At 37.9% G+C, this 144,179-nt stretch overlaps 1 protein-coding gene across 6 annotated transcripts; it reads left to right on the top strand.

Moving 5' to 3' along the window:
• The first annotated feature begins 58,475 nt into the window (after positions 1-58,475).
• On the top strand, positions 58,476-143,093 carry A1CF (APOBEC1 complementation factor). 6 transcript variants are annotated; one of them, XM_007182837.3, is made up of 13 exons: positions 58,536-58,557; positions 75,782-75,807; positions 84,155-84,298; positions 101,821-101,955; positions 103,754-103,884; positions 108,821-109,059; positions 115,432-115,596; positions 121,792-121,889; positions 126,670-126,943; positions 128,905-129,110; positions 132,141-132,277; positions 132,995-133,146; positions 136,174-143,093. In XM_007182837.3, exons 3-13 carry the CDS (start codon positions 84,200-84,202, stop codon positions 136,323-136,325), a joined length of 1,788 nt encoding a protein of 595 aa, XP_007182899.1. In that variant the 5' UTR covers positions 58,536-58,557; positions 75,782-75,807; positions 84,155-84,199; the 3' UTR covers positions 136,326-143,093. The 6 variants fall into 6 exon arrangements, with proteins under 6 accessions (XP_057387496.1, XP_007182900.1, XP_007182898.1 ...); XM_007182838.2 differs by lacking the exon at positions 75,782-75,807 and having other exon boundaries at positions 58,482-58,557; positions 128,929-129,110; XM_007182836.3 differs by lacking the exon at positions 75,782-75,807 and having other exon boundaries at positions 58,482-58,557.
• The last annotated feature ends 1,086 nt before the right edge of the window (positions 143,094-144,179 follow it).

The raw sequence follows: 144,179 nt of genomic DNA, 5'->3' as shown, positions 1-144,179 counted from the left end.
CTATAATACATACAGAGAAACAGACACATATCACATACAAAATGCAGTTATCACTAAGATATTTAGATATCTTAATTTTATAAGTAATGAAACTAATAGAACATTAAGGCTCCATGATTTTTTCTGTGTGCCTTTCAGACACCCTTTAAATTATCTGTGGTGTCTGATCTACCTATGGTAGGCAGATGCATGTATTTAATATGAATTCTTCAATCTCATAAATGCTGTAATTCAATGTGGGATTTAATCTTAATTCCAATCCTTACTAGTTTCATGACCTTGGATTATATGGTTTGTCCAGCGTCATACATCTAGTTTGTAAGGTAACTTGGGCTTCAGATTCAGATCTGACTCCAAAGCTCACATTCTTCGTCATGGAGACTTCTGGTGAACATACTGACGTGTGAGTCGGCCCCGACTTTTATCAATGCCAGCATGACTTTGGTTTTTTCACATGAAGCTACCTACCCTTCCCTTCCACAGCACACAAAATGAGAGCTATATGTGGAGAGACTGCATAGAGGTCCTTAGGTCAAGAATACGGCCAAGAGGCAGGAGGCCTTAGTCTCCATATTCCTAAGGATGAGGGGTCCATCCCTTCCTCCTCGCTAACCATGCCCTTTCCCGAATTCCCAGCCACCTGTAGCTGAGAAACAGATAACCTGTTATACAGAAAAGTTCTCCAGCAAAAGCCTGTGCGAAAGAAGAGTGTAATTAAGTGGTACCAATTATAGAAATCAATCACATGCAAACTTTACAGGCCACTCTATATTCCTTGTGGAGGCCTTCCAAATAGCATCATCTGTGATAAGAAGAAGTATGTCAATTATGTCATTATCAGAGTGAAAAAATGTGCTGACAAAATAAAGCTCTAAATATTCCTTTGAAGTCAACCACTCGTTTTAAATGGTTTGGACGTATAATGTAGGGAAGTGTTTTTAATTGAAATAGAGTAAATAAGTTATTACAAAGGGTTTCAAAAGAAAAATGATTGTTATGCTAAACTTCAGCTATTTTTTTATGGGTTTTCCATGGCCATAGGCTTGCCTTTTTTGCATTTTCTTTTTTTCTTCTACTAGTGAAGAAACAAAAAAATGACAGCAGCTAATGCCAAGTCCTTTGAGCCATTGCTCTATAACAAAGCAATTTAGGGAGGCAGACAGAGGATGGAGTCAACTTTTATGAGAAAGTTGCTCATGTTTTCCTCTGATACAACTTTTCCATTCAGATGTTTTATGACAACTACAGTCTCTAAGGACTGACTAACTGCAAAGTTAAGACTGATATTTTACAATAAGACTTCCCTTATTACTTAATCACTGCAATCTGACAATAAAACCATCTGCCTATAATGGGCCAACTCTGCAGACTGCTCAAGTCCAGAAAGCTGAACGTCTAAAAGGACTCATTGTTTTAACCTGGATGCAAAATTTTACTTTCAGACAGACTTTGCGTCTGAATTTTATGTCATCAGTGGGATAAGACATTTTGCTATTTTTTCCCACTATAGGCACCTTAAATTTTAAAAATCTGATTGGCTGTACATTAAATGATGAAAGAATCATCATCAGAAGTGCTTGGGATGATACAGATTCTCACATTTGACAATCTGTTCCTGTTCTACAATCACAGGAACAAGAATTCCTGAGATTTATTTAGTTGTTACACAAGGGAGTGTGCTTTACATGCAATTTATTGTTGAATTCACACAAGAATCATACAGGATAAGAACTGCTATTTTCTCCATTTTACAGAAGAAAAAAAACCTAAGGCTTAGAGACATTGATTCCAAAGTCACAGAATTATTAGTGGCAGTGGTGGGACTCAACTCAAGAGGTTTGAGATCAGAGTCTAGTACTCCTAACCTTTATCACAAAGAAAACAGAAGGCATCAATTACTATAAGGAATGGGAATCCACATCTAGAAGACCGTGTCAAATGGTTAATGAGTTAATGCACCTCAGGAAAGGGAGATAAGAATATTTTTTTAAACAATGTACATAGCATTTAAGAGACCTACAAATACGAGCCTTTTTTTCACTTTCACTTTTGAAATAAAAGAATATTTTGAAAAATCCACAAGAAAACTAAATGGATGACTTTAGGTCAGAACTATTTTAAGGAGGCTAAATCTTGGTAAGTAGACCCTGTTATGCTAAGCACTTGAGAAGGTTTCTAATACTTTTTAAAGGAGAAGTATTTATACCCAATTCATTTGGGTTTTTAAAGACTTAAAGGAAAAAAGAAAAAAATGCATTTTGTTACTGGTGACATACTTTCTAATTATGACATCTATTTCTTGAATTGATGCTTCATAACCAGGTTAACAGGCTTGTGTCACAATATTGTTATGAACTGATCAATTGAAAGCCCATTATTGACCCAATTATTCCAGAACAGGACAAATGAATGAGATGAAAGTCATGGTCTCTGAGGCGCCCAAGCTTGATCAGTTTGATTCTGTTTAAATGGAAGTACTTTTGACAGTGGTAAGGGGCACGATTAATGATTATGCGGAGGCAACAGATGCAAAGCTGTGGACATTCACTTACCCTAGCTAAAGCTCACTCTCTGGTTATCTCTTGGTGCTGCTACTGTGGGTTAAGGTAGGAGAGTGAGACCCTCTGTGGAGTGTCGGGGTGTTAGAAAAGGAGCTTTTGATAAGAGTGAGTGTAGACAAATTGCTTGTGCCCCATTAAAGGGACAAGATGAAAATTCCTGTTGAGACCATGTTTCTTTAAATGTCAAACTACTCCAAATCTGGACTAGTGGGTCATGGTTTATGAGTTTTACTGCAGTTTGTACATAAAAGAATACACAGGATACATATGGACATAATCAGAGTGAGGCTGGTAGAGGCTGAAGGGATGAAATTCATGTGAAAACAAGAATGAGATAATAATAAGGTCCTGCAGAAAGGGAGAGCATGGGCAGTTTAAGTTGCAAGGAACAGACTTAAGCTGTAGTACTTTTTTTTTTATATATAAGATACATGTGGAAATAAGGATGATGAGATTGATCACGTGCCGTGAGCTTGCAAAAATTTATAGTCACACAGATTGGCTTCACATAGAAGGAAATATTCAGAAATTGGAAGCTGGTTTAGAATCCAACATAACCCTAGACACGGGGTTGTCTCCTCCCCCCTGGCAACAGGAGCTCCTTGCTTCCTTCTCTGCTGTGATGTGAAACTACCCTCTGCCTCTGCTTCTTTCTAAGTCACTGTCTTCTGCCCTTCCTTCCAAATACTCACTTCTTTATGTGCACCTGGCATCCAGTATCTCCAGTGTAGAGAATCCATTTTGTTCATTAACCCACTATCCAATAGAGAGCTCCTGCAGGGAAGGGTATCTGTGTCAGAAAACGTAATAGGCTTCTGGTTAGTCTGCAGGCCAGCTGTCTTTAGGTCAAAAGCCTATCCCTTGCCCAATAGCCATGACCATGGTACTGGAATCACAGCAAGTAGAATGTGGTTACCCGTGGTGCTGGGACACCACACTCTCCTAGACGTCCCCCCACCTCTCTGGCTGTCCTCAGGTTCTTTTCCAAGATTATGCTCTCTGACTAGGCAATAAATTGTTGGATTTCCTTGAGGCTGAGCCTTAGGCCTTTTTCACTTTTCCCCAATATTTTTCTCCTTATATAATCTCTACCATGCCCATGACTTCAGTTCACACAATATGCCAACAATTTAAAAATGTATCTCTTACCTAGATCTCTCCTTTGAGCTCCAGACCAGATATCTAATTGTTAAGCTGATATTTCCACTTTTATGTCTGAAAGACTTCTCAGTTGCAATTTGTTCTTGACTTATGTTCTTCTGCTTCAAATCCGTATGTCTTCCCGTATACCCTTTCTTCCAGTATCCACCACTATCCATTCTGCTGTTAAAGCCATTAGCTTAAGAGTCATGTTTGACGTATGCTTCTGCCTCAAATCCACTTTCAATCTATCCCTCTGTTCTGTTAATCTCACTTCCTCAACATCTCTTAAAGCCATTCCCTTTCAGGCTCTTCAAAGCTACCACCCTAGTTCACGCTACCATCATCAATCTCCTGAACCGCTGCAGGAATCCGCACATCGGTCCCCTTCATCTACTCTAGCCCCTTTTCGATACACCCCTGACACTGCAGTCACAGTGAACTTTACAAAAAGCAACTCTTATCATGTCATCCTGAAATTGAAAACTCCCAGTGATTTCCTATTGCTCCTGGAATTGAGAACAGTATTTTTAATGTGGTCCTGCGTATCTAGTCTAGGCCCCCTCTACCTCACCACCTTCATTTTACACAGTTACTTTGTTCTAGCCACATTAGCCTCATTTCTGACCCTTGCATATGCAAGGATCCTTCACTGGGACAAGTTCTTTTTCAATGGGCTGATCCTTTACATGGAAAGCTCTATACTGCCTGGTCATCTGTATAACTCCTACCTATTCTTCAGAACTCTACATTTTCTGATCCCCATCTATGTCAGGATCCTCTGCTATACATTCTCATAGGCCCATATTTCTGTCCTTCAAAAGGATACATTAGAGATGTGATTTTTTTTTTATGTTTCCCCTCCAGACTCTAATATTCATATTAGCTAGGAACATTTTTTTAATTAGTAAATGTTTAATATATGGGCTACAAACAACAATATAAATATGCACACAATACTACATCAGAAACCCCTAACACCACCAACAGCACAAATCTTTAATTAGAATATGTAGGTATAAAGCTAGACTACGTTCACTTACTATAGTCCTTCTGCTTAAATGTGTTTTCTCCTATTTCCTGCTGAACCCATAAAGTTAGAAGCAAAATTTTCCATTAGGTACTATTTCTGATCTGTGCTTTGCTTTTCTAATTACCTTTGCTTCCATAATATAATATCCTTAACCTATAGTATCTTTCCAGTGATAACCATCTTAATTTACAACAACTTCCTCCTTGACTAAATTTAAATGTTAGGCCAATTCTGTTCAAGTTTTAAAAACTTCATTTGAGTTGGTTAAGTTGTTCAGTCTAAACAATATTAATTCTTCCAATCCAAGAACATGGGATACCTTTCCATTTCTTTGAATCACCTTAAATTTCCTCATCAATGTTTTATAGTTTTCAGAGTATAGGTCTTTCACCTCCTTGGTTAAGTTTACTCCTAGATTTTTTTGGATTCAATTTTAAACAGGATTTTTCTTTAACTTTATCTTTCTGATATTTCATTGATAGTGTAAAAAATCTGCAACAGATATCTGTTGGTTCATCAGTTGTAACAAACGTACAGCTCTATATGGGTTACTGATAATGGGGGAGAGTACACACGTGGGAGTAGGGAATGGATAGGAAATCTCAATACCTCCCTCTCAGTTTTGCTCTAAAAAAATTGTCTTAACTGGACACCACAAAACCCTTAGAAGAAAACATAAGCAGAACACTCTTTGACATAAATTGCAGCAATATCTTTTTTAATCCATTTCCCATAGTAATGGAAATAAAAACAAAAATAAACAAATGGGACTTAAACTCAAAAGCTTTTGCACAGCAAAGAAAAACTGTAAACAAAATGAAAAGACAACCTATGGAATGGGAGAAAATATTTGCAAATGAAGTGTCCGACAAGGGATTAATCTCCAAAATATATAAACAGCTCATGCAGCTCAATAACAAAAAAACAACCCAACCAAAAGATGGGTGGAAGACCTAAATAGACATTTCTCCAAAGAAGACATACACATGGCCAACAGGCACATGAAAAGATGCTCAACATCACTAATTATTAGAGAAATGCAAATCAAAACTACAATGAGGTATCACCTTACACCAGTCAGAATGGCCATCATCAAAAAGTCTACAAACAAATTCTGGAGAGGGTGTGGAGAAAAGGGAACCCTCGTACACTGTTGGTGGGAATGTAAATTGGTACAGCCACTATCGAGAACAGTATGGAGGTTCCTTAAGAATCTAAAAATAGAGCTACCATATGATCCAGCAATCCCATTCCTGGGCATATATCCAGAGAAAAACATGGTTTGAAAGGATACACGCACCCCGGTGTTCTTTACAGTGCTGTTTACAATAGCCAAGGCATGGAAGCAACCTAAATGTCCATCGACAGATGAATAAAGAAGATGTGGTACATAAGTACATTGGAATATTACTCAGCCATTAAAAAGAATGAAATAATGCCATTTGCAGCAACATGGATGGACCTGGAGATTATCATACTAAGTGAAGTAAGCCAGACAGAGAAAGACAAATATCATATGATATTGCTTATATGTGGAATTTAAAAAATGATATAAATGTACTTATTTACAAAACATAAACAGAATCAATGACTTGGAGAATGAACTTATGGTTACCGAGGGGAAGGGTGGGGAGAAGGGATAGATTGGGAGTTTGGAATTGACATGTACACACTGCTATATTTAAAATAGATAACTGACAAGGACCTACTGTATAACACAGGAAACTCTGCTCAATTCTCTGTGATGACCAAAATGGGAAAAGAATTTGAAAAAGAATAGATACATGAATATGTATAACTGAATCGCTTTGATGTAACCTTGAAACTAACACAACATTGTTAATCAATTATACTCTGATACTAAATAAAAACTTTAAAATAATTGTCTTAAAGAAAAAAAAAAACTATTCAAAAAGACAAGTTCCCAAAGGAGTAGTCAGCTGATCATAGAAGTATGTGATTCAAAAAGGAAGAAAGATAAATGTCAAAAAAATGAAAAAAAAAATGTATACTCTCACTAGTAATTTTTTTCAGTCTTCAAAGTAAAACAATGGGGTATAATTTTGCACCTCTTATGCTGAAAAACACTTAAAAGAATAAGAAAACCCACTGTTGGCATAAATGTTGGGAAAATGAGCCTCAAGCACTCTTGGTAGTAATGGAAATGGATTGGTTCAATAATATGTATGTCAAAATTTTAAATATGTATGTCAAAATTTTAAAGACATATATCATTTGACCTAGACATTAAATCTGAGAAAATAATTGGAAAAATGTAAAAAAAAAAATTTTTTTTTGAGACTAAAGATCCTAATTTCAGCATTGCTTATACCAGTAAAAATTCTAAAAACAACCTAAAGTTACAATAGATTGGTTAAATAAATAAATATGGTAAATCTACTCTGTGGAAAACTCTGTAACCATATCTTTTCTTTATGTTGATGTATATTTAGTGACACAAAAGATACCTGTGGTTTATTCTGTAAAATGCATATTATAAAATAGCGTTTTTCATATATCATATCTATCCTCTAGAAATGCTTACGTTTGCATTTAAAGATCTCAAGATTTACCAAAAAGTTAACAGTGGATATATCTGAGTAATGAGATTGAGTGATTTCCACTTTTAATCCTTTCTATATTACTTATATTTTAAAATAAGCATTATTACTTTTATAATAAAGTTGAAAAAGAGGCATAATACACAGTCAGTTAAAAGCATTTAAGAGCCTAGAGATAATTCACACTTGTTCCTGTATCCAAGCTATAGCCTGCCACCTCAGGTTTCTCAAACCTGAAAATTTCTGATTTGGATAGGACTTCACTTTCCAAGAATGGTATAATAACTCTACCATGCCATCTAGTGTTAAGAACTGTGATGTCTTAAGAAAAGCTGGCAACTCAAAAAGATTTTAAGTATTCCAACTCACAATTCTATAGGCAATTTGAGGAAAACAAGTACATCTTTTAAAAAGGACACTGAGATTTGCTGTGAGTGTAGAGTTAGGTCAAAGTTTAAATTTCAAACTTGCAACTATGTCATTTTAATTAGGTTGTAATTGAAGAAATCACAAAACAATACCCAAGAGCCAAGGTAGTTAAATATTTAAACTGGTGAAGGGGGAGAGTGAATCTCTGCCCTTATCCTCATCTCACCCACACCACTACACACACCTACCTTTACTACCATCACCACCATCACCTACAGAAGTTCAGAATCAACCAGTTTCTTTAAAAAGTTCCAAAACCAAAGATTCTATTTGAAGATATATCCAGAGTCTACTTACTTTTGCTCTAAGTATAGAAGACAAACAAAAAATGTGAATAGCAGATTTATTTTCTTCTGTGTTATTGATAACAAGTTAGTACTCAAAGAAGTTGATTTTCTGTTGGTAGCTTGGCTCCAGGGTCATTTGGGAATACCTTAATACAACTCTAAGTAGAGCCATACACCAGTCAGACAAAAATATTTACTGAGTACCTATATGCAAGGCTGTTTTAAGTGTTAAGAAACTATAATAGGTGTTATGAAACAATCATCTGAAAAGATAAAGTCTCTGCTAACAGGGAACTTATTGACTAGTGTGACTATCTTAACTAAGCAAGATTTTTCCAGTTTGAGATCATGTACCAAGTACTTTAAATTTTTCCTGCTGTTAAAAAACAAAATTCAACTGAATAAATTTGAAGATCTAGTTGGTTCTATTGTATGATTCATGAATTGGGCAGCATCTCATCTAATAAAAAGAGAGGTGCGCCAAGGAACACCTGTTCGTATTTTTCTTTTGCTACTAACTTTCTTATCCCATCCATACAGAAGCTGGATGGGATAAGAAAGTTAGCAAAAGAAGATTGTTTCAGTCAAGGTCGCCTTTATTTGGGGGAGGGGCAGCAGGGGTCTCATCAAGCAGATTACTTCACTATTGTTGATCAGGACATTCCAGACTGATTGGCTTAAAATGCCACTCCTGAGAGGGGTTGAAACTACAGTTCAGTCTTAAGTTTGTTGTCCTGGGAGCAAGTGACTCCACCTTCATACCTGTTCTTTCTTTTCTTTCTTTTTTTTTTAAACATTACCCCATGACTGATAATTTGATTTCTGGGCATTTATCTTAAAGAAAAAATACAAGAAACTCATCTCGCAATATATAATAGTGATAAATTGAAAACAACCTAAATGACCAAAAATAGATGATTGGTTAAGAACCATTTTTGCAATAGAATAGTATGCAGACATTTAAAATGCTATATCAAAGCTTCTAAAAATAAAATTTGCAAATATCCACAATGTGCAATGAAAGAAGGAAGAAACAATAATATATGAAATATCAGAAGCTCTTCAGCAAGTGGAGTAATCATGGGTGATTCAATCTGTCAGAGTTTCAGCAACTGTCATGAGCAAAGGGCGTGGCAAAGTCCCAGGACAAGATGAGATGGTGGAGCTATCCAAGTCTCACAGGATTCCCTAAAGAAAGCCCCTAACACTGTGTCAGGTACATAGACAACCAGGTTCCCTCACAATCCTTGGAATGGAAGATGCTAAAAACTGGGTAAATAGCTGTACTTTATCAAACCTATATCCCTCAGACTGAGGCAGGACAAGATGAGTCCAAAGAATATGGGAATGCCCTCATGTTTATAGCTTTCTGAGAACCAAATATTGGAATAACAGTAGACCTCCCTTCCCACTCCAGTTTTCTGAATATCTTAATGCATTGAGTTGAAGGGGAACAGAATATACCACCCCAAAATATGTCTCTTTGGCATAAGGATCATTTTGAGCTGGTTATTTTTAAGAAATGGCAGACATAGGAAAAGCTCTGAAAACCAAATAAAGTAAGAGACATTTATATTTATAAGGGAAATCTCCATTTGTAGTGTGTCTCCCTCTCTGTACCAGGAAGAAGAAGATGACAAAATCTCTAGTAAATCTTATCAGTGGAGAAGACAGAGACTTAGATCTGCATAACAATGTACGCTTGTATACTGTGCCTTTCCTGGTAACCTCCCCATAACCGGCCATTCCTCTTCCCATCAACATCTTCTATCTTTAGCTGAAGATGGTATTTAAGGTGGTGGCTTGGGTCATTTCAGGAAGTTACTCAGTTTTCCTGGGTATCTTCCATGTATATAGGACGTACACATGTTATTTAACTTCTGTTTTTCTCCTCTTAATCTGTCTTTTATTACAGGGAGGTCTCAGCCAAGAGCCTAAAAGGGTAAAGGGAAAATTATTTTTCATGCCCCTCCCCATCCCCCAACCCCGCCAGAGTGACCAAGCAAGGCTTACTTCCTCTTCTGTAAAATAGACTGTTTGCCTAGGAGTGTTGACATGCCTTTTCCAGCTTCCTAGTCTATTGTATTGGCCCTTCTGTGCCTACATTGCTTAGAGTTATTTGCGTCCTTGCCCAAACACCAGAGGAAGATCCAATTTGTGATGAAACCAGATGTCACAGGGTCCAAAGTGGCAGTCAGCAGGGACTTTGGGTTGAACCAAGAAATAGACAAAGTTTGTTTTCTAAGCAAAACTCAGTAAAGAGTTCTTTCTGCATCCTCTTAGTAACTACAGCTTAATCTATAAACCCCAACCTCACCAAACCTGACCCAGTGAAAATAATATACCCATCCACAGTAGTCATTCATTCAACAATACAAGTTGAGTATGTTCTGTGTACCAGGCACTATGCCACGGGTAGAATGGAGATGAGAAATATTCCCAGGCCACGCCCTTACAGTCCTCAGGGTGGAGAGGAAGGTGGGGAGAATGATGGATATTGATTGAATAAACATAAAATAGTAGGAGAGCCAGAGTGAAGCGAGGGGAGCCTTTGATGAGAGGCAGTGAGGGCTAAGCTCGTGAGGCCAGGTTAAAGATCCTAGCCTTTCTTCTGGGAGTCAGAGGCCCCGGGGTCCACATACGGCCCGGCCTCTGCCTTCTCCCTGGCTTCGGGACAACCACATCTCGTTAACAGTCACAGTTCCAGTTTATCTTTTTCTCCTTTGTAAAATGCAAGGTTGAATTAAATGATTTCTATGGTTTCTTCCAGCCATGAACTTGTTCCTTTTACAAGATCTGCAGTTTACTTAGGCTTAAATCACTAGAATGTTACAAAGATTTCAAGGATGTGTTGCGATTGTGAAGCCATGAGCCCTTACAGATCCTTGCTTTTAAAGAGTTTGAAATAGTCTTCATACCAGGAGAACTGCAAAGTGACTACTGTTGACCTGAAATAGACTGCCAGGAAACAAAAACCAAAACAAAACAAAACAGACTGCCAGATATTTCTCCAGCAAAGATGGGTTTACTTGGGATCAGCAGATAATTGCAACTTGGGGGCCTGCAACCATGGCGAGCCACATGCAAGTCCCTGCACAGCAAGGGAAGGAGAGCACTTTTATAGAGGGAGAAAAAAGTTGGGGGGCTGGGGGGGCTATAGTAAACAAAGAGTCCATGGTTTTTCATTGACTGAGTCCTGGCCAGGAAACAAGGGGAGTCTTTTTTTCTTCCTGTTAGGCTCTGCAATCATCTCAGGGAGTAGGACCCTCACCCCCCTCAACCTTCTGGTCTCCCACCTCCATGTAATTGACATTTCTATGCATTTTATAGTATTCATGAACATTGTGCAAAGAAAATGGATCAAGAATAGTGTGACTCGGGCTTCCCTGGTGGCGCAGTGGTTGAGAGTCTGCCTGCCAATGCAGGGGACATGGGTTCGGGCCCTGGTCTGGGGGGATCCCACGTGCCGCGGAGTGACTGGGCCCGTGAGCCACAATTACTGAGCCTGCGCGTCTGGAGCCTGTGCTCTGCAGCAAGAGAGGCCGCGGTAATGAGAGGCCCACGCACCGCGATGAAGAGTGGCCCCCGCTTGCCGCAACTGGAGAAGGCCCTCGCACAGAAACGAGGACCCAACACAGCCATAAATAAATAAATAAACCCAAAGTTTAAAAAAAAAAAAAAAGAATAGTGTGACTCAATCATTTTAGCTGTTATTTCTTGTTTCCTTAGTGTGGAACACAATGTCATCAATTGCAAGAAAAGTTTCAGCTGCACAATCAATAAACTCTAATGCTTCATACACTAAAGCTGACTTGGAATGATGCTAATGTTATTCAAGTGTTTTCAGTTCCTTTTTTTTCTAGCCAGAGCCTTCTACCTTAGCAAAATGGGTTCTGATGAACAAAGAACATTCTTTATAATTCTATGCCACTTAGTGTTATGTTTTCTGCAACTTAGGTGTTGAATCTTGTCCTTCTTCTAACTCCAGTCTAATACAGTCTTTTTGTAGAGTTTTGAAGAGGGCTTAGTTATGTTTCCCTCTCATGGTACATTTCTAAATTCACTTTCTCATGTTTTATTATGGTCATGAATGTCAAGATTGGGACAGCCTGAGTATTAAATGACAGCTCAGAAAAAATAAACACCTTTACAAAAGCCAATTGAGCATAAATAACAGTAATTATTACCTGCTTAGTTTTAAGACATTCTTGCCATCAAATTCAACTGAATCCTTTCAGGATGTTGTGAGTAATGGAAACGTATTATATTTGTACAATGGATTGAGTTCAGTAGAAATACTAAATTTCTTTCTTCCTACACAGTGAGCTTATTATATCTCAAACAAGAAGTTATGATTTGGGACTTGAAAGTGAAGCAAAACAATTTTCTTAGATTTTTCAACTCTGTCTAAGTGGTTGATACAACTCTTATTGCTTTTGTTTGATGGCAGGGAAGGGCTGTTTGCCTTTGTGTAAGGAATCTGGAATTTAAAGTTGAGAAAGCCGTGGCTTTCCTAGATATCATGATAAGTAGATACATATTGAATCGGATGAAAATGTCATGAAAAGGAGCCTAAATGATGTTACAAATATGAGAGATAGGCTTTAAACATGAAGAGACAACAAGAGCACTTTGGCTACTCAGCTCTAAACTTTTACAGTTTTTTCCCGCTGATGAGTTGGAGTTTGTTTTGTTTTTAGATTTTTAGCTTTAAAAAGTAGACATTTGTGGCTTTTCAGGGAAAGGTAGGGGAAAGGCAGCGGTTGGTATGGTGACAGACCGATGGATAGTGAAAACCCGCAGGCTGCCTGGGGATTGCCTTGCCTATAGGAAGGAACCATGGTGGGGTAATTAAAGGTGTGGATTCCCAAGTTAGCCAGCCAGCTCCATCACCCCCTCCTCTGAGTTATTTAGGCTGTGATAGTTTTAGATAAATCTCTCTGTGCATCAGATTCTTCACCGATGACACAGGTCTAACAGTACCTACTTCCTAGGATTTTGTGAGGACTGAAATGAGATTCCACATACACAGTGTTCAGAAGAGTATCTGCACATTATCTAATTAACTTTACGGCAATGCCACATATGACTTAAGCCGTTGCCAGTAATAGGCGATACATTTTAATGGTGATCACCACCACACCTGAGAGATTAAATGAGGCCATTTATCTCAAAGTTTATCAAAAATAAGTAAAATCAGTGGTGTCAAACAGAACGCACAAATCAATGGGAAACTCTTTGGACAATTCTAATGCTTTCAGAAAGATCAGGTGTTACATTTTAATGTAGAATCTTGACTGTGCAGTCAAAAATTCATTTTTTCATGTGGGAAGTTTCTAAAAACCAAAAGATATTTTGCTCCTCAATATAATAGCTTGTAATGTACTGGGAAATTGGCTTTATAAACACTTTTGTTTTTCTTTCATGCATTAAATGTATAGTGAGTTTGATCCATCCCATAAAGTTGGCCTCCTTTCTGTGAAACCTATTTCAAATCATTCCACCTCAAGGGTAAACTGCCACCATGTTAAGAAACTATTTTTTAAAACTGGCGTTTCAACAATGTGGGCACTCCTTTAGGAGAAGTCAGATATTCATTATTCCTTTAAATGATCTCTTAAATATGTAAGAAAAATTAAGTTATTATTGGGTGACAAGGGTGAACATTAATTAACTGTTAACTGAACATTAATTAAACTGTTAACAGTTTAACACATCCTGGTTCAACCTGTAGAGTCTATAATATATAATTTATCATTTACAGACAGTGAAAACAACCCAAATCAAGAACTGTCCACATCACGTTTGGCATTGTGGCATGTCAGGAATTGATTGGCTGTTTAAAACCTAGGGATCTCCTTGGGTATTTAATGTCAGCATGAAAAAAGAACCTAAACTGAAATGTTAGGAGGAAAGTACAGAGATATTACTGTTACTTAAAAGGAATCCAATAACCTAAAAATAGGTTATAGACTGTAAGTGAATTTAAACGGTTTTGAAAAATTTGTGACAAAAATTGTTTCAATACTTTAAAACATTAATTTTATACTCTCCATGACACTGGATTAAGAAGTATTAAACATATACATATTATATATTATATATTAAGTATATATGATGGAATATTATTCAGCCTTAAGAAAGAAGGAAATCCTGCCATTTGTAAGAATGTGGATGAACCTCTAGAGCATTATGTTAGGTATAATGTAACAGACAGAGAGACAAATATTGCATGGCTGCATGGTATCATTTATGTGTGGAATCTAAAAAAAAAAAGTCAAAATCATAGAAACAGAGTAGAATGGTGGTTGGCAGGGGCTGGGGGAAGTAAGGAGAGGTTAATAAAAACGTACAAACTTTCAGCTATAAGATGAATAAGGTCTGAGGATCTAATAAAACATGGTAACTATAGTTGATAATACTGTATTATACAATTGAAACTTCCTAAGAGAGTAGAATTTAAGTATTCTCATACACACACACACACACACACACACACAAAGGTAAATATGTAAGATGTTGGAGGTGTTCATTAATTCAATGGTGGGAGTCTTTTCACAAAGTATATGTATATCAAATTATCACGTTGTGCCCTTTAAATATACTACAAATTTTATTTGTCAATTATATCTCAATAATGCTGAAAAAAGGATTAAATATTGCCAAATATTAAATACTGATTAAATATTCAACTTCTTTGTGGAGAGCCATTTTAAATCTCAGTTTTAAAACCATATTTAATCTTAAAATATATATTGCTGCTGGAGCTGTGCATTTAGAGCGACAGTGTAGAGGAAGACCTGAAAGAAAGGTATGATTAATAGAAGGTTTTGCTTTCAGAGCATTTCCTGATATTGTACAAGTGAATGCAGGAAACAAGTGAGAGAGCTAATACCTCCACAGTCCTTATAATTGTGGGTCACATAAAATTAAATGATTTCTGGATCTACAGGCTGCGAAAGCTCACAGAATTTTAACTTATAATGCAAAGAATAAAAAGATGGGGAGCCTTAAGACAGTAAGCATGGGAAGATTTCCTGTGGCTTTAGGAAATCATAGAGGGATTTCTATATAATTATTTTCTATAATCATACAGAGAATCAGAGATCAAGAGCCATATGGCCTCATCTTCCATCTCGAGAGAAAGTAGCAATCACCTTACCCATTTGACAATAAGGTAACTGAAGCTGCTAGCAGCAGGTTAATTGGCCTAAGGTCACGAAGGTAGTAAAAGAATGAGGAGTCTCTAATCCCAGTTCAGGGTTTAATCTTTCTGTTACATCTGAATAGAAAGAAACTAAGGCAAAATCAACTAGTACTTGGGGTAGATGTGCCATTGCTAAAACTAGAAAACAAATCCAAAAACCCAACCAAACTAAAACAAAAAAACCCAGCCATAACTGTTTAATTGCCTTGGTCTAAAATGAACTCTCTCTATCTTATACCAGTCAGAATGGCCATCATGAAAAAGTCTACAAGTAATAAATGCTGGAGAGGGTGTGGAGAAAAGGGAACGCTCCTACACTGTTGGTGGGAATGTAAATTGATACAGCCACTATGGAGAACAGTATGGAGGTTCCTTAAAAAACTAAATATAGAGCTACTATATGATCCAGCAATCCCAATCTTGGGCATATATCTGGAGAAAACTCTAATTTGAAAAGATACAAGAGGCTGGAGAGAAGATGGCGGAAGAGTAAGATGCGGAGATCACCTTCCTCCCCACAAATACATGAGAAATACATCTACACGTGGAACTGCTCCTATAGAACACCTACTGAACGCTGGCAGAAGACCTCAGACCTCCCAAAAGGCAAGAAACTCCCCACTTACCTGGGTAGGGCAAAAGAAAAAAGAAAAAACAGAGACAAAAGAATAGGGACGGGACCTGCGCCAGTGGGAGGGAGCCATGAAGGAGGAAAGGTTTCCACACACTAGGAAGGCCCTTCACAGGCAGAGACTGCGGGTGGCGAAGGGGGGAGCTTCAGAGCCACGGAGGAGAGCGCAGACACAGGGGTGCGGAGGGCAAAGCGGAGAGATTCCCGCACGGAGGCTCGGCGCTGAGCAGCACTCACCAGCCCGAGAGGCTTGTCTGCTCACCCGCCGGGGCAGGCGGGGCTGGGAGCTGAGGCTCGGGCTTCGGAGGTCGGATACCAGGCAGAGGACTGGGGTTGGAGGTGTGAACACAGTCTGAAGGGGTTAGTGCGCCACAGCTAGCCGGGAGGGAGACCGGGAAAAGGTCTGGAGCTGCCGAACAGGCAAGAGACTTTTTTTTGCCTCTTTGTTTCCTGCTGCGTGAGGAGAGGGGATTAAGAGCGCTGCTTAAAGGAGTTCCAGAGACAGGCGCGAGCCGCGGCTATGAGCGCGGACCCCAGAGACGGGCATGAGACGCTAGGGCTGCTGCTGGAGCCACCAAGAAGCCTGTGTGCGAGCACAGGTCACTCTCCACACCGCCCCTCCCGGGAGCCGGTGCAGCCCGCCACTGCCAGGGTCCCGTGATCCAGGGACAACTTACCCGGGAGAACGCACGGCGTGCCTCGGGCTGCTGCAACGTCACGCCGGCCTCTGCCGCCGCAGGCTCGCCCCACCTCCTCCGTACCCCTCCCTCCCCCCGGCCTGAGTGAGCCAGAGCCCCCGAAGCAGCTGCTCCTTTAACCCCGTCCTGTCTGGGCGAAGAAAAGACGCCCTCAGGTGACCTACATGCAGAGGCGAGGCCAAGTCCAAAGCTGAACCCCGGGAGCTGTACGAACAAAGAAGAGAAAGGGAAATCTCTCCCAGCAGCCTCAGGAGCAGTGGATTAAATCTCCACAATCAACTTGATGTACCTGCATCTGTGGAATACCTGAATAGACAACAAATCATCCCAAATTGAGGAGGTGGACTTTGGGAGCAAGATATATTATTTTTTCCCCTTTTCCTCTTTTTCTGAGTGTGTATGTGTATGCTTCTGTGTGAGATTTTGTCTGTATAGCTTTGCTTTACCATTTGTCCTAGAGTTCTGACCGTCCATTTTTTTTGTTTGTTTGTTTGTTTTTACTTAAAAATTTTTTTTCTTAATAATTATTTTTTATTTTAATAACTTTATTTTATTTTATCTTTATTTTTTTTTATCCTCTTTCTTTCTTTCTTTCTATTTTTTTCTCCCTTTTAATCTGAGCCGTGTGGATGAAAGACTCTTGGTGCTCCAGCCAGGCATCAGGGCTGTGCCTCTGAGGTGGGAGAGCCAACTTCAGGACACTGGTCCACAAGAGACCTCCCAGCTCCACGTAATACCAAACGGCAAAAATCTCCCAGAGATCTCCATCTCAACACCAAGACCCAGATTCACTCAACGACCAGCAAACTACAGTGCTAGACACCCTATGCCAAACAACTAGCAAGACAGGAACACAGCCCCATCCATTAGCAGAGAGGCTGCCTAAAATCATAATAAGGCCACAGACACCCCAAAACACACCACCAGATGTGGACTTGCCCACCAGAAAGACAAGATCCAGCCTCATCCACCAGAACACAGGCACTAGTCCCCTCCACCAGGAAGCCTACACAACCCACTGAACCAACATTAGCCACTGGGGACAGATACCAAAAACAACGGGAACTACGAACCTGCAGGCTGCAAAAAGGAGACCCCAAACACAGTAAGATAAGCAAAATGAGAAGAGAGAAAAACACACAGCAGATGAAGGAGAAAGGTAAAAACACACCAGACCTAACAAATGAAGAGGAAATAGGCAGTCTACCTGAAAAAGAATTCAGAATAATGATAATAAAGATGATCCAAAATCTTGGAAATAGAATAAACAAAATGCAAGAAACATTTAACAAGGACCTAGAAGAACTAAAGAGTAAACAAACAACGATGAACAACACAATAAATGAAATTAAAAATACTCTAGAAGGGATCAATAGCAGAATAACTGAGGCAGAAGAACGGATAAGTGACTTGGAAGATAAAATAGTGGAAATAACTACTGCAGAGCAGAATAAAGAAGAAAGAATGAAAAGAACTGAGGACAGTCTCAGAGATCTCTGGGACAACATTAAACGCACCAACATTTGAATTATAGGGGTCCCAGAAGAAGAAGAGAAAAAGAAAGGGACTGAGAAACTATTTGAAGAGAATATAGTTGAAAACTTCCCTAATATGGGAAAGGAAATAGTTAATCAAGTCCTGGAAGCACAGAGAGTCCCATACAGGATAAATCCAAGGAGAAAGACGCCAAGACACATACTAATCAAACTGTCAAAAATTAAATATAAAGAAAACATATTAAAAGCAGCAAGGGAAAAACAACAAATAACACACAAGGTAATCCCCATAAGGTTAACAGCTGATCTGTCGGCAGAAACTCTGCAAGCCAGAAGGGAGTGGCAGGACATATTTAAAGGGATGAAGGAGAAAAACTTACAACCAAGATTACTCTACCCAGCAAGGATCTCATTCAGATGTGATGGAGAAATTTAAACCTTTACAGACAAGCAAAAGCTGAGAGAGTTCAGCACCACCAAACCAGCTTTACAACAAATGCTAAAGGAACTTCTCTAGGCAAGAAACACAAGAGAAAGAAAACACCTACAATAACAAACTTAAAACATTTAAGAAAATGGGAATAGGAACATACATATCGATAATTACCTTAAATGTAAATGGATTAATTGCTCCCACCAAAAGACACAGACTGGCTGAATGGATACAAAAATAAGACCCGTATATATGCTGTCTACAAGAGACCCACCTCAGACCTAGGGACACATTCAGACTGAAAGTGAGGAGATGGAAAAAGATATTCCATGCAAATGGAAATCAAAAGAAAGCTAGAGTAGCAATTCTCATATCACACAAAATAGACTTTAAAATAAAGACTATTACAAGAGACAAGGACACTACATAATGATCAAGGGGTCGATCCAAGAAAAAGATATAACAATTGTATATATTTAGGCACCCAACATAGTAGCACCTAAACACATAAGGCAAATACTAACAGCCATAAAAGGGGAAATCGATAGTAACACAATCATAGTAGGGGGCTTTAACACCCCACTTTCACCAATGGACAGATCATCCAAAATGAAAATAAATAAGGAAACACAAGCTTTAAATGATACATTAAACAAGATGGACTTAATTGATATTTATAGGACATTCCACCCAAAAACAACAGAATACACATTTTTCTCAAGTGCTCATGGAACATTCTCCAGGGCAGATCATATCTTGGGTCACAAATCAAGCCTTGGTAAATTTAAGAAAATTGAAATTGTATCAAGTATCTTTTCTGACCACAACGCTATGAGACTAGATATCAATTACAGGAAAAGATCTGTAAAAAATACAAACACATGGAGGCTAAACAATACACTACTTAATAAAGAAGTGATCACTGAAGAAATCAAAGGGGAAATCAAAAAATACCTAGAAACAAATGACAATGGAGACACGACAACCCAAAACCTATGGGACGCAGCAAAAGCAGTTCTAAGAGGGAATTTTATAGCAATACAATCCTACCTTAAGAAACAGGAAACATCTCAAATAAACAACCTAACCTTGCAACTAAAGCAATTAGAGAAAGAAGAACAAAAAAACCCCAAAGTTAGCAGAAGGAAAGAAATCATAAAGATCAGATCAGAAATAAATGGAAAAGAAATGAAGGAAACGATAGCAAAAATCAATAAAACTAAAAGCTGGTTCTTTGAGAAGATAAACAAAATTGATAAACCATTAGACAGACTCATCAAGAGAAAAAGGGAGAAGACTCAAATCAACAGAATTAGAAATGAAAAAGGGGAAGTAACAACTGACACTGCAGAAATACAAACGATCATGAGAGATTACTACAAGCAACTCCATGCCAATAAAATGGACAACCTGGAAGAAATGGACAAATTCTTAGAAATGCACAACCTGCCCAGACTGAACCAGGAAGAAATAGAAAATATGAACAGACCAATCACAAGCACTGAAATTGAAACTGTGATTAAAAATCTTCCAACAAACAAAAGCCCAGGACCAGATGGCTTCACAGGTGAATTCTATCAAACATTTACAGAAGAGCTAACACCTACCCTTCTCAAACTCTTCCAAAATATTGCAGAGGGAAGAACACTCCCAAAGTCATTCTACGAGGCCACCATCACCCTGATACCAAAACCAGACAAAGATGTCACAAAGAAAGAAAACTACAGGCTAATATCACTGATGAACATAGATGCAAAAATCCTCAACAAAATACTAGCAAACAGAATCCAACAGCACATTAAAAGGATCATACACCATGATCAATTGGGGTTTATTCCAGGAATGCAAGGATTCTTCAATGTACGCAAATCAATCAATGTGATACACCATATTAACAAATGAAGGAGAAAAACCATATGACCATCTCAATAGATGCAGAGAAAGCTTTCGACAAAATTCAACACCCATTTATGATAAAAGCCCTGCAGAAAGTAGGCATAGAAGGAACTTTCCTCAACATAATAAAGGCCATATATGACAAACCCACAGCCAACATCGTCCTCAATGGTGAAAAACTGAAACCATTTCCACTAAGATCAGGAACAAGACAAGGTTGCCCACTCTCACCACTATTATTCAACATAGTTTTGGAAGTTTTACCCACAGCAATCAGAGAAGAAAAAGAAATAAAAGGAATCCAAATCGGAAAAGAAGAAGTAAAGCTGTCACTGTTTGCAAATGACATGATACTATACATAGAGAATCCTAAAGATGCTACCCCAGAAAACTATTAGAGCTAATCAATGAATTTGGTAAAGTATCAGGGTACAAAATTAATGCACAGAAATCTCTTGCATTCCTATACAGTAATGATGAAAAATCTGAAAGTGAAATTAAGAACACACTCCCATTTACCATTGCAACAAAAAGAATATCTAGGAATAAACCTACCTAAGGAGGCAAAAGACCTGTATGCAGAAAATTATAAGAAACTGATGAAAGAAATTAAAGATGATACAAATAGATGGAGAGATATACCATGTTCTTGGATTGGAAGAATCAACATTGTGAAAATGACTCTACTACCCAAAGCAATCTACAGATTCAATGCAATCCCTATCAAACTACCACTGGCATTCTTCACAGAACTAGAACAAAAAATTTCACAATTTGTATGGAAATGCAAAAGACCCCGAATGGCCAAAGCTATCTTGTGAACGAAAAATGGAGCTGGAGGAATCAGGCTCCCTGACTTCAGACTATACTACAAAGCTGCAGTAATCAAGACAGTCTGGTACTGGCACAAAAACAGAAATATAGATCAATGGAACAGGATAGAAAGCCCACAGATAAACCCACGCACATATGGTCACCTTATCTTTGATAAAGGAGGCAAGCATATACAGTGGAGAAAAGACAGCCTCTTCAATAAGTGGTGCTGGGAAAACTGGACAGGTACATGTAAAAGTATGAAATTAGAACACTCCCTGACACCATACACAAAAATAAACTCAAAATGGATTAAAGACCTAAGTGTAAAGCCAGACACTATCAAACTCTTAGAGGAAAACATAGGCAGAACACTCTATGACATAAATCACAGCAAGATCCTTTTTGACCCAGCTCCTAGAGAAATGGAAATAAAAACAAAAATAAACAAATGGGACCTAATGAAACTTAAAAGCTTTTGCACAGCAAAGGAAACCATAAACAAGACAAAAAGACAACCCTCAGAATGGGAGAAAATATTTGCAAATGAAGCAACTGACAAAGGATTAATCTCCAAGATTTACAAGCAGCTCATGCAGCTCAATAACAAAAAAACAAACAACCCAATCCAAAAATGGGCAGAAGACCTAAATAGACATTTCTCCAAAGAAGATATACAGATTGCCAACAAACACATGAAAGAATGCTCAACATCATTAATCATTAGAGAAATGCAAATCAAAACTACAATGACATATCATCTCACACTGGTCAGAATGGCTATCATCAAAAAATCTAGAAACAATAAATGCTGGAGAGGGTGTGGAGAAAAGGGAACACTCTTGCACTGTTCGTGGGAATGTAAATTGATACAGCCACTATGGAGAACAGTATGGAGGTTCCTTAAAAAACTAAAAATAGAACTACCATACGACCCAGCAATCCCACTACTGTGCATATACCCTGAGAAAACCAGAATTCAAAAAGAGTCATGTACCACAATGTTCACTGCAGCTCTATTTACAATAGCCAGGACATGGAAGCAACCTAAGTGTCCATCATCAGATGAATGGATAAAGAAGATGTGGCACATATATATATAATGGAATATTACTCAGCTATAAAAAGAAATGAAATTGAGTTATTTGTAGTGAGGTGGATGGAGTTAGAGACTGTCATACAGAGTGAAGTAAGTCAGAAAGAGAAAAACAAATACAGTATGCTAACACATATATATGGAATCTAAGGGGGAAAAAAAAAGTAATGAAGAACCTAGTGATAAGACGGGAATAAATACACAGACCTACTAGAGAATGGACTTGAGGATATGGGGAGGGGGAAGGGTAAGCTGTGACAAAGTGAGAGTGTGGCATGGACATATATACACTACCAAACATAAAATAGATAGCTAGTGGGAAGCAGCCGCATAGCTCAGGGAGATCAGCTCGGTGCTTTGTGATCACCTAGAGGGGTGGGATAGGGAGGGTGAGAGGGAGGAAGATGCAAGAGGGAAGAGATATGGGAACATATGTATATGTATAGCTGATTCACTTTGTTATAAAGCAGAAACTAACACACCATTGTAAAGCAATTATACTCCAATAAAAATGTTAAAAAAAAAAAAAGATACATGCACCCCAATGTTCATTGCAGCACTATTTATAATAGCCAAGACATGGAAGCAACCTAAATGTCCATAGACAGATTACTGGATAAAGAAGATGTGATACACACACACACACACACACACACACACACACTGGAATATTACTCAGCCATGAAATAGAATGAAATAATGCTATTTGCAGAAACATGGATGGACCTAGAGAATATCATATTAAGTGAAGTAAGCCAGACAAAGACAAATATCATATGAGATCACTTATGTGTGGAGTCTTAAAAAAAAAAAAAAAGAAATGATACAAGTGAACTTGTTTACAAAACAGAAATAGACCCACAGACATAGAAAACAAACTTACAGTTACCAAAGGGGAAAGGGTTGGGAGAGGGATAAATTAGGAGTTTGGGATTAACATATATACACTAGTATAAATAAAATAGATAACCAATAAGAACCTACTGTATAGCACAGGGAACTATAATCAGTATCTTGAAATAACAAAAAGGGAAAAGAATCTGAAAAAGTTTTATGTGTGTGTGTGTGTGTGTGTGCACTTTGCTGTACACCTGAAACTAACACAACATTGTAAATCAGCCATACTTCAATTAAAAAAAAAGAAAAAAAATGAACTCTCTCTCGTTTGGTGGGTCACTACATTTGTTGCAGTGGAGGTGACAGTAATGGTGAAAATAAATCCCCAGTAGGTGCTTCCTGGAAGATGTAGTTTGTGTCTACATGTTTCTAACATAAGTGGCTAAATTATCTTTGAAAATCTAAGAGCTGGTTGGATTCAAACTAGGCAAGCCTAAGAGACCAACTGTGAAGTTCTTATTTAGACCCAATTTGGGTCTTTCCCAGTTCCAATTCCTTTGAACTAGAACCTGTATACCCAATATCCACATCCATCCTCTTTCCACATGCGATACTGCCGCATGTAGGGTGACCAGCTTCCCCAGTTATCCAGGACACAGGGCTTTCAGTATTAAAACCAGGATAATTCCTGCAAACCAGGACAGTTGGTCATACTAACTGCTGATTGCTCATTGAGGAAAAGGCTGACAGTCATGTGGTCACAGACAAAGGTCTGCTTCCCAAGAAGCCTGATCCACTTAGCTTGGTTCTGTTGCTGAGAAGTGGGCAGATGTGCAGGGAAAAGCTGGGATGAGAAAAGGAAAAGAAAATGGCCTGCGCTCCCAATGGTTTCCAGATTTCTGATTTCAGTGGTCCACGAGGACCAGCTGCAACTCTATCATTTTAATAACCCAAAATAAACTTGTATAATAAATTGCCTGGGTTTTATTTATTGTTTTGGTTTAAATTAGTGGAGGTCAGTTTCTGTTATTCAGAACTAAAATAACTTTGATTAGTATAATATCCATCACCAGCACTGTCCAAACAATTTAAAAAGTTTTTAACTCTCACACCCTACTGAGGGGTGGGTCAGTAGTATCATATTTGTGCACCATAGGGAGAATTATTAATAGTTTCTGGAGCAGTAGCAAGATCTATCCATTAATGCTTCAGAAAGCAAAGCACTAATGGAAAAGTGGTGCCTAGTTTCCAATTTTCTTTGTTAATGAGCACATTTCACTCTCAGGTCAGCAATGACTAGCTCAGATTCCCTGGTGGTGGGAAAGTTCTAATCTAAGTGCTATCCTGGTCTGTTTTGAAATCAGTGCAGACAAAAGCTTAGATGTCCCAGGTTGAAAACAGATTTGGAAACTAAAACTGTACAAAAACTAAAATGTTTTAAAAAGTGTTATCCCTGAACATCTGGAGTCAAGGGTGCAGTGATGCCTGATGTGGGATAAAAGGCAACAATTTATGAGAATATCAGGGTTTTCCTGAGCCCTGAGTTGCCTCACACTCACAAAGGATAAGGAGATTCTCATCCCAATCCTTACCTGCTTTGGTCTCTCCCATGAGGTCTGAGGATAGAGGAACATGAGTCTCAGAAAGACAAAAAGAAAAGGCCCAGAGTGGCTGAGAGAGCTCTCTCCTTCCTGGAATAATAATCTATCATGAATCTCACCACTTCCCCAGTACCAACCTAATTCCATCACTATCATCTCTAAATTTTACAGCAGTTACCTCCTACCTCGTCCCCCTGCTTCCTCTCGTCTTCCTAAAGTCAACTCCTCACAGAATAGCCAGCGTATGACCTTTTGAAACCAGAAATCAGACTGTGTCACCCTCTGCTTCAAACATTCTTGATTCCCCATCATACTCAGAATAAAATTCAAACTCCTTATGGTAGTTTAGAAAGCCCTGTGTACTCTGGCCCCTGCCTCTCTTTCCCCGACTTCAACTCCAACCACTTTTCTCCCTCGATCACTCTGCTTTAGCACTTTGTACTTGAACACACTAAGCACATGACTCTTTATGGGCCTTTGCACAAGCTGTTCCTTCTGCCTGGAATGCTCTAACCTCAAATCTTTGCATAGATCTTCAGTGAGGTCTCAACTCAATTGCTACTTCCTCAGAGAAAAACTTTCCTCCCATCCTATCTAAAACAGTACCTCTGCCCCAACCCAGTCACTCTCTTTCCTTTTATTCTGCTTATATTTTATATATAGCATGTATTTCTTGACTACTTACACATATATGTGTGTGTATATCATCTATGAAACATACATACAAATATTCTCTGGGTCTAACAAAATAAGCCACTATTCTGGGTAGCGTGGAAAAAGCAGAGTGTCAGAAAGATTTCGGTTTGAATTTAAGTTGTTGCTGATATTGTCTGCCCCCCTCACTAGAACATAAAGTCCATGAGAGCAAAGCCTTGTCTTCTCAAATACTGCTCTATCCTTGGTTCCTGGCACACAATAAGTCAGTGAGTGAGTGAGTGAGTGAATGAATAGATGAATGAAGAAACAAAACAGTCCTCAGTTCAATTCCCAGCTCTTCCACTTCCAGGCTATGTTACCTTTAGCAAGTTGCTTAACTTCCCTGGACCCTAATTTTCTTCATCTCTAAAGTGAGCATAATTATCACCTCCTCTAAGAGTTGTCATAAGGAAAAATTGAGATAAATTGTATAAATCCTCTGAATAGTGGGATAGAACTTAGTATGTATTCAACAAATTTTCTTTCCCCCTCAAGGTATCACTTTTCTAGGGATACCAAAAGCACTGTAAAGTGAGGCTTCACAAGTTATCAGACTAACTACTAGGTTACGTGTCATGAATTCATCAACATACCCAAACATTGAAATCCTATCATTTATTCAACTAGACTTCTCTGTCCCTGTACATTCCTTAAAAATGCAAATATTTCTCAATAAAATATCCATAAGGTCATCTTTATCTTAATAAAAATGCGTTTCAATTTTTTTTCTATGACTTAAAGTCCTGTAGAAGAAATAGAAAGCATAAACAAAGGATGCCAAAGAGCAGCTTCATAGATGTGTAGAGAGTTCGTTTAATATAAAATCACAGCCTGAAATCAGAGTCACAGCCAAATCATCAGAGGTGAGACAATTGGTTCTTGAAGAGGAATGGCTAAAGAGATTTTTTTCTTAAGCATGGACATCACTCAAGTTTGGCAGGTTTGTTGCTACCTGACCAATGGGTACTCATGGTGGGAAATTCCCAAGTGGCTGAGCCAGAAACAAACTGAATCGCTTTATTGATTAGAGGACTGATCATATTAAATTAAGCTAGTGATATGATCATTCCAAAAGACCTTACGATTTCTTTATAGTTTAGCTAAGATAGCCCCAGTCCTAATATGATTCAGCCTAATACCTATGCCTTCCATCCTTCTTCTATTCCTAAAGGTAGAAGGGAAAGGAACTGGCCACAGTCAACTACTCTGTTTTTCCACCATCCTTTCCACGAAGGATGCACTTAAACAAGCTCATCTAGGTTGCTCACATCACCACTCTAGGCTTTGAAGTAGTCCGTGCCTCTGATGTTGGTACCCTCTCATCTCACGTCTCTTTATTGGCCTTGAAATACCTCACCAACTCTTGTCTCTTCTGGGACCATAGAGTCTGTAGCCTAAAAATGCCTGGGTTCCCTGGATCACCAAGAATTTAGAATCAGGGAAAAGTCATTGGAAGCCCATTAGCTTGTGGGTCTATAACATTGAGGGATTTCAAGACTTTCCTTTTATTCATTCAATCTTATCCAGTGACATGCTTCCCTTGCCTACGTCCATCTGCCACCCCCAACCCAGAAAAGCTTTTCAAGTTGAAAGCCCTTTTGAAAATAAAATTCTATCATTTAGTAAAATATTTTTTCTTTTGATTGCCAAGATATATTTTTAATAGTCTATCACACCCAAGTGTGTGCAATTACGGGTAGATTGTTGCTAATCAACTTGGTTTGGCTGAAATATAGCTTTCTTTTATTTCCTTATTTCCTTGTGTAGTTTTGAGCCAACATTCCTAAAATGGATGGCTCTTGATTGAATAAACAGACGTAAATGAGACTGATCTTTGGATAAACATAAACCTTATTTTTATAGAAAGTTGTGCTCATGTTTGTTGTTTTTTAAACATACTCATACCTGAAGTCCAGCCAAAACTGTCTTATCTCTTACAGAAATCTGTGCTGCTAATATTTCTTAGAGAAAGAATTCTAAATCAGGGAGGGAGAGATGACCTAAAATCTCATCAGTGTCTTAAATTCTATACTAGTAATTTTAGAATCGTAACTTTAGAACATGAGATTGCACTGAGGAGCTAATAATACTACTAAAACTTGTTGCTGTCTTTTCTAAGCCTAGATCAAAGGTTTTTAAAAGCAAAGAACACCAAAGCTCTAAAAAAATTTTAATAATTACTATGCCATTTGCAGGACGATCCAGATTAATCTTTTATTTCGAAGGGCCACCTTATCCTCTTTATAAACTAAAGGTAGAAAAAGTGGGAATGAACAGCAAAATCTTGTTTAATATCAGCCTACTTCAATGGGTAAAGGAAAGTTTTTCAAGTAGAAAGTCCCTGACCTATGGCTTAAAATTTTATAAAGATTTCCTTTGCTATTTAAACTTTGCTGATTATGAAGAGGAGGAGAAAACATGAGACAGTTTCTGGGGTCATCGTTCATTTACAAGTCTTCCGTGGAACTCTTGCGATGCATCAGTGATAACTATGTCCATTCCATTATTTTCTCTGCCATCAACTAGTATTTTGAACTTTTGAATGTTTGCTAGAGGCCACACACTTTGCTGGGATCTAAGAGTAAAATGTTGACCCCACCCCTATTTTCAAGACAAGAGCTCAGTCTTAAAGCTCACTTGTCCTGATCAGTGCCCCTCCTTAGAATGACAAATTCATCATTATTTGTTTCTGGAATCCCTCAACCCTCCTTTCAGGGCTTTGCCCTCTTCAAAGGCTCTGCTCTACAGTGTCGCTTGAAAAATAATTCACATTCATGTGAGTAAATCTATGACTAAGTTCTCCTTTCCCTCTCTTTACCTTTGCCTACAATTCACCTTCCCCAATAGACAGAATCTACTATAATAGAATATATGCAATGATATATGAGTATTGCCTTTCAAGGAATAACACTTCTTAAAGAGAACACTTGGAAAGGATAAAGTTTAGCTCAAGATATGAAGCCTTCAACAATGAAGGCTTCAGGCTATGGGGCGACCTACTGTCTTCCATTTACTTTGCCTGCAAGAAGCAGAAATACACTAGCATAGATACAAAGTAGGATTGATGATAAGAAAGAATACAGGCATTTCATGGGCCAAGAACAGAGGGTAAAAAAAAGATGGGCATTTGGTAGAATTTTAACTAGAAACTAGGAACTACATGATTTCTAACTTCTGTTCCTCTGAGTTTGGTCCATTTCCTTTCTCAGTCAGCTTCTTCTACTTCACCTCGCACATGGCTCAATGTGACCAGCAGTTCCAACTGTATGTTATAAAGTTTCAGCCCTTCTGCGCATCACCAACTAGTACCAGTCTTAGTTCCTTGGTTCAAATATGAAGGAGGGAAACAAGGAGAGGATATGAGTCAGAGTTTGAGTGATCCAGCTCATCTCTTCAAGCCAAGCTATAAAAATTTGCTGGCTAACCCGTGCATAGGCAGATATTGGATAAGGTGCTTACTCTTGGCCCAATTATCTGGGCAGAGGATCTATCAAGGTACCAAAGTATGTAGGGCTGTCTAAGTGGCATCTGGATAGGGAAGAATGTTTTAAAATCTCTGGATGGTGCAAGAAATGAAACATCTTTAGTGGACTCAACCTCTGTATTCCTACCTTGAAATACCTGTAGGTTGTTTTAGAGTATGTGCAGCTCTTCCTCTCTTCTTGCTTTCTGATTATTATAGATTTTCTTGATTCAAATCCATTTCACATTTGTTTGCTAGCCTCCCACATCTCTTTCATTATCCTTCACTTTAAGCCCTCAACCTTCAGAACCTACTTAGTATTGAAACAAGGCAAAATCCACATGGATCATCTATCTAGTGACCATGATTGCCCACTTCTACAGCAATCATGATAAGAGGGTGTTCAAATTTTCTCCATCTGCCACAGCACACTCTGACCGTAATATTGAGTACCATAGAGACAAGTGGGCAAGAAGAATGGGATGTTCATAAATGCCCTTTACAATAGATCCAGAGAGGAATGAAGGGGGCTCTACATTGCCCTCTTTTCAACTCACAAGAATGGACTGGCTCTGAAACAATAGAATCTAGTTTCTCTTTTATACCTACCTGGTCTCTTTAAATCTCTACCTCCCTTTGCCTTTCTTTCTCCATTCTCCCAGTATGTTAACCCTAATCTCAACTGCTGAGGGAAAACAAACTTTACTACAGATGGCAAATTGTCCATTTGCACAAAGTACACAGGGGTCTAAGAAATTATGGTAAGGAAGATAGAAAATAAAATCGTCTGCCCTGATATAAAACTCCCTTATGAAATGCCCCATCATTCCAGAAATGCAACCATCCTATGGTTACCTTGCAAACCTCATTTAATAATGATGTATTTGATGACGTGGAAAATTTGCAAAGTAAATATTATTTTTTGTCCTTCAGATACAACTATCTGATGAATAGTATTTGAATAGCAGAGGAATAGTAAACAGATTAAAAGGAGTACTCAATTTATTTCCCTGGGTCTATTATTGATCTGTCTTGACTAATCTTGTGACTTTGGACAAATTGTTTAACTCCCGCTGGGGCTCAGTTTCCTCCAAAGTCAAGTGCTGAGTTAGATGCTAAAGCAAACAGTGTTGGTTTCCAGGAATCATTCTCTCCCCTCCTTCCTTGCTAGTGGAACTTATCTCCCACTATAAAGCTAAAAAGATCATCTCACTTCTCCATTTTCCTATGCATCTAGGACGCAGGCACCTAATCAGTTTCAGCCAGTAGAAAGTGATTATTCTGCCTGGGGTATTCTGGGAAAGGTTTTCCTTACTACTGAAAATAAATTTCCCTCCTATATGCCTTTGGAAGCTTTTGTGCTTGGAGTGGTGGTAGCTATCATGCAACCATGACATGGAAGATAAGAGGATTATATAGAATCTGAGGGGCCCCATGTCACTTTTGAGCTGCTGAATTACCAACATTAGAATTCATTAAACAATTTCTCATTCTATAAGCCATTTGGGGGGATATTCCATTACTTTTAGCCAGAATCATCCTTATTGAACAGATGTCATTCTAAGGGGTCCTAAGACTGCTTCCAGCTTTAAAAATATATGAGTCAATAAGAAAAAAGAGAGACAGAGAGAAAGAAGGAAAGTTGTCCCCTTGATAAAAAGAATAACTGCAAATCTTTAAGGACCAATAGTAAAGAGACTTCAAAAAGAGATACTCCAATAAGACAGACTTACAATGAGAGTAAAGAACTGCTGATATGATGTGGCTTGAAGAGAACAAGACATGAACTTACCCCAAATATCTCCCACTGCGTCTGTGTGTGCCTCTGTAGTGTCATGTGTAATATTTTGACTGCCCATCATTTGAACACCCTTCCTATAAATTTTAGCAATCTGTCTCCCACTATGAAAGTCAAAGGGAGATTTGCTCTCTTCCTATCCCTGGCAGCCAGAATAAGAGAAGATGTCTAAGGCTTGGCCAATGGAGGGCTTCTACACAGGATTTGGAATTTTGGGGAATGGAGATGAGGGATGCCAAGGCAGTTCTAAAGTTACTGACGAGTCCTTGGCAGAGACAGGGCAGGGAAGGGATCACCAAGGGTGACTCCTCAACCAGACTGTTTCTATGCTGTGTCTTGGATGAAAATTCCTGATGCCCTGATCTCACTTGGTCCTGCCTGTGTTTTGACACTGGTTCTGCAAAAGCTACCGGGAGCTATCCCCAATATATTTGAAATAGTTTTCTGGTTTTGGTTAACCAAAAAGCTTGTTTTTGTTTACTACAACCAAAAAATCTGACTGATACAGTCAACATCTTGAATGTGAAAAATGTGTCTTCAAGAGTCTAGATTTCATACAAACTTGTGAAAATAAAATTTGGAAGAACAGCTGGAGCATTTGAAGAACAGCTGGAACTTTACAGTACCTTCTGGCCTTACCCAAGAGAGGGATATCAGTCTTGGAAGGCACCAAGGGAAGTGAGACAGACTTCCCTGAGCAGCCCTGAGCATCTCTGCTGCTCCCCTTCCTGCGAACAGGAAGTTCCCTTCCCCAAAGACTTTAGAACAAGTGGTCACAGATGATATCAGCAAACAGTCTCATTTCTTACTGTCATCTTTCAGGGACATCTGTGATTTTCCTTCAAAAGTGTTTCTGAATATTCTTAGTGAGGTATGTGTGTTTGAGAACCAATATTGAGTAGAATATGACTTTTATTAAGTGTGACCCCTGCAGAACTGGCTAGAGAGAAAGAGGCCTACAAATTTTCCATTTATGGTGGAATTATTCCCCTATCCCCCAAAGACCAAACTTCCTGCTACAATGAAAAAAACAAGTTAAAAATTAAAATAAATAAACTTGAAGGAAAACATAAATGAGAGCTGTATCAAAACAAAGATAAGAAGTTAATTGGAGGTTAATGTTGTTGGTAAAAAAAATACAATGAGCAAAAATATTATCATTAAAAAGAAAACAGGTGATTTTTATCCTGTTATCAGTTAATGGCAGAATCAAGCTTTGACACCAAACCTGAAATCACTGGGCTATCCCATCTCTTTTGCACTGTGCTGTTGAGGCCCAGTTTAATGTCTGGGACAGAGCAGATGCTCAGTAAGTAAGCTGACTAAAAGAAATGACCTCTACAGTCTCCCAAGGCAGTAGAAATAGAAGCAAAAATAAACAAAAGTGACCTAATGAAACTTACAAGCTTTTGCACAGCAAAGGAAACCATGAACAAAACAAAAAGAAAACCTACAGAATGGGAGAAAATATTTGCAAATGAATCAACAGACAAAGGATTAATCTCCAAAATATATAAACAGCTCATGCAGCTCAATATTAAAAAAACAAACAACTCAATCAAAAAATGGGCAGAAGACCTAAATAGACATTTCTCCAAAGAAGATATACAGATTGCCAACAAACACATGAAAGGATGCTCAACATCACTAATCATTAGAGAAATGCAAATCAAAACCACAATGAGGTATCACCTCACACTGGTCAGAATGGCCATCATCAAAAAATCTACAAACAATAAATGCTGGAGAGGGTGTGGAGAAAAAGGAACCCTCCTAGACTGCTGGTGGGAATGTAAATTGGTGCAGCCACGATGGAAAACAGTATGGAGGTTCCTCAAAAAACTAAAAATAGAACTACCATATGATCCAGCAATCCCACTCCTGGGCATATATTCAGACAAAACTGTAATTCAAAAAGATATATGCACCCTTATGTTCATAGCAGTGCTATTCACAATAGCCAAGACATGAAAAAAACCTAAATGTCCATCAACGGATGAATGGATAAAGAAGATGTGGTATATATATACAATGGAATACTATTCACCCATAAAAAAGAATGAAATAATGCCATTTGCAGCAACATGTTTGGACCTAAAGATTATCATACTAAGTGAAGTAAGTAAGAAAGAGGAAGACAAATGCCATATGATATCACTTATATGTAGAATCTAAAATATGATGCAAATGAACTTATCTACAAAACAGAAACAGACTCACAGACATAGAGAAGAGACTTGTGGTTGCCAAGGGGGAGGGGAAGTGGAGGACGGATGGAGTGGGAGTTTGGGGTTAGCAGATGCAAACTATTATATATATAGGATGGATAAACAACAAGGTCCTACTGCATAGCACAGGGAATTACATTCACTAACCTGTGATAAATCATAATGGAAAAGAATATAATAAACAGTATATATATATATATATATATGTATAACTGAATCACTTTGCTGTACAGCAGAAATTAACACAACATTGTAAATCAACTATTACTTCAATTAAAAAAAAAGAAATGACCTCTACTCAGCCAAGAGACATATTTGAAAAGTTGCCATCTGAGGGAGTTTGACAAGGAGTTCCTTGTTAATTTTTGCATACTCATCCCACAGACATAGACAGGGCATCTATAACATGCAACAGATTGTGCCTTGCAGGTATGGAAACGGACTAAAAGTTGTTCTTGCCAGAAGCACCTGGAGGACACAGAACCCCCCCCCCCCCCACCATCTCATCTTGTACTCCTTGCTCTCTACTAGACACACACATACAAAAAAAAAGAAAACAGGAATCAGGATGGTTAAATTATAATATAGTAAAATACAAGATTCAAATAGATAAGAGTTAAAGAGAAATCAAAAGATCAGATGAAAATAAAGAATGAAAAGGAAAAAAAATTAGAGATCCAAAAGATAATATGAATCCAAAAGGAAAACTGTGTTTTGAAAAACCCTAACTCAAAATAAGAAAGTGTACCAAACCAACGCAGTACAAACTTAGTGGCTTAAAACAATACAAATTTATTCTAACAATTCTGGAGGCCAGAAATCCAAAATGAGCCTTACAGGGCTAACATCAAGGTACTGGGGCAAGCTGGATTATTCTGGAATCTCTAAGGGAGAATCCATTTCCTAGCCTTTCCTGGTTTCCAGAGGCTGTCTTTGTTCCTTGGCTTATGGCATGCATCAGAAGACCATTTCTCCCTGTTTCCATCAGCACATTGCCTTTTTTTCTAGTTCTGATTTTTTGCCTGTGTCCCTTATGATAATAAGAACCCTTGTGATTACATCAGATCCATCCAAATAATCAAGGACAATCTCCCCACCTCATAGTTCCTAACTTAGTCACATCTACAAAGTCCATTTTGCCATATAAGGTAACATTCCGAGGTTCTCAGGATTAGCATGCAAACATCTTCAGTGGCCATTATTCAGCTTGCTACAGACTGGTTGTGTCAGAATTTCCTGAATGGTGGGTAGTTAATAGTATTGAACCCATGTTCATTTCCTAGTTTTGGTAATTATATTAAAATTATGTAAACTGTTAACAGGAGAAGCCAAATAAGTGGTATATGTGAACTCTCCGTACAATTTTGGTAACATTTCTATAAGTCTAAAATTAGTGAAAAACAAAACAATGTTATTTAGGTTATAAACAAGAACAAAGAATTTCCTGGGGGTTTTATTAAAAACAAAGATTCCCAGGTCCCTCCCAGGATTATAGAATCACATTCTCCAAAGACAGAGTATAAGAATCCATAATTTAGACAAGTACACGTTCCCTGTTCCACAGGCAGGTTTGATAGTTGCTAACTTGAGATTATGCCATTGCTATTCAAAATGTGGTGCACTTTCAGCAACATCACCCGAGGTCTTTCCAAAATGTAAATTCTCAAGCCTACCCCAGACCTACCAATTAGAACCTCTCCTGGATGTGGGGACCAGGAACCTTGTGTCTTAACAAATTCTTCAGGTGATTCTTTTGCATAACATATTTTGATAAGTACTAGATTGCACACATTTAAAGCATGGGGCCTGACTATTATTATCTCCAGTTACTTCAAGCCCAAGAGAACTGAGGATCAGTTAAATGAGGTTTTCAAAGTAAGATAGCTGATAAGAGCCAAAACTAAGATAAAATTCCAGGTTCTACTGAAATCTTCAACAATTTGTCATTTAATTCTGATATTTCCCCTTTAAGTTAAAGTCTTTCCCAAAATGAAAATATATTACTCTGCATGGATAAATCATTAAGATGAGCAAATTATGTTCATTCGTTGAACATGAATGAGGTAACCTGTTACTATCAGGGACTTGAATGCAGAATGAGATTCTGAATAGTCCGTTTGATGGTCAAAGGAAAATCTGATACCATAGCCCTTGAATATACTGACTCAACAACATATTTCAAAACTTTCAATCCAATAGTCCTTTCTTCAACTATCTTATTCTATAGTCCCTATAAAAATACTCACACTTGGGGCTTCCCTGGTGGCGCAGTGGTTGAGAATCTGCCTGCCAATGCAGGGGACACGGGTTCGAGCCCTGGTCTGGGAGGATCCCACATGCCGCGGAGCAGCTGGGCCCGTGAGCCACAACTGCTGAGCCTGCGCGTCTGGAGCCTGTGCCCCGCGACGGGAGAGGCCGTGACAGTGAGAGGCCCGCGCACCGCGATGAAGAGTGGGCCCCGCTCACCGCAACTAGAGAAAGCCCTGGCACAGAAACTAAGACCCAACACATCCACAAATAAATAAATAAATAAATTTATAAAAAAAAAAAATACTCACACTTCTCAGATATAACTTCCCAATAATGAGACCCAGAGAATATGATTATCTTACTTATGAAGGGATAGCCAAGAAGGCAGATTCATATGTTTCGTAAAAAGGACGTTTGGTAATGCAACTCAAAGGAAAGAAAGAATATGCCCCAAAAAAGCACTCTAAGAGGTTGAGCATCACAGCAGAGTGCAAGTCTGACCATAATGGCAGTGTTACAACTGCATGTTCTGCGTATCTTCCCCAGTACTGCTCTCCACCGTGGTCCACCCTGATGGAACTGCATGATTGATAGCCAACAACAGAAAAGAAGCCCCAAGAGGAAGGCCCCAAGAGAGGGAGCTGAGAGGCCGAAATTTAAAAGCATGTGAAGGAAGGAAGAACCTTCCCCCAGGACCTTGAGAAGAGTAATTAACTGTGGAGTGGGAGTCATAAGTGGCCCACAATCGCCAAGGTTGGAGGACAAGTGGATGAGAGTAACAGAGTTACTCACGCACTCCCCTCCACCAGTGGATTCCACGTGAGATAAAAGACACAAATCGAACCTGAGTTATGGTTTCATGGACTTGGGTGTGCTCGTCCAGCAGATTGAATGATGTTTACTAATAAGTTGGACTCCCGTCCTAACCACAGGCGAAGACAGAACTCTGAGTGAGCAATAGAGCAGGATGGGAGTGGGCTTGAAGCCCTGAGGGAGGTTTGGGGGAAGAAGAAAATCAGCTTCACCTAAACCTAGGGGGCCCTCAGAGGGAGAGCCTAAACCCACCATGTGGGCCTCAGTGCCAGGCCATCCTCTTTTTCCAGGCTCCAGAGATGTGTATTGTGTGGGAAGCTGGCCTTTCATGGGTTCTGAGCACTTCCAAATGCTAGGGACACTTCAAAGGCTTGCTTATTTCAGATCCTTGTTTTTCCATCCCATAAAATCTCTGGCTATGAAGAAAACCAATTGATTTTTTTTTAACATCTTTATTGGAGTATAATTTCTTTACACGTGAGGGAAATGAATCCTAGAAATGATGCCAGGGCACTGTTTGACACTGGTTCAACAACTTGCATCATAACCACCTACAGCCTGATTTGAATTAATTTTAAAGTGCTTTGTAAACTACTCAAGAACTTAGCAGCTCTTGCTGAGGCATGGAGGTTAACAGCCGACAAGCAGAATGTTAGGAAGGGAGAAGGTTGCTGCCTGCTATCTGAGCTGTCCTGACTTGCTGGCTGCCTTCCAGACTACTTGATTAGATCAGGACCTAAATTTGTCACTGACCTGTTTCCACATCTCTGGTATAGGCAGGTAATGTAAGCCCAGCGCTCTGGTGTTATTTATGTATGAAACTTGGGTTTAGCCAGTTCTGTGTTTCATATCTGAATTCTGCAAATAGTAGCCTGTGTCCGTAGTTATTGTTAGAGGTGTGTAAGAGCCTAATAGTGTGGGAGTAAAGGAACCTGGGGAGAGATCCAAGCAAAGAAGACAAAATGCATCTCCATGAACGAGCTCATACACATGCGACTACCAGATTCCTGCTGAGGACACAAAAGGCTACGGGGAAATCAGAAAATCATTGAACTGACCTGACTCCATTCAACACTTTTGAAAGCCATAGCTCCGCACTGATATTGAGAACAAATCTCACCATCCCCACCCCCCGTGATTGAGAAGCTCTTTGGTGAGGTGTTCCTAGCCTAGAATTCTAGAACAGGATATGTAAAAATAAAATACACAGCTCCTGGACCCTAAGAATGCACATTCTAATGCAAGTAAACTTATTTACGAGAGTGTGATAAGTGTTATGATGGAGGTAAACCCTCGTGTTGTAGGAGCAGAGAAGATGGGCAGCCAACCCAGAATGACATGGTTTAAGAGCAGAAAGAAAGGTTAGGGATGGAAAGATACTTGGAGGTAGAGAAGAGGAGAGAAATCCTAAACTACTAGGGCAATGATCCCCAAACTTTTGTGGGCAAAAGAATCACCAGGGAGCTCTCAAAATGCAGATTCCCAAGCCACTCCTCCTTAACCCCCTCCTGAGTTTATTATTAACTGGGACTTGGGTGGATCCCAGGAATCTGATTTTTCACAAGCATTCCGAGGTGATTCTATTTCAAGTGGTCCTATACCCCATTGTGGGAAACGCTTTACCCAAAGCTAAGCCAAGATCACCCCACTCTCGTGTGTGCTATTCCTGACCTGAGGTAGGCAGCATTGCAAAGTCAAAAGAGTCATCATTAATGACTTTGTCTATATTTTCTGCACTCTTTCAGCTGCAATCCACTCAAATTACACCCCTCTTCACCCAGTCACTCATGGTCTCCTCTATGGAAACATGTTCTCTGGAAAGTGCACCCTTCACATCCCAGTGTGAAGTGAGGGTCTTGAGTTACCATGACCAGGATGAATCTGCTTTTTATCCTGATCTCTGAAGAACAAAAATCTTTGTCTTCAATTAAAGGAATGTGAACATCCTCAGGCAGGCAGGATTACCTGCAGATTACCAGGGAACCTTTCCTATTGACCAGAAAAATCAGACCTTGAAGGTGACCATTTATTTAGTTTGTGAGAAAAGGTACCCCAGAGCTCTGGGACACACCTGCTCTGTGGACCGCTCACTCTATCCACACTTGCTATCTCTTACACAAGATGCACAATGAACGAGTCTTCATTTCTTCGTGGTCCAATGAGTTTTATGCTTCTCTCCATATTTTCAGAAGATAAGGACTGAAAATAACCTCTGAATAACCACCAAAGCCAGGGTCCTTGGGAAGGCCTGTCCGCCCCCAAGGCACCGAGGAGAAGAGGAAGGAAAGCTGATGGCAACAGGAACCTTCCCAAACAAATAGTTTTCTAAGACAGTTTACATAGATCACCAAACACCAAAGGAAAAACAACTTAGAACACACTACTGGGCACTACTTTTCCTAATCAGATGAAGCCTATTTCTTCAGGGTCTCCTGCGGCCCTTTTCTATATCACTTCCTTCCATACCTAAAGCATTCCCTGACTCTGTGTCCGTCTTCCAATCTCTCTCCCACTCCCATCTTTTTGCCTCTGCTCTTGCTTGCAAAACACCACCCAGATCCTTGTTGTATCTTTCCTGGAGGTCCACCGTTAACAGGCTCAGAACCAGCCTACTGACTTCAATGCATCACACTGACTCATCAGGCCAGTGTGGCCAGATGAGTATTTGCAAACCGCAGCTGCTGTCAGGTAAGTCCTCTGCTCAGTGCCTCCCCAACGCCTCCATGGAAGAGCTTCTTCAACACTGGGAGCCAACTTCACCCTGTGCAACAGCCAAACATATCTTCATGCTGTTTTCTTCCAAGGTCTGTCTCAAATTCTTTTCTTTGCTTTGGTTGTTGCGGCTGCTTTTTAACATTATTTTTGTAATGTTGTAAATGCACATAGTAAATATTCAGACAGTGCAAAAGGGTATGAGGAAATAAATTACATTTCCTTTCACCATTGACTCCCACCCAGTATCCTTTCCCAGAGGCAACAGCGCTGCCAGTGGCAGAGCTATTCAATGCATCTATAAGCATATCCCTATGTATACATGCCCCCGCCTTTTAAAATAAATAGTAGCACACTATACACACTGTTCTGCACTTGGCTTTTGTCATCTAATAATGTCTTAGAGATTGTTCTATATCGGTACATACGGATAGACCTCCCATATGCTTTTTAGCAGCTGTATAATATTTCATTAAAAATATATCATAATTTATTTAACCAGTACTCTGCTAATGAACAATTTGATTAGCCCAGGCTTTTGCTACTAAAAATGATGCTAAATTACACAGAGACAGATTCATAGTGAAGCTACTGAAGCTCAAGCTTCAGAGTCCCTCACTTTCATGGGTCATTTGGTGTATTTTTCCTCTTAACAAGAGAACCACAAAATTATAATATATATGCTTCAAGATCCACAAAACCTGGATCAGCACCTGGATGTAGTATAAATTTTCTATGACAGCAGAGTCAAAGTGCATGTGTATTTTATGTTTTGAATAATGTTGTGAATTCTAAAATCAAGTCTATAATCCATGTTGATAGACACTCTCACTACCTCCTTCAATTCCCAGGGGGATTCTACTGACACCTCTGGTAAGATGCATCCTTTGGTATCTTGCTTTAGTTATTCAGGTATTTGTCTTATCTTCTTCTTCGGGCTGTAAGTACCTTGAAGTCGGCACTCAAGTCCTCTATCTCTATTCTGCTCAGAGCCTGGCATAGCTGCTCCACACAGCAGGCATTCAAACATTTGTTGACTCTGCTGGAAGTCCTTTTCAGACATGAGGGGCATATAATCAGACAATAAAATACTTATTGAGTGAATAATAAACCACTTCTGCATCACCTTCAATACAATTTGATTTTAGATTCTATCCATGAGATACCAGCTCTGCCAACTTTGCAGATTTAAGGACTATGCTTTCCTTTCCATCATTAAAGTCATGTAAAATAGTACATAGCAGTGGCCTAAGGCCAAAGGCCTATAAAATATTACCTAGTAAGTTCTCTTCCTTTTTTTAATACTGCTGTTAAGCCACTGATATTGCAGTCTAAATATAGCCTTGCAAACAAATTTAATTTGTAAATATGAAAAAGAATCAAAAGCTTATTGAAGCTGAAACACAAGCTGGCTACTTCTTTCTCATTATTTTCAGTAAGGGGTCCATTGCTTTGCCTAAGAGGCAAATTTCATTTGTTAGACATATTTGGTTCTTTACAAAACAGCACGAGGTATTAGAAAACTCTTCAATTTGTCTGAAGTGTTTGCCAATAAGTTCAGAGGCATTCAAGTTAAGGTAACCAGAATACGTAGGCATTAAATTGGATGGGATATGTAATTTCTCATTTTAAGCAATATGAAGTTTAGCAATGTTGAAATCAGTGCTGAAGGCACCATTTTTTAATATAATAAAAACTTATATTAGAGGATCCCAGAAGTCCACTTAAGCATTATCATACATTAATCCTCTCCTCTGACTGTCATTAGATAGTCACTTGATTCCAACTCAGCTGTCCCTCCATGCTTTCTAAAATCTCTTTTCCTCTTTCATTAAGCCCAGTAGTTTATCAACTTTGATATGCACCATAATCACCTGGAGAGTTATTAAAAACACAGTTCTCTATTCCCATTTGTACAGCGTCTGACTCAATAATCTCTCTAGACCTTGCTACTTAAAGTATGGTCCCAGCAACAACACCTTGACATCACCTGGGAGCCTGTTGTATATTCAGAATCTCAGGTCTCACCCTAGCCCTACTGAATTAGAATCTGCACTTTTACCAAGATCCCTAAGAGATTTGTATGCACTTCAAAGTTGGAGAAGCACTGAGCTATCCTCCTCTTCCTTCCAGCCTTTTCAGTTTGTCTCCTTGATTCTATCCCCTCTTGTCTATTCAAAGACATTATTGCTTAAATCACCTCCTTATTTTCTTATATTGTTACTGTGCAAGGTAATTGAAATTCAGCAGTGAATGAGTCAAACAAAGTTCCTACAACCACGGAGTTTATCTTCGGAAAGAAAGATAATAAATACAATCAACAAATGAAATGAAACAGGTAACGACCAGGATAGGTTAAGAAAGAAATAAACACAGTATAATGAGAATGAGGTAGGTACTATTATTATTCTTATTTTACAGACAAGGAAATTGATTTTGACAGTTACACAATTAGCTGAGAGTCACGTAGCTAGTAAATGGCAGAGCTGAATTTAACCTAAACCAGAGTCTACTGTCTTAACTACTCCACTAACATAGATTCATTGAAAGCCCAGGTGGGATTCATTCATACTCCATTTTTGGTCACCTATGAGAACTTTGCATTTATTTTTCCAGGATTTCTGACTGTTCTGTTCCCAGTTGCATGTTTTCTTGCCCTGATAAGTTTGGATGCATTTCTCAAGCTCTGATCCTGGCTCCACCGCCAATGTATTTACCCACCCTCTGCTTCTCATACCACAGTGGGGAGAAAAACAATCTAATCTTTTTACCTCAAACCCAGAAGGTCCAACTGCCTCTCCACTGGATAAAGAAATTGACCATCTTATCCATCATCTTATCTAAAGAAAGAAAAAGGAAAAGAAGGAAAGAAACCTGCTTCTCTGTAACTACAAATCACCAGTAGTGTGCCCTTAAATCCTTTCCTAGAGGTAGAGCAGCTAGTAAATTAAAACACAAACCTCGGGAATATAGAAGAGATCCCATCTCTTCTCTCAGATCCAGAAAATGACAACAGTTCTCTTGCCCAGGTTATAAAGACACTTGGGTGATTCTAGTCAACTTTAGGCAAATAACCTCCCAAAGAGCAGCGTTCAGTTTGCATAGTACTATGCTAAAATACCCTCATCCAACTTTGATTCTCTGAAATGTTGATAACATTTGTGATATAATAGAAATATTCAAGTACTAGAATATTCTAACAGATAACTCTGAAATATTGTACACGTTTGTTCCAAGAAAGTATTTTACAACTTTGCCCATATTTAAATATGAAAACTGCAAATAGATTTTATTTTGTACAAGCACTTACAAAAATTTGATGCTTATTGAATCAGGTAATGCGAAAAGATTTTGGTTTCAACAATAGCATTAAACTTTAAAAGTACGCCTTGAAAAAAAAAAACTGCCTTGACGCAGCGTAAAACAAAGAGAAAGAAAAGCGCTGTAGTGGACCCTGAAGGGCCGCCTCTCAACATTCTCTTCACCTTTCCCCTTAGTGTACCAGCCCATGTGGTTTTCAAATTTAACCCTGGTTAAGCTTAATCATGAGAATGAAATTCCCCTTTGCCAATAATTGGCTTAGAAAACAAGACTTAAGCCATGAAATGGATAGCTTTTCCCTACAGAGGTTAACTGAAGAAGGAACTCATGAAGATCTTTCTCTTCCTCTAGATTTTGCTATGTGAGCATGTAAGGCCTGAACCGAATTAACCATGAGGGGCTGACACATTAAACCAAGAGTGTTGGCTGAAATATGGAGCCAGAAGCTCTAGAACAAACCTAAAGCCTGTGCTACCTGAGGGCATCTAGCTGCCATATTTCATCAAATTTAATATGCCATCCATTGTAAGACATGCCATTATTATATGCACCACTAAGAAAAAGCTCTGTCCCTGAGACATATGCTTTCTTACACTTAAGGTTATTTATTTATTTTTACTTTGTTACTGAAATAGCTCTTTTAGACTTATTCAGGCATAGACTGGAATTATACCTCCTTTTCATACATAATAATAAGGGATGCATACAAAACAAATTTAAGGTCATCTCAAAACTTCTTCACACTCAATCTGGCTCTCCTTGGATCCCATATACTAACCTTTTCTATGCCATTAAGGATACCGACAATGCTTTTTTTTCCCCCCCACAAGAATGGTCCACTACTATCTTCAGGACCGCCTTTCAACCCAGTAACACCTATTCTTCTAATATTGATACGCACATGGAGGCGATGACAACATTATATCCACTGTCTGGCCAACAGTGACTGTAAGACACATTGAGATTTAAGATATGGAAAATGTGCGTCTTAGAATCACTAAATACCAGTATACATGCCAGTAAATGTCCTTATTGCTGCAGTATCCTCTAACCATTGACATGAGACCATGCCCGCTGAGGCCACCAGACCTCCCACTATCACTGACTGTGAGCTGCTCCTTTAGAATCGGGCCAAACAACTGGAGAGATGGGGCCAACAACAGGGTCTGTGCTGAAGGATTCTGTAAGGCAACAGTGATTTATGGGTTGACTGGTGAGTCACTGGTGAAACTTTACACAGTATTAGAAAGCAATTCTTAAAGGGCATGGAAACTGGAGGGCAATAGGTATTAATATCTACATTATAATTCATTGTCCAGCACACCCAATATGACCAAATGGAATTAAACATTATTTGTCATAATACAGAGGGGGATTTGCTACCATTGGTTTAGAGGATGACAATACTCCTAAATAAGTGGAGTAAGTGATAGTCTGTGGGTCATTAAAAAAAAAGTGTGGAGCATGTTTATCAAAGAGTATGAGGCAGTTGAACAGAGCCAGAGAGCTATCTTTTTTTTTTTTTTTTTTAATTTATTTATGGCTGTGTTGTGTCTTCGTTTCTGTGCGAGGGCTTTCTCTAGTTGTGGCAAGCGGGGGCCACTCTTCATCGCGGTGCGCGGGCCTCTCATTATTGCGGCCTCTCTTGTTGCGGAGCACAGGCTCCAGATGCGCAGGCTCAGTAATTGTGGCTCACGGGCCTAGCTGCTCTGCGGCATGTGGGATCTTCCCAGACCGGGGCTCGAACCCACGTCCCCTGCACTGGCAGGCGGATTCTTAACCACTGCGCCACCAGAGAAGCCCCAGGAAGCTATCTTTATAAACTAGATTATAATTTAAGAGTAAATGTATTCAAGTTAATATTTTTACCAGAAAAATAGAGTCTCATCTTGAAACTAAGCATTTTCCAAAATCGGTTACGTGTAGTTTATGGGTTCTCAGCTTGAGTCTCCCTATATTCCGTATCAGTCCTCCATTAAAACAAAACACTTAAAAAAAACCTCCTATATGTTTTAAACTCCAGAGAAGGGAATAACAATGATAACAAAAATAAAAAACAACAGCTACCATGTATTGAGTTCTTTGTTTGTTACAGGCACTGTGTTATGCACTTAATACGCAATGCCCCATTTCATCTTCACTTATGAAGTGGGCACTTTGAATACCACCATTTTATAGAGAAGAAAACTTAGGCTTGAAAGTTTTAGGGAACTTGCCTGAGGTCCCCCGCTGGGAAATGGCAGAGCCATGAGTCAAACCTGGTCTTTCCATCTCCTAAGACTATTTGCTTTCCACTGACTGCCCATTGTCACTAATTTATAAGGTGGTAAAATAAAACCAGGGGTCCCTTCTGAGCCTTTCCATGAAGAGCAGAAAGATGCTTTATTTAATTCTCACCAGTATATTGGAGTAACCTACGTTGATTTAAATATACAGCTTACTCAAATTTTGGAACTCCTCCTACAAACCAGGATATGTGAGAAAAGGTTGGAAGATGCATAATTTACGCACTGAGTAAAGGACTAGTAAAATTTAAAATTTTTTGAAACTTATACTCACTTTTTTTGGTTCCATTTACAACAATAGATGATACCTGGTTGTATGTAAGTACGGATAAAGAGAGAAAAGGAGAGAAATAGTGAGATTATATACACATATAACCTTATAATTAGACTTTTGAAGATCTTTAACATATGTCTCAATTGCAATATTCAGGGCTGCCCATGTGCATCAAGTCAGGCAATCTTGGGTTCAAGTTCTTGCCTACCGCTGTGTGACTTTGGTCAAGTTACTTCTCTGAGTTTAGTTCCTCCATCCATAAAATAGGGAATAGTAATGCCTCCTTTTCAGAATTATTTTGAAGTTTACAAATGGTGTATGTAATGTGCCTCAGACACAGTGTCTGACACATTCATTTAGTCATTCATTCCTGTATTTAGCCATTCAATATTCATTGAGCACTTAACTACATTCCAGTCAACTTCTAAATATCAAGGACACAGTGGCAAACAAACTCAATAAGACATATACCTTGCCCTCATAAAGTTTATAATTTTGTGAGGAAACTGCATTAAATCAACGAATCATAAAAGTATGTGTAAAGTTACAACTGTGAAAAGTGTACCTGGACACAGCAGCTAACTGAAAGATATCCCAATGGCCAAAGTTGGAACAGTTTGAGCAAGAGAAGAAAGTACTATTAGATTACAACCCAAAGGGTAAAATAAATAGCCATGGTTCCACACTGATAAGTAAGCAAGCAAACACGCAAGCAATAAAGCAAGCAAGTAGGGGAGAAGAGCCAAATCTCCCATGCAGAAGAATTCCAAAGAGATTATGTAGGTCCTATACTCTAAAGGAGGGGGAATGTAGCTCCCTACTCCTTCAGTGTGGCCTGTGCATAGTGTCTCTCTGCCAAAGAGTACAGTACAGAAAGGGGAAAATAAAGAGTAACTTTGCAGCAGAGAAAGCTGACAAACACTGCTTCAGCCAGGGGTTCAAGGTCAACATCAACAGTCATAAGTCATGTTGATAGTATGTACCCTTGATATGATATGATTAAAATAGCACTTTACCTCTGTGCTCTTCCCCCAAATCTATAACTCCAGCCTCATCATGACAAAAACACAGATAAAACCCAATTAAGGGACGTCCTACAACTCACTTGATCAGTATGCCTCAAGACTGTCAAGGTCACCAAAAACAAGGAAAGTCTGTGACACTGTCACTGCCAAGAAGAACTTAAGGAGGCATGATTGCTCAATGCAATATATCTTGGATGAGAACCTGTGACAGGGAGAGGATATTAGGTAAAATTTAAGGAAATCTGAATAAAGCATGTATTTTAGTTAGAAATACTGGGTCAATATTGGTTTAATAGTTGTAACACATGTACTATACTATTATATGATGTTAATAATACGGAAAACTGGGTGCTGGGTATATGGGAAGTAAGCACTGTCTTCACTATTTTTCTGTAAATTTAAAACTGTTCTAAATGTAAAGCAATTATACTCCAACAAAGATGTTTAAAAAAACTGTTCTAAAAATAAAGTTTATTTAAAAAATAGTTAAACGTAAAGCAATTATATGTAAATGTAAAGCAATGTAAAGCAATTATACAAATGTATAAATGTAAAGCAATTATAAATGTAAAACAATGTTCTAAATGTAAAGCAATTATACTCCAATAAAGATGTTTAAAAAAAACTGTTCTAAAAATAAAGTTTATTTTAAAATAGTTATTTAAAAAATCTAGAATGTACGGTTCTAAACTTTAATAAACAGGTTTTCAAAAACTTTAAAAAGTGCCCCTAAATAGAAGCATATGCAACTAATAGAGCAGGCAATTGCTAGATTTGATTTCCAACTTCTGGATTTATACGTGTGTATATAACAGTTTCCTTGAGGCAGTATTGGAAGAGCTGGGTTTGGACTCATTAAACAGTAGATTTTTTTTATTCTGATAAACTTTTCTGGTTTAATTAAAGAAAAAAAATAGATTTCTGCCTCCTATGAGAAATCTACTCTATTGGAGTCACTGATTTGAGTTAGGCTACCCAACGGCCTTTGCCTGGGAGAGGGGTTAAGATCCCTAAGTGTGATTGTTTCACCCGAGAAGCCAAGATGCTGCCATTATTCCATCAGTCTAAGAAGGAAACTAACATGTATCAGATGCTTGTGTGCTCAGCACGTAACAAGCTTTTTAAACAGAACCAATCTCACTTTTCACAGCACTTCTGAAGTGTGACAACTCCCATTTTACACATGAGGAAACTAAGGCTCAGAAAGTATACGGCCAGATCTGCCAGAGCTCATACTCATTAAACTGAAATCTTTCTGGCTTCCTGCTTTTTCTGTACAACCCAAAATAACTACCCTAATGAGATGAAACATTTTTAAAGGCCTGTCCTAGTCACAGTTATATGGGAATGTACAAATTTCACAGAATGGTGAAAATGTCAATCTACTTCCATACTAAAAATTTTAAAAAAAACAAAAAACAAAACTCCTTGGCATTAAGTCAGCAGTCAGATGTTTGAACTCAAAGGACCTCAGCAAAGTAGGTCTTGCTGAATTAAATGTGCCTTTAATTGGTGTTTTGGTTGAATGTCCCTTTTGCAGAAAAGGGATCACAATAAATGCCATTAACATGGAACTTGTTTTCCAACTGAGTGAACAGAACTAGCTGAGGTTGTAAAGTTTGGTTGTTCTCTTTTCAGTGGTTCTCCGCTGTGTGAAGTTAATGGGGTAGAAGTAATTTGTGTGGCCCGGTCAAAATATTGCCAGCAACAAAATCCAGAAATATTTGAGTTGGCCAAAGCAAACACAACCTGGGATGCGTTTTATACCTTCCTCTCCAATTCTCTCACCCCAGGATTCAGGCATAAATAGTGTTACCCTCAACACCAAGCATGCATTTTAATTTATGCTTTGACACAAACTGAATATACTCTGGGCCCTTCTACTGTCTCTCATATTTCTGTCAAATAACTATATAAAGGAACTCTTACCTTTCTCCTTTATTAGGAAATCTTTCTGGAGGGTGAACTCATGATATCATTCGAACTCATGTTTTACTTCAATAACCTATAGCTAACATCCACTGAATCCTTAAGAGTTTGCCTGACAATGGGTTAAGCACTTTACATAATTATAGTGATTAATCCCCCAAATACCTCATTTTAAATGGAAGGAAACTAAGCACCAAGAATTTAAATAATTTTACCAAGATTTCACAGGTAGTGAGTGGGGGAGCTACAATGTAAATAAGCAGGACATCAAGCTTGAGAGCCTGAATGCTTCATCACCGCACCATCTCACCGGGCATTACTACTCGGCCATGCCAGCCACTGAATTCCAGTACTGACCTCCTAACTCTAACTTAGAACCAAGTTTTAAAGTTGGATTTCAAGTTTGGGAGTTGCTTATCCTAGGTCTTGATGTTCTTCACTAAACTAAACCTTCTGCCAGCCTTGCAGAGGTCACTTCTTTCTGGGTCTCAATTTCCTCAATGACAGAAAAAGAAGGGAAGTCAGTGCTTAAAGGGTGTGGATGATAAACCAGCTGGTGAAGGCAACACCTCTCTTCAAAGCCTTCTTTACAGAGTAACTGCCATTCCTAAGATGGGAACAAAATTTAAAGTGAACCCTCTCAGCCTTCTCTTTTCTTGACCCAACTACATTCCAACACGTCAAATTCAGTTTTACTAAGCACCTCCTTACGAACCAATTTAGCATACTCTTTACAACAGTAGTATACAGATTTCACTTTTAAAATAATTAGTATTAAAAATAATACCTAAATATACTCTTATTGCTGAAATTCCAATAATACTGAAGTGAGCATTCTTAGTTGCCCAAGATTTCTTTTTTATAGTAGCCTATTCTTTTTTTTTTAATAAATGCTAATTCCTATCAAATATCTGAAGATAATAATTCTTGGACATACTATGTTCTGAATTTGTTGCTTATGTATCACAGATCTGCCTTTCCACAAATGCTTATTGACCTTGATTGTTCATTTCTAATTTTATCATCCCTTTTTGATAATTATCAAACTTCTAACGTAGGTTTTATAGTAGCCTGCCTCTGGCAAGTGGCTGTGTCTCTGTGTGTGTCTGTGTGTGTGTGTGTGTGTGTATCCACAGAGAGACAGAGAGACAGATACACAGAATTTAAGGTATTGGCTTATGTAATTCAGTCCTGGAAGTTTGGCAAGTCCAAAATCTGCAGGGTAGGCTAGCAGGCTGGAGACCCAGGGAACAGTTGCATTTCAAGCCCAAAGGCAGTCTGCTGACAGAATTCCATCTACCTTGGGGAAGGTCTTTTCTCTTAAAGCTCCAACTGACTGAATTAGGCTTACCCACATTATGGAGGGTAAACTGCTTTATTAAAAGTCTACTGATTTGAATGTTAATCTCATCTAAAAAATACCTCCACAGAAACATCTAAAATAATGTTTCACCAAATATCTGGGTACTATACCCTAGCCACGTTGACACATAAAATTAATCACCACAAAAGCTCCTAATTGGATGTAAATTTTCAAGTGAGGAAACAGATTCAGAGACATGAAATTGTCTCCATAGTTATTAAGTTATGTATATGACAATATATCCCTCTAGACAAAAGCTCCATGAGAACAGATACCATGCCTGCTGGCTCCAATAACCCCCATACCAAGCATGATTCAAAAGTTCAATGAACATTGTTCCTTTAGGTGCAATCCTGTAGACTAGACTTCTTGAAAAACTTCTTGTGACAGAAAAGACTAGTTGCTCACCTCAATTCTGTTCTTATTTGGGATGGCCTTGAAAGAATGATTCCTCCAACTAGGATCTAGATGAGGCCATTTGACCAAATTTTGGCCAGTAAGATGTAAGCGGAAGTGTTGAGCGGGATTTTGGGGAGAATTTACCTAAAGAGAGGAGGTACGACTTCTAAACCCCTTTCTGTACCCTGCAGTCTGGATTTTAGAAGTGATGACCAGCTTGGGACTTCCCTGGTAGCGCAGTGGTTAATAATCTGCCTGCCAATGCAGGGGACACGGGTTTGAGCCCTGGTCCGGGAAGATCCCACATGCCGTGGAGCAACTAAGCCCATGCGCCACAACTACTGAGCCTGCGTGCCACAACTACTGAAGCCCGTGTGCCTAGAGCCTGTGCTCCGCAACAAGAGAAGCCAGCGCAATGAGAAGCCCATGCACCGCAACGAAGAGTAGCCCTCGCTCGCTGCAACTAGAGAAAGCCTGCACGCAGCAACGAAGACCCAACGCAGCCAATAAATAAATAAATAATGTTCCTTTGAAAAAAAAAAAGTGATGACCAGCTTCATCAGGATCCAGGTGTGTGAAGATGAGGGTCACGACATAGCTGAGGGCAGGAAGGAGCCCAGGTCCCTGAGAAAATCTTATAGCTACCCTGCCAGCTTTCACTGCCTCCTTTGGACTTATTTTACATAAGATATAAACTTCTATCTTCTTTAAATCACTGCTATTTTGGGTTTCCTATTATATGAATCCAAACTTAATTCAAATATATGTAATTTCCACTAAAAGAGCTAGAAATGTGGATAGAATATAACACACTCATATAAATGCATAAAAACAATAAGAAAACCAAAAATTGGCAGAACCTGATTATTAGTAACCAAGTGGAATGGATCCTTGTAACCAGGTGAGGACCTTGGACCTGAAAGAAGCGTAGTATCAGCATTGGTATTGAGCCCCTTCATAAAGCCAGGACTCTTGAATGTCACCACGCCATCCAAAATGAAATGTAAACGGGAAGATATTTGCCCACTGGCAAAGGAAAATTAAAATGGAATTTGTCTGTCTCAATTTAGATCTAAATGAGATAAAATTTCTCTAATGTTTATAACCTAATATATCCTTACGCAGGTTTTAAGGTACACACACAGACACACACAGATGACTTGTGTCTGTATATGCATGTGTATATATGTATTGCATAGTATCATAAATACCAAGCTAAAAAATTAATTTAGAAAAGTGTCCCCCAGAGGAAGCAAATCCAAAACCTCTCTGGAGGGATACAACCCCGTTGGCAAACTCAGGCGGTCCAGAATTCCTACATATAAAAGCACATATGAAATATAACCTCTCTATTAAATAACTTATATATTAAATACAACAATCTAAAAATGACAAAACTACAAGGACATAAGACATCTTAAAAGAGAGTTAACAAAAACAATAAAAAGAACTGGACATGAATTGCTTCATAGATAGAACTGTAATCATATACAGACTATAAATGAATATGTTTATCATGATTCACAAAAGATGGAACTGAAAACAAAGAAAAATAATAATTCACAGCTCTGTTAAAAAAAACAAATAGAACTTCTAAGATATATATATGTGCACATATACATATGTATATCTGCACATATATATATACATACACACACGTACAAATGTATATATGTGTTTGGCGAAGTTTAAAAACTCAGTGGATACATTAAGATGAATTAAACATAAGATTACACAGTGTTGAGAAGGAAATTAATGAACTGAAAGGTGTATTTGAAGAAATTTCCAAAATATATCTAATCATAGTTACAAAGAGAAAGATTAGAGAGAATGGGTTCAGGGGCAACATTTGAAGAAACGATGATCAAGAATTTTATAGAAGTGATGAAAGACTTAGATCTTTAGATTCAGGAAGCAGAAGGCTTCTCAAGCAGTCTAAATAAAAATACCGATTTGTTAGTGGGAGAACCAGGATAAGAACCCTAATCTGGATGGATTACGGTGTGGTAGAGCGAGACCCGGAGCCGAGACAGGAACTTACCATGTGCCAGCCGTGGTACAAGCACAAAGCTCATTTAATTCTAACAAAATATTATAAATTAGAGATTACCAAGCCTATTTTACAGATGAGAAAAAATTAATGTTCAAAGACATTAGGAAACTTTCTAAGGCCACTCAGTGAGTAAACGGCAAAAGCCTGTATGCTTTGCTTCACCCCTGCACTGTTTCCTGGTATAACACCACTTTGCACAAAACATTTAACCTCTTATTATCTCATCTTTTCTTCTTCAAAACAGAGGAAATTGCCCTCCTGCCTTAATCGTTCCCCAGAGTTGCTATGAAGATAAAACACACATACATATAATATCTTTTTTTTTAATTAATTAATTAATTAATTTATTTATTTTTGGCTGTGTTGGGTCTTCGTTTCTGTGCCAGGGCTTTCTCTAGTTGCGGAGAGCGGGGGCCACTCTTCATCGCGGTGCGGGGGCCTCTCACTATCGCGGCCTCTCTTGTTGCGGAGCACAGGCTCCAGACGCGCAGGCTCAGTAGTTGTGGCTCACGGGCCCAGTTGCTCTGCGGCATGTGGGATCTTCCCAGACCAGGGCTCGAACCCGTGTCCCCTGTATTGGCAGGCGGATTCTCAACCACTGCACCACCAGGGAAGCCCACATATAATATCTTAATTCCTACAGTGATCTATGATTCTCAAAGCACACATACACTGTTTACTCCATATTGTAAATGCATGGTGTTCACCAGACCATGCGGATGACCCCGGACCATCTGACAGGAAACACCAGCTTTCACAGCAGTACTTTTGAGATCACACGGAATCACAGCTGTCTGTTCACTGGTATAATGGAAGGAGGACGGTTAACCCTTAAGCCTCCTTTTAAAACTAATATAAAATTAATAGGTAAACATATGCTATGAATTTGGCTTTGGACTAAGCTCTTTCCATGCCTTCTCTCCTTTGAGTCTCATAGGAACACCGAGGTAGGTTTTACCATGATCCCTATTACCAGATGTGAAAATAGAGGCTCTGAGAGGTTAGAACACTTGCCTGAGGGTAGGTAGCTACTGTGGTTAATTGAGATAACAACTCAAGCAACTGGAATGCAAAACCCATGCTATTAAACATTTTACTCTACTGCCTCCTAATCTGATATGGTTCTTGAGAAGACACATTAGAAGTGTTTTCGAAACTACAAAGTGCATTTGAAATGTAAGTTTCCATTCTGTATAAACCACAATGAACACAAATTAGGAATTAGGCCCCTTGAGCAGCAGCTTCAGTTATGTTTGAAAAGTTAATGTTCTCTTCCTAACCAGCTCGCCATTAATTTCAGCTTTCTTTTACCATTTGAAAATGTATTAATGCAAATAATTAGCATTTTATTATTCCATTTCTGTTATTCTTAAACCCAATGTTATTCTAGTATTTAAGAAAATCAGAAAAAAATCTCCTTTTTGGTTCATTGATAAATGTTTTTCTACTTGGATGTGGAAAACCTAGATTTGCTAAATTAGCCAGATCTAGTTTTACTGGAAAAAAATTCAAGATGCTGGGCTTCCCTGGTGGCGCAGTGGTTGAGAGTCCGCCTGCCAATGCAGGGGACACGGGTTCGAGCCCTGGTCTGGGAGGATCCCACATGCCGCGGAGCAACTAGGCCCGTGAGCCACAATTGCTGAGCCTGCGCGTCTGGAGCCTGTGCTCCGCAACAAGAGAGGCCGCGATAGTGAGAGGCCCGCGTACCGCGATGAAGAGTGGCCCCCACTCGCCATGACTAGAGAAAGCCCTCGCACAGAAACGAAGACCCAACACAGCCATAAATAAATAAATAAATAAATAAAATTAAAAAAAAAAAAAAAAAAAATTCAAGATGCTGCCCAAGTTGCCATATATTACTTCTCAGATGCTTTGTGAACCTGAAGAATTTAGTGTATCAGTTGGTCATAAGGAGTGGTACATTTGATGAAAGAAGGAAAAAATATTATGATTATGCCATAATTGTCTTGTCTGGGACGTGTGTGTGTTTGTGTGTATGTGTTATGTGCACATACACACGTGTACATGCGTTTTAACTTTGCATCCCCCAGGATGTCTCTTACCTTTTGAAAAGAAGATCTTTTTTGTCAAAACTTAGTAAAATTAACTCAAGGAAATAGGTAATGTCATGATCATTAGGAGAGAGATTATATAATAAATTCCTCTCAAGAAGTTATCTAAGAGCTTAGAAGCAATTTTTCTGTGGGAATTATTTTCTTTATATTAAAGAAAATAGAGCACAGCACATCAGGCAGATTAAAAACCCAATGATCAGTATTTTCTAATATCAATAAAGGAAAACACCAGATTACCAACTGGATTTCTTGTTCTAAAACTGTTCTTTTACCAAAAAATCCATATTTGCTTTTGCTTCGGGGTTGAACTAAATAATATTGCTTTAAAAAAGCAATATGATCTTTGTAAACTATAATTTCAAGAACATTCATTTCAACACAGGAATGACTATGGAAAGGAGCAAGGATTAAAAAGTGGGAGATACTCAATTCACGTTTAAAGGACAGGGCCAGGGTAGCCTCCCACTTGCTGCTATGATTTTTAGATTTAGCCTACACTTTAGATAAATTCTCAAGTACTCATTTAATCCTACAATTATATGATATGGAAAATACTGTTCAAGTATGTCAGGAGAACCAAATGCAATTTCCTAAAGCACAAAGCAAAGAGAGGGGTGGGTAGGTGTGTGTGTGGGGTTGTGTGTATGTGTGTGTGTGTTTTAATCAGTTCAACACTAGATGGCTCTAGTTACAAAACCAATAACTTGTCAAAAGTCTAAAATCCTGGGATGTGGCATTAAAGCACAGATGGATTCTAAACCACTGAATCAAACTCTGCTTTCTTCCGAAGTCTAGCAGGCATTAAGAATAGCATCAGGCTTTAAGGTTGAAATGTTATGAATCTCTAAAAGAGCAGGCTTAAAATCCTAGAAGACCTTATTTCACAGTTAAATTAAAACAAGAAGTTGCACTGACATAGCCTTGAGGATGTAGATTTCATTTGCTCTGCAATCATTCTACTCTGTACTCTATGGTACTCTACTATTTTCAAATCATTTTCGCATATACTTTGACCGTCTCAATAATCAGTGAAGTAGATAAGGCAGGTAGAGATCTGTCTCATTAAAGGCAGGGACACAGACTCAGACAAGGGGCAGAAATTTGCTCAGGGTCAAGCAGCTCTTGAGTGATAGCATTAGCCCTGGATTCCTCAGGTACCAGCTCCAGGCTCAAAGCTCTTTCTACATAATAGAGAAGGAAAGAGAATTAGGCTTGTGCCCTAGGTAACGTGTCCAACACGGCCCTTTCATTATCTAGAATGCTCCCTTCTAGGGAAGTAAGTAACACCCACCCACCCATCAAACATCCAAAATGAATTTTGAATTCCTAAGAAACTGAAAACACTGAAGAAATCTTTTATTGAGATAGGAGAGGGAGGATCATGGCTGGGAAGGAAGCTTCTTACACTTGGTAACCTTTGGCTTTGAATTATAGTTTAAGTTTTTTAAAGCTTTCATTTTACCTAAGCCAGCAACTATCAATGAATTTTGCCTAAGTATGCCAGCTCTGCTAGGTGGCAAAGTCAGCCCAATATTAAAAGCAAGATTAGTTAAAATCCACAAGCCAAAGAGAACATGACTGATGAGAGCTACCATTTAATGAGCAGTTACTATGATCCACTTTGCAAACCTCTTCCTCCATTCCATTCTTTCTCGCTCCAATGCCACCACCCTAATCTTCACCACCATCTAGTCTGTTAGATGCTTTGCCTCCCTCAAATCCAAACCACTAACTCTTATTTGAACATATACGTGAATAAAATAATTCTAAAACAAGCATATTTTGATCTTAAAAAAGATAAACTAATATATCATATATCAATTATACCTCAATTTTTAAAATAAGGAGAGGGGCAGACAATGTCATCTCATGACAATTTATTCTCAACTCTACACCCAAAATATACACAAATAGATCATGTGACTCACCTTCTTAGAACCCTTCAGTGACTACCCATGGTGCCCCAGGATAATGTTGGAAATCTACAGATCTAGGGGCCACTTTCCGCCACTTTCTCCCTCTTGCCGCTCACAACTGGCTTTCTACCAGTTCAAACTCATTCAAACTCAGGGCGTCCACATGTGCTATTTCCACCTACTCGAATGCCCATCCTCCCACTCACACATCCCTCGGGTCTCAGTTTAAATATCTGGTGTTCTGGAAGCCTTGCCTTACTCCCACCCAGTTCCACACTAGGTTAGGTTCCTGTGGTGCTGTTGTTTCTGTTTGTTTCTTTTTTAAAAATGATTATCACAATAAGTGATATCAGTGAATATTCATCATCTCATATAGATACAAAATTAAATAGAAAATTTTCTTGCGATGACAACTCAGGGTTCACTCGCTTAACGACTTTCATATATAACATACAGCGGTGTTAATTATATTTATCATGCTGTACATTCCATCCCTAGTACTTATATGTAACTGGAAGTCTGTACCTTTTGATTGCCTTCCTCCAATTTACCCACCCCTACCACTAATAACACAAATCTGTTCTCTCTTTCTATGAGTTTGTTTTTGAAGTGTAATTGTAGGTCCCTGTGTTTTATGCTCTGCTTAGCAACCTGTACTTCTCCCTCATAATACTTATAACTAAGTTAGTCACTGGGGGGAGAACTTGCTTAACGCATATACCCTGTATCTGGTTGGTTAATCATGGAATAACTAAAGACTGACAATATTTTGTGAGCATTTAAAATCGTGCTCCACAATGAAATAAAATTTACATCATAACCAGTACACACATACACATACATGTAACTGAAACAAAAGTTTCAGGAACACTATATACCCTTTCTAGAAGCAATTCGCTTGATATTTTCTATTCTATTCTGGTTTTAGTATGTTGGATACGACCCAGCATATTGATTTTACACCCTACTAATAAATTCAACTCTCATTTTAAATAATTACCCATCTACGCTTAGCAGATAGTAAGTCCTCAGGTAACTGAAGAATAAACAAATGAAAAAATATTTACCAACCACTATTTAAACCAAATTTGTTTCCTTGTTTACACTGTATAACAGTTTATTTGATTATTGCTTTGTCTCTCCTAGGATAATGAGGCCCCAGGAGGACTAACCTAGGTCTATTTTTATGAAGTAAAAGCAAGCCTTGCCATTCTAGGTACAATTATTTCCCTTGATTAGACTGATGAGATCAAGGTCATGAACTTGATCTCATTCTGATCATTTGGTTTCTCTTTGTCCCAAGGCCACAGATTGCCTCCCTAAGTAAGTAACCTTAGGAAAGAGAGAGGCTGATCCACTATTTTTCTTTTTATTGCTGATCAGCACATCCCTGTTACTGCAACAATTATGGCTTAGAAAATAAAAAGGAAAAAACTTTCCAGCAATATCTTAAAAATACCACCAAATTCATTACTGCCTTTGGCTCTTATGAGTAATATATGAATTGTCTTACCTGAATTGTCAGATCTAAGGGCTATTTAAACTTGTTTCCAAACATTGTGGTTTAACCTGATTATAATCCTGCCCTGTTAAATGCCAGGACCGCTCAAATAGGAAACCGATATATTTTTAAATAACCAGTTAACATAATGCCTTCTTTTACCATCGTATTTTGCTGTTCCACTAGATACCCTCAAAACCCTGGCTTTTTTTTGCTTCATCTCTACTTCTCGCCATCCAGGCATCTACCATACCAAACAACGAACAAAATCCTCCCAAGACTGACAATCTTACAATATCAACAGTTCTCTGCAGGACCAGGTGAACTCAAGGAAAGAATTCCCCACACATTGGGGAACCATATGAGCCCAGACTGAGCTTTCACTAGGAAAACCAATAAAACTGCTTGGTGAGGGGGGTCCACTCCCAAGGAGGTTGTAGAGGGATGCGTCCCTCAGAGAGCTGTCTAGCTGGGAGGGGCATGATGCTTCGCTCAGGTCTCACTCCAGGGGCAAAATTCCAGGGCAAAACAATTGTTCCGGGAGTGTTTTTGTTAAACCTTGTCAGTCATTGCTTTGGAAAAAGCTTAGGTAAATCAAGGCTTCCTTGTGCTTGAGAACTGAAAACTGTGGGCAGAACTAGCATTCTGACAGTATGCTTTATTTTCCCAGATGTGCACAGTCGACTTATCTTCCTCTAGGTCCATATTATGGAACGATTGTTTATAAAAAAAAAAACAAACAAAAAAAAGCACAGAATGAACCAGTACTTCTGTTAATAGTTGGTTCCTAGAAAATCAGACTCCTCTTATTAGAACTGAAGCCAAGTGTGCCCTCTAATTTTAGCGCGGGGGCCTGTAGTTTATAAACCCTTACAATTTGCTCAAAATTAGGAGAGTTTTAGTTCTTTTTTTTTTTTTTTAAAGTGGGCTTTACGACCCTTAGAAATTTCCTCTATAGACTGGAGCTCTTCTCAGAGAACTGAGAATGTAGAGTTTATATCTTTGGAAATAACATTTTCCTATTCTTCAAGAAATGAAGAAGTAACGAACAATAGCTTTGGCTCTCATATAACCTCAGTACATGGCTGATTATTATAGCTCCCTCTTAAAATCTGAATGAGCAGCTTGTATAAAAAGAAGCGTGTTTTCCCCAACCTGATCTGACCCTATTTATTTGGTTATATAAATGCTTTTTGTGTTTTATTTTGGTAAGCCTGCATTTATCTACATACTTGACCTAAAACTCCACACTTTATTCCGTGTAATACAGTGACATAGGAAGTGTGGAGGGAAAAAAAAGGAAACATTCTCCTAAATTACCATAGGGTTAATATCATTTTGGCATAGCAGAAAACAAGGGAGCTAATATAAAGAAAAGCTTAGTTACCCAAATTGCAGTGAGTTCTTTTTAAAATATATATCACTTAAAACAGCATCAAAATAATATTCACATTAATGATTCTTAATGCAAAATTCATTTTAATATGGTAAACAAATGACAACAGTAATTTTGTAGATTCTGCTTGGGTTGTAGTGACCCAGTTATCTGGTCAAAGGGCTGCATGGATGCAAGAGACAGGGTGAGTTAAAGTTTAACTCCCAGGAATTGTAAACCAAACCTAAAGCCACTGAACCTTTGGAGTTTGATATGATGATTAGAGCATACCCAGAGTGACACGTTGAATTCGCCATAATCAAGGAAACCTTTTCCGGGTGGGGATCTCTGAAATCACTCAGGTATTGTCCATGTGTTTTGCTTTTTCTATTTCAACTCTGTGAAACTGTGCGGTGTGGATCAGTGGGAATGCAGTGAAAACAGTTTTTACCCTCTTCCACTATAGAGCTGAATTCAGAGATGTTTCTAGTTTGTTTTTATACTAATGAAGCCACCTGAAAACAAAAGAAAATTAGAACGATCATATAATCTCAAAATGAGATGGCAGCTGTTTTTGCTCCTTGATTTAATCAATTTCTGAGGGTAAAAAAAAATGTAGATTTATCACTTTGGGTATAAGTGTAAGGCTAATGTTTCTGAGAAATGTATTTAGCAATAGCCAGACAGCTGGGAGAGTTGTGATTGACTGCCTGTCCTGGTCCTCAGATCCCAGGAAACGTAAAAGTATAATTAACAAGAGAAATAGTATTAACATCACTGACAGAGTCTGAGTTCTCTGTATAGGTCATAATTTCTACCATACTTTAGACTTCATATATTCAATTATCTTCTTTCCTCTCCTCCTTTATCCTGCACCACCACCAAAAGCACACATAAACGCACACACACACACACACACACACACACACGGAAAATGATTGGTTTGAGTATATTAAATCTCAACCTTGAGATGGCTAATTATTAGATCTTTTCCTTTCAGGATGGTTTGGGCAACTGTGCCGCAGTGGATATATTTCACATGATCATTTTGTTCACTCCAACAAGATGATTCACAATCAGACTATGATGGTATTTTACCTAAAAAAAGAAATCAATCAAGGCACTTACCAGGAATATCCCATTCCTCCCAGAAATCTCTTAAATACTCTGACTGAAATAGTTTTGTTCTATGATTACCAAAGTAAGTTCCAAGGAGAATGGGTTCCCAAACAAGTTTCTTTACCATGGGACTTCTTAGATGTGTACTGTGTATCTCCAAGAAGATGACTAACACACCATCATTTGTGCATTGTGCAGGATTAGTGTTCTGCAAAACGTGCATTGGCAAATTTAACTCTAGTTGTATACAATTTAAGATCATCAAAGATGTGGTGGTCTGGTCTGAAACATTCTTTTTTATTAATATGTGCTGAGATGCATACAGTAGGAGCATAGGTCTGGAAATAAAAGTGAAACCACTAACTTGTCAAAGCACTGAGGGCTTCCCCTGTTAAATACAGGTAATAGACAAATGACTTACAGGTTCATTTTTAAGGGCAATATTTTCTGGAATAGTATTGATACTGCCCATTTGAGACAGTTCTCATATTTTACTGTTTCAATTTATTATTTACCAAGTGTAAGGGAAGGAGAAAGATAGTTGTCAAGAAAAAAGAAATTAGTTGTTATGGGCAAACGTAAAATGACATAGTAGATATGAAAACACTGAATATTTGGTTATTATTTCCAATTGGGCTAATACCAAGTTGCTTTTGTGTCTTTTCAAATATAGCATTTCCTACACTGTATTCAGTGGACGTTAATATATGTGGCTCAAAAAGAGGGATTCTATTGTCAAGTAAGTTGAGGAAATGGTGGTTGGACAAGTTAAAGCAGGTCTTGTTACTACATGAGTATTTTGAATAATAATAATAACAGACATTTATTAAGCATATTGCCAAGTGCACTTCTAAGCGCTTTCCATGCATTTATCTCAAGTTATTCTTAGAAGAGTCATATAAGGTAGATACTATTATAACACTTTTCAAAACGAGAAAACTGAGGCACAAGTAAGTTACCTAATGGGCTGAACATCACCCAGTTAGGAGGTGGCAGAGCCAAGTTCCCCAGCCAAGTGGTCTGACTCCAGAGCCCAAACATAGAACCGTGAGACCGTCCTCACAGTGACTGGAGATTTACTCTGTGTGTAAATGCATTCATTCATCTTGAATATCTAGGAGAGTAGGCAATGTTCTGTTTCCTAAGCTTAATTTACAACAGAACGTCTTCTTTCAGTAACATTTATTAACATCTCTCAGAAATGGTACCCCTCAGACTACAGATTAAGACAGAACAAATCATTTTTATAGCCCGTGTCCAGCATTCATAACAACTAGAATTGACTGAAACCATCACTATTGAAATCATTACAATTGCAAACCTCTTAGGTACCTTAGAGTCTAAACATCTTTCGTCAAACAGGACCATGCCTATCTTAGAGACTTTCCAAATTAATTATAGACAGAACACTGGACTTTTCTCCTGACAGAGCTGGGTTGGACTGCTTGTTCACAAACTCCCTAGGTTTGTGACCCTGGGCATGATATTCAGCTTCTCTAAATCTCAGATTCCTCAAAGGTTAAATGGGGGCAAAATCTGTCCTGCAGAATTTAGTAAAGATTAAATGAGATGATAAAGCAAAATAGTTAAGCACAGTCCCTGGTACACAGGAGGAATTCAGCAAAACTCTCTTCCCTTTCTGTTTCCCTGTTGGTAAAAACCTCCAGAAAAGTTTCCTAAAACTTTCTAAACTTACCTATTAGCTCCTCTTTGTCAAAACAATGCTACTATCATTTAAATGAAAAACTGTATGTAAACAATGAAGTTTTCTGATTAGTCACAAAGTGAAACCCCATTCCATTTATTCAGAAAATAAGAGATCATTCTCTTTTATTCTAAAAAAAGAATTTTTTCACTGAAACCCACAGGACACCCTGTCACAGTGTGTGTTCATTTCATCACACAGCCAGTTGATATTAAAAAATCTGTTTCAATAACTATCTTTTAAAATACTGTCATCCTACAGAAACCTGGGCAGCATGGGTAGTACGCTGGGTACCATTGCACAATGGTTTTCATTACCTTATGTGTCTCTAAATGACTCAATAAGTTCAAACAAGATGGTATTGATCCACGGAGGATAAACACCATTTTATCTTATTCATGGAAACAGTAACCAGGCTCTTCTAAAGTGCAGTCGTAACAGTCCAAACTCCCCCAGGGAAAGCATCTGGAAAAAAGCAGCACGGCTACAGTGACATTCTGTATTAGAAATCTAAATCCCATCTGCTCCTTGGCCTGATCAAGTAAAATCCAGGCAGTAATTAACAAATATTGACTGCTGATTCGATCAGAAAAGCTGGTTTATCACTTTATTCCATCAAACCTAACCCAACTAGGTTATCAGCATTAAAAACTATTTCAAATTTTTATTTTAATAAATCAGAATTTTGTGATGAATATTTTTGATGGATCCAAATGAAACATTAAAATATTTCTCTTTATAAAAATAGTTGTCTTGACTAAAATATACTGGCATCTTAAGCTCTCAGATTTGATTTTCTTTTAAGGATATACACTAAGCTTGTTTTTTCCTTATTCGGATATATATGTGGAATTTTATATATGTAGGTATTACTGATCATACAGAAAGCATTTTCCAGATGTGTTTATTCCCATAGGACTCAGTTCCTGCTAATATTAAGAGGAAAGTAATAATAAGGATTAGGATAACTCTCTCTAGTTTGCAAGGTTATGTACAGGGTTCTGCCCCAGTCAGTAATATGGCTAAAGAGAATTAGCATATGACAATTTGGCCAGACAGAATGACTAAGCGAGCAAACCGGTTTGCAATTCTATCAAAATCCCTCCTTCAAGGACATAGCCATGTCTCCTCTTCCTCTAGCAGTTAAAAAATGACCATTGTTTTGGGATGCCCAGTGGACTTAACACTAGATTTACATAACAAAATTAACTACCATGATACCTTATTTCTATAAAATATTCCAGTTTACATAGCAAAATTAACTACCATGATACCTCATTTCTATAGAATATTCTAGTCTACAAAGCATTTTATACAGAAGAATTTAGATTTTTTTTAATGCCAAATTTCTTCATAGTCGACTTAGTAATCCTAGTTTCTTCAAGGTAATTGTCATTATTCATCACTGAACGATGCTCTCACCTAGAGTTTATAAGCTTAGCTCCATTTATGTAGCAATAATGCAGACTACGTAGGGAGCCTTCAACTACTGTCCTGGGCATTAATTGATTTGTTGATGAATTAAGAGGTTTGATGAAACTGTGAAGAAAGGACATAAGGATCCAGATGGAAGGTGAGAGGAGAACAAGTCCCATGCAGGTCCCAGAAGAAAACAACCCTAAAAAGATTTAAACCAGTGCAGATGTTGTAACTAAGATAGTGAAGGAAGCAAAGAAGGGAAGATTCTATAACATCTCCTAAAAAACTGACAGAGCACTGACAGGGTATTAGGTATAAACGTAATTGACTTTCACTTCTATTAACCCATCTGTAGTATCCTTCTATCCAGCTTGTCTATTAGGTTTATATTTCGTGCTCAGCCGGGGCTCAGCTGGGGCCTTCTGCATGAATTGGCTTAGCCTAAAACCTGTGCTTACTTGCAGTGGAAGTCAAAAATCAGAATCTGATACCATGGAGGAGAAAACTCTGTTGGCACATACAAATGCCCACCTCAGGAAACCTCTTTCCAATCCTCTTTCCTGAAGAGCCCTAACACTGCCTCACAATTCAGGCATTTACTACCAGCCAATTGACACTCTATGATGATGATAACAATGATATTAATAATAGCCCTTATATCCTTATATAGCTCCTGCCATATGCCAGACACATAGATTAACTCATTTAATCCTCTGGAATCTCCTGGAATCAGTACTGGTGCAATTCCATTTTTCCAGTAAAGAGGTGACGTCTCAGAGACATGAAAAATATTGCCCAAGATCACACAGTTAATCAGTGGTTAGAAACAAGAGTGAACTCCAGGAGTCTGGCACATAGACCCTGCAAACAGAGTAAAAATGGAACACTGAGAAGCACTGAGTCTTGGAGTTAAAAGGAAACGTTGAGGTCCTTTGACAGAGAAAAAGCTATATGAGTGTCCCAAGGATAAAAGACACTTTTTATTAGGGTAAGAACCCATGTGCAGTACTCCACCCCTCAGGCAGGCCCTTTCCATTATACCACCTCCCACAGGACAGCATTTCTAATTCATCCTGATTTTCTATGCAAACTCTGAGAGAGAGATTAATAGGACCTCCACGATTATGAGGAAATAGCCCCTTCACTCTGAGTGCCACTCTCCCTGTTATGTTCAGATTCAGGGACTGACACAGCTGGAGACGCAGTTAAAGGAGACCTCTCTTGTGAACAAAGAGACTGCCAGGCGCAGGTCACAGAGGAAATATGCACAGACACAGGCCAGGAAACACAGTGGAGTCACCTCTGAAAATACAAAGTAATTGTCCTGAATGACTCGGCTACCTTACACTGGAATTCTGTTAGTGTCTGAAAAGGACATAGCACCTCCCACCTGGAGGACACACCCTTCTCCCCAGGGAAAGGATAATTGGGTTGCTAGGTCTCTGAATGCTAAGGGAATCCCATATTTAAACTGACCTAATTTGGAGCTTTAAATTGAAACCGAGATGCACCCAAATAGCGGCTCCACCAGCCTCAATAGAGTTCTTCATTTAGGATAAAAAGAGTATGTTTCCAGAAGTTCCTCTTTAAAATACAAACTAGTTGGAATACAGAGTGGGAGTGATCAGGGCACTTTGAGGTGTTGACATTCAGGAACACTGTAGCCTAAAATCACCTAGCATATTCACTAGTCTCATAAAGCCTTATGGAAATGGTACTTAGGACAAATAAGTTTTGATGGTGGGGAAGAGAAGACGTAGAGGAGAGATGGCCCAGGGTGAAAGTGTCATGGGTAACCAGAGGATAACAGAAGGTATTTGAATGGCAGGTGTTTGTCTGATTTTTGAGAAAGAATTTACTTATTAAATAATTTTGATTTATTATTAAAGTCATTTGAGCACCACTCTTACCAGGTACTAATTCCTCCATGTGTCTCTCTCATTTCATAACAGTTACTTAATACAACTGCATTACTTAAATTGGAATCAATCAGGGAATGCCATTATGTGGTCCCAGAGGGTAATAAAGATAAGAGAAAAAATTACAATGTCTAGAAACTCTTATTCTTATTTGCCTTTCAAAATAAGCCATAAGATCAAATATTCACTATAATAATAATAATTCAGCTTACTACTTCCAATAATAATAATTCAATATTTCAAAGTATTCCCCAAATTCCAATGAAACAAAGCTGATTCATGGTGCTGGAATGGCCAAGAGGGAGATGATTACAATGTTAAAGCAGAAGGCTCCGGACCCAGAATGCCTGGGCTCAAATCCTAGTTTCACCACTTACTAGCCATGTGACCTTCAGTAAGGTAACTTCTCTGTGCCTGTTTCCTCTGTTGTAAAATCAAGGTTGCTTTGAGATTAGATCAGAAATTACACATGAAGATCTTAGAACAATACCAAGTAAGTGTGCATAAACCTCAGCTATTGCAGCTATAATTCTCATCTCATTTCTGTGTTGATTACGCAATGCTTTACTAGAGGAAAATGGTTAGAAGAGAGAGAGGCTATGAGGTCAACATGCAGAAAGTGTATTTTAGCCTGGAAGTCAGTGGCTTAGAAATTAACTATCCCCACGACTGGCTTGCTGTGCAAATTGGGAACAATTTCTCCCTGACTCTGTTGCAGTTTTCCCAAGGCAGAGATGTCCTCTATCATAGGCAGGGCCTCCTAATTAAGTCAGTATAGAGTGATTTAAAGGAACCTGTGTAATTAGCAAGAGAAGCAGACTAGAAATCTGGTCTGAAATCACCCCAGAGTACAAACCTCTCAGGCTCTGTTATTTTCACTGTTATGACAAAAGAAAAAAAAAAAAAAAAAAACAACCATCAAAGTATTCAAAGGCACAATACTCTCTATTGAATAAAATAGCCACCTAACTGGGGACAGAAGGCAAAGAGGTAGAAGAAGAGATAAAGAAAAACATTAGTGAGTGTCATGTACCAAGCTCTGTGCTGTGCACTTATCGAATCACTTTGAATCACTATAACAACCCTATAAGGCAGGCATCATTATCTCCAATTTTGAAATGAAGAAACTGGGACCCAGTTATAAATAACTTAACCCAAGTTTGCAAAGTTCTTAAGGGATGGAACTCAACATTTGAACCTAAGTCAGTATGACTTCGTGATCCCACGGTTTTTTGTTCATTATTGACTATGACACCCTTAGACTTGTGAACCAATAATGAACAACACAGTGCAAAATATTGTGTATTCTAATATCCTGTGGTGAAACTAGAAAATTAGGAAAAAGAGGACAAAGCCTGGAGTAGTCAGAGGGGCTATATAAAATGTCCATTCTGTTTAGCAAATATGTATGAAATGCCAGCTAACACGAGGCTAAGTGCTAAGGGCTAAGAAGATGAGTGTATATCCTTGGTGAGTCTATGGCCCTCCCTCTCTTTATCCTACCTTCATTCCTCAATGAATGAATGAGGAATGAATGTAGGATGTTTTGTCCTTCTTTTTCTTTTCCATCTGTCTCTAAACTAGTCTTTCTGCCTTTAAGCTGTTCTCAACAAAACTCACGAGTTATCTTTCTAAAGTACATAGGGTCCTAGAATTCCTCCATGTTGTTCCCAGTGACTTCATAATACAATGCGAACACTCTATCATGCCAATATTGATTTAATTCTTGCCTACCTTACCAGCTTTATCTTCTGTCACTCTCGCTCCCCCCCTCGAGCAACCCCCTCCCAACTTGAATTCAACATTCTAATCATACTCAGCTTCTCAACCATCCATATTATTTTCACTTACACCTCTGTCCCCTAGAGTCCCTTTCTTCTCCCTTCTCCTAACTCCTAGCCATCCTTCAAACTGGCCTGAGTAGAGGGAAGGTATACACTGGAAATTAATATGAAGTACAACATTGGAGAAGTTTGGTAATAAGATAGAAAAATTGACATTAGTTCATAGAGTTATATGAGGCCATTGGAATTATTTCAGTTGAAGAGTAATATAAAATGGATATTTAAGAAAATCAACCAGTGTTGTACCAATGACATTAGAGTTAGAAAAGACTAGAGGCTGAATTACAGCGATGATCTAGGTATTAAATGATGGCTGCAGAGATAATAATTAATGGCAGTGGGAATTCAAAAGAAAGCAAAGTATCAGAACTCAGTGGCTGACTAGAAATAAGGAGGCAAGAATTTAATAAGGGCAGTTTATACCAACATATGTAAGTTAGCATAAAATCAGAATTTATATAATCTTTTTTTTCACTGCGATTGAAATGTATTATTTTGTTTATATATACATTTGAGCTGATTTTATTTTTGCAACCGAAAAATACTGCATTGACACAATTTAATAATTGACATACACTAGGATCTTTTCTTTCATCTTCAAATGTTCTGTCTAGCTGACTTTTGTCCTTGAAGCAAATTGTCCAATTTTGAGAGGTAGAACTATAAATCTAAGTAGTTGTATGTGTGGTCAGACTACCAGGAATTTGTATGAGTAAATTTCTTAGATGTTTCAGGAGGTACAGACTGTTTTTTCTTGCCCCCTCCCTTTATTTTCTGACACTGAGTCTTGGAAGTTTCTGGCTTTTCAGTGGGAAAAAAAAACTGAATCGTGGAAACAAACACTTCAAATTATTCATTCATCAAGCTTCGCACAATCTGGTCTTTAATCTTTCACTTTTTCTAAGCACATCAGGTTGGGAGCAGCCATATGGTTGTAATGCTGGGAGGGCTGGGGAAGACTAGATGTGAGACCAGAGCAGAATTTGGGGTTGTTGACAAAGAGCAGGGAGAAGAGGATCTGGATTTCTTTCAGAAGCCTGAATCTTTGGAGGGTAGTCTACAATCGGGGATGAGAGATGGATGCTGTAATTGGTCAGCTTGGGTTTGACTAGCTAAGTAGAGGACATGAAGAACACATGGCCAGAGCCCTGTGCTACTCATCCCGGTGAGATACAACTGTGGGCAAGTCAGCGCCCTGAAATTCTTACTGCAGGAAACTGTCACCTACCTCTCTGTGAGAATTACAATTGCAGGCAATTCATAAAACACCGAGGGACTTCCCTGGTGATGCAGTGGTCAAGAAGCCGCCTGCCAGTGCAGGGGACACGGGTTTGTACCTGGTCCGGGAAGATCCCACATGCCACGGAGCAACGAAGCCCGTGCACCACAATTACTGAGCCTGCGCTCCAGAGCCCGCGAGCACCAACTACTGAGCTCCCGTGCCACAGCCACTGAAGCCTGCTCGCCTAGAGCCCGTGCTGCGCAACAAGAGAAGCCACCGCAATGAGAAGCACGTGCACCGCAACGAAGAGTAGTCCCTGCTCGTCGCATCTAGAGAAAGCCTGTGTGTAGCAACAAAGACCCAACACAGCCAAAAAAAAAAAAAAAAAAAAAAAAAGTACATTTAAAAAAAAAAGAAAACACCGAGCAGAGCCATTTGCTACATCTCTTATCAAGGTATATCAGATGGCAAGTCACCCTTACTCAGTGACCTAGTTATAGAATATCCATATAATCTTTTTTTTAAGGGAAACATAAGGCTGTCCTTTATTGAAAGAGTCAGATTGCCTCAGGGCCATTGTACTACAGAGCTTTAGATCGTTGGAATTTGTAAGCTTCACTCCAGGATTGAATGTATTCCATTAGTCAGTGATTGGCAGCCTTGGTGAACATTGAGTTTTCAACTGAAATTTTCCAAATTGGTCTGAGGAAACCAGATGCAGGAACTAAGTTCAAAAGGACAATCTCAACGAGAATAAAAAGAGACATGATAACACCAGACCTCACCAGCTCATCAGGTCTCTGTAATCAGCCACACAAATAATTGGTCCCAGGACTATTGGATAAACATCTGCCTTAAAGCTGAAGGATATCTACATTGTATGCTGTGATTACCACCATACCAATTTGTAAGTCAACTTAGAAATGAAACATACATGCAAAGAAATTCTACTCTTCTTGTTAGGTTATGTGATTCCAGAACTTCTAAACTCTGCCAGTTCTCTTTCCCAGGGATCTTTAAGAAAGTCAGGCATGGGGTCAGAGTTGGACATTATTATTGAGTGAAGATAACACCATAGCCATCTGTACCCTGATCTTACATGTACTAGAACAATGCCAACACCAAAACCATGTAGGTATATGTATTAGCCAGGATTCTCCAGAGAAACAGAACCAATATTCCAGTTGGAATCCTAACTGGCTAATACATATACCTACATGGTTTTAGTGTTGTCATTGTCCTAGTATCTGTAAGATACATATAAATCTATTTATCTATCAATAGATAAAGAGGTTTATTATAAGGAATTGGCTCACCTGATTATGGAGGCTGAGAAGTCTCAAGATCTGCAGTTGGCAATCTGGAGACCCGGGAGAGCCAACATGTAGTTCCTGTCTGAAAGCCAGAAGGCTTCCCAAGAAAAGCCAATGTTTCAGTTCAACTCTGAATGCAGGAAGAGACTGATGTCCCAGCTCAAGCACTCAGGCAGGGCAGAGTTCTCCCTCTCTCTTTTTTTTTTTTTTTTTTTTTGTAATAAACTGGGCGTTCTCTCTTATTTAGCCTTTTTATTCTATTCAGACCTTCAGTTGTTTAGGTGAGGCCCACCCACATTAGGAAGAGCAATCTGCTTTACTCAGTCTATCAATTCAAGCATTCATCTCATCCAGAAACACCCTCAAAGACACACCCAGAATAATGCTTGGCCAAATGTCTGGGTACTCTGTGACCCAGTCAAGTTGATACATAAAATTAACCATCACAATATAACCTTAAGGGAATAGAAAGCACCTCAGGTTGTCTGGTCTTAAGGATCTCCATTCCCTCTCCATTACCCACTCCTTCATCCAACACATGCACAGTTTCCATCTGCTGTTAAAATTTTCCAAAATCTTTTTTGGATTAAAAAAACTGCTATTTATCTCTCAACATTCAATGTTGTCAAGTACAAGTCACTTATGAGGATCTCTGGTTCAGAGTTTCTGATATTCTTATCCAAGTTGAGCCGAAGCTGGAGGATTTGTAAGGGAGTGGTGGTATCAGAACCAGCTACACAAGGAAACTTCTTGTGTGATGTTGTGCTGTCAGCACTGGCCACCAGGAGTTTATTCACCTTTATGTATATATACACATTCATAGCCACACATGTGTGCTTGTGCATGCCTACATATGTACAACCACACACAACCTGATGGTGCAGACATAAATTCATCTCAGCCAGGGAGAGTGTGAAAATAAGGATGGGGACTCTAGACACACGGCAAATGGGAAACAAGAACAAAGGAACCTAAGAAATAAGAAGTAACTGGTGTATCTGGGAGACCTGATGGGCTTGAGCGCAGAATAGCTCTAGACTTGGATTGAGAGATAGTCAGAAAAGTAGAGTTAGGACCAGATCATGGTGGATACTGGATGTCAGGCTAAGGGGTTGGACTGTTTCTTTATAGTTAATTGTGAGACCAATGAAGAATATTAGAAGGGACATTTTAGGGAGATTGATCTAGCAGAGGTAGGCAGTAACTAGGGGTAGTAAGCAGTGAAGTTTCATTCTACTTGGGCTGAGTTAAGTCTAGTAATGGAAGAGAGGGTGGAGGAGGAGGGTAGGAGTAAGAAGATCAACAAGTAAGGATACATATGTACAGGAGCAGGAAAAAGTCAAGACCCAGACTTCATGCGGAGCCTACGCTGGAGGTTGTTCTGGATAAAGAGGCTGTAAGGACCTCAGCTGTAGGGATTCATGGACCTGCTAAGGTGCTTCACTGTTAACTTGACTCAACTACTTCTTACATCTGCTCCTCTCTCTTCTAAAAGCCATCCTTACTTTCTACTCTCTATCCTTTCTCTACCTCACAGCTTTTGCTTCCTCTCCACATATAGAGCCACGACATAGAATTTTACGCATACAGTGGTAATATGAATACCTTATTGGTTGGTCCTCATGGAAATGGAGTTGAATATGAATCACTTATGCCAGAATCTAGGAAGAATGTGATTTTTTTGGTATTTCAAGGGCATTATTTGTAAATACTGGTAATTATGAAAACATGTATTCATTAAAAGTGATGAAAAGTAGACAGGACAATTATTAGAGACAATTTTGAATTATTCTTTCTCCTGTAATCTAGTCTCTGTCTTTCTTGTATAGACTTTTTCTTCTTTTTAGTAATTTTTTAAGATGTGTCTGTCCCAACTATTTGGCAGGTGGAATAAATTACTCTCCATATTTCATTTTGTTTGACATTTAACATGTATAGACTAGATCTTATTTCAGAAGTTCTAACCTCAGCTGCGTATTATCACCTGAGGAGGTTTTAAACCATCCAATTTCCTGGGCTCTACTCCAGACCAGTTGAATGCGAATCCCTCTAGGGGTGGTAAGGGTGATGCCCAAGTACAGTTGATTATAACATGAGGCCAGGTAGGGAGTCTGTTCTTTCTCCATAGTTTCTGCTAAAATTTAGAAACACTTGCAGTTAAATCTTGAAGTCCTATTTTGACAAGACATGCATAGGTTAACACTTTCTCTCCTGTCTTTCCTTGTGTAATTTATAGTTTCAAGCTAAATTCCAGGGATTTAAAGGCTCTTTGTTGATATTTAAAGGGCATTTGAAGCAAATAAATGGTGAAATGTCTTTTGAAGCCAATAAAATATACCTCTGTAATATCTACTTAGTGAGAATATGCTAAAGAGCAGGAGGTGCTTCCACTGGACCATAAATTATGCAATTTTAAACAGATTTTTTAAATGAAAATAAAAACTTCTGACCATTTGAAATCACTTTTTTTTCTCAAACAAAACAAGAAGGATTCCAGATGTCAGGATTGTTTTGCAGTAATGATGATCTGTGGGCCAGATGAATGTGCTTAACTGTCCCAAGAGTTTGGGTAACTTTTTCTTTTCAAAAGAGATTGTGTGTGACTCCTGATTTTTAATTATTTAAAAAAAAATGTTAGGAAGACATGCCTTCTTCTCATCCCCTGCATGTTCATAATGCCCTGATTTAGTCCAGGTGTAAGTATATACACATGTATATACACAAAGAAATGTATAAAAATTGCAATCCAATTATTTGTCTATTATACCTCTGCTTGTTCTTTTTCTCTGATAAATTCTAAGTTGGTAGCCCCAATAGTATTTTTTTCTCTGGTATAGTTTTATTTTTGTCTATAGATATTTTTACTGTGGTGCAATTTCCCCAGTATCTTAGGATGTGCTATTTTAAGTTACTCTATTTAGGACTTGGAATGACAACAAGTAAGATTGTATATGGATTTAAACATCAACAAACAGTAATCAAAATATCAGCTTTTTACATCTTTGAAAAAATAGCCATTTATTTAGCAAGTTTGTCTGTCAGCATTGCTCCTCTACAACTGTTAATAATTTGTCTTAAAAATATGGTGTACCTTCCAGATAGAATCAGCAACTTCTTTAGCCAGGGGTGTCACCAAAGGAGCAGGAGAGAGAACAAAGTACAGGATTAAAAATGGAAGGGAGTAAGAGACAGGAGAAGAAGAAAAGTAATTAAATGGACATTTGAAGAAGGAGGGAGGAAGAGAGAGAGAGAGAGAGAGAGAGAGAGAGAGAGAGAAGACCCTGCTACCAAAATAGTTGTGTTTGGTGTTTGGTGCCCATGAGAACTGCTTGCGGCTTTGGTTACCCACCACTGCACTACTCCATCAGATATTTGGTCCACAGCTAACTGTCTCCTCTCCGGCTATCTACAATCCAGAAGAGCTAAAGATCAATGGGAAGAAGGAACTAGCACTTTAATTTAAATATAGGAATAGAAATTAACATGAAACTCCAGTCAGATCCTGTCAAATGATATATCACTTGGTCACCTGTGACGACTCTACACTCTGCCAAGGAGTGATGTCTTAGTGAGGTATGACCAAGCATGTAACAGAGGGCTGGCAATGTCCATTTTGGACTATGTCCAAAGGGGGTCAGATCCTGGATGTGTCCAACTGAACCATCAGATTGCCCACCCACAGCACTATTTAAAAGAGTTATAACAATAGCTCATTTTCATTCAAGCAAAGAGGCTAAATTACCACAGCGCTTTAAATGACCAAGAACATCTGTCCTTATGGAAGAGAACATAGACTCACAGTATCACCTTCATCAGTTTCGTCATGGTACCATGTGCTCCTCACACTTTAAGGGAAGCTGTGTAGATGTAATCTCCCAACTCTCCCCGTCACCATTTGCCTATTATTTTTAAGAGGAGGAGAAGTCAAATTTAGTAATTAAGAGCACAAACTCTGGCCCCAGGCTACTTAGATTCAAATCACAGTTGTGCCACTTATTACCTAAGTAACCTTGGGCTCATTAACTTCTCTAACTTGGTTTATTACCTATATCAGAAGAATGATAATACCTACCCCATTAAGTTTTTATAAGGATTAAATGAATTACATTTTAAGTTTTTAGAACATAGCCAATAGTAATCCTTCAGTTAATGTCAGCTACGTTTATTGTTTGTATTATTTGAAATCTGTTCTAATATTGCCCCGTAATAGGCAAAACCAAGTATCTTGGTTTTATTTTGTCTTTTCTGACCACTAAATGGCCATATTTAAATAAGTTTATAAACTCTTTTTTTCTGTGAATTTACTGCTCATGTCCTTTGCTCTTTGTCCACTGACCTCTGAGCCCCTTTACTATTGATTTTAAAGTACTCTTTGTATATTGCAGATATTAATTCTCTGTATATTATGTAAGTAGCAATCATTTTCTTCTAGTCTGTGGCTTCCTTTTAACTTTATGTTGTCATTACAGATGTTTGTAATTTTTATGTAGTCACATCTGTTAGTCTTTTCAATTCTGGCTTTTGGTATGCTTGGTTAGGAAGACTTTCTGCATTACAAGATTATAAAAATGTCCTCCTATATTTTCTTCTAGCAGTTATACAATGTTTTTGAAAGGTTATTTCTTTAATTCACTTAGAATTTTGGTATGTGTTGTGAGATGGTATGCCAACTTTATCTTTCTTCTCAAATTGTCTATGATCTCCCTATCATTGCACCTATTGGCAGTTCCAATATAAACACAACTATGGGTCTAGACTTTTTTCCATTCCATTAATCTATTTGTCTATTCCTGTGCCTATTTTATTTAATTTTATTGAAGCATAATTCATCTACAACGCTATGTTAATTCCATGTACACAACATAGTAATTCAATATTTCTATATATTACCAAATGATCACCATTGCCTGTTTTAATTTTAACGTTTCACTAGGCTAGTTCCAAATAACTCTATACTTTCAATGCATGTTGTGATATGTATTGCCATTTTTTTCCTGCCAGATGAACTTTAGAATCAGTTTGTCAAATTTCAAAATAATTTAATTGGAAGTTAAATTGGTATTGCACTAGATTATTAATTTTGGAAGAATTGATCTTTATAATAATAAGACCTCTATTTACCCAGGCTTTTAGATCCTCCAGTAGAATTTTATCATTTTCTTCATATAGATTTTGGATATTTCACATTGTTTATTGTTATTTTATATATTTTGTTTATATTGTTCAGATTCTCATTTCATTTTTTTTCTGCTTAAATACGGAACATTTTTATAACTGTCCTCATAGTATTCTTTTATTAGTTCTAATAGTTTTATATAGTTGATTTACTTCTTTTGACTGAGAATGAATGATTGCAGTGTTTCACTATTTAGTGTGATGTTTGCTACATGTCTCTGATAGATCAATTTAAGAATTACTATTCTATTACTAACTTACTAAGAGTTTCTTTTTTTAAACCACTAGTGCGTGTTGAATTTACATTTACTGGGATGATCATGTTTTTTTCTTCTTCATCAATGAAGTGAATTAAACTAATAGAATCCCTGATGTTGAATAATCTTTGTAGTCTTGTAGTAAACCCATCGTGTTTATTGTATATTCGTCTTTTGATATTTTGCTGTATGCAGTTCATATCTATATTTGTGATACTGATCTATAGTCTTCTGTTTTGTGATATATTTGTCTGGCTTTGTATCAGAGATCTGCTTTATCAATAATTTCATAAGTTTTCTGTTATTATTCTAGGCTTCAAAAGCTTTCTATAATAAAAAATATATTTCTTAAATGAGTCTGTAAAACTCATTTAAGAAAACTTAAAGTTTATAAAACTTGCCTAATAAAGCCATTTGGACCATGTGTTATTTGGGAGGAATACAATGAATTTTTTCAATACAGTTTACAGTTATTGGTATATGCAAATTTTTGACTTACCCTTGAAGCAATTTTGAAAATTCACAGTTTTCTAGGTAATTGGTTACTGCATCTAATTTTTCAATTTATTGATAAAAACATATTCTTTAAAAGTCTCTTGATCTGTGGTTATACTCATTTTTCCTTTGTTTTTAAAATACATTTTCTTCTTTTTACCTTGTCAAGATTGCCAGAGGTGTGCTAATTTACCCATCTCTTCAATCAGGTCTTATATGTATTTATCAAGTCTACAGATTTTGTGTTTTATTAATTTACTTTTATCTTTAATTCCTTCTGATTTCTTTTAGTCTCTTTTGCTTTTTCCTAGCCTTCTTAGTCAAATGATTATCGCTTATTAGAAAAATGCTGAAGAGAAACAGTTTCCTCAGGACGTAATCTTGACCACATCTCACAGTTTTTGATGACTTGCTTACACTGACATTCATTTGTTAATATAATTTAACTTTTTAAAATTAGAGTAAGAGCTGCATATTATAGACAGCTAAAAAATAGCAAGAATGATAAAAATTTTTTAATGCACCAAGAAGATAGAACCAGTTATAATCAGTCTGATGAATATAAAAATTAACACAAATGAAATCAGACTATATATTGTTTTGTAACCTGCCTTTTTTTACTTGATTATATTTTACAAATATCTGCTTAAATAACATGTTCTACTAGAACATCAGTTTTATTAGCTGTACAGTACCACTGCTTATTAATATATTTATCATTGGATATTTAGATTATGTCTAATTTTTATTACAAAATTAACATGCTCTATGAGACAACACACACACACACACACACACACACACACACACATACACATACACACTGAGGACCTTAAAGATTTTTCCTACTGAGAAATGAAAACAAATGAAATAACTGGATTATTAAAACAATATGAAAGAAATCAAGATAATACATTCAAAACTGCACTTTTCTTCACCTTGGACAGTTTCTAGAAAGGAGAATAACCATTCAGAGAGCCATAGATGGTGGTTAAAAAGTCAACCAAAGCAGCAGATAAGGAACAAAGAAAGAATGTTTACTGAGTATCTTCTGTATGTCAAGCACTTTGTTAGATGCTCTCATATCCATTATCTGATTTATTTAATCCTTTGTTTAGGAAAAAAAAAAGGGAAAGAAAAACATGTAAGTATCTGTGTTCCTATTCTTTTCTTAAAATAGGAAACAGTGTCTCAGAATAGTGAAAATCATGGTGGCAGAACTGATTCATTACTAATGCCTGAATAACATAGAAGGGATTCTGGTTAACTTGATTTTTTTGCTGATATATATTGCTTTTTAAAAAATAAGGTGCCACATATTAAGACTGTGAGAGATGTTTTTATGGTTACGCTTTGGAATTTTATGTATGCGTATTCTCTATTAATTTTGCTGTGGTTCACGATGCACGGCCAAATAAAGGGCTATAACTTTAATTCACTTCCAAAATGAGCTTAAGACTGATTGTAAACATTTTTTCCAAAGAGAATATTAGAGCTAATTTATATTTTTTATCAAGTAACACAAAGTAATTTTTACTTAGCCTCATTAGGCAAATGTGTAAACTTTGGTCATAAATCCTTCACAAACCATTTCAATACAATTTGGAACTCCTTCTGTGTAAAATTCCCAGGAGATACTAGAAGGCTGAAATTCATGATAAAATCACTTGTACAACTTGCATGTTTCATTAAGAGTTATGTCCAGCCTACATCAGGCAACATCAGTATACAATAAGACATTGGGGAAAGACTGGATTGGGTTTGGAGAGGTCTGAAGGCAAGTGAACCTACCATCAATTTGAAATGCACACGGCACATTGCTAGTACAGGTCCCTGGCAATCACAAAGAACACCTCTCCTCTGTTTACCAAGTCAGAAATAGGCTTATTTCCCATTCAGTTTCCTTATCTGTCCTCTTTGGAAAAAAACCAAATAAGATAGAAATGATAATATTAACAAAACTACCCCATTTCCTAACTCTAAATTGTTAGTACAATGGCTGGCATTGTATGCCTGTAACAGATATTAAACATTTATTGACCTTTTTGTTAAAGTTGAGGATAATTATTTCATTTAGTTTTTTACCAAGAAATCTTCTAACTTTAGTTCTCTGCCTTTATCCTTCATCTCCTTTTTGTTCTTCTCTGCCTGTCATTCACAGCTACCATTTCAGCTTTTGCTTTTCTAAGTCATCCTTTCTTCACTCTTTAAGTGTGCTTTTCCATCGTGTACTTCTCTTACCTTTGTCTCATGTCTTGCCCAATTTACTATTTTGAGAGACTTTAAAAGCAAACAAACAAAAAACTTGTTTTCCCACTTTCTCTGTTTCCCTAGCTGCCAACTTATGTTCCACCAGGGCATTAAGATCTTCCCACTTTGCCATAACTTCAGGCAAACCTAGATAACAAATATCACCCAAAATTCTCTCATATTCTCATATTTTTCCTTCCACAACTTGCTTCTCTATGTGAGCCCAATTTTTATGTATGCTTTTCTTCTCTATAGATTAGGGTTATAATTTAAGAACAGCATACAGTGTCTTCCTGACAGCTCTAGATTTGGAAAAGTCATAATCTACCACCCTACCTGCTTCTCTCCCTCCACCTTCCTTCTTATTTTGTTCCCTGCCACCTTCCCTGAGCCAGGACACACTGGCACTGGAGGACATCAGGGCCAAGGGTCAGGAACAGCAGCTCTGATCTTGCCCAACAGGGAACTCTGGAAATTGCTACTGGTCAGTATCAGCCAAGTGATGAGGCGAGCTGTTCACTCCAATCCACCTGTGACTTTAAGGAAAGCAGAAACCTTGAACCCCCAATAATGTCTAGGTTCTTTTTATCTTCATCAAATAGGCACTAACATTGCAAATATAAAACCAGAAAGGCATTGAGAAGAAAAGTGAATCCAAACATCAACTCTATTTTTGAATCACTTTGCACTCAAAATTTTACTCTTACAAAATTTTACCCTCCCAAATACAATGACACATTCAAAAATGCAGAGAAACCATGCAAATCAATTTCTCACATAAAGCAAATTCATTCTAGGATAGAACTTTCAGGAAGCGACTGGAACAAGCATAATAATAAGTGTTAGGAAACTAGCTGCAGACTCATTTTACTTCTGATCCAGTGCAAGTCACTATCATTTATAAAATGCTGATCCAAAATCTTTAGTTTGCTCCACAAGTATTTACTGAGCACTTAGTATAATGTCAGGCTAAAACTCTTGGGTAAAGATGAATACAACACAGTGCACACATTCAGGACATTCACGGTTTAGTTAGGTAATAACTAAACTATAGTTATTATAATTATAGTACCATCTGCAACAACCGAGGGATGTACAAGCTTTCTTGAGAGCATTAAGGAAGTGGCACCTAACATTACCCATAGACAGGATCAAATGAAGCATCACAGAGTAGACAATATTTCAATCAAGTCTGGAAGGATCAACAGGGCCAATGCAGTGAGACCAAGGTGAGAAGAGAATGGTAGATAAGAGAAGGGAAGACAAGAGAAGGAAAGGGCATTTGAAGCAGAGAGCCCAGAAGTATAAGACAACACGGGACTTCCAGTGGCAGGGTATGTGAATGACACTGGAAGGGGAGTCTGGGAGCTAGTCCTGAAGACATGAGGTATCATGCTAAGGACTTGGGACTTTATCTTCCCAGCAAGTGGTTTTGCAATTCTACCCCTTGGAATTAGAGATTAATTATAATAATAATAATTAAATAATAAAATAGCTAACACTTCCTGGGCAGTTAGTAATTGTCAGGATCCACTTTAAATAAGAATACATTTTAAATACTTAATCCTTAAAAACAACCCTATGAAATAGGAACTAATATTATCCTAAATTTTAAATGTTAGGAAACTGAGACTCAGTTTCCACTGAATGGAAGCAGAGGAACAAAAGAGGGGAACATTCTTATACAGCAGGTTTGGTGGCAAGTACACATTTGAACAAAGTATTACTTTGCTAAGAAAAAAGAGGATGGGAGACACTGAGGGCAGATTAGCGAAAGTTGGCAGAGCTGGAAGAGACCTCTCGTTTTTTGTATTATTAGCTCCTCCCTCACCTCATTTTCAGAATGAATAAGGAAGGAGGAGAAGGGAAGGAAATTATACAAGGAAGTGCTGTCATGTCCAGCAGGCCCTTTCTGCAATCTCTTTGCTATTCCTCCCCTCCAACATGAGTGATTCGCAGTAAGTCAGGTGGGAGTACTTGCTGTATGCTGGACCTAACTAAATACTTGACAGGTATTTTCTCATTTCATCTTCACAACAGCAATGTCACAGCCTGCCTGTTACCCCAGTTGACAAATGAGCAAACTGATGCTGGGGGGAGAGGAGTCCATGATTCTTTCCTATAATATTGCCTGTACTCTTTCTCCATCCAACTTCCATTTCTTTGCCCCTTTCTTCCCTCATCCATTCTCATCTAGATAACCATGCTGTTTCATGAACCTCTGGAATTTCTTACTGCACAATCTCTGAGAAGTTGGAGTGATTGCCTCTCCCTTTCTGCTTTTATATTTTACTTATCTATGCCTAACAATAGTCTAGCACTTACTACATTCCAGGACTTCTTCCAAAGCCCTTCCAACACATTTACTCATGTAATACAAGACCCCCAGAGAAATGCTATTGCTTCCTCAGTTAAAGATATTGAGTTACCAAGAGGTTAAGGAACTTTTCCAGGGCACAGAGTAAGAGGTAGAATGAGAATTTGAACTCAGGAGGTCTAGCTTCAGGGTCTGCATCCCTATTCAGGCTTTAGCAGGACTTTGCACACCTGACCACGCACTTGATCTCAAAATCCTTTTTTTTTTTTTCTTGGCTTCCAATCCACCTCTCTCATTTGGTTTACCTCCTACCTACCTGGCTGCTTCATCTCATTCCCCTTTGCTGATTCCTCCTTGTCTCTCTGACTTCCAAAAGTTAGAGTACCCCAAAGTAGGACCTATTTTCTATACTCCATCCCTACTAATTTCATCCAATTTCACAGCTTAATCATCATCTCTACACAGATAGCTACCAAATCGTTATCTCCTGTAAATCTCTCTGTAAATCTCCCACAACATTCTGACTCAGATATCTAACTGTGCACTGAACCTCTTCACATGGCTACCTAATGGGCATCTCGAAATCAATGTGCCTCCAACTGAGCTCCTGCTCTTCTTCCACAAACTCGTTATTCCTCATCTCAGTAAACTGGCAACTCCTTTCCTCTAGTTGCCCAGACCAAAAAACAATGTCATCCTCAACTCCTCGTGTTTCTCTCTCACGATGCATCCAACACATCTGTAAAATATATTCCAAGATTTGATCACTTTTCAGCACCCTATCACCACTCTAATCCAAGCCACTATTCTCTCATACCCGGATGTCGCAGCGTTTCTAACTGGTCTCCCTGCTTCTCCCCTCGGCCCCTCTAACCAGAGCAAGGCAAGTGAGGCACTGCCTCAAATGCAAAATGTAAGAGCCATCAAAAAAACTCAGTAATTAAGACAAATGATATTTTATTGCAATTTTTTTAAAAAAATCAAAATCAATGAAAAAATATCCAGGATGAACAAAATGGCACAATTTAAATAAAAACAGGATCAGAGTGATTGCCTTACCTCCCTGGCCTCACCTTAGCCCCAGCCCTGCCTGACTCCCTCAATGTTTTCTCGATGGTTAGAGTGAGTCTGTTAAACATAAGTAAAATCTTCACATCTCAGGGCAAAAGCCAAGGTCCTTACCGTGACCTACAAGATCCTTCATGACCTGGTCCGCCATTATCTCCCTGACCCCAGCTCCCACTTCTCTCCTCATTCACTCAGCTCCATCCTCTCCACATAGGCCACTGTTTCATTGACAAGCTCCCACCTCAGGGCCTTCCAACTTCTTGGAATGCTCTCCCCCAAATACATCCCTCATTTCACCCAGGTCCCTTTCCAAATTCACTGTATCAGGACCACACTATCTAAAATTCCATCCTCCTCCCAACACATATACTTCATATTGCTCTTCCATTCTTTAATTTTTTCTCCTCAGAAATTAAAATAAGCACAATGTATATTTTGCTTATTTATCTTGTTTACTGTCTCTCACAACCACTATAAAACTCCATGAGATTTTGGGGGGAGAGGGCTTTGTTTTGCTCTCTGCTTTATTCCCAGTGTCTCAAAAATTCTTGGATGATGGTAGGTACCCAGTAAACAACTTTTGAATGAATAAGTAATACATGTTTATGAGTGCTTTCCTTTAGCTCCAGTGGTCTTAATGCCTGCTATATATAGGTTTTGAATTCTATTGCCTCAATAAATTACACTGAGAACTACTCTTCAAAATGCAGTAGCTCAGATCTGAAGAATCTGCAAGGTGTTAAATTAGAAAACGTATTGCAAAACCTTTCTTTCAAATTTGACCAAATTTTTAAACAGAAGTTTGACTTGCTTAAGAAAATATTTATCTTGGATTCGAGTTCACTCCTTAGATTAAGTCAATGTTGAAAGAGGGGGTTGTTTTTGAGAAATAAACATGAAGATCAAGTGTCTCTTAAGGCAAATTCCGAATTTTGTTTCTATGTCCTGATTTCCAATGACTTGATTCTTTGTTGAGATATTATACAGATTTTCTCAATAATGTCAGAGTGAACCTATGTGTGATCAAAAGACCATTCTGATGTCAAAGTATTTTTAATCACCTTTATTAATAATTAACCAAAACTAAAGGCAGGTTTTACAAATAAAACTTGGCTCACCATGAATTGCTCTCTCTTGATGGAGAAGATGAAGTTCAGCAAAGAGCAAACCTACAACTTGGCTAGAAGACAACAGACTTTGCCTTCCAACATCTGTTAAGACATGCAAGACTAACCTCATCAGACCCCAGTCCATCCATGGCCTCACTGCTCTTACAGGTCAAATCCAGCATTGTGGGAGCATTTGAGAGTATCCTGATGAAAAGGCAATTTTAGTAACATTTGGGAAAAGTGCACGAGTTAGAATTAGTCTTAAAGGCTAGTTTTTCTTTGTAAATCTTCAAAATGCCTTTTTTTAATTTATATTTTTTATTGACGTATAGTTGATTTACAACTTAGTGTTAGTTTCAGGTGTACATCACAGTGAAGTGATTCAGATATATATATATATATATATATATATATATATATATATATATATATATATATATATATATATATATATTCTTTGGCAGATTCTTTTCCTTTATAGGTTATTACAAAATAGTATAGTTCCCTGTGCTATACAGTAGGTCCTTGTTGGTTACCTATTTCACATGTAATAATGTGTATATGTTAATCCCAAACTCCTAATTTATCCCTCCCTCTTCTTTACCCTTTGGTAACCATAAGTTTGTTTCCTATGTCTGTGGGTCTATTGCTGCTTTGTATATAAGTTCATTTGCATCTTTTTTTTTTTTTAGATTCTACATATAAGCAATATCATATTCGTCTTTCTCTGTCTGGCTTACTTCACTTAGTATGATAATCTCTAAGTCCATCCATGTTGCCGCAAGTGGCACAAAATGCCTTTTGTAGTTTTATCTTTTAAGAGGATTGTATTGTTTCATAGAGATTTCTATGACTGTACTCACCAGCAATTTAGGATTAAAAACTGAATATAGGTCTCATTTTATGCCTACCTTGTAGTATCCATAGAAAGAGTATTTACACTATAAATGTGTCACTAAAGCTACACGTCCAATCTGCATTGCTACATATATATATCAAACGACCACTCTCAGAAAATACTTTCCAATTCGTCTTAGCCAAGATAAAAAGTTAAGCTGAAAACAAACAAACAAACAAAACACTGCCTTTTGCAAAGTAACAGACACAGAAACTGGTGTAGTAACTGAGTTAGCCAACTGTCCATAAAACACAATGCCCTAAACCTGGGCAGGGAGTGAAGCTGCCATATAGACAGCACTAACTAAATACTTCTTGAGAGAATGAATGATTGAAAACGGAATTGATCTGAGTCAGAAGCAAGCAAGAATTATGCAAAAAGTCTAGGGCAAGAATGGCCATGCTTATATACAGAACATGAAATTGTTTTATCCCTGTAACAGCTAATGAATATTCTCGCTGGAATCTAGTTGTTTTTTTTTTCTTTGGTTTTCTAAATTATATTGAAAATATTACTTTCTAGATGATGCTTGTCTATTGTTTGGGAACTTTATTTTTAATTGAGTATAATTGCTTTACAATGTTGTGTTAGTTTCTGCTATATTATTCTATTACTTTCATAATAGAATACTTTGAAGCTGCATTTTACTCAAATTATTATCTTGGCTTCACTTTTGTCACCCAATTTTTTACCCATTCCCTGTATTATTAATGGTACCTTTACTCTGAATCTTTAAATGAAAACTAAAGCAGTATAGGAAATCCCAGTGCATAGAACGGAAAAGTTCTTAAAGGGCCTATAGTGAAATACATTATATTTGCATGTGATTCAAATCAGTGTAAAAAAAAGCTTCCTTTGTCTTGGTTGGCAGAGTACATCAAGCAGAGTGAAATCCCAGCACAGAACCCTCACTGAGTCACTCCCACCCTAATCCAGCAGGTCAATGCACTCCCCTCTGTACATGGGAGCCTCCAGGGGCTCGCACCATCATAGCCTGGGACCTTCACCATGGACAAGTCCTTGTGCTGGGAACCTGTGAATTTGAACAACCATCATATTTGGAATGGGGTTCAAATCACGTTCCCTGATAGAAAGTATAGATAATGAAATGCTGAAGTTTCATATTCACATCTACATAGATCAACATGGGCATATGTAAATTTTCCTAATTTCTTAGATTTTACAAAGGGCTTCACGTCCTTTTCTGAGTGGTCTATGTGGTATACGATCCAGGTGTCAGTAGGCCCTTCCAACACCATTCAAAAGGATCCATTGTTCTTGTTTTGTTAAAACCCATGTGACATTTTTATTACAGAGTAGTTTGCATGATGACTTCTGTATATCTGATACCAGCACACTCTGATCTAGAAATTTATCTTTGAAGAATAAGTAGATAAATGTCTCAGGTAACAGACAGAATAGATAAATGAAGCTAAAGCTTTCAGGATCTTCATACAATATCCTCGTCAATTTGATTTCGTAACAGTGCTTTCTTCCCTCATCTGCAAGGACCATTCCTCATATTCTTTTAATCGGCAAGCATGAATTTGTTTTTGAGCATTTGGTGACATCCTGAGATAATTGGACTGAGAACTACTGGTCTGCATTCTAAGTGGAAAAAGGATATTACTCAGTGTTGACGTCTAAATTTCAACTAAAATTGAACATTTTTCTAAAACTCTTTTTTTAATGAGGATATTTAACTGGCCTGGTTTGTGCGTGTCTGTTAGTTGCTCTAACCTTAATGAGTAATTTATAGAGAATGTTTCCTAAAGATGTCCTTCATGAAAAGGACAAGTTTGGACTTGGTAATAGTAATTTACTTAATTTATCTTAAATTTGGTTTCAGTGAGCAACCCTAATTAACCTGATTTTTTGCTGATAATCACTCTCAATGGAATCAAATCACAAATCCGGGGATGGATTGAGCGGCACCCAGAAGGAAGCAGCCCTCCGCGCACTGGTCCAGCGCACAGGATATAGCTTGGTCCAGGTAGGAACTTCTTGTGCCATCTGCTGAAACCCACCACTGAATTCAGAGTGGTGGGAATATTAGCGATCCTAACATGCAAAATGTGATCGGTCAGTTGTATAACTCTTTAGTTGGACATTCCTTTCTAGGGGGGAAGGAAGTTGGATCATTTCAGTTTTGTAGGTGATCTTCCAGGTGATGTTCTTTCTACTCTGGGTTATCAACTCAATTTTGCCTTGTCATCTGGAAGCAGAACTAGTGTTCACAGTCATAAAGACTATCACAGTTTTGAAAGGCCAGTTCAGTATAAGAAAAGGCAGCTGGAATTCACCACCCAGAGCTTGTCAGTGAAGGAGAACCCAGCTGGTGCTTCAAGAACCAGAAGAAAACAAACTATCCAGGAACTTGCCTTAGTTTCTAGAGAGATTTTTGACTGCAGATGTTAAACAACTTCTAGAGGAAGGATCCAAGAGCTGACCACCTGGTCAGCCTAGCTATTCCGGGATGTTTTCTCATAATACCTATCCGATCTGTTTAGGATATATAATAATTTCTCTCCATGTTCAGCATTTTTGAAAAAGAAAGAAGAAAAACTATCCTAAAACTATCTATTCATTGTCACTGGTTGTTATGAATTGTCTGTACATTATTATTGTCTTTATGATAACCTCTGTTAGAGAGCTTATGATATATTGAAAAACAAACTAGTATTAGACATATAAGTTAATTATCTTACTTGAAGAAATAATGTTGCTTTTTTTTTAATGTTGTTCTTTTTACAGTAAGACAAAGTATTTTACTTCTCAGCTATTATATTTTATCCACATACTTTCCCAACTTAAACCGAATCTTTGTGCTATTATGAATACGAAAGTCATAAGTGGATAATAATAAAATATACAATAGTGTCCTTTATTACATGTTCCTTTGTCAGATCAGTTGAAAACTAAATGTAGTACATTTTGCAATAATCTTATAAGTCACGGCACACTTTGTTAGAGATAATATAATGCTGAAAGTTATTTCTAATTTTTCATCCTAATGAAGAGTATTTATTTAGACTTTTTTAAGATTTCAGAGAGTATTATTTCACAGAAGGCTTCTAAAAGTTTAAGTCAAGGGAGATACTAATGTATTATTAGTTTTTAATACTTAATAAGAGTCTATTTTAGGATCATTACTAAACTTTTAAATGTCTTCATCTCCAAATTTAATGTGCTTCAAAATTAATGCCTGATTGAAAATTTTTATGCAGTCTTTTCCCACATAAAGGGGTATTTCATAATCCATAGAGAAAATTCTATAGAGTTTACAGTCTGTAAAACAGATACACTTAGAATAATAATTTTTTACATTTGCTCAGGTACAGTTAGTTGAAAAAATGTTTTTTTCTTTTGTAATCAGCAGTTTCATAAATGTTATAAAATCAAAAATGTTTTATATTAGTTTATCTTTTTAACTGCTTTGTATCTGAAACACTCATGCAAAGACAGTGGTAGTGGAAAGCACTTAAACCCTTTTGAAAACCGATTAGTCAATATTCATACATAAGTGTATTCCCCTTCTGGAAACAAACCTCTAATGATCTGAAATATAATGATGAAAACATATATAAACCTTTCTAGTGTGACGCTATTTCTAATATCTCAATATCATAAACCTAATGTATAAAAGGAAATTATTAACTATGAATATATAAGTATACTCAACAAGCAGAACTTTATGAGAAATAATCCTAAAACAATATAAACTGTCCATTTAATTTTATTCTGGGCACTGGTTCTTTCACTCCCCCCAGATGAAATTCAGGGAAATTCTCATGACTTTTCTGGTAACTTTCAGCTAATAAAAGATCCTCCACTAAATAATGAATATGTCTAGTCCAGTAGAGTAAAAACTTAACTTCATTCAAAGTGAAAGCCATTTCCCTTTCCCAAGCATGTCAGGGTGGAGGGCAATTTCTATTTTTTCTCCTTTATGCTTTCAGAAGCATAGTTTCCGACACCGGTTTCCTAACTAGAATTCCTGACTCAGCTGAAGCAGAAGAAAGGGGTGAAAGCAAAGGAGAGGGGACAGGAAAGTTTTTACTTGACTGATTTTGGCATTGGGCTCTGGGCCCAGCAGGTGTGTAAACCTCCTGGGATACTTGTAAGGTCATCAAAGACCTCCTTAATTCCATTGCCAGGGGTCTCTAACCTGGCTACACTCTGTTCTAGCTAGAGGCTCCTTCCCTGGGCCTCAGTCTCCTTTGGCAGAGCTCTTTTCGACACCCCAAGCATACCTATTGGAGAAGATGGAAAATAACCCCTGATTCCTACATGTGGCCAAACTCTAGTCCCCTGGAAACACACATTCTGACCCAGTAAAACCTGCAAGTGCACGTGACACAAAGCAACCAGCTCTCCTCCTCACCACCATCAAAGCAGGAGGCCAGCCCATTGTTCACCATTAGATACTTTAGGACTGAGTTAGACCCACCAGCCTCGTGTGTTCCCAACAGCAGGGAATACATAGCAAGCTCTGAGTGGTTTCCTACTCCTCTCCCCTGCTTTAGGTTAGCTGAGAAGCACCTCAAAATTCCTCCCACTTAGGGGGAACTAGGATTCACAACACACCAGCAGTGGGCTCCAACTATCTTTGAATCAACTCCAAAAATTCCTTTCAAACTCTTCAATATTTTTTTCTAAATTCAGGGATGAGGAGGGGTAGGGGATGTTCAGTTAAGAATGTCAAACAGTTAAACACTTTCTCCCTACCTCCTGTCCTGCTTGTGCTCCAGTGACAGTTTCGTATCCAAACCAGAGGCCAAAATAATCCCATTCCATCTTAAAATCCTGTTACAAATGGAACGTAAACAGTCATTAAGTGATCATTCAGGAAATTCTGCAGAACAGTAAACTTTAACATATTAGAACAATGTAAAAGGCTTGCAAATAACAATATATTTTTAAAAGAGACTCAAACAGCAATGGAGATCTTTTCATAAACCTAATAATTTAAGAACATTTGCATTAAAAAGGAAAAAAATAATAGGGCTATTTTACTTTTATCATTTAAAATGTTTTCAAATATAATGCCCCTAAAAATATACGGCCAAACTGCCTATTACTTTGATCTTATATATTCAATGACATTCAGAAAATATTAATAGAGGTTTTAGATCACAAGTTAATAACAATTACAAAATAGTAAACATTTACTGGACATTTATATTCTAACTGCTTTGTGTCTATTAATTCATTTAATACTAACAACAACACTATGAGGTAGTTACTATGATCATCTCCAATTTCCAGATAAGGAAAACAAGGCTCCAGGAGTTAGGTAGCTTGTCCAAGATTTATAGGCCATCTTAATTCCACTGCAATTGGCCAAAATTTCTGGCAAGATTTACAGAGCTAAGAGCTGTTATAATGTTATCTTTAAGACTGCAGTTTGAGAGATTAGCATGGCAGAGCATGCTAAAAATATTTTGTTGAGCTTAAACTTCATAACATGATTCACTTTAAGTAATTATTTGTTAGCAGAATGACTACTGGAACAGAAATTTTCTAGTAATGTAGAAACCTAAAATTCTGAAACCTAGCTATCTAGGTCTAAAGCCTCTAATCAAGATGTAAATATATACATGACTTGGGTCAATCACTTTGAATGATTTGGAAAATACCTTCTGATTTTGGCTTCAAAGTGTAGAAAATCACCCAAGACTTCAAATCAGAGACCTGCTATTCAACCCAGTATCTACCACACACAAGTATGATCTATATTTTAATTCTTTTTAAAAAATTGATGTATAGTTGATTTACAATGTTGTGTTAGTTTCAGATGTACAGCAAAGTGATTCAGTGATATATATATATTATTTTTCATATTCTTTTCCATTGTAGGTTATTACAATATATTAAGTATAGTTCCCTGTGTTATATAGTAGGTCCTTGTTTACTTATTTTATATATAGTAGTGTGTATATGTTAATCCCAAACTCAAGTCCCTTAACTGCTCTCAGCCTTAATTTCCCAGAAGGTTGGCTAGGACCTACCCCACTCTTAGTCAAGATTTTGTGATTCTAGCATCTGCTCAATCTAGTTACTGGTCAGCAAACTTGTCTAATTGGAAGAGGAAACCAGCATGTATTGAGACATAGCTTCAAACTCTACAATTTAGGGAAAATCCTTTAGCCTTCTCAATACTTCATTCTTCCTACTCTGGATTACAGAAAACATTAGTATCATCATCAAAAAAAAAAAAAAGAACATCAGGTTTACTTTTTTAAAAATCTCTGTACACAAATGAAGGTAAATATGTTAATACAATTCAGGGAGCCTACCCATAAAATGATATTTTTAAATGTTATGGTATTTGCTAAGTTAGGGTTTGAAGGATTTGCTTCTGCTCTTCTTTGCAGTCTCTGATACTGAATGCTGAATACTTGCAAAACAAGAAGTCGAAAAAGAGAGGGTGACAATTTGTGCTCTCTTATCACTAGCAGGACAAATACAGCGGTCAAAAATAGAATCTTGCAGGTTACTTAATAACGTGAGCCAGTCCTTTATATACAAACTGATGCAATAAAACGTGCTTGTGAGGGCTTGAAAATATGCTTTGTGATATCCCTTTTTTAATAATAATTGGATATCTTTAGAATTGATAGCTAAATTTTTTATCAAAGTTCTTTAAAGAATAAAAGAACCTTAATGCAATACTCTGCATATATAGGTTCAATAAATATTATTGATAAAAATTGTGTAATATTGACAAGTTAAACTTTCAACTTAGTTGCATTATGCCACACAGAAAGATTTTGGAAGTGTGCCACAATGTTAGCTTGTAAACAGACATTGTCTCCAGGCAATGAAATTATGTGTGGGGCTTTTTTTTCTCACTTTTTCACTCTTAACTGTACTTCCCAGATTTTCTAAAACTACTATATATTTCTTTGAGAGTCAAAGGAAAAAATAAAAATACATTATGATGAACCTTTCCTCCAGAATGCATTACTAGCGTGGGTCATCAACTCTGTGACATGCGATGCTTCTTTCAGCTGGAATTTTCTCCTAAAATCTAGAAAAACACATTTTCATAGATGAACATTTTCAGAAAACTTTCCACCCAATGTGGAGTCAGTTTACATCAGTTTTAATTCTACTACAAGGAAAGCTAAATATATAGCTAATAAAGATCACCCTCAATTAGTCTGAATATTTTTTTAAAGAAGACTCAGGATACTTATATACTATTTTTAAGTGATTTAAAATATGGTGTGTATTAACACTTTGTCCAATTACCCTATTGATAATCTATTTTCTAAAAATTATTACAACAAATATTTATGTGGTATGTCAGTCCCATTTCTCGTTTAATGCAGTGGTTGTCCTTAAACAGTTTTTTTGTTCTTGTTTTTCTGTTTTGTTTCCTTAGTCCCTATTATTGAACACAATGTATTAGTGTTGGTCCTTGGCATTATAGAAGTATAAGGTGTAGCAGCCGACCTAAAATGCATAGCAAGTAGTTGCAATAAAAATGAATTTATCCAGAATTTAAAAGGACACCATAAGACTGCATTAAGTGAACAATACAGCTGTGGGTGTTACCTTTCTGTTTAGAGCCTTAAAACTGACTGTAGTCTTTGACCTAAGGAATGAGGACAAGTATTTAGATATAAGGATGCTCATCATAGTGGAATTTATGTTTTAAAATATTGGACATATCCTAAGTGTCCAATAAAATATTACTGGTCATATAAAATATGTTACCGTTATATTTCCAAATTATAGTCATGTAAACCTGTGATTTCAAAGACATGGAGAAATGTCCAAATTTTAATGTTTAGTTAAAAATCAGAATGCAAAACTGTATATATCAGTTTACAGATATTTTAAGAAATTATTCACACACACAAATATTGGAAGACAATGAAGTGTAATCTCTGATGAGAGTAGTTTTTTCTTCCTTGTGCTCTTTATTTTCCAAACTTTCTATAATGAATATGGATTATTTTTATGTCAAGGAAAATAATCTCATGAAGTAGAAAAAATTTATAAGAAGCATTCGGTTAGGAATAGAAAAGTTGGGAAAATTTCATGAAGAAAACATTACTGAAGCTGGATGATAGGTGCTTGTGTTCATTAGGCTATTATTTCTAATTCTTTATATGCTTACTACATGAATATTTAATACTGATATAATCTAACCCTTCCATTTTACAGTTGGAAAACAAGCCCCAGAGTTATACAATTCAGTAGAGACATAAGTCAGAGGTCAGCAAACTGACCCATGACTCAAACGTGACCACAGCCTGTTTTTGTAGTGATTGAAGGCTATGAGTGATTTTCACAATTTCAAAAGGTCGGGGTTTTTTTAATCCTAAAATATCAACTATCTGGCATTTTATACAGAAAGTTTGCTGACTCCCAACTCCTATTCTTAATCTAGTACTCTATGCTATAAGTTAATTCACAGGTTTTGTAAAAAATTGAAGTACAGTTGATTTACCATGTTGTGCTAATTTCTGGTGTACAGCAGTGATTCAGTTATACATATATATACACACACATATATTCTTTTTTATATTCTTTTCCATTATGGTTATGGTTTATCACTGGATATTGAATATAGTTCCCTGTGCTATACAGTAGGACCTTGTTGTTTATCCATTCTGTATATAATAGTTTGCATCTGCTAATCCCAAACTCCCAATCCACCCCCCACCCGCTCCCTCTCCCCCTTGGAAACCACAAGTCTCTTCTCTATGCCTAATTCACAGTCTTTAAAGAAAACTTCCTATAACATAGATGAGCATTTAAGATTCCTTAAAGGAAGTAGGAGCCCCTCCTTGTCCTACCCACCAAATGAAGTCTAAATCCTCATTCATTCACTTATTGATTCATTTATTGATTCCACAAAGAGAGACACGGTGCCTGCCTTCATGAAAATTACTTATGGGAAGACAGAAAATAAACAAGAAATAAAATAATGACATATCATGTTGAGTGCTATGAATGTCATAAATCAGGTTAAATGACAATGGCAGGAGGCCTTCTTCAGACAAGATGACATTGAAGCTGAGACTTAGAGGATGAGAGCAAACATTGCAAGGAGCCAAGGACAAAACAGCATCCCTGGCAGAGGGGACCACTTGGGTGATACTGATTAACCAAAATATTTGTAAAATCCACAACACTTTTCAGCGGTGAAGACATTAGTGTGTCTTAATTTCAAAGATCCAGTAAGATTACAGCAGATAAATGAGAAATCAGTGGGCTTCATTCTTCTCTTCCTTTTTTCATCAGTCATCAGTCTGTTCCTGGGAACAATTTCCTCAAACTAGAATAAAATACAGACTTTAATTCCCATTTCTCAAACTTTGCTTTCTAGGTGTGTTCTCTTATTTGGAGTTTCACTGCAACTGCATATTTTAATTCTAATTTATTCAGTTCCTCAATAAATATGTACCAGCCATAAGGTGCAAAGGATGGCACTAGATCTGATTAGGAGACCATCCCTCTGCTAAGTGTGCCTCAAACTAAGTTATCTCCCCTATCTCTCTGGTTTGGTATAATGTACTTTAGTAAATTTCCTTGGGTATTTTTCAAATTACATTTTTTCCTACAAATAATGCAATAAAAAATAAGTAACTTAGGATCCCAGAGTTTACAAATGGCTTCGACTAGACTAGCTCAGTGAGAAACAGACAGAGGAACACTGTGGCATGGACATTCTTTTCCAACCACCACACAGAAATCCTAGGGACAGAAAAAGGAATCTGACTTCATGGTAAAATATAGTTCCTGGGTCCTACTTTTTCTTCTATTGCCTGTTCTCACCAATTGCTCCTGTCCCCACTATCCAAGGACTTATCGTTCATGCACTTGGTGAATGACCTAACTCCTTAAATAGGCGGCACTAAGCATGAGAACAGGGTGGGACCAGTAGATCATCACAGGCATGTGTTTCCCTAAGCTTATCATTCCAGCCACCCACAGGCTAACTTCATTATCAAGCTCCTTAGAAGCCTTGCTTCTACTAGCCAGCGATGCCATAGGCTGGTGTGGAAGACTCCAAATGAAGGAGCAGCTCTGTGAGTCCTTTTGTGGAGAGTGTGTACCTGACATGGGATGGGAACTTCAGCATCCCACGAAATAGAAAGGCATTCCAGGAGCTATTTTCAAACAGCAATGAATTTCTCCTCCAATAGCCTAATAGAGAGTTGGTTATATATGAGGTCTTCAATATAAGGTTCAAAATCTTTGCAAAATATGGATTATAGTGTTTTCCCTTAAACTAGAAGCACATAAGGGTTTCCATTTTATCAGCTTAAAAATTGGTGTAAATTTCATGAGTCAAATACACAGAAGCATCGATGGCTGTTTTGAACTTTAGACTTTGTTTGTAGACAACTTCAGGATTTTTTAAATTGTTACCTGTTAATACCAATCAGCAACCCAAAATAAGTGGCTCTTCATCTTCAGAAACTAAAATCTTATTATGACGTGCAAAGAGAGCTCTCTAACATAGGCTAAGGAGAAAAAAATGAGCTCACAGAACCATACAATCATGAATTTGGGTAGGACTTCAGTAGCTGTGATCCTTTTTTTAACATTGTTTCAGAGATGCAGGGTAGAGAGCCGAACTGATGTTAAACGGTACCTTGACAGGGGATTCAATAACCTTGAATTTCATCATGAGAGAATTATTCCACTTTCAATTCTATTTTAAGCTTTCTGATGAGGGAAGTCATTGAAGGTACGTCTTAAACACCTCTCCAGCCCCTGATAATCTTTTCTGTTATTTTTTAACATCTTTATTGGAGTATAATTGCTTTACAATGTTGTGTTAGTTTCTGCTGTATAACAAAGTGAATCAATTATATGTATACATATATCCCCATATCCCCTCTCCCTGCTAATCTTTTTAAACAGCAGAACTAGGGCTCAGAACTTTTACTAGACAACGATGTCCAGCTAGAAATTGATCATGGTTTCCTTCTTTTGCAGTTTCTTTTATAATGACCTTCCATCTGTGGGAAATGATACTCTACTTATGAGAATGATATTTTCTTTTTTGTGTAAGTTTAAGAAAGTGAATCAATGCAAAGAAAGTCATTAAGTAATTAATGGACCAGGTGTCAAGGGGATATGCAATGGAGACACATTGGTTTTAAAAATCCCTACATTTCCTTTAAGGGTCCTATTGACTAACTCAGAAAACATCCTATGAACATTTTTCCACATTTTAATATGGTGAAAGTCAGCCTCCCTTTCACAACCATCTTAATACCCTCCCAAGACCTCTGCAATTACCTAGTTAACCCTATTCCCTTTTAAATGAAGAATTTCAAGTCAGGAGAAATGTAGTGTCTTGCCGAGACCCTCAGCTTGTAAAAATTCATGGGGGTGTGATAAGGAGAATAATTACTGTATAAAATATCTCGCATGCTAAAAGACAAGTGCATTTGATGGAATTCTCCTTGGCATATGTTGAACTAGGAAAGGATAGAAGAGCAATTAACCTAAACCAAATGTTCATTATGTGCATATGGCCAAATGTCCTTATTTGCATGTGGATATCTTTATGGCATTCAATCAGATCTCCGACTACTATTAGTCAATTCAGAAAGGCAAATTATATCTATAATAAAAAGTTGGATGGGCCTATTGAATAAATTACACATTGCAAAAAGATAAAAGCCCAAAATGGATAAAGGAATCACCAAAGATTTCACCTAGTTATTTTATAGATGGAATTTATAGGTTCCTGGAGATTGCAGCAGTAAGACAAGGCAACTGCCCAGAGCCAGAAGTGAGCATAAACACAGCAAATCCTGGTCTCAAGATAATATAGGCTGTGCAGTCCATCATTAGTGAAACTCATGGCAAATGTGAACAGAGGGTCTTAGAAGTTAATTTGCATTTTACTTGTTCTCTTATGTAGAAACACACATACACATTCCAAAAAAATATATTTTCTGATTTCTAATTTTGTGTAAGGATATTCTTGAATTTAAAATACCCATGAATTGGCCAAAAACATATAATAAGCTTTACAAAATGCAAGTTATTTTTAGAAGCCTGTGTGCTCTTAAATACTTCAACAACTGAGATACTGAATTCCTCAAGGGTGGTTGTCACACATAATCCATAAAGGGAAAATATTAGAAGATGATATTATTAAAGGCATCATCTGATAACAAGTTAGTTCTGCCTCCATAAGACAACTAATAACTTGAAATGAAATTAGGACTATTTTCCTAGGCAATAGGCTTTCAACAGTCAGTCTTCCAAAGCGATACAGGAACATGATTCATAATTTGCTGATAGTTGTTTTTATGAACAAACCATACCATATATTTTTTAAAAATCAAATGTGAGAGCTTTTTGAAGACTGAAACAAAGATAAATTTTCAAAAGCCAAAATCTATTTGCATCTTTGTGATTTTTGCCATAAACACATACCACCAAAAATAATATTTATTTAGAATTCATTAAATAACTTGAATAGAAATATTGAGTTTAGTGTTAAAAGTAGACTTTTTCTCTTATGTAAGTGGAAAAGGTTTTATGTGATAAATATATTTTCCTGATGTACAATAAAATAAATGCATAACTATTAAAGTAAAACATTGGTCTATAAACCACCTAATATTACCTTACATAAAATATTTTGAGAAACTCTGGGCTGTATGATGATAAAGTTAAATTTATATTCATGTATTATGTTCCTGCCCTAACTTTGCCTCTTTGTTACTAACTATAGTACCACATTTCTACAAATTCCAACATCCCATTTATTCAGTCTTTATACCACAATTGTTATTGCTCTTTCTATTTTAAAGAAAATATCTGGCATTCATATTGTGTATGAATGCAAAGATTGTAAAAAAAAATAGCTAATAATGGTAATGCCAACTTCCACAGTATATAAGTTAAATAAATTCTGCCTTCGAAAAATTCTTAGCCTAAAATAGATTTTACCAATATGAAGTCACTGGTCTTAAGATGCACAGGTAAACAAACAATACACAAAACAGGTCATTATCTTTCATACAGAATTAACAAAATAAACATTCCCTATAGCACCGTCTGTTGTCCTCAACAACAATAACAGCATTAGCAGACCAAAGTTAAAATCACATCTAAGAGGATTCTTTTGATACATCTTATATAAGGCCCCTTAGATTTGCCTTAAACCCTATCACATATTGAGATATATAGTTCGTACACAGGTGAAAGGTAATAGAAATAATGCCTTGTAAAGACCTTTATTCAATCTTTCAAATCAACAAGCAGGAAAATATGGTATTAATTTATGAACTGCAATAGACACAGTCCAGAGAGCTGTTCTCAATGCACTGGCATCAGCTGTGAGAAGAGACCACAGGAGTTTAGCCATGGAACCATTGTTCTTGGTATGGTGGTGGTGACTGGCATGCTTGTGAAGGTTAGAAATGTCACCAAGCATGGGGAGATTGTCCAGCACCTGAGCGATCAGGGGGAGAAATAGATACAAACATAGTCAATTGGAAAATGGGTAGGAGAACATCTGAAAGCAGTTTATAAGGAAACATACACCATTTCTTCCCTCTTGGCAAGAAAAAACAAAGGACCAAAGGGAACCACAAAGATGAGCACAGATTTGCAATATAAAATTTCCAAAGAACCGTTAAAGGAATTGAAATTACTACTCAGAAAAATAGACTGAATGAGGGTTCATTAATTAATATTCTTCTAGTTTATGAATCGGTTCATTTATGTGAGACAACCAACCATCTGGTGTCCATGTTTGATGAAGTTGAACAAGAAAGTAGGTGTGACACAAAACATACAAAATTGTGAGGCTGGTAAGCCTGAGAAGAAAAGTCATCACGACTTTTGAACAGTATATTTGCCAAGTTCACCAGATTGAGAATCAGAGGACATTTAGTCTCATGTTTTCTGCAATAAATTAAACCAGTGTAACTTTAAGGAAGTCACATAATATCTCTGGATTCAGTTTCCTCATCTGTAAAATGAGCATATTGGGTTAATATAAAAAAACAGAGAAAAATGTTATAACTACAAGCATGGACTCAGGATTCAGATTTTGTCTTTGCCACTTACTGCTTGTATGTCTTTGGATTTCTCACCTACGAAATGAAAGTAACAGTAGTATCATCCTCATAGGTTTGTTGAGAAGATTAAATGAATTAATACCTGGGAAGCACTTGGCACATTGCTTGACTCAGAGTTAGCCGCTGTTTTAGCCGTTGTTTTTTGCTGCTGTTACTATTATGTGCAAGTATTAGAGGTAAATTCTGGCTGGTTAAGCAGAAAAGGAGTTTATTAAAAGGATGCTGGTTTACAGAAATTTTGAATTTAGAGAACTAGATTCAAGAGTAAGCTTTTAGGAAAAAAAATAGATATGTATATGTATAACTGAATCACTTTGCTGTAAGCCTGAAACTAACGCAACATTGTAAATCAACTATACTTTAATAAATAATAATAAATTAAATTAAAATTTAAAAATTTTTTAAAGAGTAAGCTTTTAGGAATGAAATGCAAAACCACACCACAAACCTGGACTGATAAGAAAATGTATCCAAGGAGGATTCAACACTAATGTTAGCACGTTGAAAATTTCTGCACCAGAACTCAATTTAACTTTATTATAACCATTACTGTCCTAGTTGCAAGGGACACTAGAAAAGCAAGTATCTGCTATTTTTAACTCCTATAGGAAAAGGGCAGTTTTGCCCAGATTTCCCAGATGTATTAGAAGATCAGATGCCAGGTGGCCCAAATTAACTCAGTCCACTTGTCCTTCATGCTAAGATTTATTGCTTAGAATCATTTACTAAAGGTTGGGTGGTTTTATCCAAGGTCAAGAAGATGGTATATAAAATTTCTTAAAGACTCTATGATTCCTTCATGAAAGGCTTAAAATATCTGCGACAGAAGGGACTTCCAAATACTTACTGGGTAGGCTCAGTATCCAGTATTTAAATTAAAGCCACTGGATTTATAGTTAGAATGAGGTCTTTAATTTTTTTTTTAAATTAATTAATTTATTTATTTTTGGCTGTGTTGGGTCTTCGTTTCTGTGGGAGGGCTTTCTCTAGCTGCGGCGAGCGGGGGCCACTCTTCATCGCGGTGCGCGGGCCTCTCACTATCGCGGCCTCTCCCGTTGCGGAGCACAGGCTCCAGACACGCAGGCTCAGTAGCTGTGGCTCACGGGCCCAGTTGCTCCGCGGCATGTGGGATCTTCCCAGACCAGGGCTCGAACCAGCATCCCCTGCATTGGCAGGCAGATTCTCAAGCACTGCGCCACCAGGGAAGCCCAGGTCTTTAATTTTTAAATTTACACAGTTGAAGGTCTTCACCTATTTATGTGTGACTTGAGAGAATAAATGGTTTCCAAGTCTTTGATTGGAAAAATAAAAGATCCCAGAGTTCAATGAACAAACATTCATGGCAAACAAAAACCTATATTTTCTCTCTCTGAATGACTAATACATTTGTGCTGCTGGAGGAATTCATCTCACAAGAAGGACATCAGCCGGGAGAGGAAAGAGCAGCTATAACTTGGCTTTATCTATTTTAAACTCCTCAACTATAAAAATACTGCCTAAAATACCAGCAATCCAGCTCCCAACTGTCCTTTCCGAGTAACGGACAGCTATTTCAACCCCATGACTAATGCCCAGCGCCTGTCTTAAAGTGGCCTGGACCTCCACCACTGGTGCATTCCCAGCCCAGTGGGTGGCTCACAGGGCAAATCTCCCCCAGTGCTTGAACTTCACCAGTCAGACTCTTGGTGATCCCCCAAAATACTCTTGGTGAATTTATTTCAATTGTTTACAGAAACAACAGAATTAATCATCTCTCCTACCCAATCATTTTGGCTTATAAGCAGATGAATTCTCCTATATACGTGACATGCACAAAATAGTTTGGTGACATTTTTTAACAATTATAGCAAGAAAGTTGAGGGGGAAATTCTAAAGGTCAATCTGCTGGTTGCCTATTTATTTTCAAGCTATCACACAAAGCTTGTCAAATGAGAAATTCTGGAATAACCATTTCACTATGATGCGATGAAAGTTTGGTTTCCTCAGCATGAATAGGAAAAATACTGCCAAGTTTATACTAAATTTATTCCAATAATCCATTGAATAGTATATCTCCAGACATTTAAGAAATACAGAAATGGCGGGCTTCCCTGGTGGCGCAATGGTTGAGAATCTGCCTGCCAATGCAGGGGACACGGGTTCGAGCCCTGGTCTGGGAAGATCCCGCGTGCCGCGGAGCAGCTGGGCCCGTGAGCCACAACTACTGAGCCTGCGCGTCTGGAGCCTGTGCTCCGCAACAAGAGAGGCCGCGATAGTGAGAGGCCCGTGCACCGCGATGAAGAGTGGCCCCTGCTTGCCGCAACTGGAGAAAGCCCTCGCACAGAAACGAAGACCCAACACAGCCAAAAATAAATAAATAAATTAATTTTAAAAAAAAAAAACAGAAATGGCCTCAGAGGGAACAGCATCAACCAAATGGTGACAGTCGACCCAAAGAAGTGGATTGTAGCATGGCAATAGAAATACACCTCTCTGTAAGCAATAGGTATGAGATATGTTCTTCCTCAAAATTTGTGTAGTAAAACGATTGGAAATTGGAAAGGATTTTAAATGCAGCAGAGAGTTTTCAATTCAGTGGCATGATAATATTTTCATAAATAAGTACTTAAATGTGTGAATCTGTTATAAGTGATTAGGCTACCACATAACAAAGCAAAATGTAGTAGGAATTAAGCTGATGGCCTTTGAAACCAGACTGCCTGGCTTCAAATCCTGACTTTTCCACTCCACAACCACATGATCTTGGCAAATTTCTTAATCTCTGTGGGCTTAACTGTCTTCTGTAAGGTCCGGATAGTAATAGCCCTTAACCCATGATACTGAGAATTAGAACAGTGCTGTCATATACTAAGTGTTATATAGGTATTTGTTAAGTAAGAAAACTTTAAATATGTCTCTGAAAATATCAAATTCATTTTTTTAGGAAATTCTTGGTTGAGATATGCTCATTGAATTCTTACGTTTTTGTTTGTTTTTTTTTTCCTGTAAGTATAAAACATTTTATTTCTCATATTTTTCAGTGACAGTTTTTCTACTGGATAATCCTGCAAGAATATAGGGGAAGAAAAAAATACAAGAACTCTTGAGGCAAATATTTCAATGTTTAGTAAAATGAAAAGCACCTACTTGCTTGAAGCAAAAAGTAATCAAGGCAAGGTAGAACACCCATATGACATCTTTTTAATTTAAGGCAACATGATTAAATTAGTAGGAATTTTTTAAATGACTGCAATCACAGACATCATTTAAATACTTAAATACTGTGATCCAAAAAGCCTTTGTACTACCACTTATAAAATAATTGAGGGGCTTCCCTGGTGGCGCAGTGGTTGAGAATCTGCCTGCCAATTCAGGGGACACGGGTTCGAGCCCTGGTCTGGGAAGATCCCACATGCCGCGGAGCAACTAGGCCCGTGAGCCACAACTACTGAGCCTGCGCGTCTGGAGTCTGTGCTCCCCAACAAGAGAGGCCGCGATAGTGAGAGGCCTGCGCACCGCTATGAAGAGTGGCCCCCACTTGCCGCAACTAGAGAAAGCCCTAGCACAGAAACGAAGACCCAACACAGCCATAAATACATAAATAAATAAATAAATAAATTTTAAAAAATAATAATAATTGAGAAAGTCTCAAGTTAGTATATGTAGAGATTTAACAATGAAACTAGAAGCTGCTTTACTTTGATTTTTTTGACAAAGAACTATCGCGAAAAACAATGTCTTTAAATAACTAACATGTCTTTTGAAAATATACATAGAAAAGTATTTGGAAAGGCAGACAAACTTAACAGTAACTATTTCTACAGATGGGTAGGGTGATGCATTGGGGAATTTTTCTTTTTACTTTATACATGACTAGGTTTTATCCAACATCATGTATCATTTTATGGTATAAAAGTTTTTTAAAGTAGAAATTGTAGAAGTTAGCAATGAATACTGATATTTGGTCTTTTATGTTTTCCTTTCTCCAAAAATCACTTAAAGTACGACAAAGAGCTTTGGCTATGCCTAAGTGGAAAGTAAATTTATTCTTCTCCAGCAAATGAATTATTTCAGCTCAATAGTGGTGGATTAGGCCTATCTTTTTTTTTTTTTTTTAAATATTTATTTACTTATTTATTTATTTTTGGCTGTGTTGGGTCTTCGTTTCTGTGCGAGGGCTTTCTCTTGTTGCAGCAAGAGGGGGCCACTCTTCATCGCCGTGCGCGGGCCTCTCACTGTCGCGGCCTCTCTTGTTGCGGAGCACAGGCTCCAGACGCGCAGGCTCAGTAATTGTGTAGGCCTATCTTTCACTTTGGGGCCCCTGAAGTTATTTTTAGGTCATTAACCTTCAGAAAAATAAAGACAGCAGGGCAGACAAGCATCGGTGCTGCTCCTCCCCCAAAAGGACATTGAATTTACCATGGATTTTTTTAGAACAAAGGAAAAAAATATATATAAGCTAATGCTACGGTATTTGGACTGAGAACAGCATTGCTCTCCGCAAAGAGATGCAACATTAGTAAACACCTTTCACCATCTTGTCAGCTTTGAAGACAGATTTAAGTCCCTCACTGGTTACCCCCAAAATTAGCCAGTCCACTGTTTCAAATGTTAACCTTCATGATGTTTCTATTTAGGGGCCTGCATTGCCTTGCTCAGTGCATGAAACAGCCTCAATCCAGGGAGGCAAGAAGAGAATTAATAACTATTGAATATATATCACATGCCAAGACCTGTGCCATGCAAATTTGATACATTATCTCCTTTAATCAAAAGCTGATAGTATCTCCACTTAATATATGAAAAACACTGAGGTTTGGGGAAGTCAAGCAATTTGCCCAGCGCCCCACAGCTAGTGGGTCATGGAGCCAAGTAGTTCAGGTCCAGAACCTCATAGACTTCAATATTAAACCAGAACCCCAGATTCAAATTATAATCAGATCCGTTGATGATCAGGCATTGGTGAGTTTGAATGGCAAAACAATAACAAACCAAAAAAATAGCAACCCTTTATATTTGTCCAGCACTTTCTAAGTTTTCACAGTGCTTATCTGGAGCAAGTCGCTGAAACGAGAGCATGGTGTTGAAATTCACACAAAAGAGGGACTTCCCTGGTGGTCCAGGGGATAAGACTCCGCGATCCCAATGCAGGGGGCCTAGGTTCAATCCCTGGTCAAGGAACTAGACCTCACATGCATGCCACAACTAAGAGTTCTCATACTGCAACTAAAGATCCCACATGCCACAACTAAGCCCCGACGCAGCCAAATAAATAAATATTTTTTAAAAAATTCATACAAAAGAGACGTCCATTTTTATCCTCTGACCAGTCCACTACTATTACTTGTCAATAAGTATCTTCCTTATTGAGAAATGATTTTGAAAATAGTTGAGGAACTCAAACTAAAGATTCTATTGTTTTCTTCTCCCCCTCCTACAATCCACATGCGATTTGAAGGAAAATGGACAAAGAAAATATGGTGGTCCCCCGCCTGGTTGGGATGCTGCACCCCCAGAAAGGGGCTGTGAAATTTTTATTGGAAAACTTCCCCGAGACCTTTTTGAAGATGAACTTATACCATTATGCGAAAAAGTGAGTCTAAAGATGTATTTTTTTAATCTTTCAAGGAAAAAATACTACTCTCTTCACCTTGCTTTCACTCTCATTCTTCTTGGTCAGTGATGGTTTCTCTTCTAATTACCATTCCTCAATCATGAACAAAGTTAAAACCTTCCCAGTTGTTAGTGATTGGCCTCTAATTTTTACTGCCTTGACTCAGCTCTGTCCTGTTACTGACAGCTGAAACTACCACTGCTGATGACTGTTTAATCTATATTTCAATCCCCCATCTCCACTAGCATAACCATCTTACTGCAAACTCAACAGGTCTATCAATCTAGAATAACACTACAACAACCTGTCTAAAATAAGATATTGCTTCAAGTTTGAAATCTTAATATGGTTTTATAAAGTGTAAGATTTTCACATTAAAAAATGTGTATGTCATGGCTCAACTGTGTCCCCATACATATTGATCCAGAATGAAATTTCCTTCTACAAATTTGAATGCAATCAACAAGATTAATAACATGGTTTTTCAAAGTCACTATATAATTAAGGAATAAATTTCCTGTTTTAATTCCAAATGATATTTTGCTACTAAACCCAAAGTTAAAGCAAAAATACAAAACTAACATTTTCAATAATTTACCAAGTGGTGTTTAAAATTCCTAGAAAATTTAATGAAAGTTTAGCTATTTCTTTTCCTAAATGCCAAAATCAGGCTGTGTGTGTGTGTGTGTGTGTGTGTGTGTGTAATTCAGCTCAGTTTCAGAACTACTCTTAATTTTATACAAACAACGTCACTTGGCATGTGCATAAGTTACAAGGACTTAATCCTGTAAGAATCTTATATACTGAACATGAAAATGAGCACCAAGAAACACTCGAAATGCAGAGATGAAACATGCTTGAACTCTTTCCTAATGAGCCCAGAAAAAAATAGGTGTCCATCACTGAGTACTGTGGGGTGGTGTGGGGCTGACCTGTGGGTCAGACACCACTGACATAATAGAAGTAGCTTAATGATGCCTCTTCTCCCCACGCGTGTCCCTCACATCTGTGTGGGCCACCCGTCTTATAGCAGCCAGCAATAATGAATTACTGTGTCTGGATTATAGAGAAGAGTTGGGGTAGCAGGAGGGAATAGTATATAAGCAAAGCAGCGGAGTTACAGTGAGAGGGATAGAGTGAGTTCACTGCTACCATGGAGGTGCTGGCCCTAGATCAGTTGTGTTAAGACTAGCATTTACCTTCAGCCTACAGATGGAGAAAACAGGGCTCCCAGGACCATCCTCTGAAACACACCTTCTGTGTTCACCTTTATATCATGGTAGGTGGAAAAGATAGCTAAGAAGTCAGTTTCACAAGGCTCCAAATGAGTGTTCTTGGTTTTGGTTTTAAACATCACTGGTAGATTATGACCAAGTAAAGATAAAAACTATGGAGGCCTCAGAGGCCAATGTAAAGGGCAAGAACAAATCTATCAAGAAATTGTACTTCTGATGACAAGTGTGTTTTCTGGTCCCTAAGATGTTGTATAAATCCCCAGATAATTGTGTGATGAAAGGTCATTTGCTCTGCCAAAAATATACATTCTGGCAACTCCGGCTGAAATGCCACTTGTACATGTTTTCTTTATTTATCCTGACTTTGCCCATGAGTCAGATAACAGATCTGAACCCAGCATGAAAACATGCAAACTATTACACATGGGATGCAAATGCCAAACACGGCAGAGACTTCAGAAAACGTTGTGTATGCGTGTGTGTGTGTGTTTTCATTAGGAAGTACAAATGTATAAATATGAATTCTCTCTTATTACTTGTAGATTGGTAAAATTTATGAAATGAGAATGATGATGGATTTTAATGGCAACAATAGAGGATATGCATTTGTAACATTCTCAAATAAACAAGAAGCCAAGAATGCAATCAAGCAACTTAATAATTATGAAATTAGGTAAGATCCATCTCTTCTAGATTAAAAGTGAATCAGACAATGTACCTTTATCTGTTCTTCCATCAAGTTTATCTAATATAGTATATGCAAAATATAGCCAAAATCAGAAATAAAAGGTTAGTTCTTTTTCTTGGAAATCAATTTAATGAAATGTTTATTTAACCTACACTATATAAGGTGCCAGACTAAGTTCTGTGAAATGTTCAAAGAAGCAAAATTCATTCATTTATCCATTTCATAAATATGTGCTGGACACTGTTGAAAACATTAGAAGTATCAAGGTATACTTTCGTACACTCATAGTGAGCAATTGGATGTGTAAGATTATGTAAAAGAGTTTGAAAAAATAAAAACCAGGAAATGAGGTAAAGTTGTGTGAGGAGCTTGCTACTTTAACTTGATGTATTTAAGAAAATACGCTTCCGGAAAGTAAAATTTGATCTGAGACTTGAATGAAAAGAATCCGCCGTGACAGTCATACCTGGAGGAAAATCATTTCAGAGAAATAAAGAACAGCAAGTGAAAAGGTCTCAAAATGAGAATAAGCATGATGTGTTAAAGGAACAGAAAGAAAGCCAACATTCGGAACAGAGTAAAGAGAGGAGGGTTGAAGGCAATACAGTTGGAGAGTCTTATATTTCATCATTAAGAATTTGGATTTTATTCTAATAAAAAGGGGAAATCACAGGAGGTTTTAATTAGATTCATGCATTCATGCATTCAATATTCCTCTGACTACTAAGTGAAGAATGGACTGTAGCAGGGTAAGGACTGAAAGAGGGAAGGCAGTTCAAAGGCTGCTGCTGTGTCTAGAACTAGACAGGAGATGGTGGTGCTTGCATAAGGGGTTAGTGGTAAAGGTGGTAAAAAGTCAGATGTGTGAAATATTTTGGAGGTTGAATAGACAAGACTGGCTAAATATTGGATTTAGAGTGTGAGTGGATTTATAATTCAGGGAAGAAAATTAGGATTTTGGTCCAAGTATGTGTGGATGTGACAGTGTCATAGAGATGGAAAAGGCTGGGAGAATAACAGGAAAACATGAAGAGCTCTGTTTGGGACAATTTACATTTGAGATGCACATTAGACGTCCCAGGGGAGTTGCTGATTGTTTGATATTGGAGTCAGGAGAATGGTCATGATTGGAACGTAAATTTGGGGGTCAGCCAAATATAGGCAATATTTGAAACCATGGGATTAGCAGAGGGTTCCAGGACATAACCCTATACAATCAATAACTGGTTTTTATAAATTGACAATACATGAAATTATCTACGATCTAAAATCTAAACCAGAGAGAACTGCCATAAATCCTTTCTTAAGGAAGCCCAGGGCCACGTGGAAGAAAGATTAGTGTGTTAGATGAAAAAGCAATAGCTTGGGGTCAGATGGGCCTCAGCTGAGTGCCAGAAAGTGACTTGACCTCTCTGAGCCTCAATTTCCTCATCTATAAAGTGGGAATAATAATACTTATTTCATAGGTTTATTATGGGGTTGTTATCAAGATTTCAATATGTTTAGCTTAGTGTTTGGAACATAGTAATAGGTCAATAAGTGATAGAACCCTTACATATTAGCACATTCATTAATTCTGAGATGCAGTCTTTCACCTATATTTTCTTCCTGTAACAGAGATGCACTTTAAAACTGAGGGAATCTTAAATTTAATGAATACAGAGAGAGTAGATTTCCTGTCATTAGTTTTCTCTCACTTCCTATAGGCTCAAAATAAGTCCTGCATTATCCTTGTAATTCTGTAGTCAGCCAACTACTGGGTCATTTTTCTTAAACCCCTTAGCCATGAAAAGATTGATTGGACTTGGCAACTGCTAGTAGCCTAGTCATTCAGTACCAGGATTGGATTCTGGAACAGATTCTTGGAAAAAACATAAAGGAGACTCCCCTTCCACACATTCCACCATGGATTCAAAAGAGCTCTGATATATGGAAAATTTTTTGGTATGAGAATCAGGAGATCAGAGGTCTAGCCCAGGTTCCTTTGGACAAATCCTTTGACCTCTTTCAGCATCCGTTTTATATTATCACCTGATCACGCAGAGTTATTCCAAGCATCCATCATATGAAATAATATATACTAAATTATTTTAGAAAGGGCTATAAAAAGCTATATTAAAATATATTAGTGATGTTTTCAGGAATTAGAAGATTCTCCATTCCTTGGTCTTTCATAGAAACTAAACATCTTAATAGCAAAGGTTATTCTCAAAATAGCTTTTAAGTTGAGATGGATGTAGAATTGGCTCTGGTAGGGAATCAACAAAGTTTGCTGTATCTACTTAATATATTGTTACACACTGGAGCCTGTCAATACTTTTTGAACAATGAACACAATCCATTAAAAAATAACAGTATCTTCTGTGAATTTCAATGTCTTCATCTATAAAATAGAGACAAAAATATACCTACCTCATGGGGGGGATTATGAAAAATAAAGGAGATAATGCATGTAAAGCTCAGTGCCTGACACATATCAGATGCTCTATAAATGTTTGCGGATGGTTACGATGATGGCAGGAAGGTGCAGAAAAGGAAGAGGAAAAAAATGACAAAGCATTTGGAAAGAGAAAGTTGGTGGCCAAACTTCCAGTTAAAGTTCAGGTTGGATGCCAGAAGCAAGGTGATGGCGCAGAGTGACTTTGAATTTTCATGAGTAGGATAAATGGAATGTGAAATAGCAGAATAGACACCCCAGGGCCAACCTCACCTACTTCCACTCTGCCTTGGATGTTGTCAGAGAGAGAACCTTTCTTGTAGAGAAGAGGTTGGTTTGTTACCTCTCCTTGTTACAAATCTTTGGTTTGTTTTTAGCCACTGTCTCTGAGGGGATAGATAAGGTTCTTATCCGGAAAAGACCCACAGGTGTCATATCGTCCTCCTCATCATCAAATATCCACTGAGCATCCTCTAAATGCCTGGCCTCTGGCGACGTTAAAGTCGTGCCCTCAGCTTTGGAGAGAGAGTTCTTCGTCTCCAAGCAATTCTGGGAAAGGTGCCTGACAAATCACACAGATTTAAAAACAGGATATGGAGACTCCAGCCTCCTCCTACTGGTAACTGACCGGCCCCTGAATGATCAAAAATATAATTTCTAAATAAATAATATCTTGGAACAAAAGGTTTAAGTTAAAAAAGAAAGAAAAAATCCTGAAAGATCACTTTATCGACCCTTCCCTCCCCCCAGAAAAAACACATTGTTAGGACAATGTTCAACAAATGGAGATGGACCTGTTACATGTCTGATATGTGGTCCCTGGTTCTTCAACAAAGCACAGAGGACAACTAGGACAGAGCTCAGCCTGGGCGAGGACACCTGCCACACAGCTGAGAGCCACTACTTCCAAGGAATCAGAGCAATCTCCCACTCACCCGGCTGAGTACTTTTTACTCAGGAGGAATGAGTGGCTTCCGTTAAGGGAACTTTACCCATTTTTAATAACTTTGAGTTATTACAAAAGTCACATGGCCTAACACACAACACACAAAAACAGCCAAAAAACAGTAATAAAAGTTCAAACCGTTCCTTCATTACCCTATTGCCTAAAGAGAATCACTATGTTGAATTTTTATAGTCTTTCTAGATTTTCTATAGTTTTAATCAAAATGGCTTTCTCATATACTCATTTTACAGTCTTTTTTTTTTTTTCAACCCAGCAGCATAGTGTGAACTGGTATTTTCAACCATCAAATACTCTCCTATGTTACTATGTTTACTCTCCTATGTTACTATGTTTATTCTCCTATGTTACTATGTTTATCGACCACAGAGCATTCTATGTTATGAACGCTCATCTTTTCTATACCAGTGCACCCCAGCCAGGAGAAATATTGTCCCCCTAAGGGACATGGAGAAAGATGAAGAGGCATTCTTGGATGACCTAACAGGTGGCTTTGGGCATTTACTGGTCAAGAACCAGGGATGACAAACATACCACGGTATACAATGAGGAAATGTCCAGCCCCAGAGTCAGTCATCTCAGCTGAGATACATTAATCCAGTCCTGCATGATGGACTATTTTGCTCATTTCCAATTTGGGAGCTATTTTAAATAGTAGCGGTGAATAACCTTATACAAAAATGCTGATGCTCGTCTTTATTTCTAAGGACACTCCCCTAGAGGGGCATTATTTGGCCAAAGGTTACACACACTTAAGACTTTTGATACATTTTCCCACATGTCCCCCGGAAAAGTTGAACCAACCTACACCTTGCCAAAGAAGGTATCCACCAACTGGCTGATATGCAACACTGCACAGTGGAAGAAACAGGGATTAAACTGAATCCAGAGGCCAATTTTAACTCTCAAAATCTACAAAATCTTAAGCATGTCACTTAATATATTGGAGTCTCAAGCTCTTCAACTGTAAAATGGAAACAATACCTATTCTGCCCATCTCACGGGTTCCTTGTGTCGGCCAAATAATATGTGAAACTCTGTTCTGTATAAGGGGCTATCTTTAATAGTGATCATGTCAGAATAGCTTCTCTCTTTGGTTGGAAAAAAAGGGAGCACCAGGGGTTGCAACCTAAGATACCTCCAGGGCAGGATACAAGAGTACACTGAGCCAGGTGTAAAGACCTCAGGATTGATGATGTATTAGGGAGTGCCGAGGAGTCACAATAACTAGTGAATCTACATACACTCTAAAGACAGCAGACGCAACTCAGTTTCAAATATTTTTTTTTCTTTAAAAATGCAGAGCCAAGGTTGACAGAGCTTCCAGTTTCTCAAAAGCAGCTACAACTTTCCAAAACCAGTTTAAACACTAAGACGACCAAACGTTCCATATCCACAGGCCATATCAGGTCCCGGGCCTGATATTTTCCATTTCAATTTCAATATATATTTTCATTTTCCGTCTTAAACCTTAATCGAGCAAAGACTCTCACCAATCAAAATGCCTGCTGTTTTTGCAGAAATGGGCGTCTGTTAGGGGTCTGTGCCAGCGTGGACAACTGTCGATTATTTGTTGGGGGAATCCCAAAAACCAAAAAGAGAGAAGAAATCTTATCAGAGATGAAAAAGGTCACCGAAGGAGTTGTGGATGTCATTGTCTACCCAAGTGCTGCAGATAAAACCAAAAACCGGGGCTTTGCCTTCGTGGAATATGAGAATCATCGGGCAGCTGCCATGGCCCGGAGGAAGCTTCTGCCAGGTTAGGACCCCTCCTCAAAGAGGAGACTTCTCCACTCCATCCTGCCTGCCTCAGGCTGCTGTCCTCCTTAGCAAAGGAAACAAACGCCTGTTGTTCGTTTTTTTTTGCTCTTTATCTCTGGTTATGTTACATTTTTTAAACTCTTGGTCTTTCTTATTTATCTCACAGTTGATTCAGTTCCCTGAAGTTTTCACAGATTGGGTTCTGAAAACTATTCACTTTGTGCATTAAATCCAATGTACATTGCACAGGAGAAGTCCAGAACTTGAAGTTATAGCAACCCTATACTGAATCTTTAAACTGAAGAATCTCCTTAAAAGTAAATTTATCAGTCAACAGTTATCTTTGTATATAGTTTTTGTTATCAGGCTTATTAGAAATAGGGTATATGTTATCCATTATAATGTAGAAATAATAAATATGCAAGTGATACATTATCCCAATGACAATTAAAATGACATAATTTTATATGACTCCCTAGTGTCTAATAATTTCTGTCTAATTTTAGGGAATAGAAATAATAACTTTCCATAGAAAGACACCTTAGTTAGATGCTACAGCCACAAGGTAGGTCCTATTTGGTCAACAACCATAAATTCCTGGGTTTAGAAGACGCCACCAAGACACTGCCCCACTAAGATCAACTTAGGAAAAATTGTTGAAAGTCCTGTGCTTGTTATAAAATATTTGCCAAACTTACACAAAGGTATTAAAATGAATTAATATTAAAATGATAAGTATTTCAAGAATGGCATATTGAACACGTTGGAATCAAGGATTCTCTTAAGTACTGTGGAAGTTACCAGAATCTAAAACAAAGCAAAACAGCAACAAAAACACCTACATTTATTTTTATTTTTAAAAATAAAACCAATAGGATTAGCCCTCCAGAAATTTTCAAAATTGAAAGATGGCTTCTGAGCTTGGGGAATATGTTTTTTTTGTTTTTTTGTTTTTTAATTATTAATTTATTTTTATTTATTTATTTATGGCTGTGCTGGGTCTTCATTTCTGTGCGAGGGCTTTCTCTAGTTGCGGCAAGTGGGGGCCACTCTTCATCGCGGTGCGCGGGCCTCTCACTATCACGGCCTCTCTTATTGCGGAGCACAGGCTCCAGACGCGCAGGCTCAGTAATTGTGGCTCACGGGCCTAGTTGCTCTGCGGCATGTGGGATCCTCCCAGACCAGGGCTCGAACCCGCGTCCCCTGCACTGGCAGGCAGACTCTCAACCACTGCGCCACCAGGGAAGCCCCGGGGAATATGTTTTAATAATATTTTCATGAAGGCAGCTTAAAGTGAAAAAATATGAGATATCCCCCAAAATTGCTAAATCTATTGAGAGGTGGACATTTTTTATATTCAATATAATATTATTAATATATTTTATACATGTGTAATAGTATTGTTATAAAACATAGGAAAGAAAAATTTTGCAAAGACTAAAGAAGATGAAATCAATATTTAAAATTTTAACAGTAAAAATGTTTTGATCTGAGGTGGATATTTTTAATGGGGAAGCTTCCATTCACCACTTCTTCACTACCCAGTGGTCAAGTCACCTGACTCACAGGTGCATAGAATCACTAAAACTCTTCATGCTGCTTACCTAGCCTCTCAGTGACCTGAACTTAATATTTTGCTGTCCTCTTCAACATCAACAATTCTGCTTTCAAAAAGTGCCTCATATCCATCTTGTTCTCAGGCCATCACTGTAGGCTAAACACATATATTCCCAAACTTGGATTCTTTTTTTTCCAAGGTCTCCTAAGTATTCTCCCAGCTCTGCTTTCTCTTTGATGCCCCCAGCCCCCCACCTCCCCCGCCTACTCCATCCTAAACATTACCACCAGAGTAGTGTTCCTAAAATAACATATCATCATTTCTACAAGTTCTTCCAAACAGTAGGAATTCAATCTCTCCTTGTTAAGAGGCTGAATGATGTCACTCACTCATTAATTCAAAAATATTCACCAACTTGCTGCTGCATATGAGATAAAGCATAAACCTCTGAGCTTGTCATTTAAGGCCTTTAACTCGGGGCCCCAGTTCTTTTCAAACATAATTTGGACCTTCTTTTTCACAATAAACACCCTCCTTTCTATCAGGACAAACTCAGTGTCCTAGACAACACCATGCTCGTTTTTTGTATCCTTTATTTTGAATGCTGTATCCCCTACTAGAATGACCTGCCCCTCCCCGTCTCTACTGACTCATGGCATTCAAAGCCCCAGCTTAACCACCACTTCATTGAGAAACCAGCTTCCACTATTCCATCCCACATTAATCATTTTCCTCCTTCATTACCTGTGAAAACAGATATGTACAATCATTTGGGGGACGGGGGAGGATGGCAGTGAAAGAGGGTCCAAAATGGGAGAAAGAGTTTTCAGCAGCCAGACAATCAGTGTTCCTAGGGAAATAAAACTTCCTGTCAGCTTCCCTTCTTCAAAGAAAACAGCACATTGACCCACAGAAAGAGCTTCTGTCTTTACCTGAGTTGAACTGACTAGGCCGGGCAAGGCTGAGCAGCTAGGCGGCAAGAATTCTCAAGCACTGTGTTATGCTTCCACCCAAGATCCTGAGTTTTCCCTATGGATTCTCTGACCAGGACGCAGCAATATATAGGCTGCCTCACTCTCCCCAGGCATTTTCTCATCCTCATCATGATTGGAGGCAGCCCCCTCCCCCCCTTTGCTTGTTGCCCTTTAAGTTGGCCTCAGCTGGTTGAGTTTCAATCTGCTGGAGTTTAGTCAGACTGCCTCATCAGCAGAATAACAAGAGGCGGTGAATAAGCCAGCCAGAGCAAACTGCTTCCTTTCTACTGAAGCCTGAGGGTAAAATCTATTACCCATTTGGACATCTACTTATGACCTCACCGTAGATTAAACAACAACACAGGATTTCAGTAATGGGCAATCCTCTGGAGACCCCAGTTTGAAAGAACAAGGAGAGCTTTAAGAAACATAAGCAAGGACCACAAGAAGCTTTTCCTTCTTAATTGATCCAGACTTGAAGACAGAGAGAAAATTGTGGTCTAAAGTGGTATATTGCCTCCCACCACCTACCTCCTCAAACAGTGGAAGCTCCCTCTTGACATTGCATCTTTACTGAGGTGTACATAGAACAAAGTTGATGCATCCAATTCAGGCATTATCAAAGCATTCTAAGGATACTCTGAAAAAAAGTTCCAACAGTGGTTTGCAATTTTAGCCTCCATCAGAATCACCTGGAGGGCTCGTTAAGGCACAGATTGCTGGGGCCCCCAACCCCAGAGTTCCTGATTCAGTAGGTGTGGTATGGGGTCTGATCATTTGCATTTATAACAAGTTCCCAGGATGCAACTGCCCCTGAGACCACAAGGTTGAGATCTGATCATCTAAATCAAGGGTGGCCCATGGTGGGCTACAAATTTGAATTATCTGAGGAGGTTTTTAAACAATACCAGTGCCCAAATCAACCTCTAACCAATTGAATCTGCTTCTCTGGGGGGCGGCGTTGGAGCACTGATATTTTAAGTTTTCCAGATAATTCTGTTGTGTAGCCAAATTTTGTGATCCACTGCTAAATCTATCAACTAATGACACTAGCCACTCACCTGCATGGGAAGTAAATAGGAACCCCCCGGGGAACCACTCAGTATGGAAACATTTATTAAGCGTCTACAATGTACTTTGCTTTCTTCTAAATGACAAGGTTCTAAAAAAAATCATACCTAATTTGAGTGAGTGACACTATTCACATTGGACACAAAGAATGCATTATTCTGAGGAAACTATACATCCCCAAAATAGATCAAAAATACTCAAGAGGAATGTACGTTATTGATTTATCATTTAAAAGTGATAAATTAAGTCCCTTTTTTTTTTAAGTTTTAAGTAGGTGGGTTTTTAAAATTTTTTATTGCCGTATAGTTGCTTTACAATGTTGTGTTAGTTTCTGCTGTACAGCAAAGTGAATTAGCTATATGTATATATATACCTCCTCCTTTTCGGATTTCCTTCCCACTTAGATCACCACAGAGCACTGAGTTCCCTGTGCTGTACAGTAGGTTCTCGTTAGTTATCGCTTTTACACATAGTAGTGTATATATGTCGATCCCAATCTCCCAGTTGATCCCACCCCCCCTTTCCCCCCTTTGTGTCCATACATTTGTGCTCTACGTCTATGTCTCTATTTCTGCTTTGCATATAGGTTCATCTGTAGCATTTTCCTAGTTCCTCATATATGCGTTAATGCATCACCTTCTTTTGTCTTCACAACAACCCTGAGAAGCAGGTACTTTTATTATCCCAATTTTACAGATGAGGAAACTGATGCTTAGAAAGGTTGTTTCCTAGCCAGGATCATTAATCTGATATTTGAACTTGTCTGACTTCAAAGCTCAAGTTCACAAATCACTTTCCAACACTGCCTTTCACAGGGATGTTTATGGAAATCGCTGCTCTCTGCACCTCCTCTCACTTCTATCCACTTTAACCTTTTCCAAATCTTCAAGACTGTGAATGACTTACCGTGGTCCCAGTCTGGGAAGGCAAAAGCCAATGGGCTAGAACCGTGTTCTCAATTTTGGCTGAATTAACTGAGATGCTTTTCAAAATCCTGAGGCCTAGACCACTTAAATCAGAAATGGAAAAGAGGGTCCAGAGGTCAGCGATGAGCTGATTCCCAGGGAAAAATCAAAAGCACTGATTTGTAATATTTTTGGATTTCCATACTGTTAACACTCCCACTGTAGCTCATTTCAAGCCACCAAGGTGACATCAATTGACTCACAAAATTCTGAAAATTTAACAGTCTATTCTTGCAGGTAGAAAGGACCTGAGTCCAGCACACCCAGTGGAGCCCATATTTTTGTAAGCTCTTCTACTATGGGGCCAAGATTGAGAACCACTGAGCTACAGAAACCAGAGTCACCTGGGAGCCTTAGGGTTTTGGGGATAAGACCCTTAGCAAAGTCTATGTAAAGCATAGAAAGGAAGGGAATGGAAGAAAAAGGAAAGGAGATGTAGGAGGGGAGTGGAAGGGAGGGGGAAAAGAGAGTGACGGAGAAAACTATCCTCTGGGCTGCAAGGCAGAACAAGGTAGCCAGCCAACTGGGATAGCAGGAGCCAGCCTTCCGCTAACTCACTGGGATTCGCTAACTCATTAGGATGTGTCTATCCTTTGTTTGAGTTTTAGAATGTCAGTGCCACAGATGCTTTCACTGGCTGTTTTTTAAGGAATAAAAAGATGCATTTTGATTAAAAATATTTACCTCTTGTGTAATAATTAAACAAGTAAACCCTTACCAATACTGAGAATTTCTGATTTTGTTCTCTCACACTTTTTATTGCTTCCAGGATAGAACTTGTTCCAAGACCAATAAAAATAAACATTTCCAATCAAATTTAGAAATTCAGTTGACCCTCACCCTCCTCTCATCACTTCAACATGGATCTGTACTGTGTAGGGGTACAGGGGTTGAGTAACAAAAAACAAAAGGGAGCAGTGGAGAAGTGAAATAGATCTGGGTAAGGTATCCTCTCAAAAGCTCATTTCCTCTTCTGTAAAATTGGGAAAGTCATTCCCCTCCCCACAGAGTTACTGTGAGAAGGAACTGAGAGAATATGGGAAACACACAGCAGAGTGCAAGACACTCAATAAATTGCAGCTATATAGGAATACAAATATATATGTAGTCATGGACAACAGCTACCCTTTCAAGATGAGTTCAATTTCCCATCATAGACTCTTCACTGCTCTTTGTCTTAATTTGGAAAATAATAATAACTTTTTCTCCAGATTTCTGAGTTGTCTATGTTCTGACAAAGCGAGAATTAGGAGGGAATATAGTTGATCAGAGCTCTGACTGAGTGTAAGTGACCGAAAACAAACTAGGGGTACCTGAGCCCTACCCACCCTTCACATGCACCATTTTTGGACAGCTCAGTGGTGGCACCTAGTCACACAGATTCCAACCGCAGCAGATAGACTTCCTAATGACCTTTCTAATGCTTCAGGAAGCCAGACTCTACGTCTGAGCTCTAAATCCATTCTTTTCCTTTCTTCCGTTTTTGCCATCTCCAATGACTACCTTCACCCTGTGAGAACTAGGACCCAAACGTGACCACTGCTGCCTCATTTCTGTTCCATTTCAAAGCACGTTCTAGTTCTGTTTATACCCTATCATTATAATAAGCCACTTGTCATACAGAACTCTCTTCTAGCCAGGTCTTATTTGAAATGTCTCTTAAAATCAATAATCACCTCTTTTAATATTAGTCTTCTTGCTCAATCAAGAGCTCAAGTTTCAATTTAAAAGTCCATTAGTATGAACTGAGATGATGTCCTAATTTCTATATAATTAATCGTACTTGTGATCCTTCTCAACAGGAAGAATTCAGTTATGGGGACATCCTATTGCAGTAGACTGGGCAGAACCAGAAGTAGAAGTTGATGAAGACACAATGTCTTCTGTGAAAATCCTATATGTAAGAAACCTAATGCTGTCTACCTCTGAAGAGATGATTGAGAAAGAATTCAACAATATTAAACCAGGTAGGACATACCAGACAAGATTACTTTTGCAAAACATACTTTAAAAACACTTATGCTTGTGATGACTTCCTGTATCTTTAAATAAGATAACTTTCACTTATTCTCATAATTGCATAGACTATTAAAACTATATTCCTACCTTTGGATTAGAAAATAGGGACCTAAGGTCCTATAACATTTATCGATACTATAATTGTACGTTTCTGTGTGATTACTTAATGAATACATATTTCCTTCATTAAACTATATATTCCATGAGTTCTTTTTGTTTCTATTGTCTCCTCAGCTCCTGTCTGTGTGCCTGGGACTTAGTAGATTCTCAATAAATATTAACTGTGTTAATGAATGCATGGCCATAACTATAGATCTAATGCAGGTTTCTCAACCTCAGTATTCTTGACATTTTTGGCCAGATAATTCTTGGCTGTGGGGGTCTGTCCTGTGCAGTCCATGGTGTAATAACAAAAAATGTCTCTAGACATTTTTATAATTTTGTAATTTTTGTAACCAAAAATGTCTCTAGACATTTTTGTGCCTGGGAGGGCAAATTGCCCCCAGTTGAGAACAGCTGGTCTAATGGAATATGATTGTGACTTTAGGTACATAAGTAAGGAGGTGACAGTTTGTTCTAGGAAACTAATTTGGGTGAAGAGAAAGCAAAAAGGAAGGTGGAGAAGAATAATTACTGTTCATTTTGTCAATACTTTTCATTATCAATTTTAAGCCATGAGATCGACTCCCTATCTCTTTTTTTCTCATATAGAAACTGCAACACTGAGACAAGTAAAGCATTTTAAGAAACAATGTCCAAACAAGCATTTCCCAAAGCCAGCTCTGCATAACATTAATTCTATAAACTGTTGGTAGATGTTACTGATAAAAGGGGTCCATGGTCAAATAAGTTTGTTAACACCAGATTCAGCAAAATTAAAGGTATGTTTGCTTGTGGGACTTATCAGAGTCCTTCACCTTCTAATTTGCTTTGAAAGTCTCCAAATGAAGAGTTGTAGGATAACTCACTCCTCAATTTGGAGGGCATGGATCCCATTTTTTGGCAGATCATCTTGTGGTATTAGCATGCTTTGGAGCGTATTAGTCTAAGTTTATCACCGTGGTAACATCTTTCCATAAATGAGAATTTCTCAGGCAGTAACTCTCTAGATTGTTGATAAGCATGGGCCATGATGCCATCATCTTAAAACTGCCTGAGGATATTCACTTCACATAGTCATGTTGCCTGTTTCCAACTCTGGTTGCTCTGTCAGTTATAATAGGATAAATTGATAATTCATTCTAATGGTAATTAGTAAGGTTATCATTTCTCCCTTTTTAAAGATTCATCAGAGATTTGTCTTTTTCCAGCCTTCAGGAACTCTGCCTTCCCTGCTACTTTAGTATAACGGTGTGGCTCAACAACCCTATGATGTAGAGTACCTTACTACTTCCATTATTTTAAAGATAAGAAAACCAGGACCCGAGCAGATAAGTAGCTTGTCCAGGGTCATACAACCAGCATACAACCAGCAAGTGGCAGATTCTGGACTTGAATCCAGGTCTGGTTAACAGCATGTTCTTAACAACTCTAGGACCCTGTGCTCTGTGCTTATCCCATTCACTCACTCATTCATTCACCTGTCATTGCTTCAGTAGCTCATGGGTGCCAGGCACAGTGGGAGGAGTTAACAGGTATGATGTGTGTGTGGAAGGAGTTTAAGATGCTCCAGAAGAATAACAGCAATGGCAGCCTAACTCCCGAGGTGCAGAGAAGACTCATGGTTAGGAGAAGTGACGTATAGTTGGAGATCTGAAAGTTGATGCAGTTATGAGCATAAGAACTGATCTGTGAATGTATAAGCATTGCTCCACCATGACTTTAAGTTGATTTTCTTCCTTCCCATAGTGAATAATACTTCTTATTTTTATGTAATTAAAACATTACTCCTTGAAGTAAGTCAGAAAGAGAAAAACAAATACTGTATGCTAACACATATATATGGAATCTAAAAAAAAATGGATCTGATGAACCTAGGGACAGGACAGGAATAAAGACACAGACGTAGAGAATGGACTTGAGGACACCGGGGATGGGGGAAGGGTAAACTGGGACAAACTGAGAGAGTGGCATGGACATATATACACTACCAAACGTAAAATAGATAGCTAGTGGGAAGCAGCCACATAGCACAGGGAGACCAGCTCGGTGCTTTGTGACCACCTAGAGGGGTGGGATAGGGAGGGTGGGAGGGAGGCGCAAGAGGGAAGGGATATGGGGATATATGTATACATATATCTGATTCACTTTGTTATAAAGCAGAAACTAACACAACATTGTAAAGCAATTATACTACAATAAAGATGTTTAAAAAAATTACTCTTTTTAGGGGGGAAAGGCTGGAATGAGAAACTACTAAAAGGCTGCTTCCTTTCACAGTCACTGGCTATCAGCTTTCCCAGTCTGTGTGTTGAAGAGAGACAAGTGTCCAGGCACTTTTAATTATAATGAAAATAATAAATGCCAGGTGTGTTTCTCTCTCTCCCTCTCTCTGAGGCTCTCAGGGCTCCATAACGATGTGTGGCTGTTTCTTGGCACTCTGCAAAAGAAAATGAATTGCAAAGGGTGGGCTACTAGCAGACATCTGCTGTATTGGGGAAAAACAGTCAGAGCTAACCAGTTTCTTTTCCCGTGGAAAGGATGTGTTTATACTTACCTAGAAAAATTTGAGAAACAGAAAAATAACTCTTTAAAAATTCTATTGAAAGTTTGGATCCCTCGGAGGATCCTGAATATTCCCTGCAAATATTTATCAATGTGTTATTTTAACCCTGATTAACCTGAAAATATTATATCGGTACTCAGAGAAATAAATGACAATCAGAACAAAAACTGGGGCCTGAAAATGTGTGTTCCTCCCCAGTGTAGCCTAAGGGTATCTGCTGAAATTCCAATTATAGTCATTCTATAAAATCTGATTTTCCTAAAGGGGTTTACCTTCAGAATCACCTGGAGGGCTTGTTAAAACAGACTGCTGGCCCTGCCCCCTGAGTTTCACTTTCAGTACGTCTGGGGTGGGGCCCAAGCACGTGCATTTCCATTAAGTTCTAGGTGAAGCTGATACTGCAGGTCTGGGGACCACACTTTGGGAACCATGACCCTCTGAAAGTCTCCCCTTGGGATTGCAGATGTGTTTGTCTTCAGGTAATTGATGTGTCTCTGACAAGTTGGTAATGAACAGAGTAACTGTTTTCCAGTTCTCTGCATTATGAATCTTACGGATGACCACTGGTATTTTATTGCCTCTCCCTCTGCCAAATGAGAATCAATCAATAAACAAACTCCTATGCACAAAGAAGGAACATATTAAAATAAGCCATATGTTGAATACTATTGTAGAGAATACCAGCTTTTATGATAAAAACTCTCACTTTCTAATTTGTCTGCTTTATGAGGTTAAATTTTCACATCTTAAGATTTCTAGAACTTCCCTGGTGGCGCAGTGGTTAAGAATCTGCCTGCCAATGCAGGGGACACGGGTTCTATCCCTGGTCTGGGAATATCCCACATGCCACGGAGCAACTAAGCCCATGTGCCACAACTACTGAGCCTGCGTGCCACAACTACTGAGCCCGCATGCCACAACTACTGAAGCCCGTGCACCTAGAGCCCATGCTCCGCAACAAGAAAAGCCACTGCAGTGAGAAGCCCGTGCACCACAACGAAGAGTAGCCCCTGCTCACCGCAACTAGAGAAAGACCCCACACAGCAACAAAGACCCAACACAGCCAAAAATAAATAAATAAATAAAATAAAGTTAAAGAAAAAAAAAAGATTTCCAAAAGCATGTGTGGCTGGACATTACTGTTCAAAAATGCAAGCTGATTTCAATATCTACAAGCAGAATTTGAGAACATCAAAATCCATTATCATCTGAAGTACCACCTAACTAACGTGAATGATAGGAGTTGGAGTGTGAATTGACTGATAATATTTGCTCATCCTCTGTGCCCAGGTCCCACTCGGTTTCAGTGCCTGGGGGCCCCAGAGGGCCCTACTCGGTTTCAGCCCCTGTGTACAAAACACTAGGTAGGAACTAGGGTAAAGACAATACCAAAATGCCTCTGGGAGCTAACAGTGGAGCCTGGATGGAGGATGGCACTGGAGAATGAATGGGGCAAACACTGGAAAGGTAGAGGTCCTCATTGGCCCACTTTTTACTTCTTAATTACCAAGATAAGCCATAAGGTTAAGTCACAATAATTACTCCACTTGACACTGAAGGAATAAAGGGACCAGGTTAGAAGTTCAGTTAATCACATGTCCCATGGTTCATGGTCTCAAATACCTTTATTTTCAGCTTAGCCAGACCATTTTGCTCCGTACAACCACTATCATAAGAAGTCAAGGGGTGAATGCTGAGGGGTGAGAGAAGAGAAGTACTGCAATATTGTAAAATTATCCTTACATTAGAACCCTACCACTATTGCAAAGGAAGACAGTTTATAGCCATTGAACCACATGATAGAGTAGAAACCTAATTGCCTTTGTGACCTTGAACCTAAGAGGGTAGATAACTGAACTTTGACAGGGAGAGGGGAAAAGGAGGACTTCTCTCCTCCTCTCTTCTGATCCTCCCTGGCATGGGGTCCCATCCTAGGTTGTCTCTGGAAACTAAGGATAGAAGAAAACCCGTTCTCTCAAGATACACCCAAGAGACTATAACTAAAAGGGGGTAATTTACACGCTAAACTAACAGGTTAATGTTAAACAAGTTTCCATCTTACCCTCACTCTAGGCAAAAGTTCTATTTTTAAATTGAGTAAGCAACATTTCATAATGAAATGTAAAATATAAAGCTCAACCATCTCAGTAGAACTTTATTTTTACACATTACCATCAGCATATTCAGCAATCCCTCTGCATAAAAATAGGATAGTTTAATTTGTTATTTTTTTAATTACACGAATAATATAAATAAGCCTTGCTAATATTTGTAGAATACTGGAGAATATAAATTAAAATATTAAAGTCCCCTTTCTTCTCCCCAACTTTTCTCCCCATTCCTGAAGTAACCCCTCCTAATGGTCTGATCTTTATCCTTCCAGTTCTCTTTCTGTGTGTGTGTGTATTCATATTTATGTGCACATGTATGCCGGTTGGGATTTTTAAAAACATAAATGCTATGATATTATACATATTATTTTGTAAATTTTTAAATTTAACAACAGGCTCTGAATCTTTCCATGTATATATAGGCCTATTTGTTCTCTTTAAAGACTCCTTAGTGTTATTTAATAAGAATATACCAAATTTAATCACTCTCATGAAATTGGACATTGTTTTATTTTTGCTATTTCAACTGACTGGTGTAATGAATACCCCTATGCATGATCTTTTTGCATATGTGTGAATGCTTCTATAAAAGAGGTACCTCAAGGTAGAATTAGTAGATATCTCCATTGTTTCCAACCTTTAGATATTATGAACAGCATCGTAAGGAACTATCTTGGTTTTCAGATGTTCTTTCACAAACTATTTTTTGTTTGTTTTGATCAAGAGAGCATGAGATAAGCAGATGGGAGATCTGAGTTCTAGTTCCTAGCTATGCGAACTCATAAATCTCGCATACCTTATCAGAACCTTACATTCCAAATCATTAAGTTAAAAATAAATAAATTAAGGTAAAGTGAATTAAAAATTAAATTATTACTAAAGTCTCTCCTAACTCTAACACTTTTTATTATATAAATCAAAAGAGACAAGGTATTTTTCTGGGGAAAAAGCCATAAAATTTAAAAAGGTAATTACCTAAATATATATTTATAATATGACCAATAATTGAGTTCAACTCAATAATATTTTACCATGTATAAGTTACTATCTTTTATATTATATAATATACAAAACAAGATACCGTTCCTACCCTCAAAGATCTTATAATCTAGGAAGTGGAAACACAAATCCACAACTAATTATAATAAGGCAGAATATAAGTATTATTTAAAAATTAGAAAAAAATCTTCTGTTGAATGTACAGAATTTTAAACCTGGACACAGGAAATATTTTCAATGACCTCCTTACTTAAATAGAGTCTCCAAAAAAAAAAGGATAAAATATTCTTAGAAGCTAAATGCTTAAATATATCATGTTCAATGCTATCTCAGGTTTGCTAATGGGGCTACTTTCAATCTGCTTCCAGGTGCTGTGGAGAGGGTAAAGAAAATCCGAGACTATGCTTTTGTGCACTTCACTAACAGAGAAGATGCGGTGGAGGCTATGAAAGCTTTAAATGGGAAGGTAATGTAGGACAAAGAAAAAATATGTACAGGTTCCATCAAAGTTTGGTGCGGAAGTTTTATTCAAGGGAACAGTCCTGCAAGTCCTTCTCTCTCAGCCTTCCTTCATCTCTGACATGGCTGCCTCAATCCATCTAAGATGAACAAAAGAGAAGTGATGGAAAATACAATGGAGATGTGGCTCATATGTCCAATTCTATCTCCAATTTTGGCTGATTTGGGCATGTCATTGGCCCTCAATTTCTTTACAAAGAGAGAGTCGGAGTGGATTATCCCGAGGTGTTTTTCCCCAATTCCAGTTTTCTCTATCTCAAAGAAACTATCACCTTTGTAGTGCAGGATTTTGGAGGCTGATAATCTAAAAAGATGTCAAGGTTATCATTTTGCCCTCAGAGTTTGATCTTCCAAACTCTGGAAGCCTTGGAATCTCTTCACCTTGCCAAGAGTAAGGTCTGGGGAAAACTCAAATACTATATCCTTACTTCTGATTTGTATATAGAAACCAATATAATATTTACTTATTACGCCAATAAACATTAAAAGGCTTTTGTAGACCACTTACCATGCTAAATAATGTTTGGGATACAAAAAGGATCAAACCAAAGATGTTTATCAAAGGGCTAAAAGTCAGCTGGAAGATTAAGACAAGTATGCAGAACTTTTGCAAAGTCCAGCCAGATAAGTTTTGTTTAAAAAAAAAAATAAAAAGAAGTGGTGAGAATGTGCAAAGGAAAGAGGAGTGGGTCATAAAGAATCAGAAAATCTTCATGGATATGAGAAGATAATATTTAAGAGAAACCATGAAAGTTGGGCAGAATTCCAAAAGAAAAAACATGGAAAAGGAGAGGGAGTCTCAGACAGAGGCACAGAATTTGGAAAGAGCAAGATCTGATTGGAGAACAGTAAAAGTAGATTGTTTTGCTAGGAACCTAACACACATAGGGCTGTTTCACCTGCCGGACCTTGCATCAGTCAGTCCTAATAGGAGACAGTTGGCAAAGGGACTAATTACAAACATGTGAGTGTGGGGTAGGGGAATTAAAAGAGACAGTGCAGGAACCTGGGGCTCACCCACTCCTGCACCCCAGGGGACAAGGGGCTACAGAAGGAACAGGAAATCTAAAGGAGACAGGATTCTAAAGGGCAGGTCTCTGAGAAGAGTAATGACCTTTGGCCAGTGGACACGTCCAGGCCAAGGCGACCTCTCAGAGAGGGAGCCAAGAGAAGAAATGGCTTGAACTCACTGTTTTCTCTCCCTCCATCCTCCTGCCAGGCCTCTCCATTGGCCAAATCCAATCATAATCCAGAAAGCCCAGGAGCCCTGAAGAGGGTGCTATGCAGAACACCCTGCCGGAGCTGGGAGGCTGGAGACCAGTGGGAAGTGGATCTGGAGGGCAAATAAATGGTCTCCCAGCACAGGCCCTTCAGACACAGTGGGGCCTGGGCTTATGAGCCTACAGAAGAGTTTGAATCCTGATAGTGGGGGAAAAGTACTGACTCCAAAAACACAAAAAGAAAACGGCGGTGCAAAAATTAATGTATATTTAAATGCATGTCTATGAAACAAAACATTATTTCTTCTTCATTGATGATTATATTTATTATCATAACAATGTTATTACTTTGAAAACAGTTTGTAGATGAGTTTCTCAATTTGAAAACATTCTTGAGGGATATATGATGCCTACTGAGAAGGGATCATCATAAATTAAATGCTAAATAATTACATTGGAATAATCACAGTGGAAAAGTATTCAAATTGTTTCCAATTTTTGCAGCTAATATATTTAGAGCTAAATATTTTTATAGCAATGTATACATGTATTATGTAGTTAAATATATATTCAGTGTAATTATAAATATATATACTAAATATTATAATAATATTTAACTATAATGTGGTATGGGAAAATCAAAAGTAAGTTTGCCTAGGAACTATGAAGGTTTTTAAGTATACATATGGATATTTATATTTAATTTATTAGACAAGGTGAGGCTTCGAAGTTTTTTTTGTGCAGTGGAATAATGATCATGTTAACAATTTAGGGAAATCAACCTCTTAAGAACTGAAGTTTCATAGAGTAGAGAGAGAGATGTAATTGGAACTAGTTAAAAAACTATTAGAGTCACTCAAATGGGAAGAAATAAGGGCTTGAATAAGGGTAGGAATGGAATGTAGGAGAGAGCTCTATACAAGTCTATGGGGGGGTGAATTCAAAGGATCAAGCAACTGATTGTATATAGCAGTGAGAAATAAAGATGAGTCATTATAGGTTTTCAATATAGGAGACCAGAAGAAGGCTGATAGGGAAGTCAAGAAGAGAAACCTATTTGGAAAGAAAGGTGATGAATTGAAGTTTGCACGTGATTATTCACTTATTCTGTAAATACTTGTGAATGTCTACAACGTGAAAGAAATTTTGCTGGGCTTGTGGCTATACAGGTTAATAAGATATTGTCCTAGATCTTGAAACGTCTAAACCAAATAAATGAAATACAGTACTGGGTTTAAAACACTGTTAGAGGGGCAGAGTAATGCAGAACAAAATCTATTACAGTAAGAAATTTGACTTTGCAGTTAAAATATTAAAAATATCTCCTGATATGGAAGTTCCTATAAGCAGAGACCTATCTGGGTATCTTATCTTCCTCAAGACAGGACAGAAGACAAAGAATTACATCCAAGGTCACCCCATTACTTTAATACTCCAAGTCTGCTTCTTCTAATTACATCAACATCAATATAACAGAGTTGAATATGAGCTGAATTCTATCTCTCAGTGTGGTCCATCTAACATATTTGATACTGACTCCTGCTACTAAAAGTAGGGTAGATACATGTAACTAGGAACAAGAGGCTGACCAAAATGATTAGGATGACCATAAAGCACAAATTTTGTCCAGCAGACTTCAGTGATGCAGGAACCACTGAATCACTCATGAAATCATGAGCTGCTGTGAAGGAATTTTTTGCAGGAACACTTTACATCATTTTTTTTTCTTTATAACAAACGACATTCTTATTTGAAAGAAGCCACCAACTGTTTCCTCAAAACACCTTGTCCCTTTGATAAGAAATTCATCAGTCTATCAAGTATTTGTTGAGCTATCTTTATCTCTTGTGTATGCAAGCAGCACATAAACGCAAGTCACACTTGTAGATCTACACACAGCCATTATCTTCGATATCTGGATCTGGTTACAAAATGTCAGAAACTTGTGTCAGAAAAAAAACACTTCAACAATTCTTGAGGACAAGTTTTAAGTAGTGCCTGACTTGAGAAACTTCAGTACTGCCCCGCCATCCCTGTTTGTTAGTTCCCAGCTGTTTAGCAGATCAAAAGGTTGCTTCATAAGGAAGCACCTACAGGGGACAATGCAGTACTCTCAATGATTCCTCTTCCTTAAGTAGGGCCCCACTTTTAAGCCTCACTTCTCTTCCAGTAAAAATTCACCTATTGAGTAGCTGCACCAAGGAGTAAGACACGTACCTGGCTGGCAGCTGGAAAGGCCTGATATGCTGCCCATGCCAAGGTGTTAACAATTGGTAAGATCTTTTATTGGTTTCCTTTCATCTTCATTACACTGTGCTAGGTAGTGGAGATTATATTCCATCCATAATTAACCTAAAATTTCTTAGAATAATTATATAAATAGGTAATTAAAAATATATATCACATATAAATATTACATAATTCTCTGTCTCAGTAACGGTATTCACTTAATAAATTTGTAACTAATATGTCGATAGACAGTGGCCAATTTTTTACTGTCAAACCTGTTGATAGATTATATGCAATTTACCAACAAACCACTCAGGGAAAACTCAGCTGGCATACAAAACAAGAACCTATGAAAAGATATGATACGTATGCCGATGGAAAAAAATTGCACAATCTAAAAGTTGAGAATTACGTTTTATTCTGTGGATATTCTGAGGACTTCAAGCCCAGGAGACAGCCTCTCAGATAGCTCTAAGGGATTGCTCCGAAGAGGGAAGAGAAGAGCCAGGATACGTAGGAGTTTTTGCAACAAAGACCAGGTAGTTGGAACATCAAAAGATTACTGTCAGTTAAAGAAAGCCAGATATCTCGGGCTTCCCTGGTGGCGCAGTGGTTGAGAATCTGCCTGCCAATGCAGGGGACACGGGTTCGAGCCCTGGTCTGGGAAGATCCCACATGCCACGGAGCAACTGGGCGCGTGAGCCACAGTTACTGAGCCTGCGCGTCTGGAGCCTGTGCTCCGCAACAAGAGAGGCCGCGATGGTGAGAGGCCCGCGCACCGCGATGAAGAGTGGTCCCCACTTGCCACAACTAGAGAAAGCCCTCGCACAGAAACGAAGACCCAACACAGTCATAAATAAATAAATAAAAGAAAGTGAATTTCTAAAAAAAAAAAAAAAAAAAAAGAAAGCCAGGTATCTCAAGTTAAGGAATTTAGCACTTTCTATGTATAGGAAGATGCAAAACTCTGTGCTCATTGAAATCATTCCTTTAGATATGCACCTCAGCGCTCTGGGGCCAGTATCCTGTGTTTTCTCATCCTGAGTTTCCTCAGGATCACCGTTGGGGGAGTATGTAATGTGATGGCTCGATGGCTGCAACATCCTTTGTTTACTGATATGAGAGGCAATATTTTTCATTCACACACATAAGTGAAACAGTCAGTAAACACAGCAGCAACTAGACTAACGCTTAGAAGGAGACGTGTTACTAGGGCTCAGCCACACCTGGTTGTCTTCATATCTTTTCACGTTGCTTTTTCCTTGCTGTCTAAAACAGGTGCTGGATGGGTCCCCCATCGAAGTGACCCTAGCCAAACCAGTGGACAAGGATAGTTATGTTAGGTACACCCGAGGAACAGGTGGAAGGGGTACCATGCTTCAGGGAGAGTACACCTACTCCTTGGGCCATGTTTATGATCCCACCACAGCCTACCTTGGAGCTCCTGTCTTCTATGCCCCCCAGGCCTACACAGCGATTCCCAGCCTTCATTTCCCAGCCACCAAAGGACATCTTGGCAACAGGGCCATTATCAGAGCCCCTTCTGTTAGAGGTAACATTAATCAGCTCTTGCCTTAGGAAAAAACTCTGCGATTTCAAATGCTTTGTATTGCAATAGCCTTAGACAAATTGGATGGGTCCACTGGGAGACAAGAACTGGAAAATTGTTTATTGAAAATCAGATATTATATCAATAGTTTTCCTTCCATATGAATCTTTTTTCACATTACAACTGGTTATTGAAAAAAACTTGGTCGGAACACAGTATAAATGAGTCTAATGTACACATTTGATCTTTGCATGGGCCCGTAAAATGTGTACAAACTAAAACTCGGGTCCACAATTATTAGTTTCTTCCTTATCACTGTACTACCATATTGAAGTCATATGTGACTCATTACAAAACTTCCAACTGAGAGCAGTATGGTTCAGTGGAAACCAGTTACCTCAAATATCAAGACACATGTGTATTGGATGGTGAGTCAGTGCCATAACATCCATATATAAATCACAATTTATCATAAATATATTCTAACAGATATATGAGATGCTCTCATCTGACCTCCCCCAAGAAATATGTGCTATGCCTTCTAGAAAGCCACATTACTAAGGAAATCAACTTGTTTCTCCAGGATATCGGGAAACAAATAGTAAAGTCCAAATAGAAAAATAAAAAACAAACAAAAAAAAACGCGACCTCAATCTTACTGCCAAACAACACATCTTTCCTGCTGAATCCTGTGAGAATTCCAAATGTTCAAGCAGTTTTCTGAGCTCAGTTATTTCAAAAAATGTAAAAGATAAGGAAAGCATATTTTATTTTCAAGAAACTGTTTTCTTTCTACCTAATGGGATCCTTCAGAGTGGTTCTGCTAGGAACCAATGCCTACAGAATCTCAGATCTGTTTGACAAATATGACACTAGTCTGAGCAATTCAACAGCAAACTGTGTACTTAATTCTATTCTCGGGTTTGACTAGAAGCAAAGGGCATGTCCAGGTTGCTGTGGAAACAGTTATCTTACTGTGTTTTACTATTTTTCAGGAGAACTGAATTGACCATCCTAGGAACTCTAGTCTTCAACAGCCTTAAAATTTCCATACTCATAATACTCCACCCAAAATTGTAATGTAAAAGAAATCTTCAGGATCTCCTTCAGGATAATCTGTCTATAGGTTTGATAATTATGTCATTAAAACATTGTACATTTATAACCTAAAATCACATCATTAAACAATCCCTACATTAAGTATAAGTTGTCAACCAGTTGTGATGTAGGAAAAAAACAAACTTCACTCCAAGGGAAAAAATACCTGTCTTATAACAAGAAAGGAATCAATGAATGATATTCATGGATGAAGGGTAATCAATTTAATTTTTTATCTCTTTATGCCACCAATAGGAAATCAAAGTAGCAATGTGGCAAAACAAAAAATCAAAAGGAATCTATTAATGAAACTCAATGGAAATTTAAGCCTCACATTGATAGAATATAAGAGAGAAAATGGTGAGTTTTAAAACACATTTTCTAAATGTTGGTTTTCCAGCAGGCCATCACGAATGGAATATTAGGGAAACTAGAATTCATTTCCAATTTACTGATCAAAGACAAAAAGGCAAGACTAATTTTGATACATGTGGTCATATTATGCTGGGATGTTTTAATAAATACCTTCCCAACATTTATTAGTCTACAGAAAAATGTCAACGAAAGGTTAACTGAAGAGAGAAATTGCAAAATTTCTCTGTACCAAAGTTTTCAAGTTGCACGTGTACTTATCCATAGCTTTGATAGTATTGCATTCTTCCACAGACAGTTAAAAAAAAAAAAAAAAAAAGACACCTGTGGTGAACCCTATCTTATGTTGAGTTTCATTACATTAGAATCCTGGAGTTTTCTATCCGTCTTCAGGGAAATAATCAATGTGACTTGGGCTAACTTTTCCATTACAGTAAGATTCAGGGTGATTTTCTGGTGGTTTGATTCGGTTTAATGCCTTCTTACATTCCTAGAAATTTACATGAATGTACCTGTAGGGGCTGCGGGAGTGAGAGGACTGGGCGGCCGTGGCTATTTGGCTTACACAGGCCTGGGTCGAGGATACCAGGTCAAAGGAGACAAGAGAGAAGACAAACTCTATGATCTTTTGCCTGGGATGGAGCTCACCCCAATGAATCCTGTCACTTTAAAACCCCAAGGAATTAAACTTGCTCCACAGGTAGGTAATGTTATTCCAGAGATAGCTTGAATAGTTTGTATAAGTTGGGCCAAAGACCATCATTCACCATTCATCAAAGGATTTGACTTGATCCCTACTTCAGCTGTTGACTTGTTTTGTTTTGTTTTATTAAATAGATATAGTGGCCAATCAACATAATGTACTGTGAGAGAAAAGTGGGTGTTGAGTACAATTGTTTCATTTTTAGACCCTTTTTATTTTAAATTATGAAATTTGACATCTTAAGTAATCTTCCACTGAAATGCAAGGATCCTGAGCACTACCAAGAATTATCAACCAATACCTTAAATGAGAATAAAATGAAGCAAGGCTGGTTGGCAAATGAAGAGCACTCATGACAGGGAATGAATAGATCATTTAGAACATCTTTTCTTGGAAGCACTCTGTCTAAGAGAAAACACTGTGCTATCTCTGGTGTATCATTACTCCTATTAACTATAAGATGCCATCAGCCATATTGAGTCAAGTCATCTACAATGACTGTATTTGGGCAGTAACATTAAGGTAAATTTTTTGCTTCCATTTCACAATTCTAAGTTTCCACGTTTCTGCATGAGGCTATGATTTTATTATCGGAAAATTAAAAGTTATAAAAGTTGTTCCAGTATGGAAACTGAACAACAGGGTTAAAAATAAAACAAAACAGGATCTGTGTTAACCTTACACTGTCCCCTCTGGACGTGCAGTTCATGCTGGACTCTCTGCAGAGACACTTTGGCTGAATAATCAATATCCAGTTGTTCAGAGTGACAGTTTGTATATCCTAAAGGAAAATTCCCAACTCCCACCCCAAAGGTATTAGCTCCAAATTTATGGGAGTAGCCTTATGATTGCAATCAAGTAGAAAATTTGATTTTCTAAAAATCTCATCTTGAGTGGGTTTTTTTGTTTGTTTTTGGTGTATTAATGGCTTTCTTATACATATAAATTAGCTCATCTACAGTTTCTGGTAGCCCTCCCCATACAATTTTTTTTTAAAGGATGCCTATCAGAGTGGTAAATAGTAATCATGTGTCTGTTCAAAAACAGGGCACACATTATGCACCAAGTATTGTGCTAGGTGCTGGGGATGGAAAAGTGAATATAACACAACCCTTGCCATCAAAAATCATATGGCAATCCAGTGAGAGGATCCTGACACATAATAATTACAATAAAATCTAGTAAGTGCCATGATGGAGCTTTGCTCAGAAAACACAAAAGCTAGTCAATCCAATCTATCTTGGGTTAAAACCTAAAATAAGCAACCTAATTAAAGTACTAGGATACCCAGAAGTATTTTTAGAAAATAAAAAATAATCATTGTCATAAATTCTGGGTAATAGTTCTAAGAACTGCCATAGCATGAGTTATGATCTCTGGTTTTATATTAAATCCAGGTTAGAAATTGGTCATGCTCTATAGTAATATATGGGGGCTTCCCTGGTGGCACAGTGGTTAAGAATCCGCTTGCCAATGCAGAGGACACGGGTTTGAGCCCTGGTCAGGGAAGATCCCACATGCCGCAGAGCAACTAAGCCCGTGCGCCACAACTACTGAGCCTGAACTCTAGAGCCTGCGTGCCACAACTACTGAAGCCCACGTGCCTAGAGCCCGTGCTCCACAACAAGAGAAGCCACCGCAATGAGAAGCCTGCGCACCTCAAAGAATAGCCCCCGCTCACCGCAACTAGAGAAAGCCCGCGCGCAGCAACGAAGACCCAACGTGGCCAAAAATAAATAAATTAAATAAATAAATTTACAAAAAAAATTATATAGTAACATATGAGTAACTATCTCTATCAACTAATGAAAGTTTTTCTTAATTAATTTGTCTCTGAATTTCTGCCACTGCGGCTTAGAAATTAAGGGCCATGCCACCCCCAACCAGCATAGATGGAGCCTGCACAACTCCATGGTGGAGTTATGAACTTCCAACAAGAAGAGCAGACTGTCCTGCAGAGTCAGGAGTTAGAGCTGGAATCCTTTACCTGTGTTTGCACAATGGGCATAAACAAGCAGGCAGAATATCTGCCAGCTCAAGTAACTGACTATTGCCCAGGAACCTTAGAGAACAGTTTGTAGATGACAAGAGATGCTACAAAACAAAGAGTATTAAGAAGCAACAGTTAATAGAGGAGATAGGAGCAATCTATAAATTCAGTGAACTGGAAAATGTCATGCTATTGCAGCTGGATAAGCGTTAGAGCAAATGAGATAAGAAATTCCACAGACTCAACCTGGGAATTGTTCTGTCCCAAGAGTTATTTTTTAGGACTTACGCCCTGTTTCGCACAGTTTACTGAATCTGCTGGCCAATGGGAACATCAGGGCTTGTGGGCCACCAAAAATGACTTCGGCATGAAGAAAATACGTGCCTTTAGGCAAGATTTGGTTTGGAGTAATGACAGAAGAAAAAAACATGAAGGAAGATTCCAAAAATCAGATCATTATAAAAATAGCCAGAAGTGGTGTTTTGCCAAACAAAGACATTGCAACTATCAGCACCCATCTATTCATGTTCATCAATAAATACTAACCCATTAAACTTTTTAACTCTATTTTTATGAAAATGTAAAGTTAAAACCCTATGACAAATGACATGAAATAGGAATAAATCCTTAGGTTATTTTCTCTAAACCATTATAAGCAGAAGGATTCAGGGTAATAATGAGTAAATCCAGCTACACAGTGCTGGAATATCAATTTTTAAAAATATGGAATAAATATACCAAACAAATCGTAAATTAAACTATTGGTAAAACGTTAGAGCTAATGGACTAAACTAAAAGCGTATTAGAATAAATGGTGTGAAAATGATTTTCATGAATTAATAGACATAACATTTTAAATGGAGTTCAACTTGAGTTCATCTTAAATTTTATGAGTCATTAAACCATGTGGCATTTTATATCTTCTTATATTTGCTTAAACTCTGAAGATTCAAGTTTAAAAACTTGAAAGTTAGAGAAATAATGCAAATGTAATATTTGGAAGGGAAGTCACTTTTTTTTTTTTTTTGCTCTTGTAGATATTAGAAGAAGTTTGTCAGAAAAATAACTGGGGACAACCTGTATATCAGCTGCACTCTGCCATTGGACAAGATCAAAGACAGCTCTTCTTATACAAAATAACTATTCCTGCCCTGTCCAGCCAGAATCCTGTCATGTGTGTAACTTCTCCAAATTCCTAATCATTTCGATTTTAGAATAAGAGTCTTGTAAATTAAGTGTATTTTATCACTATCTAAATAAGATAAATATTCAAGTCTACAACCTACTCATTTTTCATTCAGTGCAAACGTTGAGATGTGTATTTGGGATATATGTGACAGCTATGAGACTAGCATCTCAAAGCCCCTAAATTTCATATAGACAATGAAGACTGTGTACTCTCATCAACCAATGGAAAACTGCAGATGTTAAGTGTAATAGAAGTGAAAACTACAGCCCATCCTTTTATCTGTGTAGTATTTGGGTTGAACCATACGATACTGCCCTTTTATACCTAACAACACCATGCCCTGCCATTTAAGTTTTGAATCAAAGCTATAACCTCTCTATTAGTGGTTATCACCTTCTCACTTTTACCTTGAGCCTGCATTTCTACACGTTTTAGGAACCATCGTGTTTCACACGTACATTAGAAAGAACTTATAATGAGTTGCAAGTACGCTCCAGGAATGTCATCGCCCACCGATGTTCTAGGTCCATTCACAAATGTTCCAACATGCATGTATATCTGGAAGCTTTAAAAGCAAAGAGAGTGATAAGTCCCCACGCGAAATTCCATTATCCGATCAAAAAAGTGAACAGCGCCTTAGGTTTTCACCTGTCTCAGCTACATAAGTTTAAAATGCACACCCTGACTGACTTTGCTTTCCAGCCACCCTTTCACACCCCCGAAGCTAAGTGCCTATGTGGATGAAGCAAAGACATATGCAGCTGAGTACACCCTGCAGACCCTGGGCATCCCCACCGATGGAGCCGATGCCCAGACCGCAGCTGCTGCTGCCGCTTCTGCTACCGCATTTCCAGGTATGGAAAAATAATGCCAGAAATAGCACCCTGCAGAGAGTGTTTGGGAGACCCTCTTTGGGACCATGGACTCACAGAGTTATCTGTGAACCCCAAGTACAATCAATCTGATTTACACCACCTGTGACCAAAAAGAATTTGCCCGATGAGTGAGCCATTAAAGTACAAGGCAAGAGAATTGAGCTGGGCAGCTGAGGGGGAGGTCTAGTCTCAGCTCAGCTATAAGCAGCTGTGTGACCTTGAATGAATCAATCTCTCTGCGTCTGGTTTGTTTGGGTTTTTACTTTTAGTAAGAGAGTTTAGAACTACTACATTCTACTACTACTACATTCATGGATGATGTTTATTTGAACTCTTACTATGTGCCAGGCACTGACCTATCTCAGCAACGCTCGTGACACCACAAGAGACAGGTTCTATCATCATGCACATTGTACAGATGAAGAAACCAAGTATCCCCAATAGAAAGATTAAGTCATTTGGTCGAGGCCAATCAGCTTTTAAGCAATCCATGGACTCCCTCCCCAATTCTAATCTTCAGTTCTACTCAATTCTACTGGTATTGCTTTGCTTTCTGAAAGAAATGTGTAGATCAGATTTTTTAAAATTATTTTAAGACAAAAACTCTATGTGTGTGTGTGTGTGTGTGAGAGAGAGAGAGAGAGATGGAGAAAAAGAAAAAGAGAGAGACCATTTCAATAAGTGGCTAATCAGGCTCATTTTATCTGTTCTATAATTTAGGTCTGGGGCATATGCTGATTACTTAAAGCCTATTTGTAGATCAACATGCCTTGAGGGTCACATTTAAAAGACTTTTCCCCATTTATTATGTACCCACAACAAATGCTAATAGTTAAAAATGAATCCTCTAGAGATTAAAGAGGACCAGACAAGAAATTTCTTTTGGAAATTTTCCCTCAGTAGTTAGTTTGAGCAACTCCACTCTTTCTTAGTAATAAAAGTTTATGTCTTTTGAAGAAATCTGTCATTCTGACTTGTCATTGTGTTGGCATACCTCCTCCCATAAGCCCAAATCAGAGAGTTCTGACTAGACCTAGAAATAAGACATTCCTATCAATTGATTAATTCATATATTGGTCCTGTGTAGGTATGAGAACTGCTATATACCTCACATCCATAACACCTGAGCTGGCTCTCATTTCCTTTTATTTCTCAAAACTAGCAAATGTGGCCTCCATTCTGGCAAGTGAAGCCGAAACTAATCATGCTTCCCGCACAAATGTGACCTCAATTCCAGCTTTGTTCTTAGAACGTGGAGCAGATGTGTGATGCACCTCTTCGAGGTTATCAAGGCAACAGCTGCCACTGCCGAGGGCCAGGTCCCTCCTGGGTTGTGCTGCAGCCATCAGCGCCGTGCTTGCTTCCCATACAACAGGGTGTTGACACATCCATATTCTGGGGACTTGTGCCAGGCTTCTCAGTTCTTGCAGAAAGTTAAGGCCCTGTCTTGCAGAAAGCTGTACCCCAAAGACACCAAATTAATGTACTATAAAAATAAATGAGCCACTGCCAGGAGAATTTTAAAGTTTGCTTTCACATTGGAAAGGATTTGCTTTTTGCCCAAAAATGTTTTATCTTATCCTCACTTTTATTTGCTCCTACAAGAAATAAAAAATTATTTAGAGCATGAGAATTGCCTTGGGAATGCCTAAGAATTTGAGAAGATCTTTTATCACTTGCTATGGAGTCAAGCAAAGAATAATAGGCTCCAAGGGAAGAATCTATTGAAAACACAAATGCTCTTGTACTTTAGAAATTAGCCAAATTGAAAAAGAAAATTCAATTTTCTTTTCAAAATCCCTAAAGATAAAACCTATGCTACACACGCACATACATGTATATTTTACTTACTTACTTTAGAAATACTGCTTCCAAAATTATGAAAGTAATTGTTAACATATTTCTCATATCCTTGGAAAATGTACCAAACTTCACTAGCACATTAGTCAGCATTACTGCCCAAAGTGCACGAGCCAAGGAGTGGATTCAATTTTTTTACAAATAGTCCAGCCAGCTTCCCATCACCACTTCCTGAGAAGCCACCAGAAAGAAATCGATGAGCCTGGGTTTGGGCAGACTTCCACAACACATAAACCAAATGGGCTTGTTTTCTTTCTTTTTTTAAAATCAGATCCCCATTTGCTGCTTAAGTATACTTTTTCCCTTTTTCTCATCATCTTTCACGATTTGGGGATCATCTCAGAAATAACCAGGTTTGGGTCTAAAACATTAACAGGGAAATACTGCTTTTAGATAATAGCTATTATGCTCTTTCCTTCAAAAGTATTAATCAGCTAGACATGATAGTAATACGAAAGCACATGAGTATTTCCTCATCACTCAAACCCCTTAGTTCTCTGACAGCGAGGACAAGCACTAAGACCTCTGCATACACCAAAGACAGCTCGATGGTGGGGTGAGGCATTTTTTTGTCCTATCCATTTAGACCAAAATGTGGACACCCTAGGTATTTGCTTTTATGGTGCTATATAGAAATATGCTAAAACTTTAACTATTTCTCCTATTGGTCTACCCAGTCCCTACAACCCTCCCTGGGTAAAGGCAATGGTTTTTAATATTCTATTTAGGTGAGGGTTGGGGATGCAGCAGAACCAGACCCACAGGGCCCACCCCGATCTCCTTGCCAACCCATCAACTGCCTCCCCTCCTTTACAAGTTCTGAGACCCTCTGAAAAAGTTCTGAACGTCAAACTTTAATCAGCTCAGCATCCTGTCAAGTTTCTGTTTCTTGGGATCTATCCCCCATGTTGCCAGTTTTCTAAGAGTGAAACGATTCTGTTATAAATGGTTGACCCCACTTGGAGGAACACTCTTCCCTAATCAATGAGGCCAGATATTACATCCCCTGAGGGCACCTTTTAAAACGTACACGTTAACTTTTGGCTTTAAGCAATACGTTAAATTTTCATCTTTCATAAAGACGATAAGCCAAAAGGAAGCAAATCCGAATCCCTTTCATGAAGTTTCCTCTGCCTTCTCCTCCAGGCTACGCTGTCCCTAATGCAACTGCATCTGTGTCTGCAGCGCAGCTCAAGCAAGCGGTGACCCTGGGACAAGACTTAGCAGCATATGCAACGTATGAGGTCTACCCCACTTTTGCAGTGACTGCCCAAGGGGATGGATATGGAACCTTCTGAAGACGTCTTGCTTTTAAGAATAAAACACACAAAACTCAATCTAGAAGAAATAAACCTCTAACTCGGTCCCCTAATGATCACAAGTAACACTTGTCCCAGAGTGATGCCTTTCCTGAGACTGTACAGCTTACATTGATACTAAATGTAGAACCATGATATGAGAACTTTATTTCTAATGAAATCCAATGTTAAGGAGCCATTTATCTAACAGGAAGCTAAAGAGCCATTGCCCCCAAAAGTTGTTCTTCCAAGGTTCCTGAATGTCTTGGGAGTATGTTTACAAACCCTGACAGAGTGAGAGAGATCTTTTAGCCAGCAAGAGTTCAAGGGCTAAGCAGACCAGTAACAACCAAGGGGGGCCAAGGAATTCCAGAGTCTTAACCCCTGGCTCACAGCTGCTTTTGTAATACACAAAGTCACAAAAGGCAGAGGGACAGTAGGAGATGTTTTTCCAAGCACGTTTCCCATTGCCCACTGCATGAGGCATGTTCACAGCCTGGACCTCGTGAGAGACTATCCAAGGTTTAATGGCGTCAGCATCATTTCAGTCTGAAAATTCCATCCAGTCAATTTGTCATAGGTCAGGATCTTCTCAACCCCTGCAGCCCCTGGGGACTAGGAAATTGATGTGATATGTTACAGCTATTGTTAAAACAAATCCAGGCCCATCTTTTATTAAACTCACTAGCCCACACCTCTTTTTCCCTAGAACTCCTACGCTTCCTAAAGATGCCCACAACATAATAGTCATGCCAACTTGAAATGACTTTTTCTCATTTTAAACATTTTGACTTGTCCATATTGATTTATTTTCATCTCAATCTCATTTTGCTCATCTCCAATATCATAAAAAATAAATCAAATCTACAGCATATCATTTATGATACTTTTTGCTATTCAGCAAATTGGCTGAAAAGTCATTTCAAAGGGAGGAGTGAAGATTTACTCTCATTTCTATAATGTTTTTGTAGCACCCAGCCCACCATCCAGCATTCAGAGACAGTTATTAACCTGGGTTCAGCCTTGGACTATCTAACCCACTTATACTAAATCTGCCAAGAAATCCACTGCCTTCTCTTCCTTTTACTTTCAGTAAGTACCAGACAGCTTTACCATATCTGAGTCCTTTGGTTTTGAAGTTATCACAGGAGAACTTTATATCCATCACTGATTATTATTAGAAGCCAATTTTTCAGATATTCAGCAAGGATGTTATTTATCAAAATCTCCTAGAGTTTTGGGTCTCTTCTCTAGAACACCTGAGGTGAGGGGGCTACAAAAACTGGGGAGTAGAAGGCACTGCTTTCTTTCCATACTTATAAATGATGGCTTTTTGTTCAAAACAGAAATAATCAAAGTCCAAACACAAAATACCCATTACTACCACTCCAGTCTCATTAGTGGTTTAAGGCATACAGTACTAGATTTCCATTTCTCTTGGCTTTTGTAAAATTCTGCAAGACTAAAGGGAAGACATAAACACCAAAGCATAGAAACCTTTGTTAACTCTTGAATTGAATTCTGTGACCCCAAATCAGGCCAGATTCCAGTGAAAATCAGGTAAATTCCAACAATTAAGAGTCCTTGCAACCTTTCAGTTCTATTAACTCCAATCTGATATCAAAGGCCTCAAGGTTACAGCTGAAACTCTGAAAGGCCTCATGCTTTCAGCTTTGTTTTGCTTTTCATATTTCCGAGGACAGTGTTTCCCAGACTTGACTGCACATTAGAAATACCTGGAGAGCTTTTCAAACTGCCAATGCCAAGGTCACACCTCATACCAACTACATCAGAATGTCTTGGGATCGGAGAGCCGGACATCAGTTTGTTTGTTTGTTTGTTTTTAAAGATCTTAGCTGATTCAAGTGTACAACTAAGTTTGGGAACTGCTGTACTCTTTGTATTTCCACTCTATTTTAATACTTTTTTTTTAACATCTTTATTGGAGTATAATTGCTTTACAATGGTGTGTTAGTTTCTGCTTTATAACAAAGTGAATCAGTTATACATATACATATATCCCCATATCTCTTCCCTCTTGCGTCTCCCTCCCTCCCACCTCTCTAGGTGGTCAGAAAGCTCTGAGCTGATCTCCCTGTGCTATGCGGCTGCTTCCCACTAGCTATCTATTTTACATTTGGTAGTGTATATATGTCCATGCCACTCTCTCCTACTAGAGAATGAACTTGAGGATACGGGGAGGGGGAAGGGTAAGCTGGTATTTTAATACTTTTTTATTTCACTTTTATTAAATAGAAAAATGCAAGAAAAAATTGTCTAAGTTAAAATAAATAGCCAGATCATAGTTTTACATATATTCATCTCATGAAAAGTATGAATGTGAATATAATTCATACTGGCTTCAAACTAACTCTTGGGCCAAACTAATTCTAAGTATGAGAAAGTGAAACATTCCTCCTTAAGCAATTCTTAGGTCCAAATTTACACTCCTCCACAGACCTGCTTTCATACTCAAGGAGAGTAATTACAGTGGAGGCAGGCAAATTGCTAATCAGTCCAAAGAAGCATTCCAAATTCCAAGAACAAAAGTTGTAATGTTCTTTAAAATCTTTGAAAATAAACATAAAAAGTCACTCTGCATATCTAGTATATGCAAAAAAGAAGTTATGATACAGAGGAGTTTTAAATTTAATCAAAATGAACAATTAGTTAATACAGGAATCATCTTATGAGAAAAAAATCATTATTCCAGATTAAATCATAATCATTTTTTTAAAAGGTTAAGAGCAGAGACATAAATATACAATAATAGCAAAGTATCAAGAAAATTACCACTGGAATATCATCTCATTACTTGCTCAAGGAAAAAAAAGTCACAAGTATTCATAACATTACTTCCTGAGAACTAGTTTTATTCAAGTGAGTAGATGTGGTTTTATTTTTTGCTGAAATCTTACTTTATTCTAGTAAAATCTAGAGAATTCCATTTAGAACATAAATCATAGAAAGTATCAACGTGTTCGCCATGCCATATGTTTGCATTGCCTTTGCCCAAATTAAGTAATGTAGAGCAACTCCTGTTATGATGAGTTTGAAACTTTAAAAATCGGGATTTTTAAAAAAATCAAGTGTAGAACCAAAGGTTTATTTTGCATTATGTTTATATCTTTGAACTTCAGAAATTAGCACTTATTTAATACCTATCATACCTTGTGTATCAATATCTCTTTTTCTATTTCTTACTTTATTGCTTAATAGAAAAAAATCTTCATAGAAACAAAATTAAAATGAGTCAACCCACTAAGTGACAACAACAAAATACCCAAACCAATAATTTAGAAACATCTAGTAAATTAGGATTGGGTTTCTAAATGTGGGTAATTAATAGCTTAATGAGAATTAAAATCAGCCCTATGTTACTTAGGAGGAAATGAAACAGCAGTGAGATTAGATATCAATTTCTTATCTAAAAATGCTTCCTCTTCTTAAATTGCTATACTTCTCTCCCACCCCATTAATTTAGCTAGAACTGCCTTTAACTGCCACAAAATATAATTTTCCTAGATGACTATTCACACCCATCCACCCCCGCCCAAACCTGGTATCATGCCAAACCACACGGTATTCAGGTGACAGCACCCAAAATACTGCTAGAAAGCTACCTCGTGTTAAGAAAACACTGACTTCAAAAAATATCTAACAAATGAGAACGTATTTCAAAAAATATCTAACTAATGAAAACGTATTTCCAAACCACAGGTGTTTAACTTTCTAGTGATGGATGGAAATTAAATTATAGCTATGTATTGCTAATAGCTATGCAGGAAATTTTAGTCTTACGTAAAAGTTTTTTTAAAAAAACATTCTTCCAATCACATAGATTAGCTTTTCAGAAATATTGCTTCAATATAATTTTTAATTTATGTTAATTTTCACTATATTTTTAAATGACTATTTTATCGTTCTTTCTTGGGCAACTGGGTCACAATTTGAATTCATGGGGATAGGGAAACTTTCCAGGGTGCCTTGGCAGAATGAGAGTCAATAAAGAAAGTTAGGGTTTTCAGTAAACTGTCTTGTATTCAAAGCTACAAAGTTTGATAAAGTTTATTATTGTTGTGCAGCTCCAGCTCTGTCCCAGGTTTCCTGAAAGTAACTTACAACTAAAAGGGAACAATGTGCCCAATATTCACACAAGGCCACGATCATGTATTCCCCCCTTGCACTCATATAGAAGTCTCCAGGGGGTGAAAACATAGCTACAACTTAACCTAGAGAATTGGTACTTTTTATATTTTGTAGATATATTTTTATATATTGTAGAGACATCTGCTAAAGACAAAACTAAGTTTCAAATATGACACCATAGGTGAACTTTATGATAAACACTTTTAAGAGAAAATACTAATAGCATAATTTAGGAATTTTAACATACTTACTGAAAGAGAAACTAGGCAACAGACATTCCTACCTGACAGGCAACGGTTATCTACTGGGTTTTGTTAAATTGATTGTCAAATCTGATGTTGAAATTTCACTTCATTCTAGTGACATCTTGAAAATGCTCTCAGTTTAATGAGAACATATTCATAGAAAGTGTAAAGTATTCACAAACTGTATGTTTGTGTTTGCCAACATTAGAACAAAGCAAAGCAAGTCCTGCTATAATTAGTGAAACTATTAGAAAAATAAGATTTGTTTTCTGACCTCCATACCTATCTCTTTACTTATGGAGTAAAACATTAAAAAAATTTTTTTTTACTCAGTAAAAAATGAGTACAGAATATTCTATTGCCCCCAAAATGTCCAACATTTTAAAAGCCAGCTTTTTCTTCCAATGTTGATACAGAATATAGAATGAACAAATTTAATAGGAACAGCAATGTATACCTTGAACACAGACTCATTTATGGGAAATGGCAGACTTTATGCATCCCCAGCTACCCTCAGTTTTGTAGGAAAGAGAAAAGAACACCTTATACTTTAGCTAATAGTGAAGAGAAGTTCATAACCAATCTAGAAGTAAAAAGTAATTAGGAAACCAGAAGCCTTCATTCATTCAAAAGTGCCTGGAATAAAATATAGAAAATTTCTGCATCACCTCTCCCTTGTGGACTTTTCTCCTATTTTGAGAGGGAAATCAAGAAAAAGAATATACCCCATTCTCTCTTCACATATGGTACTTTGTCTAAGGGGAGGAGAGATACCAAGAAACAGGTCTTTAAAGAAAGTTAGCTGCCAGCAGGAATTTCTTGAAGACAGAAGGGTATCCACCCCACTCATGGTTTAACACCATCTCTCTGGAGCGACAATACATCCTGGTTTGCCAGGACAGTGCAGGCTTAAGTCTGTTGTCCCACTATAAATATTAACAATCGACAATTAAAATGAACAATTGTCCCCCTTACTCTCAAATTTGTCTCAGTTTAGACAACAAATTATACAGTGACCCCATCTTTATGGCTCTTTTTGTTTTTTTATTGCTGTAGAATTGGCTTTATCCTCTCTAGAGCACATACAGCTTAAACTAAAAGGCCCTGCCACTTCTTTCTGACTGGGGTAGGATCATGGTGAACACAGAGGAAGGCATCATCTTCTCCACTCTTCAATCCACTCCCCATCTAGCTGACCCTCTACTGCCCCTTGCTGGTCCTAATTTTCTTCCCACTGCCCCTGGGCTCTGGGTCCTGAGTTCTGCCTTTTGTTGACAGAGCTAGCAGCCACTTGGCCACGTGATGCAGAAGAAAAGATGAAAGATAGCTCTTGGGGGCATGTGCTTAGCCTGCCAAGGTCAAGAGGGCATTAGTAGGGTCTTAGAGCATTTGCTGGGTTCTTTCTTCCTTGAACCAAGCTACCTACACCTCAAACCAGAAAGGACTTCCTATGTAAATCTTCATATTAAGAGACACGATGTCTTTTTCCCTCCTGTGTTTTCCAGATTTGCTCAAACACTGACTCCCTTCTATTTAACTTCACCATTGTGTTTGCTCATCAACTATCCTTCACCCCAAATTATCATATAATCCCATATAAAGAATTTATTATTTTTAATGGAAAATAATGTTAACAGAGAGTTTCCTTTTTAACAGGAATTCCTTTTCACTCTTCCTTTATTCTCTTTACTAATATTGAGAATTAAACAAATTTTACAGTCTCTATTGCTATTAACCCACAAAACTATTCTTCATAGAATGTATGATCAGTCTGTGTTTACTATGCACCTACTCTTATGCCAGAAACTGTGAATACAAATCTATTTTTAAAAATTTCTTCCCTCAGTGGGGTACACAGTCTAGTGATCCATTCTGCAGTTTTTAAAACTGAATATAATTGCACGTATTTAAGTGTGTCATCTGGTAGGTTTTGTCACTTAGTCAGAATCCCCGAAATAAATCGACTCTGTTCTAAACCTTGTTTCCACTATCACTGCCAAACACTAGGTTCGTATAGTAAGCCTTTTTAAAGACGAATTTAACTCTTGATCTATCATTATTGCTACTTAAGTAAAATGAGTTTTCAAATATTTTCCCCAGGAGAAATATAACAAACTATGCAAAAATTTAAAAAGAAGAAAAAACTTTAGTTAGAGACCCAGAAGGAGCTTTAAAACATGGAGTTGACAAATTCACATACTGATTTATGATGTTAATGAGCAGGGACGCAGGCTTTTTATTTACTTGAAAACAGTTTGGTTATTAACAACTTCTATTTTCTAAATATACCTGTGTTTATAAAATTAAAAACTCTGCGTAAAAAGCCTTATCTATACCTATATTTTTTGCAATAAATGATTTACAATGAAGTATACCTATTTTCAAATGTAAATTTTATTTTGAAACGGCATTTTCTACAATAATTTATAAGGGATCTTTGGGTTCACAGGCTGCAGATAAGTCTATTAAATCAATCTGTCATTATCACTGGTTCAAATACGTAATGTAATTATTGGCATTTTTATACCTATTTCTTCATGAGTTATTTTTTCTACTTTTCTGACTGCAATATAGCCAGATATTATTATCTCTTCTCTTAATGAAAAGCATGCTGTCAGCAAAATGTATGTCTAGTTTCTAGATGTTAAACAATCTCTTCTTTTCCTTTTTTGTTATTATTGACATTATTTATGTGAAGTTAGTTAGCTGAGGTACCAAAAACAAAAACAGTATTAAAGAGTATGCATAAGGCACTTATTTTTGTACTTTCAGTACAATGTTTTATAAAACTCTGTGATCTATCTCTATATACTGAGTAAAATTACAACATTCATTCATTGGGAAAATAATCATTGGTTTGGAAGATAATGGGCACTGTAGAATCATAAATCACATGAAATGAGAAATAACGCAATATTGTGATGAGTAGTGTAATTCCCAGATGGTAAAATGATTTTAATTGAATTTTCAAGCACCATTATAAAGTTTTTAAAAGTATCAACGTGTGTTGCTGATTCATTTTTTCTTTCCTGAAAACTAAAGTTTTGCTCTTTTTGAGTAAATACCTAAATATTAATGATCCATAATTGCAGTGTCCCTTTGGTGACTTCTTTACATTCACATCTTTTATAAAATTTCCCTCTGGTGCATCTTCTGAGAATAAATGTAACTTTTAATGATTGAGTGCATTATTTTCCAATCAATAAAGAAAACAAGAGGAATACTAAGAAACAAAAAAACAATGAGAAAACATGACTCCAGAAAGGTAAGTGGGCTCTGAAGTCAACATTTACCCTGGGGGTATCTGCTGATCCCTTAATGGACGGGAGCGGAGGTCAGTAAACCATCCCTGGAGGACCAAATCCAGCTGCCTGTGTTTTGTTGGCCCTTGAGCTAAGGATGGTGGTAGTATTTTTATAGGACCGAGCTAAGATGTTTTTTACATTTTATAAAGTTGTTT

Source organism: Balaenoptera acutorostrata, chromosome 16 (genome assembly GCF_949987535.1).
Source record: "Balaenoptera acutorostrata chromosome 16, mBalAcu1.1, whole genome shotgun sequence".
NCBI lineage: Eukaryota > Metazoa > Chordata > Mammalia > Artiodactyla > Balaenopteridae > Balaenoptera > Balaenoptera acutorostrata.
This window is presented reverse-complemented; position numbering and strand designations above follow the sequence as displayed.

What these genes read in the sequence shown, in the direction of transcription:
- A1CF (XM_007182836.3), top strand. Translation starts at nt 84,200, where the DNA reads ATGGAATCAAATCACAAATCCGGGGATGGATTGAGCGGCACCCAGAAG. An exon ending in CAGGATATAGCTTGGTCCAG is followed by an intron (nt 84,299 to 101,820) that starts GTAGGAACTTCT and finishes TGCGATTTGAAG; the next exon opens with GAAAATGGACAAAGAAAATA. An exon ending in CAGAGCCCCTTCTGTTAGAG is followed by an intron (nt 126,944 to 128,904) that starts GTAACATTAATC and finishes TTACATTCCTAG; the next exon opens with AAATTTACATGAATGTACCT.